The sequence below is a fragment of the Myotis lucifugus genome, unplaced genomic scaffold (assembly GCF_000147115.1).
Source record: "Myotis lucifugus unplaced genomic scaffold, Myoluc2.0 scaffold_0, whole genome shotgun sequence".
NCBI lineage: Eukaryota > Metazoa > Chordata > Mammalia > Chiroptera > Vespertilionidae > Myotis > Myotis lucifugus.
The window spans coordinates 36,095,860-36,240,038 of record NW_005871048.1 but is presented as its reverse complement, the minus strand read 5'-3'; the positions used below and the strand labels follow the sequence as shown (position 1 = coordinate 36,240,038).

Below are 144,179 nucleotides of genomic sequence, written 5' to 3'. Positions count from 1 at the left end.
TCTTTTAAAAACAATACATCTTTTTAAAACAGTTTCTTAGTGTTTCATTGTGTAGAAGCACTTCATAGTTCATAAATGCATCAATATTTTTATTTACAGTATTTCATTGGATGACTGTAACAATACACTATCATAGAAAATCCTGTTTTCAGGGACCTGTTGGTTGATTTTGTGTGTCAGTTTGTCCATCTGTATGAATGCAAGGTTTTCCAGGAGCCTATATACCAAAATATTAATAATAGTAGTAGGATTAGGTGTAATTTAAATTGTCTTTTTTTATAACCAGTTGTATTTCCCAAATGTTATATAAAATGTTAATTACTTTTATATTAAAAGAAAAACTTTAATGAGTTCTCTCTACCTGGTTGATTTAAAAGTTCCAGGCATTAGTAGCATCAAGATCATTAAGGAAGGTGCTCTGTTGGGGTAGCTCCAGCTGGCAGTCAGGCTCAACTCTTTCTTGTGCTTTACCAAGCCTGGCATCCTCTCAGACTGTTCTTCCTCTCGGATGTCCCTTCCCACACCAGTTCTGCTTCTCCAAACCTCCTCCCTCCTTCAAAGCCCAAATCAACTCCTACCTCCTCCAGGGAGCCTCTTAGGATTATTCTAACCTGAATAGCACTTACGTTAATCATTAAATACTAATTATTTTCTGGTTTCTTGTCTCTTCATTCCAACCAGACCATAAGCACCCTGAGGATAAACTCTTGATCCTACCTATTTGGACTCTTCACAGTGCCTCGTAATATAGTGGACACCTAATAAATACCTATTTGTTCCTAAATAAGATAATAAAGATGAAAACATCCAGCACAATGCTCACCACATAGTAGATAATCAATAAATATCTGTTTTATATGGAAGGATAATTTCTCAACTCCAAATTAACAAGACAGGGAAGGAATATTCAACCACTCCATGGCAGAGAGGGCAAGAGCAAGAACACTAAGGAAGAGCCACAGCTCTCCTACCTGAGGTCACATCATGAAGGAAGTGAACACACAGGCCAGGGTACATACCCAGTACGGGGATCGATGTTTCCCTTCCTCTCTAAAATCAATTTTAAAATTTCTTTTTAAAAATTAAAAAGAAAAGATGTTTGAGGTTAATTCAATCTTCACACAAAACATATCTTCAAACTACTTTACATTAAAAAGGACATCTTTGATCATTTTAATCAGGTGGTTTTATTTTGCCAACACAGTATTTGATTTACTGTGTACACCTCTGCATTTTACCTGTTCTTTCCATATGCACTATCTGCCTTCCAAGCAGATAGTTAAAACTTGATTTTTAAAAAAGATTTAAAAAATATTGTTCATGTTTTTTGGGGTTGACTTTTCAACAATTCCAGCAGATTCCACCTATTTGGCATAATGTTAAGGACATTTCTGCCCAATTCATATGTGTTTCCAACTGCTAAAAAACCTTGAGCAGGAATCAAATCTATTTATTCTGTACCTGGACAAGGCTTAAAAGGCACATCCCAGAGGAAAGCAAGGCATTTATTCAAATTCACTCTAAAATATTCTCTCCCCAGGTGCTCTCATCTCTATTCAATTTCTTCATTACTACTCATACAGAAATGACTCACAAATTTCTATCTCCAGTCCAAGTCTCTGTCTTCTCAGACTTCAAACTTAACTATACAACTGGCAACTTGCCTTATCCTCTTGAGATTCTCAAAAGTGCCCAACCTTAATGAACTCATGCTTTTACCACTACCCATACTCACAAATACTCCTAACCTGGTTTCCTTCCATAGTGGCTCACCTCAGTGAACTAGTATCCCATTGAACAAGCCTGAAAACCATAAGTCATCCATGACACCCCCTCTCCCTCACCTTCATGGCCAAACCATTCCCCAGCACTGTCAAAATTGTTTGTTTCCCTCTATCTTCTCCACCATTTTTGCCAAGCTTTGTCTATTTTAGTAACTCCTACTCAGTCTACTTGTATCCTTTAAAACCCAGTGAAACCTATTCACCATATTACAGAAAAAGCAAAAAATTTAATACATATTATATTCCTTGACCCTCCACTATTACAGGGCTTTTGCATGTACTGTTTTCTTGACTTGCATCACTCAACCCTCCTCGATAACTTCAATTCCTTCACATTTCAGCTCAAGCATCACTTTACAGGGAAGCTTTCTTTGGCTTTTATGAGCAGGTCAAACCCCCCCTGTCTCCTAGCACTTTGTATATCTCCTTCACAGAGTTCCTTAAGTTGTTATCTCACTAATCAAGCCATAAAGGCATGAATTTTTCTAATTGCTTTCTCCCTACAGTATCCACGCACCTAGCATACTGTCTGACACATAATCGTTGCTCAAGAGATATTTATGAGGTAAATACGTAAACTAAAATATAAATAATCAACATAAAATCCTTTCCCAAGAGTAAGTTTTTAAGACAACTATAAACCAGAAGGAGAATAAAGCATTTCCTTGAATAAAAGAACATATGAAAAAAAAAGTCTAGCACACAATCCTATCTAATAATAGAGAAACATGGTAATTAGCCGTACCTCCGCTACCCTTTCCATTGGCTAATCAGGGCGATATGCAAATTAACTGCCAACCAAGATGGCGGCCGGCAGCCAGGCAGCTTGAAGCGAACAGGAGGCTTGCTTGCTTCAGTGACGGAGGAAGCCAACGTTCCCCGTCTGCCGCTGCCAGCCTCTGAGCTTGCAGTTTAAGAAACATTGTTACAAATATAGAAGCTAAACAAAACCCCAGAAACCTGCTTTCAGCCAGCCGGGCCTCAGAGCTGGAGTTGAAACAGTGTTTCGATTATAGAACCCAAACAAACCAGATACCTGCTTTCAGCAGCCGAGATCTCAGAGCTGGAGCCGAGCCTCAGAGAGAAAGTCGGCTCTCAGTTCCAGTGACAGTCATAGAAGGTAAATAAATCCCAGAATTAAAAAAAAAGAAAAAAAGGAGAGGTTTGGAGCTTCAGTCGCCCGCCAGCCTGAAAACGGCTCTCAGCCCCTCACCCAGACTGGCCAGGCACCCCAGTGGGGACCCCCACCCTGAAGGGGGTGTGACCAGCTGCAAACAGCCATCATCCCCTCACCCAGGCTGGCCAGGCACCCCACTGGGGACCCCCACCCTGAAAGGGGTGTGATCAACTGGAAACAGCCATCATCCCCTCACCCAGGCTGGCCAGGCACCCCAGTGGGGACCCCCACCCTGATCCAGGACACCCTTCAGGGCAAACCAGCCGGCCCCCACCCGTGCACCAGGCCTCTATCCTATATAGTAAAAGGGTAATATGCCTCCCAGCACCGGAATCAGTGGAGCCGCGAGCCCTCCCCAGCACCGGGATCAGCGGGGCCATGAGGCCTCCCAAGCATTGGGATCAGCGGAAGCACGCGGCCTCCTGGCCCCTGGAACAGTGTGACAGGGGGCAGAGCCCAAACCCCCTGATCACCCTGCGGCTGTGTGTGTGACAGGGGGCGGGGCCACAACCTCCCTATCCGCCCTGCTCTGTTCATGACAGGGGAAGGCGCCCCAACCCCCTGATCGGCCCTGCTCTGTGTGTGACAGGGGGTGGAGCCGAAACCTCCCCATAGGCCCTGCCCTGAGTGTGACGGGGGGGAGTGCCCCAAACCCCCTGATCGGCCCTGCTCTGTGGGTGACAGGGGGCGGTGCCCCAACCCCCCAATCGGCCCTGCTCTGAGCCCGACCAGGGGCTGCACCTAGGGATTGGGCCTGCCCTCTGCCACCCGGGAGCGGGCCTAAGCCAGCACGTCGTTATCTCCCGAGGGGTCCCAGACTGTGAGAGGGCACAAGTGAGGCTGAGGGACACCCCCCCCCGCACCCACGCCGCCAGTGCACAAATTTTTGTGCACCGGGCCTCTAGTAGGTAAATAATGTTGTAAAAAGTTACCTGTTTTAAAACTTTCAAAGGACCAATATCTGCATTCTGTTTCTCTGTGTATTTATGGAGAGCAGGAACAAAGCAATGCATTCTGCTTCCAGGATGCTAATAATGAAATATTTTTGTCTGTCTGTTTCTGTTCCTTGAACATTCTTTGCTTTGTATAAATTTACACAAAATATAACAGGCCAAATGAAAAAAAGAGTTGCAAGGATTTCTACTTTGCAAGTTGGGCAGGGTGCCTAGATGGGACAAAATTTAGGTCTTCCTATTAAATGGATACACAGCTGTCTAGTCTTAAGCCTCAGATAAAAAGCATCTACTACAAAGAAAATCATCTCTAAATATGGAGCAGAGAATTCAGGATTTCAAGTTTAGCTTCCTCCGTGTGAAAGACATTCAAAGGGGTCAAAGGTGAAGTGTTTAATCTTGAGTTCAGTTAAGGACACATTCCAGTAAGGAAAAGCTGTGGGGCTTATAATTGTTTTATAAAACAGTGTGAAGAGAATTGTTTGGCTTTCATTTGCACATGACAGACTCACGATTCATTTCTTTAAATATGAAGCCCAAAATCACCCCATCTAAAATTATGTTTCCTGCCAACATCACTTAGTAACTACACATTGGAATGAGCACTGGCCTGGAGGCTACACCCACAGATCTGAGATGATGACATGCTCTTCCATTTACAAGAACTCTGCTCGGGACACTTGGGTTCTTGTCCCATTTCTCTGGCACTAATTAGCTCTGTGGCTCTCACACAGCCTCAGATCTTCACGTGTAAAATGAAAAGTTGGATTTGTTAAGTCTTTAAAGCCCCTTGCAGTTCTAAATCCTTTGATTCATGCCTAAATCACTGCCAGGAGACTGGATCAAGTCGCTGACTTGGTCTGTGGAGTCCCGAGTGCATTGGGTGCAGGGGTTCCTGCTCTTGGTAAAGGTTGGTTCCTAAGAGGAATTTATAGCACCATCGAAAAGTGAGCAGAGGAGAAACCTTTCTTTTCCTCAGCAGAGGGGTATAAGCAGCCGCCAGGCTGGGCTGACTGGAGGGGTGGGGTGGGAAAAAGGAGTAGGAAGGGCAAGGCCACCATGATGATGAGGCAGTTTTGCCCCCCAAATGGCACTGGTCAGACTTCCCTTCACTACTGCTGGGATCTCAGCAGGCAGGCCACTGACCTCACCTTCTGCGACAGTGATTCACAGGACTCAACCCAATAACATGAACTCTTCCATACCAACCTTGTCATGGAGCAGCCCTCCCTGCAGTTTTTAAATTGTTCGCTTATTTTATTTTATTTTTCAATTACGGTTTACAAGCAGTATTACTAGTATTTTGTATTAGTTTCAGGTGTACAACATACACCTGATTGGACAATCACATACTTTACAAAGTGTTCTTCCCTGGCACCATACATAGTTATTACAGTTGTCCTGCCTATATTCCCTATGCTGTACTTTACATCCCTAGGACGATTTTGTAACTACCACTTTGTACATCTTAATCCCTTCAGTATTTTCACCCATCCTCCCAACCTCCCTCCCCTCTGGTCTGTGACTATTTTGTTTATTTTGTTCTTTAGGATTTAAAGAACAAAATGGTATTTGTCTTTCTCTGACTGATTTATTTCACTTAGCATAATATGCTCAGGTCCGTCCATGCTGTTGCAAATGCTAAGATTTCATTCTTTTTTATGGCCCAGTGGTATTTCATCATATATATGTAGCACTACTTTTTTATCCACCTGTCTATTGATGAGCACTTGGGTTGCTTCCATGTCTTGGCTATTGCAAATAATGCTGTAATGAATACAAGGGTGGATATATTCTTTTGAATTAGTGCTTTGGGTTTCTTCAGATATATACCCAGAAGTGAAATCGCTGGGATTCTGATTTTAAGGAAAATGCTTTTAGTTGTTCCCCTGTTGAGTATTATGTTAGCTGTAGGTTTGTCATATATGGCCTTTATTATGTTGAGGTATGTTCCCTTTATTCCCACTTTGCTGAGAGCTTTTATCATAAATGGGTACTGGATTTTGTCAAATGCTTTTCTGCATCTATTGATATGATCATATTATTTGTATTCTTTACTTTATGTAATGTATCATGTTAATTGATTTGCAGATATTGTACCAACCTTGCATCCCAGGAATAAAACCCACTTGGTCAATGTATTGCTGAATTCAGTTTGCTAATAGTTTGTTGATGATTTTTGCATATATGTTCATCAGAGATACTGACCTATAATTTTTTTCTCTGTAGTGTCTTTATCTGGTTTTGGAAATAGTATAATCCTGGCCTCCTAAAACAGGTTTGGGAATCTTCCCTCCTCTTGAATTATTTGAAGTAGTTTGAGAAGGATGGGTTTTAGTTCTTCTTTGAATGTTAGATAAAATTCACCTGTGAAGTCATCTAGCCCAGGGTTTTTGTTTCTTGAAAGTTTTTTGATTACTGCTTCAATTTCATTAATTGTAATTAGTCTGTTCAGATTTTCTTTTTGATTCAGATTTGGAAGACTGTATGTTTCTAGGAATTTAACTATTTCTTCCAGATTGTCTAATTTGTTGGCACATCATTGTTTATAAGCTATCCCTTCATTTTTTAAAAAAATGTATTTTGTCAAGTAACCATCTGGCTGGGTTATTCCACAACAGAAGGTGTTAAAAGCAAAGAGAAATACCTGCGCAAGAAGGACTTTTCAAATAGGAGGCATAACCTCAAGCTGCCTCAATCACTTTGTGCTTCCTTCCCCAGCAGAGAAGAGAAACACTCCTTTTTTTTTAATATCTCAAAATCGGGTGACTTGTCCCTACTCAGGGCTTTACCATGGGCAAAAGGCCAGTGTCAACTTCTCAGTCTATAGGAAACATTGTTTGTTCAACTATACCAGGAAAAGATTCTAAATTAAATTTTCTTGCCTTGTTTTATAAATGATATACTGCTATGCTCAGCATGCTTTTTTTCTTCCTTCTGTTTTATTTTTTTTTTATTCTGCACTTGGCTACCAAAGTACCATTATAAATAGAAGTCAACCTATAACAAGTTTTGTTTTAGGAGAGTTATTGTTTAAATTCAATGTTGGAAGTAGTCAAATCCCACTAAATAAGGAGATTATTTTCTTTATAAGGCAAATTGTGTGTTTCAGGGAATATTCAAAAAGGAACACTTCAAATTCCTTATCTTCAGATTTTGGAAAATCTTAAGATAAAGAATAAAGTCCTATCTGCTCTCTGGTTTTCTCATTCCCCTCTACATTATAGATTAAATCTCATAATATTGTTTTGAAAGTTGTTATCTTCCTTCCTTCTGACTCCACATTCTATTTTAACATAGTAAATTTGTTAACAATTTGACACCCAAAACTCTATGCCTATTTTCATCTATCTCCATAGTAACTGCATTCAGCACAATGTAAAACATTAAAGACAACAACATATAACTAAGAAGAAATTGTTTTCTAAGTACTCTGAGCCAGTCCAGTATATCTGCTATAAATTCCATCAACAACTTTGTAATGGAATTGACTATGCCCTTTAAATAATCACCCTTTTGGGAGAAATGACATCAAGTTGACATATAAAATTGTGCGTTATTCTATAGGATTGCTTAAGATATACTAGTAAAGACAAAACAATTGCCCAGGCTGAAATCCAAAGGCAAGGCAAATCATAAAGGCAGATGTGGCTTCCCCAAGACTTGAGCAAAACTATTACAGTACTTCCCCCAAGGAGGAAACTCATTGGAACACCCCTGAGTCACTTGCAAATTGTTATGTAACATCAACTCACTTCTATCATAAGCAATTTCAATGAAAACATTTAAAGCCACATATGATGATTTCATAGGCCTGAATGTTCTCTTGATAGCTAAAGATGACAGATTCCAAAGGCGATTTAGCCAAGTGACAGTAACCCTGTAGATGCCTGCTAGGAGGGCTGACCAGCACAACATAGTAACTTATAGGTTTATATGTTGGTTTCTCCAGCACCCATCATTATAATGTTCAAGTGCTGTAACATATCAAACATCACAACACAATAGACTGCCAAAGGCTTACACAACAAAGCCACACTCTCCTTGGTGAATGATTCAGATAATTACAATGAAAATATCATCAACAAGGATCATAAACTGAAACTAATATTAAAGAAAACAAACGAAGCTTTACTGTGTAGAAAAAAACAACCACCATAAGATTCTGACCTAGAATAATAAAATCCTATAGTTGGAAAGAGTCTTAGAGGTCATCTGATTCAGCAACCCACCTGATGCAGAAGTTTATTCTACAATGTTCTTGACAAGTGGCCATTCAGCCTCTCTTTATTCCTGTCCAGTGCCCAAGAGTACACTATTGTTACTGACTCAAAATTTGCCTTGCTGAAACTTCCACTCATGACTCTGTTTTCTAGAGCTTTTAAACTAATTAAGTCTCTGTACTAAGTCAGTTGGTTTTTTAAAAATACATAATAATAAAATAGCAAGCACTTATTGAGTACTTACTTTGTGCCAGGCATTTGACTAGGTATTTATATGAATCATCTTATTTATCTAGTGATTATAAGTGTAAACTCTGGAGCCAGAATGTCTGAGTTAGAATTCTGGCTCTGCATTTACTAGCTATATGACATTAGAAAAGTCATTTAGCCTCTCTGTACTTCAGTTCCTCAACTATAATATAGGAATAATAATAATGTCTACATGATACGGTTGGTAGGAAAATCCAATGCTAGTATATGGAAAGTGTTTAGAATAGTGCTCAGCACATGATAACGACTGTAAAAATGTTGTTGTGCTACTCATTGTTATTATTATTTCTCATAATCCCATTCTACAGGTGAGAAGGCTGAGGTTTAGTAAAGAGTTTAGGCAACATAAGTCTGGGATTTTCAATTATCATTTTTCATTCACATCTGGAAAAGATTTATTATGTAATTTATTTGCTATTTCTCATGTATTTGCTATTCCATTTAGCTTTGTATATTAGTCTATTTAAATTGATTCCATGTTGGGAACTTTCTTCAGTGTTTGATTTGTTCTAAGAGTTTGGAACCAAGAGTATGTCTTCTCCAAAAGAAGCATTCCTAATATTATATTCTCTAGTGAAACAAAATCATCTAGTGTTAAACCAGAGATGGTAAATGTATGTTTAAAAAACTGTATTATAAAATGTATCAAGAATCATAAAATAATTTAAAGGCTTTGATTCAATGATCCTACTCATGGAAAGTTATTCTAGGGAAATAATTGAACAAGTGAACTACATACCTCCAAATCTTCCTTACAGCATTATCAGCTCCATTCTCAAAAATATATTAGGGGTATAGTTAGGTAAATCATGGTAAATAAACATGAAGGGAAATTATGTAGTAATTAAATAATCATTATGAAACATGGAAAGAAGTTTATAATAAATTTTAAAAAGCACCCAAAGTTGAGTTATAATGGAATTATCACTATATTTTAAAATTTATATTTATTGTTGAAAGTATTACAGGTGTCCCCCTTTTTCCCCCCTCATTGACTTCTGCCCCTTCCTCAGGCCTTCACTGCACTATTGCCTGTCCATGAATTATGGATATATACATGTAAGTTCTTTGGTTAATCTCTTCCCGTCTGCCCCCACTCTGAAATTCATCAGTCTGCTGCATGCTTCCATGTCTCTGGGTCTATTTTGTTTGTCAGTTTAATTTGTTCAATAGATTCCACATATAAGTGAGATCATGTGATATTTATCTTTCTCTGACTGGCTTATTTCACTTAGCATAATACTCTCCAGGTCCACCCATGCTGCCTCAAAGGGTAAGAGAGCCTTCCTTTTTTACAGCTGCATAATATCCCAACTGTGTAAATGTACCACAGTTTTTTTAACCATTCATCTACTGATGGGCACTTGGGCTGTTTCCAAATCTTAGCTATTGTGAATAATGCTGCTATGAACATAATGGTGCATATATTCTTTTTGTTTTTAATATATTTTATTGATTTCTTTACAGAGAGAAGGGGAGAGGGATAGAGAGTTAGAAACATCAATGAGAGAGAAACATCAATCAGCTCCTCCTGCACACCCCTTACTGGGGATGTGCCCACAACCAAGGTATATGCCCTTGACTGGAATCAAACCCGGGACCCTTCAGTCCACAGGCCGACGCTCTATCCCAGTGATGGCCAACCTATGACACGCGTGTCAGAGGTGACATGCGAACTCATTTTTTTGGTTGATTTTTCTTTGTTAAATGGCATTTAAATATATAAAATAAATATCAAAAATACAAATCTTTGTTTTACTATGGTTGCAAATATCAAAAAATTTCTATATGTGACACGGTACCAGAGTTAAGTTAGGGTTTTTCAAAATGCTGACACGCTGAGCTCAAAAGGTTCGCCATCACTGCTCTATCCACTGAGCCTAACTGGTTAGGGCGGTTGCATATCTTCTTTCTGATTGGTGTTTTAGGATTCTTAGGATATATGTCTAGAAGTGGGATCACTGAGTCAAATGGCAGTTCCATTTTTAATTTTTTGAGGAAAAAATTGTTTTTTTTCATAGTGGTTGTACCAGTCTGCATTCCCACCAGCTATGTACTAGGTAGGGTTCCTTTTTCTCCACATCCTTGCCAGTACTTGTTGTTTGTTCACTATTAATATATGTATACTTAAAGACAAAACTGGGAGAAAATATCCCAAAATGGAAATAGTTCTGTTAAAATGGTACAAGCACTGGCTCACTTCAAAAAAATGTTTTTTATATAATAGGATACTATATTTAGTGACAATGAGTTAAAACTACATATATTAATATGAATAAGTCTTTTTTAAGCTTTCTTCCATTTCTTTTCTCTTTTTCTTTCTTTTCTTTCTCTTTCTCTTGCTTTCCTTCCTTCCTTCCTTCCTTCCTTCCTTCCTTCCTTTCTTCCTTCCTTCCTTCCTTTCTTCCTTTCCACCTTGTCACACCACCATTGAAGCAAAACAACACAATATGCTGCTGCTGCTTCACCCAAAAGTGTTGTTGTTGTTGCTGTTGTTTTTTAAATATATTTTATTGATTTTTTACAGAGAGGCAGGGAGAGGGATAGAGTGTTAGAAACATCAATGAGAGAGAAACATCAATCAGCTGCCTCCTGCACACCTCCTACTGGGGATGTGCCCTCAACCAAGGTACATGCCCTTGACCGGAATCGAACCCGGGACCTCTCGGTCAGCAGGTCGATGCTCTATCCACTGAGCCAAACCGGTTAGGGCCAAAAGTGGTGTTTTTACTTTGACCTTTCTTGACAGCTCAGTGGGTCATTAGCAAAAGGCCCACGGAGTGCTTTTAAAAGGGGTATGAATAAATCTTGAGCACAAAAATCTTCAGTAAGGTAGATATGACTTCATTTCATTTATACAAAGTTGTTAAAACTTATAAATGCCATACCATATATTGTTACAAACACACATACACATGTGGTAAAAGTTTAAATATCTGGATAAAAATGATAAATACCAAAATTTAGGCTAATGATTACCTCTAGGGCTAGGGAGGGAAATTTGTCCAGGGAAAGATTCACCAGGAAAATGTATTTCTTAACCTGGTTAGAGAGTAACCTGGTTATTTAACAGTATTATCTTCTTCCAGTGGTTCTCCACCCATCTGAGCAGTTTATTAAAAATACAAATGTCTGGATGCCACCACTCTAGATTAGATTCAATTGGTTTAAAGTAAAATCTGGGCATCAATAATTTGAAAAGTTCCCAGTTAATTCTAATGAGCACCCAGAGTCAAGAACAATGTATTTTTGGTATAGCTAAACTATATATTAATAATGATTACAACTGACCTTTAATATTGCTATGTTGTTTTAGCCATAAAAATATGAGGCTATATTTATACATACATACATACACACATACATACATACATATCTTCGATTCTGCTTAACTCAGAAAACTAGAGAACACTGCAGCTCTCTGAGGCCAGGTATCCGTGGACTCTTTGCTGTCCAAATACAAAGAACCCAGCATGTGCATTATGCAAGAGTGGAAACCAAGCCCAAACAGATCAGGGAAACAGAACTGTTTAAATTGTCATGCCAGCAACAGCACAACTGAAAATGACACCCCCATAGTATTGTTTTCCCTGTAGAGTGAATTTCACAAGAGCTCCCTTGTAGAGGACGACTTCTACGCCTGCAGCTTCCTCCTCTGGGCCTCTCTCTGACTGTAATAAAGGAGAGAAGAGAAAGAAGCCGATCTGTTAGGTCTCTGCAAGGCAGGCTTGTCAGATTTCCATGATGCCAGGCCAGCAGCTACAGTGGCAGAATCACCCTGTGGGCCAACAAGGAAGATAAACAATTGCCTTCTGAGGCAATTGAGGATGGTCTCGAAGTCATGAGAAGAAGCCAAAGGAAGCTGCAGTGGCCAATGACAAACTCATCTAGCTTCCTCAGGTTAGGTAGATGAGGAAGCGGAGCTCACAAGTGTTGATGACAGGACTACTCCACCTGCTCACCAGCTGTTCACCCTCCTAAGCCTCTCCCTCTTCTCCATTCCTTTCCGTCAGACTCCCCATGAATTTCTGTCCTGATCTTCTACAGAGTGGGGAATGTGAAGAAGAGGAGAGTAGACGGAGATGAAGTCATAACTTTTGTGTTAAAAAAAAACACACAACAACAAATAAATAAATAAAATATAGAAAGAGTAGGGGGAAAGCCAAATTAATAGAATAACTTTTATGAATTGAAATTTTGGGCTTTAGCAACTTAAAATTAGATGCCCTTAAAGAGAAAAGAAATGCCACCTTTTGGTGAAAACAATAACAAAACAGTAACTCATTTCTGCACTATTTATTACACAATCTGTCATCAATGGAACCTAAGTTCTAACAGGACAATTGACACTTACAGTCCTGTTAGTCCAAGGCCCCATCATACGAAACTGTGGGAATATTTTTACTAAGGTACTTGAAAATTCCAATGGGTCACAAAAGGTTAAGTAAAAGGAAAGAAGAGACATATAGAATGAAAGCAGCACTGCTAAAATTAATTTTTATTAACTATCCTAATATTTTTAAATGGGGATATTTGAATAAAATATCCTGGCTAAGACAAGCTAAGGAGTACCATGTTAAAAACAGTGACTTCCTTTTCTTAGAAAAGGGAATTTATGCCAGCAAGTGGCTCTTATGGTCCATTTGTAGGAAGAAGTTCATTAGAAAAGAGGCCTCTCAATTTTCTCCAGACTGAAGGAACAGTGATTAATTTTGAGATGTTATGGATGAGTGAGCATGAAAACAAACGTGGGCAGAAGCAGGAAGCTAAGGAATGCTAACAACCACTGCTAATGTGCCTGGCACACAATTTTTAAAAAAAATTATTTCTCCAAAGCTAATCATCCTAACATCAGAAACGAAAGCTGAGGGATTAAGCTCTATTCCAAGAACAGTTTTGACAATATTAATTACATTGGTAAACAAACTCAGAAACAATAAAAATAAATCAAACCATGTTTCAGCTCCAGTGAAAAGGCAGTGTTTGCCAAAAAGGCCCCAACTAAAAACTAAAACCTCTAGAAAGAAAAGAGAATAAAACAATTTTCTACTTTAACAAATATTGTAGTCCTTTTTATTTATTTATTATTTATTTATTTATTTTATTGATTTTTTTACAGAGAGGAAGGGAGAGGAAATAGAGAGTTAGAAACATCAATGAGAGAGAAACATCCATCAGCTGCCTCCTGCACACCCCCTACTGGGGATGTGCCGGCAACCAAGGTATATGCCCTTCACCAGAATCGAACCTGGGACCCTTCAGCCCGCAGGCCAACACTGAGCCAAACCAGTTAGGGCACTGTAGTCCTTTTTAAAGAAAATGCTGATTACAAAATTACAAAATGCTGTAATGTCCTAGTGATTCTCTGGAATACGTGAAGTTACCTAACAAGAATATAATATGCCTCACATGTAATTAGTCATTTATGCAGTCATCAAGCAAGGAATGCCAAGATTTTCATATGACCTGATGTCTTCAGAAGCAAAGACCAGTCAGACAAGTTCCAGATAGAAAAATAAAAACAGAAAGGTAGAGACTGGGCTTGCATGGAGAAGATAAAGCTTGTCAACAAAGAGAAGACATGTAATTCTTGGTCCCATGTGAATTAAAAATTCACAATCTAATTAATTTAAAATTCAACAAATCAACCTAATAAATTAAAAACTCAGCACAAACTCTCCATTTAGGTATCTAAATACACTACTTCATCCAGATCATTCTGGATTATAAACATGACAATAATAGTTTATACTTGAATTTCTTTCACATCAAGATATAAAATGGTTACCTTATTAATCTCATGCCACGGTGAAGAAAAATTAAAAAGTGTTGAGAATATTGACAGTAAATATACACACTCTAGCACACTGTTTTCAAATCTTAGGGCACAAGTCTTAGGTGAAAGGCCATGTGTAAGTTGTCTTTCTGCAATGGTATTGAATACATCTTTTGTATAATTCTTAAAATGCAGACTTCTCCAGTCTAGGGTTGTCGACAGGTAAAGATGATACATTAATACCCAATTTATATCAAATTAGTCCATCTCAGTTCCCATTTTGAGACCCACCCTCCCACCGCTGGTATTGCTTGGAGGTTGTATCTCAGTGGTGGTGTCTACTGAAACAGCTCTAGCTCTACTATATTCATTCATTCATTCCTTTACTCATTCATTCACATATTCATTTACTGGTGATTTAAAGGGCTGTCATGAGGGGATATTATCCACACCCCTTTAATTACCATCATTTTCTACAGCAAATACAATTTTAATTTCAATTCAAGTTTCCTAATCTCCAGTCCCAACCAGATGATCACCACTAAACCATTCCTATATCAAAATTCTGGTGATACCACTGCAATCATCTTTCACAATTATTTCTTTTTTCTAAATTATTTTTCTTTTTAAAAAATAAATTTATTGGGGTGATACTGGTTAATAAAAGTATATAGGTTTCAAATGTACAAATCTGTATATATCATCTGCATATTGCATTGTGTGTTTACCACCCAAAGTCAAGCCTTCCTCCTCACCATGTATTTGACCCTCTTTACCCTTTGTTACTCCCCCACCCCCTTCTATCTGGTAACTACCATACTGTTGTATGTGTCTGTGAGTTTTTGTTTCTCTGTCTTGTTTGTTCATTTGTGTGGGAAGCTGCCTATTGTCTTCACTAGCAGAGAGGTGTGGACAAGGAGCCCGGAATGCTGGTGATCCTTGAGCCCTGGCAAAGGTCAGAGCTATGCACTCACTGTTTAGTCGAGACAATGGTAGCTGAAGCAACTTCTCGACCAGATAGTCATGTAAATCCTTACTGATAAGGTAGTTTGTCTGTTACTGGACATTGCCTGCCTAAGGGCTATAGGTGTATCCCAAACTGAATAAAAGGATGGCAAGGCCTGAGCACAAGCGGAGTCCTTCCTCTTGTGTTGGGCTCCCGCCTGGCCCCCCCAATTTCCAAATTATTATTTCTTGTCTCGTCTCTGTCATTTGCGAGCGGCCCTTCTCCAGAACCCGAACTCTGAACCACGCGGAACGTGGGTCATCACACATTTGTTGTTTTCAATTTTTTATTGAACTAATTGGGGTGACATTGGTAATAAAACCATACAGGTTTCAAGTGTGCAATTCTGTAACACATCATCTGCATACTGCATCATGCACTCACCATCCAGAGTCAAGTCTCTTTCCGCCACCTTTTATCCCCCACCCCCCCTTTGCCCTCTTCCACCTCTTTCTCTCTGGTAATAATCTTACTGTTGTCTGTGTCTGCTGTTTGTTTGTTTGTTTGTTTGTTTGTTTGTTTGTTTTGGGGTTATTGTTTTTTGTGTGTGTGGTGTTTTTTTTTTTTTTTTGCTTAATCCCTTTACCTTTTTCACCCAGCCCTCCAACCCCCCTCAAACATTTATTTTTCAGGCACTGGTCTGAACACTGGGTATATGGCTAAGATCAAGCTCTGCCCAGGTTTTTATCCTCTGTCTGGATTACAGAGTTGGGGGAGTATCTGCTTGAACTGAGGTGGGGACAGAATGGAATTAGGAAGAGAATTCTAATTTCTCAAGATTCTTAAATAGGGAAAGACCTATAAAAAGGAACCAGGATGTAGACATTCCTAAGTATTCTTAATTTAGCAAAAGTAGAACTGTAATTGAAGTAGATACTTCTTCATGTGTCTTTCAGAAATTATAACAATTATTGAGCATGTAAATACATAAATAGTTCCTGACTTACATGCATCTAATACTTATTCTGTCTCTAATATAGAGAAGAACACTCTACAGATTAAAACATTTTCAATCAGGTTAATTGTGGCTTTACAGAGAGGTGGAATAACTTGCTGAAGATAACACTGCTGGTAACAGCGGACTACAGGATTCCCATCCTGCCAGTTTGGCCATAGACCCTATACCTTTACCCACCATTCCACATGAGCTGTTGATGCCACTAATTTCACTTGTCCTCACATTCTGGAACCCTTTAAAGTGTAATAACAATAATTACCTTGAAGGGGGAGCCCTCTGTGATATAAGGAAAAAAATTTTTTACTGAAAATTCTGTTCTTGTCCTGACACTGCTAATTAGCTATGTGAAGGACAAGTATCTTCACCTCACCACCTCTCAGTTCCTCCTCTAAAAAAAAATGCTGACATGGAACTTAATGGTCTCAAAAGTTTCATTCCTAAAATTTAAAGCTTTAAGAAAAATATATTCTAAGTTAAGGAGGATATATTTTAAATTAAGGAGTATATCATAATTTAAATTATAAGTCTTGGTCTATAATGACATGTTTCAACTTGAGTATACCTTAAGGAAAACCTCATAGGGCTTTTGTTTGTTTCATAGAGGGCTTTAAAACTTTGAATTCTGATATAATCTCAACTAAAAATATTCTCATTTCATTCCCCCTTTTCAGGAAGATGAATCCAGCTCTAGCAATGCCTTGCACTCATGAAGCTCCTCTCGAGACTTAGCAGAGATAAACACTTTCTGAGTGGCATCTGGATATCTCCCTTGATACTATGACAGCAGGTAGTGGTGACGGCCAATGTTGACAGGAAAAGGAGAGTAGCGGAATGTGGGAAGGTGGGAGGGAGACAGGTGGTGGCAGAGGAGAGGGTGGGACCCGCCTGAAAGGTGACACCTCCAGCTGCCCAAGCTCATTATCAGTTGTTGACTTTGCATAGGGAAACAAGTTTCACACACAGTGTGCAAATGTTGCCGATTTCTACACAATGTGTATTAACTTATTTAGCTCTTCTTCTAGCCTTAACGCCCTTCGTTCTTTTTCTCTTGATCCAACTCGTGAATACACCTGCTTGAATCCTGCCTAGACAGTAGCTCAGAGTTAGGGGATCCCTGCTTGGAGACAGAATGCTGTTACAAAGAGAATTCTGAAACTGTACTAGATACCCATAGTGCAGGGGTGGGCAACCCCTGGCACGCGTGCCAAACATGGCACGCCAGTAACTTTTGGTGGCACGCGAAACCCTCTCCTATAATCTTCCATTTACAGTTTTTTTCTTAATATCGACTTTTTTATTTTTCAGATAAATTCAGTGTAGGTGCATCTTAGATAAATAAATAATTTTACATAACAAGTTATCTTAAAGACCATAGACATGGATTGACGAGAGAGGGGAAGAGCAATTTCTATGCCTCTGCCTTAACTCTCCCTGCCTTCCTAGAGCCGACCAGTGTTTTGGTTTCATCCACATACGCTTGTGAATCTTTGTTCTCAGTGATGAATTTTGTTAAGTCTCGTAATAGGAGTAGCATGATGGATGAAAGCAGTAGCTCGTGCATATCTCTGAAGGTCACGAAATATAAACCTGATGTAAAATCTCTGTCATCAGTGATGCAGCAGCAAAAGTCCCATTGATAATATCAAACAGAGTCATAAAGTTTTCTGTCGGACTATCAGTGTGCATGTATACATTAAAAAATAAATGTATTTCTCATCATCATATACTGTGTTTTTGTCGCTCAAATGAATTTTATTATTTCTTCAAGGTTCTTCACATACGTACACCTTAAGAGATATCAAGTAGGCGTAACATGTTCTCAAAAAATTAGGGTTGGCACGCAGAAGAATTTTGAGTCAGAGATTTTGCTGGTTTTGGCACGCACTCACAAAAAGGTTGCCCACCCCTACCATAGTGTTAATAGCTAGCATTTATTGAGAGCTTATTATGTGCCAAGCACTGTTCTAAAGCATGTATGTGCCCTGACCGGGTAGCTCAGTTGGTTAGAGCGTTGTCCCGAGATGCCAAGGTTGCAGGTTCAATCCCTGGTCAGGGCACATACAAGATCAACCAATAAATGCATAAATAAGTGGATCAACTAATTGATGGTTCTGTCTCTCCCTCCCTCCCTCCCTCTTTTCTTCTCTTTCTAAAGTCAATACAAATAAATAAACATTTAAAAAGAAAACTAAAAATATTAATCAATCCATCAATGCATCAGTCCACCAAATACCCACCAAGTTGTAGAACTTCCTTTGGTGGTTTGGGGGAAAAAGAAAAGAAAAGAAGAACATATATGTACTAACCCTTTGTTTCCCCCAACAACCCCATGAAATAGGAACAATTATCCTATATTACAGAGGAAGAATGTAGGCACTGAGAAGTTAAATAGGAACTGGGTTACAAACTCAGGTGGTTTGGCTCCGGAGTCAGTGCTCCTAACTGCCACCCTATGCTGCGTTGGTGTATAAATTGTTCCCTGAAAACCCAGAATCCATCTTGTAGAATAAGGAAACCAAGCCCAGCAATGTTCAGAGGTTTGCTCACGTCCACATAGCTGGTTAAAGAAATATTAGTAGCCAAGAAAATCCTAACTCCCAACTTCTAGAACAGTGATTTTCTTATCTTTTGCTGGCTCTAATGGGGTTGGGAGTTGGGGCCATCAGAGGGAAATGTCTTGAGTATCTATTCTTGTTTCCTGTAGAACCTGCTCCATGTCATCAGTTCTATTGTTCTTCTCTAGGAAGTTTTACTTGGCTTTCCTGAGATGTGACACCCAGAACACATTCTGGCTGAACATCTCCATCAGCAGGGCCCAAGCAGGAGCCCATTACCCTTCCTAAGAGTTTGCCCACTTTTTTAAAGAATAACAAACAACAAAAAAAAACAACAACTGCCACCCTGAGCAGAACTTGCCCCAACTCTGATGAGCTTTTCTATTTTCAAAGCCTCCCTCTCCTTTTCCTTCTCCCTCTCCATCTCTCTCATACATGCACCACAGAGTGCAGGCTCTTGAACCAGACTGGGAAGGGCCTAGTCCCAGCTCTACCACTTACCACTGAGGGGGATAAATAAAGTTACACAGCATTTCTGTGCCTCAGCTTTTTTTTTTCAAATTTAAAGAGTCACATTTATTGCAATCCGGGACTATGAGGGGCCATTCCCCAAATCTCATAGTGATAAGATGGTGGCAAAACCAGACTTATATAGGCAGAGATCACAAAGGTATTGATTACATCTCAAGGTTTGGAATGAGGAACCTGGTTTGCAAAAAAGCAGTTTACAGAAGCAGAATGTGCCTCAACTTCTTCCTCTGAATAATTAAGATAATAAGCCTCACAGGGTCATTGTGAAGGCCTCTTGTTAGTTAATACCTATTAAGCTCTTAATGTTAGCTATTATTGTAGGTAACATTAGTTCTGCAATGTTAACCCACTCTGAGAGATGATTTATAAATATCTTGCTGATAAAACAAAAATCTCTCTCAAGTCCATGTCTGAGATAGTCCAGGACAGCCCAGCATGAGCTTCAGTATTCCAAGATCTGGGGCGCTCCAGTCTTGGCGCTCCAGTCTTTCTCTCTGTGTAACCAGAAGATGTGTCCTTCATTCTTCTGGAGCATTCTGGAGGTGAGTACACACACACACACACACACACACACACACACACACACTCGATACCTTCTAAGGAAAAACAATAATTTTCAAAGGCAGTATATTTATGGTAAGGTATATTAAAGAACAAAATATCTTTCTCTATATAAAAGGATCAGCACAGAGACCCAGATCCACAATGGAGAGGGCAGGGCACATTACTGTTTAGTTGTACTTCTAGCATCCGCCTGTTGAGCTATTTCCAAGGTTAACACACCTAGCTCATTGCTCTGTATACATACCAGGCCCAAAATCTCATCCCCTATGTTAATTTCTGCAAAGTAACAATGGCAAACAGGAGTTTGCATAACTCCTTGTGCTGTACCCAGTCCCCAAGGAGTCAGGGGATGAGGGTGTAAGATTTATTCTCTAAATTATGTTAATTTCAACATTTTGTGCATCTTTAGAAAAATTTCAGCATATTTGTTTTAATCAAATATAACATTTATGTATATGTACATTTTTGTGTGTGTGCTTTGGTTGATATATTAACATATCATATAATATGCCAACCAAAATCTTGATAAACTTATTGACTTAGAGATGTATTGCCCTCTCAATAAATTCACACCTATTTGTTTCAAATGCTTAATCTTCCTGATTAGACAACAAAAATAATTTGAGAAATTATCAAAATCAATTATCACTCAAAATGTATAGCATTGTCCTAAAAATGAAACTATATCTATTTGCAAGTTGAGAACCATATTGTGATTAAGTCAAGTAAGAGCTAGGAAGCTACAGTCAAACTTCTTACATTCCGTCTTCCTGAGTAGTAATTTAAATGTAAATAAATTTTATCCAAATCGATTCTATCCTAAATCATATGCATAAGTGCAATCATTATGAATAGCAGATGGAACAGATTCAGACAAATAACACTCAAAGATTAGATGGATGGATAAAAAAGAAACTGTCATTTTGTTCTGGTTACTCAAAGAAAACATCAGGAATGAGCAACTGTTTGGGGAAGTCTGTGATATGAAAAGTGACTTTGTGACCTCATAAAAGGGACATAATAGGAAGAAAGCCTTCAAACTAATTTTTGGCAAATAAATCCAACCTGACTTTCTAGACTGTATATCAATTCATTTTACCTGGTGCTAATCAACTTAAGTTTAAATGAGGGTATATAAAAAGAAATTCAAATATATAAAATATTAAGAAGTTAAATGAATTATTAATCAGCATTATGAAATTTCAGCTTGTTTCTACCTCATCAGTCTATATTACAAATTCATATTTATCTTATAATATGCTTCAGATTTGTATTCTCATAATTACCATCAAAATCAATAATGAATCCATAGGAAATAGTCATGTGAAGTTCTGACTCATAGAAAACATTCAGAGAGAAAATATTTTGGCATAAAGAAGCCACTCTTTCGAGGCAAGAAAAAGTCAGATTTCCACTCTGCTACAGTTAGACTGCGTATGGATATTTAGAAAGTTAAATTTAATATAATAGCATTTTTCTTTATCATCAGCACCAGAATCTTACTTTATTGAATTTACTACCATTCTCTTGTCTGCCTATGACCTTATGTGACCTCATGGCAGAGACAGACCATGCTTTATTTGTTCTGGGTGTGGTCTCATCCATGTTTGGGAGAACAGCAGAGCAAAGCAGGATGCACGTGTGTGACCAACACAGGGGAATGCTAGCAGTTTTATGGGTGTTATACTCAGTGGTGCTTCACATTAATTTCCTGTGAGTTATGTCTTAATCTTTAATTGCTTCATTTTGCAGTCAGCCACCAGCTGCAGATAATGCAGGTCACACCGTCACCAGATTAGTCAGTCTCCCACTCCCGAGGATGCTCTGCACATTTGCAAACAGCATTTAGAACAGCAGGCACCAAAGATCACAATAGGCAGACAACTGGGTAAAGGCAGCTGGATTAGAGCCCTGGTCCTCAAAGTGTGATCCTGCACTAGCAGCATCAGAATCACTTGGGAATTTGTTAGAAATGCAAATTCTCAAGCCCTACCTCAGACTTCGTGAATTAGAAAGTAGGCCCAGCAACCTGAATTTCAGCCAGGTCTCCAGGTGATCTGATACACACTGAAGTTTGAGAACCAGTGAACTAGAGTGATCCCCCAATGTTATGATTATGATGTGTAATGTGTTGATTTTTATATATATATATATTTTATTGATTTTTTACAGAGAGGAAGGGAGAGGGACAGAGAGTTAGAAACATTGATAAGAGAGAAACATCGATCAGCTGCCTCCTGCACACCCCCTACTGGGGATGTGCCCACAACCAAGGTACATGCCCTTACCGGAATCGAACCCAGGACCCTTCAGTCTACAGGCCGGTGCTCCATCCACTGAGCCAAACTGGCTAGGTCAGTGATACGTTGATTTTATCACAAACTTTCAAAGTACCCAAGAACATTTTCATATTACATTGTCTCATATACAGCTATGAAAAATTAAGGGAAAGGAATGTTGAAGACTTATGGGTATTCTAAAGAGCATAATATTTTAAAACACAGCTAACTTTATATTTACAGACATGGAGTTTGGGTGGAGAAAGGGTGTAAATTTCTTTTCCAAGACCTATACCCACACAAGCTAAAGGCTCTCGGGGAAACAGCTTCCTAGGTCACAAGAGATGGGGCTATCATCTGCTGGCAAGGGAAGCATGGGGACAAGGGCCGGAGCTCAGGCCCTGGGACACTTGGATCACCACCAGCAAATATTTAATAGAAAATCTTAGCTCACTCATGCCTGGTAAAATTCCTTACCCTCAAAGTGTCTACATCATTGCTGAACCAGGCCAGGAAGAGTCAGACCTGACCCACCAAGGCAGATTAAACTGGTATGCATACATTTTAATGGATGTAGAGCACCCACTGCCCTCCCCATTCCTGTCCTTTTCCCAATTCCTATCCTTTCCTGGAATCTCCCAGAAGAGTATAGATGCCAACCTCCAACATGGAGCATACTAATGCATTTAGAAAATCAATGAGTTTATCTAATATTTTACTGTTATGAATGAATTCTAGAATGAATGAATGAATGAATGAATGAATGAATGAAACAAAATGAATCTTGAGTACTTTTTCTTTATCAGGCATTTGTTATTTTAAAAATCTTCTTCCTTGCATGGATACAATCTGCTGTTATTGTTCGTTTTTTGTTATTGTTTTTATAGTTGTTATCTTTTAAAATAAACATAATATTGTTTTATGAAATTATTTTATGGTAATATAAATTCATAGCCCTACTTTTTCTAAAACTAAATGTAGACCATACAGTAGCTTCCAATAAGAGACACATATGAACACATTTATTGGGACAGAAATATAATAACAAAGTTATAAAAAGGAGGAGGAAGCATATACTCTAGCCCCAAAGGCTAACATGGTAACTATGCAAGATTACTAATTCTGTTTCTGCCACCAGAAAAAGAAGACTAATACAATATTGCTCTTAGAATGGGAAATAAAGAAACCAGTTTTTCAGAAGGGCTTTTCCCCCTACTACTAAACCCAAAATAAAGTAAACACATTATGTAATGCCTTATGTAGGTGACAATAGTTTTACAGCAAATTTGGTCCTTGCACTCTCTAAAAGATAAACTCAGTAATGGGGAATCTGGAGAGGACTAAGTTAATGTCGCATAAATATATAGCTTTACAATAATCTAAGGAGATACAAGTACAGCTCTTAAAAGTCACCAAAAAGTAGATGGATAACATGTTACTTAAACAATCTTGACTAAATGTCATTTTTCTCTGCTTATCTTTTTAAGAAAGTAAAATAATGACAATCCAGGGTTATTCTCCAATTAGAATGTAGTGTTAGGATTTTATGTTGCTGACTGATAGAAGATACTACATCTTGTACATCAGGCAAGCAGGGGGCAAGGCTAACTGCTGGGGTCCAATCCCAGCGGGTCCAGGGGTCCCCAAAGGTGTGGACGGAGTCGGCGAAGAAGGAATGACACGGAGACAGCGATCAGTTGATCAGCAGCCTAGTCAGGACCTCTAGCCAGGATCTCCAGCCAAAGTTCTGGTCGGAGTTCTGGTTAGGAACTGATCAGGATCTGATGTTTATTGTCTTGTTACATCCGTATTTATACCAGCCGATTTTAATCCTGTCAATTTCTATTACAAAGGTTAGGGCGTTTCTTATCTCCATTCCAGGGAGTAAAGATTATGTAGCTTAACTACCCGCCTGGCACTTAATTAAGGGGTTGTATCCCCTCCCTAACCTCAGGGAAAAATCCCCACCTGGGGAAACAACCTTTCTCGGAGAGGTGACCTTGCTTAAAACACATGGCGCTAAAGAGAGCAAACATATTAAGAACAATATGCTATATATGCCAGGTCCCTTGAAACATATGCTGTGCAGATGTTTCTTTCCTACAGCGACTGTGTCAAGCAGCAAGGATGGACCGGCTCCCGGCAGCTAACACCTATTAAGCAAGTTGAAAACCTTGCCCCAAACTCTGCTCTTAGGGAAGGTGAACTGCAGAATACCTGAGCCAAAGCCAGAATTTTCCCTCAAGAATCACCTTTGCCTCCATTCTAGTATCTGGCTGAGGTACTAGAAACATACAAATATGAATTGCATGGGACTCATCGTCTTATCAGTGGTGCTTGGGCGGGCAGAGCCTGGTATACATAAATAAGCTTGATGTGGAAAACTTTTAGAGCAGGTGTCATTAATTTTGCCTCTCAGCCATAGAAAAAGTCTAGTAATGTTCCTGTGGAACATTCGATGCTGAACAGCATAATTTCCTGACGTGCCTGACAGAGTGAATTAGCTGCAAACTGTACAACCAGTAACCTACACAACTTGACCTATGACACGGAGCTAATTTGAATTCTGGTGAATGACCACAGAAGGCAGAAGCTGAAATCTGAGCTACTCTTTCTACAGAAGTTAAGACAGTGGGAACAGACGCTTATAGAGACCACCCATAATACATGTTATTAAAACTACATCACGAGCATACAGAGGCATATCTGTATGATTTGCTATGGCAAAGGGGCTTGCATTCCAGTAATGAAAAAGTGGCGTCCATGAGATTCTTGTTTCTATTAGAATAATTATTGAAAGGGCAGTGAAATAAGGGTAAAGTCTTTAGTAGTTAGGGATCTATATGAAACCCTATGAAGGCCAACGGTAAGAATTTTCCAATGAGTAAACAGGTTTGAACTGGCTTAATCCCCACCCCCTTTTTTTTATTCGGATGTGTTACCCTTAAACTCAATTTCCTAGGAGAGTGGTGACCACCCACCCTATCAAGGTCTCCAGGTTCTAGGCAGCTTTCATCTATGCTCAGACTGCTTTGTGCCAAGGCACATTTATCCCTGAGCCACACAAGACACCCTCATGCTTGCTACATTAACCAAGAGCACAAGGGATGTCATTGTCCTTTCTGCTGGCGTATAGTCCCCAAGTGGCTTCAGCCACACCTCAGCCCAAATAAGTCTCTCTGCAGACACTGAGGGCTTGGGAGCCTGGTATGCCTGCTAGCCTGCTCAGGAGTGGTGTGGTACACCCTGGTGTTTACCCCAAGCCCGTGAGGAGACAAGCCCTTGCAAGCCATAAAATAAAAAATTGATTAGAACTCAGAGAATGTTGTAACAATTGTTTTCTTGGACAAAACACCAAAGGAATCTCCCCTTTCCCCAACAGCTACAGGCTGAAGGGGGTTAAATTTCTATAATTCATCTCTGACACACTTTCCTACAGATTATTAATCCATAGTTTTCCTTATTTCGCCTTTTTTGGGAAAAGGAGATGACTTTTTCCTACAGTCGCTATTGATAAAAGTTTGTTGTCAGTTGTGTTGTTTTAAATACTTGCTTGATTTGGGTCCATCTCTTTTGTCCATTTATTTATTTACATTAATTTTTGAATAGGCATAAAATTCAAAAGGGACAAAACAATGTAATCTTAAAAGTTTCCTTTTTATCTTATTCTCCCAAATACCCAGTTCAAATTTCTGGAAGCATCTATTGTTATCAGTTTCCTTATAGATTTTATATGCATATATGTTGTTGTTTTTTAAAAACACCAAAAAAATAGCAGAGCATACATCTTGATTCTTTTCATTCAACAATATATTTTAACAATCCTATATAATAAAAGGGTAATATGCAAATCAACTGAATGGCAGAATAACCGGTCGCTATGGCTGACAAGTGGCGAGCGCAGCAGTGGTGGCCATCAGTCGGACATCCCCCGAGGGTTCCCAGACTGCTAAAGGGCGCAGGCCGGGCTGAGGGCCCCCACTGCCCCCAGTGCATGAATGTCATGCACTGGGCCTCTAGTCACTTCATATTAGTACAAACAAATCTGCTTCATTCATTTTAAAAGTTACACAGCACTTATCTCATGGTTGGACTATAACTTAAGCTGTGCCTCTTGGTGGACATTTAGGTTGTTTCCTTTGCAGTAATATACCAAGCTGAATTTAATATACTCATATATTTGTATTATTTATTTATTTATTTATTTATTTGAGAGAGAGAGAGAGAGAGAGAGAGAGAGAGAGAGAGAGAGAGGTTTGTTGTTCCACTTATTTATGCCTTCATTGGTTGATTCTTGTATGTGCCCTGACTTGAATGAGGATCAAACTGTATGGGGATGATGCTCTAACCAAATGAACTACCTGGGCAGGGCCAAATTGTGTTTAATTTTTAAATACATGTGTTTAATTTTAATAACTATTGCCAGACTGTCTCCCAGAGAAGGCTGTAGTCATTTACTGTCCCACTATCAATGTATCGGAGAGCCTGTTTCTCCACATTATGACCAACCAGGTGCATATCAAATGATTTTATCTTTGCTAATTTGATAGGTACAATTTATCTTTATGCTTCTAATGAAAATTTTACTCTTCATTTCCCATTTTTATATCTTTTATTTCTTTACTTGTGTTGCATTAGCTACTACCTCCAGAACCATGTTAATAATCATGGTGAATATGAATATCCCTGTCTTGTCCCTGACTTTCATGGGAAGGGGCTTGATGCTTCCCACTAAACATAATTTTAACTCTTTGGTTGAAATATGGATATTTTGCCATGTTAAGAAGGCATCCATCTACTTCTGTTATTAAGAGGTTTATTTTCATTTATATATTTTACTAAGAATGGAGCTTGAATTTTTTCAAATGCTTTTCACCATCTAATTTCACATTGTTCATCCCTTCTCACCAACTCAGCAGTGTATCCTATCATTTCTGGATTCAGCACTTTACTTGTCCTTAGTCATCCAACCATCAATGCCACATGTGGTGCATACTGCAATGCTCCACCTGGATCCCTTTACCCACCTTGCAGGTGCTAAAGGCTCACACAGCCATCCCTCCCTGGGAATTTCTCTAGGTCATAGGTACTGCACAGCCCTAACCCAGGCTCCAGGCCCTACCCAGCATCAGACTAGCCAAGCAGAATGCCCAGGTCAAGCACTACACTTTTTGCTGATGGCCAGTATCTTGTCTCCTGTTGACCTGAGCCCCTTTTTGTTTCTCATGTTCCTGTCCTTGCTGATCTGGTCTTGCTGATCTGAACTTACTGCCTGGTCCTGCAGAATCTCCATCACTTCTTGCTCCTGCTCTTGCTCCACATTCCCAGAGCTGACCTCTCCAGACTTGACCTCTGTCCTACCTGCCTTAGACACTGCTGTGGATACTTCCCCCTGGTCTCGCTGAAATGACCCCACCTCACACACTCTGGTCTGGCCCAACACCATCTGTCTTGATGTAGAATATCCATTGCTTCCCTCAGTCTCTCTTTCGGTACAAAATTGAATGTTGTCAGTTTCTACTGTTATACATTCCCTTTAAAAGGAAAGATTTAAACATTTTATTGTCTATGTACTGTCTTGTATATTTAAAAATATTTTCTGTCCTATGTTTTTTATTAATCTATTCATTTGTTCATTCATTTGTTCCTTCACTCAATGATTCCAACTGCTATTATTTGTCTACCACGTGACCAGCATATTTTCCCTGCTTGAAACCTCCCATCCCTGTTCACACGTATCATTCCTTTTTCATCCATAGTGGAGTCTATTTCCTCTCTCCTTGAATCTGGCTGGCTCTGTCCAACTGAATGCAGCAATAGTGGCATCCTACCAGGCGCAGGCCTGGGCAGCTTTGGCTTTTGCTTTCTTAAGGTTCGTGAGTACAACCTCCCTGTTGGAGCAAAAGGGGCAACTGAGATGTAAGTCAAGTATCTTGGATCCTCCAGCCCCAGCCAAGCTGTCCCAGCAAAAATTACATGGAGCAGAGACCAGCAGTCCCCACCCAGCCTTGCCCACATTGCAGAATTGAAACAAAGAAATGGCTTTTAATAATCATTATATTCCTAATTGAGAATTGAGAAAATATATTAAATGTATAAACCCAATATTGCTGAGTCTAAGATAAATTGATATAGTATTGGAATATGAATTTAAAGTCATAAAACTATTCATACCCTTTGGCTTAATTCCACTTTAGGATTATACCTCAAGGAAATGACCAGAAAGAAAATAGTTTGTACAAAGATGGTCATAGAAATGCTATTCATAATACTGGAAAGTTGGAAAAATCTCAAAAGTTCAACAATGCAGCAAGGCTAAGCAAACTGCAGTGTATTATCAAGATGGGAAACTATGGAACACTGACTAGTGTGGGGACTAGGTGGATACATGGAAATGTTAACTAAGTTCAATAAAAAGACAAAAACAAAATCCATGAGGATGGCAGCTATACAAAACAGAGATATATGAAATAACTCGGATCAGAGAATAAGAAGGAAGGGTGTAGTGCTCGCTTCAGCAGCACATATACTGTACTAAAATTGGAACGATACAGAGTAAATTAGCATGGCTCCTGTGCAAGGATGACATGCAAATTCGTGAAGTGTTCCATATTTAAGAAGAAGAAGAAGAGGGAGGAGGAGGAGGAGGAGGAGGAGGAGGAGGAGGAGGAGGGAGGGAGGGAGTAAGCAATTATAACTTAATATCCTTTCTCCATTAAACTGGTTAAAGTCTGGATTTTTTAAAATTGGGGGAGGGGTAGAATATGACTTACCTTAGCAGACTTAACTACCTACTGTGCTTCTTTTAATTTCCTGTTCCTGAGAACACCAGTGTTCTCCCTCTGTAGCAATGTGGTTTAACTCCCACAAAAATAACTGGGCACATAAACCTTGGGGAAGTAGACTTTAATCAGTGCCACAAGTCAGTGTTTTATAAAAAGTGGTGCAGCAAGGGATATACCAGAAAATATGGCAATTGCAGATTAATAGAAGACATTCTTTTCCTTTCCTATTCATGCCAAGAGATGGCATATACTTAGGTGATTACTTTATAAACAAAGGGGATGGAATGTTTAAATGCTTTAAAAATACGAACTATCTCAAACATACCAAGAAGCAGAGAAAGTAATATAATAAACACCCATAAACTAAACACCTAGATTTAGCCAATGTGAATACCTGGAAGTCCTTTTAGTATACCTCCCAATCCTACTCATTTCCCTCTCTCCTCAAAGGTAACACTATTTGGATCTTGGTGTGGGTCCTGCCCTTTTATTTTAAAATATCTTTACCACATAAGTGTAACTCTATAAATAATAGAGAATGTCATTTTGCTTACTTAAAAATTAAAATGGCATCATAATGTATACACCGTACTCCAACTTCTTGTTTCTATTTAACATTCCTTTTGAAATATAGCCATGTTAATGTTAGCTACAATTAATTTTGTTTTAATGACATGGTATTTTTTTTCTGTTTGTTTAATCCTGACCCGAGGATATTTTCCCCATTGATTTTTAGAGAGAATGGAAGGGATGGGGGAGGGGGAAGAGAGAGAAAGAAAAACATCAATGTAAGAGAGACACATTGATTGGTTGTTTCCTGCATGTGCCTGACTGGGGCTGGGTATTTTTTTTTTTTCTGTATAGATGATTTTTATTATAAACAATAAAATGTTACGTCTCCATTACAAACCTTCCATATTGAAAGGATCTCTAACATGAATTGCTTTAATATTCATTATGAAGCAAAAAAAGTTTAAGAACCTCACGGTGGGGAAAATCCAACACCGACAAACTCTAGTGATCATTCTCTTTTAATGTAGAACAAATGCAATCCATAATTACAGAGAGAATGTCCCAGCTGTGGGTGTTAGGAGACAAGCTAACTTTCCAGACCAAGAGGCACTCACTGCTAGGGATGAAACAAGCTCTGAACCAAACCAGCCACGTTGGGTTGGTTCCTTGAAAACAATGGTCACCTACCGTTCAGCTTGAGCAGCCCAAGGACAAATGGAGCAAGCAAAATCATCCCCTCCTCTTTAAACCCACCACTCACACAGACTGGCCACCCTCATCACTTCGCAGGTGAAGTGTTTCGGAGACCTTGGCTATAAGGCCTGTGGTAGGTGGAATAATGCTTCTCCTCCCCTGCCCCACCCAAAGGTGTTCATGTGCTAATCTGTGAAGCCTGGAAATATGTAAGATTAAATGGCAAAGGGGAATTAAGATTGCAGATGGCATAAAGCTTGCTAATTAGTCAACTTGAAAAATAATAAATTGTCCTGGATTATCCTAGTGGGCTCAATAGAGTCACAAGGGTCCTTAAAAGTGGGAGAAGAAGGCAGAGGTCAAAAGTCAGAGAAAGATATGGCAACAGAAGCTGGATCTATCTCAGAAGAAAGGTGGCATGCTATGAGAAGAATTCTTCCCACCATTACTGACTCAAGATAAAAAGAGCTACATGCCTATGGGCAACTTCTAGAAGTTGGAAAGGAAATGGATTTTACCCTAGCACTCCAGAAGGAATGCAGCCCTGCAGACACCTTGACTTTAGCCCAGACTCATTTCAGACTTCTCATCTCCAGAATTTTAAGATAATAAATTTGTGTTGTTTTAAGTCACGAAATTTGTGGTAATTTGTTACACCAGCCACAGGAAATCAATATACGATCATAAATTTAAAATAAAGGATACATGATAGGAAAATAAGGAAAATTGTGTGTTTGGGTTTGTGTACATTGTTCTTACTCTCAAAAACATTTTTTAGAAATGCAGTTATTGTTCCACATTCTAGATTTTAATTTATTATGTTAAACTCACCCAGATGATCTGCATTAGGTAAGATAAATACAGGAATGCATGCTACGGAAAGAGGAAGAAGCCAAATTCCATTCTTAGAATTTACCCTGGAATCTGAAAAATCATTTCAAACAAAATAATAAAGCCATACTCTGAAGATCTGCCTCAGGGGATTTTGGAAATCTGTCTATTTCTGTTTCTAATTTCTGAAACACTATTCATGATAATTCACTAAAACTGAAGCCAATTACTAGAATGTGAGCACCACATCGTATTCATATTTTGCCCTCGATGTGTCATGAGTCAATGAATGAATAGTATCAAGTGTGTGTTTTTAAGCACAGATGGTGTTTGTGGCAGCCATGAGAATGCCTCTCAGATCTCTGAGCAAAATACTGATGCCCCGGCTGCTGCATTATGAATCCACCACATTTCCCACAGGCTGCTCCTAACCAGTAACTGAACTGTGGCAGGGAGACTCGAGCAGGCCTATCGCTGTGAGACACCAAACTCCTCTGATGGGTGGGTAGCTCTGGCTAGAGGATTCTAGCCTTATCAAAAACTAGAAACACCAATCAGAAAGGATATATGCATCCCTATGTTCATAGCAGCACAATTTACCATAGCAAAGATTTGGAAATAGCCTAAGTGCCCATTTGTAGATGAGTCGATTAAAAAACTGTGGTACATCTACACAATGGAATACTACACTGCAATAAAAAAGAAGGAATTCTTACCATTTGCAACTGCATGGATGGAACTGGAGAGCATTATGCTAAAGGAAATAAGCCAGTCAGAGAAAGATAAATATCACATGATCTCACTCATTTGTGGAATATATGAACAACATAAACTAATGAACAAAAACTGATCCAGAGACAGAGAAGCATCGATCGGACCGTCAAACCTCAGAGGGAAGGTAGGGGAGGATGGGGGTTAGAGGGAGAGATGAACCAAAGGACTTGTATGCATGCATATAAGCCTAACCAATGGACACAGACACCAGGGGGGTGAGGGCATGAATAGGGGAGGTGGGGGGGGGCCATGGGGGGATAAGGACACATATGTAATACCTTAATCAATAAAGAAAAGAAAAGAAAAAAAACTTTCTTACACTGCATTACATCCTCCTCCTTTCTTTCACAATGTACCAGCGCTCCCACACTTTCCTCTGCTTCCTCACTATTTTCCCTCACAGGTGTTTTTACAAAAAAGCTCTTGCACATCTAATCCCATCATGGTATCTACTTCTTGGAAAATCTTAAGTAACACAGTGATTAAGGGTATGAGTTTCAAAGGATTCCCTAGATAGGACATTAAGAATGAAAAGAGAAATAAAATTTAGGATATAAAGATTATTTTTGCAATTGATTTTTTAGATAGAGAAAGGAAGGGGGGAGAGAAAGAGAGAGAGAGAGAAACATTGAGTTGTTGTTCTACTTATTATGCATTCATTGGTGGATTTTTTTTTAATCCCCACCTGAGGATATGTTTTTTATTGATTTTAGAGAGAGGAAAAAAAACAAACACATCAATGTGAAAGAGAAACATTGATCAGTTGCTATCAGTACATGCCCCAACCAGGATTGAACTCCCAACTCAGGTATGTTCCCTGACTGGGAATCGAACCTGCAACCTTTCGGTGCACGGGACGTTCCAACCAACTGAGCCACTCCGGCCAGGCCAAAGATTGTTTTTAAATATTAAAGATACATGTTTATTAACATCTCCAAGACACATTATTAAGTGAAAGAGATAGTTTACAAAACAGTACTTATAGTAGGATCTCCTTTTTGTAAATAAGCCTAGAAAATGTATGAAAAGAGATACAAGGTTTTAAAAGTGGTATCTCAGTAGTATTTAAAGTTTCTTGTTTCAGATTACTTGCAGTTTCAAATATACCTGTGTTGACATATGAACACATGTTGCATTAATAATAATACTTACGGAATGCTTATTTTAAGCTTTAAAGAAATATTGAAGTCCTAAATTAAGCATGCTATTCCTCTTTGGTACAGCCCAACATGAAAATTCGATTTTTTTTTTAATCAGATGTAAACTTAGTTCACCTTCTCAGCTCTATTCAACTACCTTTCTTTCAGAAAGCACTGCCTGTATCTCAGACCACCCACCACTGCTACCTTTGGGAGTTGTGTGGCTGGCTCCTATCTGTGGGTGGCTGTTGAACCTACTGGTGCTGAGCCACCCTCTACTTCTAGGCTGGGTTGAAACACCACAGTGCAGAGCCCAAACTTTGGTTTCCCTGAAGGGATGGAAGATGCAACCTCAAGTGTGAACTCCATACCAGGTGAAACTCGTTTTTTGGAAATGATAGATGAGAAGGAGCCAGGAAGACACATTCCCTCTGTTTTCTCCATTCCTGAAAACATGGTGCTTTATTTTTAAATATATTTTTATGGATTTCAGAAAGGAAAGGTAAGGAATAAATAGAAACATCAATGATAAGAGAGAATCATCAATAGGCTGCGTCTTGCACGCCCCCTACTGGGGATTGCGCCTGTAACCTAGGCATGTGCTCTGACTGGGAATGGAACCCTGACCTCCTGGTTCATAGGTCGATGCTCAACCACAACATGGTGTTTTCTTGCATCCCCTCTGGGGAAGCCCCTCTTGCTGAGGGAGAATGGGTGCAGAGTGACCTACTGTGTCTTACAAACTGGTGGCAGAGCAGTCAGGTATCACTGTACAGAGCTTCACACTTTTCATGCCTCATTTTTTCCCTTTTTCTCACTCTCACTGCTTGGGAGCTGTAAAATAGGAATACTTGGCCATAATAGATGTAACTTAAAATACTAAAATGAGTAGCCATGAACATGCACTACTCAGATTCCCTTTCAAGAAAGTCTTTCTATTCAGCTGCAAAAAGTGGGCTTAGCTGACAGCTCCCAGCTGATTAGCACCTTTTGTATTCACCTTAGACTTAGAGCCCAGCTCAGGTACTTCTCAAGGTGGCCCCCAGGCTATGATGAGCTGTGACAATGGTAGCCAAGATAACATTCTTCTTGGGGGACTTACCTGGTGACTGGGTGACTGCACAAGGCTGTCTAGCCATTCCTGTGCAGCTTACACCTCATCGAACAAGCACTGCTCAAGTTCCTCCATTGGTCTGGCAGAGATTCCAGGCTGATGCCCCTCTACCCATGCAGCCTCCTCCCCTTTTCTTTCATAGGTGTTCCTCTCCATAAACTTTTTACACTGCTCACTCCCTCCGTGTCTGCTTCCCAGAGAGCCCAGCCAGCACAGATGGTATAGAAGTAGTCCAAGAAAACAAGATGGGGTTTGGAGACTAGATCACTCCCCACCTGACTAGCAATAAGCATCCCATTCTGAGTGATGGGTATAGCACAGAGAGCCCCTAGCAAAAGGTGAGTCCTGTTTCTAAAGTTTTCTCTGAGGGTGAGTTAGGACAATGTGCCAGTGGAAAGGAATGCACTGGCTGGTGCAATGATTTAGCCATTTGAAATGTAAGGGGAATAATAAATATAAGAATAATGGAATTTGAGGGTTGTTATGGGAATTTTCTTTTGTAAAAATTTTATTTGTTGATTTGAGAGTCAGAGAGAGAGAGAGAGAGAGAGAGAGAGAGAGAGAGAGACATTCATTTGTTTTTCTCCTTATTTATGCATTCATTGATTGATTATTCTGTGTGCCCTGACCAGGGATGAACCTGCAACCTTGGCTATCGGGATGATGCTTGAACCAACTGACCTGCCCAGCCAGGGCTGTTATGAAGTTTCACCCTATAGACATAATGAAAAGCTGTAACTAACTTTGTTTATTGACACTCTCAGGACAAGATAATTTAATATTTAAGCTATGACCCTAGAGGATGTTGTAACTTGCAGCTAGAGTAACTCCTGGAAACCTGGGAAACAGAATAGCCTTCACAGATCCTGAATTGAAATGCTTGAATTCACATGGTATACAGAAGAGGGAGGGAGTAAAGACTCAGGGAAGTGGGAATGCTGGAATGGATGTCATATGAAGCCAGAAGGACTGTGTTTCCCAGGGAGGCCTAAAGAATACACCATTCACCAAGGGCATTAGCAATGTGAGGGGGGTCTCCTCTGCAGGCCAGGGTTAATGACAGGAAAAGCAGCAACAGAATTTGGCTCAATGAAAGCAATGGGGAGCGAAGCCCTGGAGCAAGAAAGGCCAATGGTAGCATTTCACCATCAGAAGCCAGAGGGTCACTAGTTAGGGGATGATTAATAGAACACAGCATCCCCAAAGGCAAAATAACTGAGCAGCCAAAAGGCACTGCTTAATACTTTAGATCAGTGGTCGGCAAAATGCGGCTCGCGAGCCACATGCGGCTCTTTGTCCCCTTGAGTGTGGCTCTTCCACAAAATACCACGTGCAGGCGCGCACATACAGTGCGATTGAAACTTCGTGGCCCATCAAGGGGCCAAAGAGCCGCACGCAGTTTGCCGAGCAGCAGTTTGCCGACCACTGCTTTAGATAATCAAAATAGAGTAAAGTGGATGAGCAGGAAATTGAGGGGAAGTTGCCCTGCACTACTCTCCCCCCTACCCCCCCAAATCTCTTGCCCAGATTCTGGACCTGAACCAGTTTTCAGACCTGGTGCCCACTGACTAAAGAAATGACTGGGTCCCAGTATGAAGAACCCTACAATACATAATGATTTCCCCAGTGCTTCCCCAAAGGAATCTGGGTCATGTACTTGTGACTATTCACTGGGGGAAGGGGAATACTCACACATTTCAAAGACTGTTGAAGATAGGGTCCAAGTTGACACTGATACCTAACAACCAGAAATTTCATCATGGGTTCTGTGCTAGAGTGAGGGCATACAGGAGCCAGGTAATAAATGGAGTCTTGGCCAAAGTAAGAGTCCACTGGGTCTGTGAACTCACTTAGATACTCGTTTCCCTGATCCCTAAATATATAATTGAGATGGACATACATGGCAGTAACCTACACCTTGAGCCTGTTGGTGAGAGCTATCATAGAGGGAAGGTCAAGTGGAAGCCTGTGCACCCCTCCCACCTATATAGTGAGTCAAAAACAGTAAAATCCTAGTGAGAAATAGCAGAGATTAATGCCACTCTTAAAGATGCAGGCATGGAAGTCCCTGGAATATCTGTTTAATTTGCTGGTCTGACTCTTAAAGGACCAGATGGATCCTGGACACTATTGCTAGCTCAACAAAGAAGTATTCTTAATCACAGCTGCCCAGCCAGTAGTTTTTTTGTTAGGACAGATAATATGGTCTCTGGTACATAGTATATAGCATTGATTTGGTAAATGTGTACTTTTCTATCCCAATCAGGAAAGATCAGAAACAGTTTGCTCCAGGGCCATGTTAACTTGCTACCATCTGTCATAATTTAGCCTGAAGACATCTGGACCATCTGGACACACTGCAAAACATCATATTGATTCATTACATTGGTGACATCATGCTGATCTGGCAGCATGAGTAAGAGGGTGTTAGCATGCTGGAGACTTTGGTAAGATACATGTACTCCAGAGGGAGGGAGATAAACTATAAAAATTGAAGTACTTGCCAATTCAGTAAAGTTTCTGCACAGACCATGGTCAGGTGCAAGCCAGGACATTCCCTTCAAAGTAAAGGACAGATTGCTGCATCATACATCCACTACGACAATGAAGGAAGCACAATGACTGTTAAGCCTCTTTGGCTTTGGAGGCAACATTCCACACCTAGGAAAACTGCCCAACCCATATATAGAAGGTGCCAGCTTTGAGCAGGGCTCAGAGTAGAGAATGGCTCTGCATCAGGTCCTGGCCATATGGGCCTGCCCTGGCTGGTGTGGCTCAGTTGGTGGGGCACCATCCCATGCACCAGGAAGTTGCTGTTTCAATTCCTGATCAAGGGCACATGCCTGGATTGTGGACTCATCCCCCAACAGGGGGAAGGAGGCAGCTAATTGATGTTGCACTCTCACATGGATGTTTCTCTCTCTCTCTCTCCCCCCCCTCTTGCTTCCTCTCTCTTTCTAAATAAAATAAAATACTAATATTCTTTAAAACAAAACAAAAAACACACCACAAATGACCATATGGCCCTCCCATTTAACCAGCTGAAAGAGGATGAAAAACTCCTGGCTTGGTTTATGGCTAGGCTGATTCAGTATACAAAACTAAAAGTGGATGCTGTCTGCATTATAGGTGGCTGTGAAAGACAGTAATGAGACACTGTGTGAAAGACAAATCTTCCCAGTGGGCAGAGCTTCAGAAGGTGCACCTGGTCACCCACTTTATACAAAAGGAGAATGGCCCAACGTAAAAATGTACATGGATTCGTAGTTAATGATCAGGGACCTGGAAAGAGAAAAATTAAAATATCAGAGACAAGACGGTCTGGGAAAGAGATATGTAGATGGACATAAGACAGTGGACACAAGGTGTGACAATTTATTTTATTGTATTTTAATGCCCAATGAAAGCACCTACATGGTCTGGACACCAAATAACCAAGTGGACAAAATATCTTGCACAGTTGACATTCACTAGCATGACAAGGCAAACATATGACATGGCCACAGTGGCAGAGATGGAGGCTTTGCATGGGTCAAACAACATGGACTCCCACTTAATGAAGGTCAATCTAGTAATTGTCTGCTTTGAATGTTCAACCTGCCAGCAACAGAGCAGCAACACTGAACCCCCAGTGTGGCACTATTTCTTAAAAAGACCGATCAGGGAGAGATTAAAAATGGCGGCAGAGTGAGTGAATGCTGCACAGACATGCTCCCAGGAACAAACTGGAATTACAACTAAAATACAGAAAGGTCTGGCTCAGTGGATAGAGGCCAGCCTGCGGACTAAAGGGTCCCAGGTTTGATTCCGGCCGAAGGCACATGCCCAGGTTGTGGGCGCCATCCCCAGTGTGGGGCGTGCAGGTGGCAGCTAATCAATGATTCTTTCTCATCATGGATATTTCTCTCTCTATCCCTTTCCCTTCCTCTCTGAAATCAATAAAAAAATAAAATATAGAAAAACGTCCTGAATAATCAATGTAAAACTTGCAGGAGAGAACCCTGACACCGAAAGTGGAGACTGCATAGGGACTGGTAGGAGGGGCGGAGGCGCTAAAGGACTGGCCGGGCACCCACAGACAGCAACTGAAGTCCCGGAGAGATATCTCAGCTATGGGGATTGCCACTGAGAACTCTGGGATCTAATCCCCAAGCTGTGTCCCCCAGCAAAGAACACAACTGAGAAGGGTACCCACATAACATCTGGCTGTGAAAAGCAGCGGGATTGCTGTCTGCCAGAGAGTGATTGCTGAAAATTCAGGCACCCTCTTAAAGGACCAATGCACAAAATTCCCTGTGGAGCCACCCACCTTGTGCTCTGACAGAGGGAGAGCAGAGTAGACTAGAGCTGTGTGAGCAGAAGCCAGGATTGGGGACTCAGGGGTTAGAGCTCAGAAGGCAGATGACCCTAGTTTCCTGTGCTGAGTCATTCCCTCATGCAGCAGAGGACATCTTTCCCAAACAGACATTTGACTTGCCTGGGGAGAAGACAGTTGATGCACCCTATTGGAAAACACCTTGCTCTGAGACCACTTAACAGACTAAAAATAACAATTAGACTCCAGGCAGAAGCAACTGCCCCACCCTGGGGTAAGTCAAGTCAGAATCCTATCAATCTGTAGGCAGCAGCAGTCTCTGGAGGTTTTGAAGCTTTGCCTGATCTACTTAATCAGAAACAGCATTTGACACAGTCCTGCCCTAGAGATTCAGAGGTGAAGAGGATCTACCGAATACATAGTCACAAACCCAAACAGACAGCCAAAATGAGGAGACAAAGAAACAACCCCCAAATGAAAGAGCAAGAGAATTCTCCAGCCTATCAATGATTCTCTCTCATCACTGACGTTTCTATTTCTCTCTCCCTCTCCCTTCCTTTCTGAAATCAATAAAAAAAGAAAAAGAAAAAAGAAACAATCTTTGCATCAGAGAAATGCAAATTAAAACCACAATAAGGTATCACTTCACACCTGTAAGAATGACAATCATCAATAAATCATCAAAAAACAAGTGTTGGTGAGGATTTGGAGAAAAGGGAACCCTTGTGTACTATTGGTGAAAACGCAAATTGCTGCAGCAACTATAGAACACAGTATGGATTGGGGTGGTGAACAACACAATATAATATACAGATGATGTATTATAGAATTGTATACCTGAAACCTATATCATCTTATTAACCAATGTAACACCAATAAATTCAACAATAAAAAAGAAAACAGTATGGAGGTTCCTCAAAAAAAAAAATTAAAAATGGAACTGCTTTATCACTCAGCAATTCCACTTCTGGGTATATATCCAAAGCACTAATTTGAAAGAACAGACACAATCCTATGTTCATTTCAGCATTATTTACAATAGCCTAAATATGAAAGTAACCCTGGTGCCCATGAATAGAGGAGCAGATAAAAAAAAGTAGTGCTACATATGTACAATGGAATATTACTCAGCCATAAGAAAGAATGAAATCTTACTATTTGCGACAGCATGGATGGACCTAGAGGGTGTTAAGTGAAATGTCAGTCAGAGAAAGATAAATACCATATGATTTCATTATAAGTGGCATCTAAAGAACAACATAAATGAACAAACAAAATAGAAGCAGGCTCATAGATACAGAGAACAGACTGATGGTTGCCAGAGGGGAAGCAGGTTGGGGGACTGGGTGAAAATGGTGAAGGGATTAAAAAGTACAGAGGGGATGTTAAGTACAGTATAAGAAATATAGTCAATAATATTGTAATAACTATGCACAGTGCCAGGTGGGTTCTGTAAATATTGGGAGGAATATTTTGTAAAGTTTATGATTGTCTAACACTATGCAGCATACATGAAACTAATACAAAATAATATTGAATGTAAAGTGTAATTGAAAAATAAAATTTAAAAAACACACACCTAATCTTTGGTCTGGAGCTCCAATTCTACTTCAGTCCTTTTTCTTTCGCAGGTGTTACCATCCACTACCCTCCAATACATTTGGACATTCCTGACTTTTCAGTGTCTGCTTCTGAGAGAATCTAACTAGAACAGATGTCCATTAGGCCTCCAACTCAAGTTGTCCCCTGCTCCCAATCCTGGGATGTTTAACCTAACTAATCCAAACTATTTTATATATAAAATGTAAAGATTTATTCCTTTCATACCTATATTATATGATTATTATAAAGATAAAATAAATATGTGCAGGAAAATGCTATGAAATTTGAAAATCACTATGTAAACTAGTATGGTTTTTATTAAAAGACCTAAAGAGTTAAAGCATTTCCCAGATTACCTAACAATTCACAGCAGTTTAAAAAAATTGCAAGAGATAAACATTTTCAACCCCTTTTCTGTAGCTTTACGTATTCCCAGGGAGTAATTTATACACTCAGAGATCTCGCTTGACAATCAGATACAGACCTAAACAAAGAATTGTAGAGTACTACAGTAGCCTTCCATGGGAATTTTTGTTTGTTTCTTTTCATTTCTAGTGTAACAATTACTTAGATAGAGGAAACAAGAACCACTGAAACAACCCTTTTGACAAAACACAGTGGCCAGAGGACTAGGGGAAAATATTTAATACCCGTGTGACCACCAGTCAAGTTTCTTTAGCACTACAGTGATAAGGCATAATTTTATATCTGTGGATAAACACTGCAATACATATAAATAAAAATGTTTCCTATAAACATATTCTTTGTTTGCTTATTCTTATTCAGACTTACCCATAATGTATTACATGAAGAGACCTAGTGATTATGCCCACTTTTTATCAGGAAAAACTTTCAGGAGTAACTTTTCAGTAGAAAAGATGAAAATTTTTTTCTATAATGTGCTATTGTTTGCTTAGATGGTGATAACTATTTGTGATGGGTTTTCTTTCTTCCTACCTTCTCTGATTTGCATCTGAGAGTTGACACAAGTTCATTTACAAGCTTTGAAAATGTGTGGTTCCACATAAAGAACTACAAAAAGGTTTAAAAGCCAGTTCTGTTCCCTCTTGGCTCATCCTGCCCAAAGTGCCCCCCTCCCTTTCATTGTCAAAGCAGATCCATAGGTCTAAAATGTCCTGCTGAGTGACGGGGCTAAAACTTTTGCTGTTTAGTCAGATGTCAGGACAACACTGAAGTCAAGTAAGTGTAGCTGACAATGCACGGTTAATTCAAGCGACTTTGCATATGTTTTTGAAATATGTATAAAAGTTAAAGGACGAATTCTCCTTGTACTTTACTGCGGATGCAGAATACCTGCAGCATGAATTGGACACGAATAAGAAAAAAATGCCAATAACGTACACTGGATCATAAGATCCACTAGGATATTTCAAGAATGTTTTATCATAGTTCAGTATGGACAGCAGCATTCTCCAGATTTACATGATTTTTTTTTTTTGCATGTGCATTCTGGGAATTCCTAATTGAACACAACTTCAAAAGTGCTCAAACCAATGATCTCAAAATGAGGCTCAAAGAACTGCACAAAGAACTGCACAATGATGAAACCTGAAGCAATAAAACACCGATGAAATTGTGTCTCGAGAGTGTGAGGGTACATCCAACAGTTTGGGGGAACCCCAAAAGTTCATCACAAGGTTCGCGTGATGTTACGGAGTACAGAACACAGGACTTCTCCATCCCGACTCCCCCCAGGGGGATGGAGGCAGACTTACATTTGAGGGCCCCCTTTGAACGGCTGGAGTTCGAAAAGTCTCCGTTCCTCAGCCTTTGCTCCTTTTCCCCCGGGGTTCGGAGGCCACCTGGCCCGCGGGCACACCTGTCACTCTAACCCCCTCAGACCCCGCAGCCTGCGGGAGGCGGCGGCGGAGCTCAGGGAGGAAAGAGTCGGAGCGCGGTGCTCGCGGGAGGGGCGGGGAGACGCCGAGGGGCGGCGCCGGCGCGCGCGGGCGGGGTGTGCGCGCCGCCGCCGCCGCCGCGTCACCAGCGTGCGGCACGTGCCGGTGTTTACGTCCCTCGTGGAGCCGCCGACGTCAGCAGCCGAATGCTAACATTGTGGCGATACCGAAGCTCAGAGTTGAGGAGACGCGTCCATCCGTCAGACAGCTCCGCGCGGTCGGGAAGAGGAGGAGGCGGGGAGATCGGCCCGGGCGAGCGGAGGAGACGCACACACCGCCGGCCCCGCGGGACCCGCGTCTTACCTCCTGGGCGCCGCAGACGCAGCACCGCGGCCTCGCGCGGTGGGCGGGCGGGCGGGCGCGGGGCGCTGCCACAGCGCGGGGCTTGTAAACAGATCCGGCTGCACGTGACCATGTGAACTACCTGCTCCAGGGACGCGCATTGTCTGTCTCTCCCGCGAGCCGGTCCACAAAGGAGCGCGGCGGGTCCGAGTGCGGAGAGGACGGGCGGCCGAGCGAGGAGAGCCGGCTGGGACGCTAAGATGGCTGAAGGCGCCCGGCGAGGGTGAGCGGGGGGCGCGGCGCAGCCAGCCGGTGAGTCCTCGGGCGGGCAGGACCAGCGTCGCCTCCCCCGCGGCCTGGCGCCGGAGCCACCATGTCGTTCGCGCTGGAGGAGACGCTCGAATCGGACTGGGTGGCTGTGCGGCCCCATGTGTTCGACGAGCGCGAGAAGCACAAGTTTCGTCTTTATTGTGGCCTGAAACGAGATCGAGGGCAAGTTTGCCATAACCTGCCACAACCGGACGGCCCAGAGGCAGAGGAGCGGCTCCCGGGAGCCGGCGGGGACGCGAGGGGGCGCCGAGTCCTGTGCTGCCGCGTCCGACGGGACTCGCGGGCCGGGCAGCCCCGCGGGCAAGGGGCGGCCGGAGGCCACTGCCTCTGCGACTCCGGGGAGGAGCCCGGGGCCCCGGAGGAGCCCGGCCTGGGCGGAGAGCGGCTCTCCGCGGAGTACGCGCAACCTTCGGGGGGATTCGCTGCTGCGGAGTTCAGCCGCCAAAGGGGCGGAGAGCCCTCTCCGGAGCCCCGTGCGGGCCAAGCCCACCCCGGCCCGGAAGGGATCGGAAGGCAGAGATGTGGCGGGGGCCGCCGCTGCGGCAGTCCCCCCGGCGCCCAAGGAGGTCCCCGTGTCCTCGGTGCGGGTAGTGAGCGCCTGCGGGGCGGTCTCCGAGGAGATCGAGGTGCTGGAAATGGTGAGGGAGGACGAAGCGGCCCCGGCGTCCCTGGCGATCTCCGACCCGGAGTCACCGGCCACCGAACTAGAGTCCGCGGCCGAGGAGTGCAGCTGGGCCGGGCTCTTCTCCTTCCAGGACCTGCGCGCGGTGCACCAGCAGCTGTGCTCTGTGAACTCGCAGCTGGAGCCGTGCCTGCCGGTCTTCCCCGAGGAGCCCTCGGGTATGTGGACCGTGCTGTTCGGGGGCGCCCCGGAGATGACGGAGCAGGAGATCGACACTCTGTGTTACCAGCTCCAGGTCTACCTGGGCCACGGCCTGGACACCTGCGGTTGGAAGATCCTCTCCCAGGTTCTGTTCACTGAGACCGACGACCCCGAGGAGTATTACGAAAGCCTCAGCGAGCTGCGGCAGAAGGGCTACGAGGAAGTGCTCCAGCGGGCCAGGAAGCGCATCCAGGAGGTAAGTTGGGGCTTCAGTCACAGCTTTTCGTTACTCGTTACCAAAGGCTGGAGCCTCGGTCTAGACTCTCTAGACTGTGCACATTTGGGACACTTGTTTTTCTAGACAAGGTTACAGGAAGACGACGGGTTATTGTGACTTGCCTCCCCCTCCATTCCTTTCAGTGGTAGGAAAACTGGCTTTCCTTAACTGGCCCTCTGCAGAACCTTTGGTAAGTCTTTAGGTGTCCTCCCCCATTTATCAGATAGGTTCTGTATTGTAAGTGCTCTGTTTATGTACTGCCACTAAGATTAGAGCCACTTTGGAAAAAAGGCGCCCCGTAAATGTAAGCTAAGTGAGAATTTATTTCTCTTTGCTCTCTAAATCTCTTTCTAGCAATAACTACCCAGGCATTAACCCTGGTGTCATTTCTTGGTGTCATGCTCATTTACTCAAAATTGTTTTATGGAGTAAAGTTGGTTTGCTTTTACCTCCATATGTAGTTTGGCAACTTAGAGCAAATTGTAAATTCATTGTCCTCCAAGTAAGTGGCCTGTGCAGAGGAAAAAGCACTAAGTGACATTTGGTTGCAAATGTTTTCGTAAAGGTTTTAGACACACTTCAGGAATATTTCAAGTCTTTACAGATCGTGTTTCACTCCTGTTTTAGGGAGAAAAAATGCCCTGGGCAGGAATGTTTAGTATACTTTAGTACTTAGGGATCAAAAAGTAGTGCAGTATAGTGCAATGTAGGGAAAAGATTGGAATGGATATACATAGGGAGTTCTACAATCCGTAAATATATATAATTTGAGTTTATGCTTACAGCTTCTGAAAGAACTTCACGGAAAAAGTATTTTCACATATACTCAGTTTCCTCTAATGGACACTAAAAGATACTTTCTCAGAGCAATTTATTATTTTTAGTATCAGTACCAATTGAGGTTGGACTTGGGTAGGTAAATAGTGTTTATATTCCTGACATTGTGTTGTCATCTGTTAACCTTTTCTATATTTATATAATACTTGAATACTGCTATTGAGGCCAGGAAGTTGGAGCCTTCTGGTTTTTAGAATATGGTCTTTCTTTGCTAGATTTGAGGATTTAGGAAATAACTCTTCCTCACCCCACAGTGTTCTCATACAACTTCCTGAATCCAGGTTTTCACTCCTTCCCATTAGTGTAGTTTATGCTAAACATCACCCACCTGTAATATGATCCTAGCGTTCCAGGGTTTTTATTTCCTTTGGTATCATCTCCTTTCTGGAGTCTGTTCTACCTAGGATTGTTTTTTGTAAGGGACAGAAATCTTAAATGGCCACATACATTCTCTTTAGAGTATTTCTAATATTGACCTGTATTTCATTGAAATTTTAAGAACAAAGTTAGTGCTTCTTTCTCTCACTTGATTTATACATATGTATTATACTTTGTATTTTTTAATCCCTAAGTCTTATAGGCATGTCTGATTTTATTTTATTAATACTCAGAAAAAGTTATTTTGTCCTTTTTTAATTCAAATTGGGTAAAAAATGAAGGCTGCCAAAAGTATAGTTAGTTGCAGTTTTCTAGAACCCTTTCATGGGGGAGGGTGTTTACATTTTTAAAAATGTATTTTTTACTAATAAAGTTATGTTGACCATAGTATTTTATTCTGTTTAATAAAGAAATTTTTAAACTTTTAAAGAAGATTTTGTGTGTTGGGAAACACCTCAAAATAAATAAAATTTAGTATAAATTCATTGAACGTTAAATACATAAACTTTTGGTGCTTCATTTAGTTGACTTGAATAGTATTTTTAAAACAGCTGTCAAGGAAATAAACAGGTTCAGTTTTAATGCCCTCCTGATTTCTACTGGAAGGTTCTGTTGAAATTATGAGACTCAATGGGGGGAAAGTGTGGTGTGATTAATTAGTGATGTCTGCCATGGGCATGATAATGGGGGTGTATAACATACCAGCCATGTTTTTTGTTCCCCAGCTGCTTAAATCTTTGCTGTCTTAATATTTTGCAGTAAATTTTTTTGGTAGGTAAAATCTTTATAGAATGTGTCATTTTTGAGTTATTAATTCTATTGAATTTAGTAATTACAGCTAATTCAATGTTTTTGTATTTCCAGTTTTCAAGTTGACTTGTGAAGTTGGCTAGTTTTTTAAGCTAGGTGTATTTGCTAAATCAGACACATTCTTAGGTATAAGTTACTTTAAAAATGTAGTTGTTTGGTCGTGTTATTTCTTTAATTTCTGTGACTCTATTTTCTGGTTTCTTTTTCTACAGAATTGCTTTTCCTATCCATGTAAAGGCTTCATCTTTTTTTTTTTTTTTTTAATCCTTACCTGAGGATATTTGTCCATTGATTTTTAGAGAGAGGGAAAGACAGAGAGAAGCATCAATGTGAGAGTAACACATCAATTGGTTGCCTTCTGCACAGCCCCGGGCCTGGTAGGAGTCTGCAACCGAGACTAGAACCGAACCCAGGACCCTCTGGTCCACAGGCCGATGCTCTATGAACTGTGCCAGATCTGCTAGGGCTAATGGTTTCATCTTAAAAACTACACCTGTTTTTGTTCAAAATGGTCAGTAAATTGTTGAAAGGAGTGTGTGTGTGTTTTTTTTAATAGAACAGACTGTGCAAATAGATTATAAACTTTTCAAGGTCACTGGCCTTGACAATATCTTGGAATTCTCTTCTTTGCCACCCCCTAGTTCAGGGCCACACATCTTGTGAGCATTCTTAATATTAGTGGACAAAGGATACCAGAGTTTGTTTTTAGTATTGCAAGAATTTAAAGGGTTTGGAAGAAGTGTCCTGTTAATGTCAAGTTGTGGGTAAATAAGTTTTTATAAAATGACAAATGTAAATTACTCAAGGGACCATGCTATTGAAAAGCTAGGAGAAAGATCTCTTAAAAATGTAAATGATTTCCTAACTAAGGGGTCTTTATCTGAGGTTGGTGAGTTCCCTATAAATTGAGGGGAACTATATTTGGACTTCGAGGGCATGTAACATTTTATATGCATAGGCATGTTTGCATTTTTGGAGAAAGGCTTTTATCAAACTCCTAAATGTGTTTTTCAAAAAGAGCTTTAAAACCACAAATGTAAATTATGTGCTTTGTAAATTAGCACCCATGGCTGGTATGCTTTGTAAACAATATTGGAGTTTAATTTTTGGAATACACTTAAGATTGAGTTATAAGAAGTATTCCTTTATCCTTGACTTTTGAAATATTGAAGAATTAAACCTTGTTTTCTGCTAAAAGTTTTTGTTAATGATTCTCAAATTTGGTCATCTGACTGGAAATAAGTTTGGGAAGAGCTATAATTTATACAGTACTTTTAACTTATTTTTAGATTACATATGAATTGTATACCACTTAGGACCTCAATCTTGAATATAAATAAAGTGTCAAATTTATTATAGGGTAGGTTTGTCTTGGACTTTTACAGGAGTTTACTGTAAATAATGCTATTTATACAACAGGCACTCAATCCCTAAGTGAATTAAGTGCCACTAAGGTATCTTGGAATGGTTTCAGCAATAGCCCAGGTCATTGGTCAGAGCTGAAGATTGTATTATAGTGTGTGTGCAATGGGTGGCCCATACTATGGCTTACCTTTGATGACTTAGGTTTTGTAATAATGGTTTCTGTATAAGGACAATTATTCTTGAAATTATTATTTGTGGTCTTTTAGATAACAAACCTTAATAACTATGATGGTTGGCTTGATTAAGATCTATAAATCAGTGTTCACTTAGGAATTTATTATGTTTGTAAAACTGTCCTCAATTCTAACTTCTTTCTAGTTGAAACCACTGTTTGAAAGCAGCATATGTTTTCATAAGTAGCCATCCACATAAAGCACACAGTAACCAGAGCCTACCCAGGGTTTTGAGTCAGAACGACCTGGATTCGAATATAGACTTACCACCTCTGTACCTGCTTAGTTATTTAAACTCTTAAAACAGGGAAATGGGGACAATACTTAACGGATATTTTAAGATTTAATTAAGACAGTATGAAAAAGTGCCCAACAAAGTGTCTGGTATTTATAAAGGAGACTTCCAAGAAGTGTTAATGGTCTCTTTCATGTAATAAGGATTCTCTAGAGTTTTCAACTCAGTATTTCTCTCAGGTAATGTAACTGATTTATTGGCTACTTAGGTATTGGGCACTTCACATTCTCCTTACATCCTCCCCACTATCTTTTGAGCTAAGCGGTGTTTTATTTTTACCTATTTTGCTGAAGCAGAAGTTGAAACTTAAAGATGTTACACAGATTTGGTCAAGGTTAAACAACTAAGGAGTGACCAAATTCAGATTCAAACATAGATTTATCTTAGTCCAACTGTGTGCCTTTCCTGCCATTCCTAGTTTTCCTAAAGACATTTGTATGTTAGAATGACCTAGCCTGTTTCGCTTAGTGGATAGAGCGTTTGTCCGAGGACTGAAGGGTTGAGGGTTTGATTGAGATCAAGGGCACATACCTGAATTGCAGGTCGCTCCCCCGACCCAACCAATAGATGTGTCTCTCTCACATGATGTTTTTCTTGTGTCTCTCTCCCTTCCTTTCTCTCTGCTTTAAGAAATCAATGGAAAAATTTCTCTGGGTGAGGATTAACAACAACAAAAAGTGACTCAGCCAAAAACAAATCCTAACTTCTGAGGTTATTTAACAGAAGGAGCAAGGAGCTCTAACAAGACTGTTTGCTTATTACCTCTCCTCCCAATTATGACTTTACTAAGTTTTCTGGAAAACTAAGGTTAGCTATAAAACTTTGGAGACTTGCTAAAACCCCAACTATATACATTATAGAAGTGACAGGAGCCCTAGGATGTTGGACTTTATTGGGTCAGTGAGCTATGATCCATGATTAGGTAGGTATAAATAGTAGAAGCACTCTGGGGAAAGACAGTGTATTGCAATGAAGAGAGCTGTTCTGTCTGTATATTCCCATGAAAATAGTGCAAACTGCTATGCTACTGTTAAACACAGTTAAAGAATAATAGAGCTAAGTAAATTTTGTGGGATTCTTGAGAGTTATGATGAAAGACCTGAAAGCTGGAAGCTGTTAAAATAATGACTTAGATACTAATCATTTTCTTCAATCCTGTGCTCAAATAAATTTTTGGTCATTTTTCATATCACTGAAAAAAGAGATAAGTATAGAAAAAAAAGATGAATATATGCCTCTAGTTTAGCACTTTTGTAAAGCAGAAACATGGAGACTGGTGACAGGATGGCTGTTTTCCTGATAACTAATTTATGTGGTGGTTTCTCTGCTTGCCATTTAACATCACATGATGCCCAGCCCACCAAATATTTCACAAACATGAAATCGGGCATGTTTCCTCCTTGCTAAAACAAGGTCAAGTTGGACAGACACTTTAGTAATTTGAGTATAAGGGGGGGCGGGGGGGGGTGTGTGTGTGCGTGTGTGTGTGCGCGCCTGTGTGTGTGTTGAAGGGAGAAGGTGAACAAGAGGTTTAGTTTGTCAAACATAAAGGCAGAATGTTTGAATTAGCAATCTTCACTCCCCAAATGTTCATGTAACTTTAATCAGTCTCTCACTGTTCTCCATTGCTGCTTTATTTGATCTTTCATTGACTGTAGAATATTATTGGAAGTGGGACTTCAAAGCACAAGGTGGCCTTCCCTATTTGGTTAAATGTATGTCTGCTTTGTTTTGTTTTTAATGGAAAGTTTCCTAGGCTTCTTTTACTCTTTTTTAAAAGGCCAGAATCTGCTCCCTCTGAATCTGACCTATTCCCTCAGTTGTTGATAGGCAAAAAACTAAGTTGCAAGGGTAAGAGGCATAGGCAGTAAAGACTGGATAATAATTCTTGGTGCTTTTTGGAGGAGTTTGTGTGGTAGAGGTGAAGTTCATTTGGCTTTTCAAGCTTCTTGTAGGGGACTGCAAATACCAAGTAGCCTTAACACAGTATGTAAGTTATTAAAACCAGAAAAGGATTCATTCAGCAAAAAGCTAGAAAATTTTGTGAGTTTTCTTAAATGTAGGGAATTTCCTTTTTATGCTTTTGTCTTTGAATTTAAGATTTTATATGGTCATTTAGCATATAATAGACTATTTTCAATTGTTCAGGGTTTTGTAGAATAGGCTATGAAATAAAAAGAAGCCTGATGGTCTAGACATTTTGTATAGAGGAGAATTGTCTTAAGAATAAATGTATGAAGTTCCTTTAATAACTTGCGATTTTATTTGTAACTTTAAGGTTTGAGGGTGATGACTTGGGGGAGCTTAGTTTATTCAACAAATAGTGCCTTCAAGTAAGTAGTCACTGGGAGAAGACAGCAATAAACAAGAATGGTCATTTTCTTTGTGAAAATAAAATTGGTTACCAGGTCATCCTGATGGTAGGATTAGTTGAGAAGCATTTTACTACACTGTCATTAATTTGTGCTTAGTGGAAAGAAAATTTATTAGACATGGCTCAGGAAAATCTGTGTTTTTGTCCTAATTCTGATACTTGTTGCTTGGCCTTAGGTTGTCACTTTCCATCCTCTAACTTTAGTTTCCTGTTTGTAAAGTGAAGTTACAGTGTCCTTTTAAAGGAATGTAGGGTAGTTTATAAGCACAGTGTTGCAAGGGTTGGGACTTAGGCCAACTTGTTTTATGTGCTAGTGTCCAGGTTTAGGTCTCCCTGCAATAATGTGATTATCCAATGTTGCTAGGGTTTTTAGGCTTTAAAAAGCCCTAATTAATTTTTGGATGCAGAGGGCATTAGAAGAGGCCAGGAGTAGTGTTTCTTCCTGTTTTTTGTGTTTGTTTTCTTGTCCTCACTTTGTTCCTTAGCTGAGCTTGAAGGTGTGTTGTTTTTTTGTACTTTTCCCTATACTAGTAGTTTCAGTATTCAAACTGCTTTTCCCATAAGTTTTTGATAGCTTGTTGAAGTTGTACTAACAAAATGAATGTTTAATTCCTAAAATTATTTCTCTAAGCCTTTCTTCCTCTTCACCTTCCTTATCTAGGTGAATCTTTGTCTTCTATGGACAATAACAAGGCCTAACTGGAGTGACCTATGTGTAGAGAAGTATATGAGGTTCTAGTTTTCAGTAATCACAATAACCTTTATTGAATGCTTCCTGTGGGTCAAGTATTATGGGGATGTCTTTAAATATATTATCTCTGTTAGTCTGTAGATAGAAGTTAATAGGTAGGTTTCAAGAGTTTGTTTCCTGGTCCTCTACTTAGTAGCTTTGTGAATTTGGGCCTACCTAATTCTCTTCAGTACCTTAGCTTCCTCATCTGTAAACTGAGGAGAATAATACTGCTGCCTCATAGAGTGATTTAAAATAGGTTTTATGTAAAACACTTAGACTAGTAAATACTTGGTAAATGTTAACTTTTTTTAAAAAATTAAATTACTTACTGTTTAATGTATTACATAAGTCTCCTTTTCCCCCCATTGACCTCTCCCCGGCTGCCCCCAACCCCCAGCACATGCCCTCACACTCCCCCCCTCCATTGTCTGTGTCCATTGGTTATGCTCATATGCATACATACAAGTCCTTTGGTTGATCTCTTACCCCCTCACCTCCTGCCTTCCCTCTTAGGTTGGACAGTCTATTAGATGCTTCTATGACTCTGGTTCTACTTTTGTTCATCAGTTTATGTTGTTCATTATATTCCACAAATGAGTGAGATCATGTGATACTTATCTTTCTCTGACTGGCTTAATTCGCTTAGCTTATGCTCTCTAGTTCCATCCATGCTATTGCAAATGGTAAGAATTCCTTTTTTACAGCAGCATAGTGTTCCATTGTGTAGATGTACCACAGTTTTCTAATCCACCCATCTGCTGATGGGCACTTAGGCTGTTTCCAAATCTTAGCTATTGTAAAATGTGCTGCTATGAACATAGGGGTGCATATATCCTTTCTGATTGGTATTTCTGTTTTCTTGGGATATATTTCTAGAAGTGGGATCACTGGGTCAAATGGGAGTTCCATTTTTAATTTTTTGAGGAATCTCCATACCGTCTTGCACAGTGGCTTCACCAGTCTGCATTCCCACCAGCAGTGCACGAGGATTCCTTTTTCTCCGCATCCTCTCCAGCACTTGTCATTTGTCGATTTGTTGATGATAGCCATTCTAACAGGTGTGAGAGGGTATCTCATTGTTTTGATTTGCATCTCTCGGATGATTAGTGACTTTGAGCATGTTTTCACATGTCTCTTGGCCTTCTGTATGTCCTCTTTCGAAAGGTGTCTATTTAGGTCCTTTGCCCATTTTTTGATTGAATTGTTTATCTTCCTTTTGTTAAGTTGTATGAGTTTCCTATAAATTTTGGAGATTAAACCCTTATCGGAGATAACATTGGTAAATATGTTCTCCCATGCAGTGGGCTTTCTTGTTGTTCTGTTGATGGTTTCTTTTGTTGTGCAGAAGCTTTTTATTTTGATGTAGTCCCATTTGTTTATTTTCTTCTTAGTTTCCATTGCCCTAGGAGCTTTACTGGTAAAGATATTGCTACGACAAATGTCTACTATTTTGCTGCCCATAGTGTCTTCTAAGATTTTTATGGTTTCCTGCCTTACATTTAAGTCCTTTATTCATTTTGAGTTTATTTTTGTGTATGGTGTAAGTTGGTCTAGTTTCATTTTTTTGCATGTATCCGTCCAATTTTCCCAACACCATTTATTGAAGAGACTCTCTTGACTCCATTGTATGTTCTTGCCTCCTTTGTCAAATATTAATTGAGCATAATGGCTTGGGTCAATTTCTGGGTTCTCTGTTCTGTTCCATCTTGTGCCAGTACCAGGCAGTTTTGAGAACAGTGGCTTTGTAATATAGCTTAATATCTGGTATTGTGATCCCTCCAACTTTGTTCCTTTTTCTCAAGATTGCTGCAGCTATTCAGGGTCTTTTTTTTTTTCCAGATTAATTTTTGGAGAGTTTGTTCTAGATCTTTGAAGTATGCCATTGGTATTTTAATGGGGGTTGCATTGAATCTATAGATTGCTTTGGGTAGTATGGACATGGTAAATGTTAACTCTTATTTATATTAATCTTCATATCAACCTAAGAGGTAGGGATTTTGCAGTAGAGGAAATAGGTTCAAAGAAATTGAAAAATTTGCCCAATATAACATATCTAATATACAGAACCTGATTCAAATCTAAGCATGACAGATTCCCACCTGCTTTCTTAACCACTGGGCTATTTTCATCCCTGTAGAAAGGGAGTGAGGCTGATAAACAACTTAACCATTGTCAAATTAACCCTTTGCACTCCGAACCATTCTGGACATTGGCTACCAGCTACTCGACGCTACTTTGCGGCGGAAACGTGCATTTACAGACCCTCGTATTATTTAGTATAATTTTGGAACCAAGTAACGTATTATAATGATATTGGACTTATATGAATTGGGTGACATCGAGGAATGTATATTTGCAAAAAAAACCAATATTTTATTGTTTATAATTTTGTACAGTATGATAAGTTTTGTAACACTCCCCAATATGCATTGCAGGCTGATTAGTGCATGTTTGACAGTAATAAGTGGTTTGACGCCTGCCACCAGGTGTTTTCCTGTTAGAACACACAATGCAGTCCCGTTTTCTTTGTCCCACATCGGGAATATGTAGTTTATTGTTTAATCCGACACAAAACCCGCTGACATTTCTTGTATATATCTTAGTAATTTTACGATATTTTGATTTAATTTCTTGTGCCATTTCAAGATAAAACTTCAGGGAAACATGCGTGTCTCAAAAAGTTGCGTTGAAATAACTCAATTCCCCGTAATCACTAATAAACTGCAATGTCCCCTGAGAGGGGACATCCGAGTGATATGCTAGAATTCCGATGTCCCCTGAGAGGGGACAGCGGAGTGCAAAGGGTTAAAGTACATGGTTAATGTCTCATCACTGGACAAAAACATTAATAGTGACTGGCTGATGATTGTTTTTTATAAACTTTGATTATGTACATATATTATAATCAACAATGTTGTTTGTGAGTAGAGAAACCTGAAATCCCAAAGATTACTCCCACACACGTACACACAGTAGAACCTAGGGCATTTGGTATATTCTAAGCTACAATCTAAAAAATACCTCCTCCCTCTCACAGTTTATTCCCATTTTAAGTAATTAGTTCATAACATCAAATAGTTAATATTATCCCCCCCTTCCCCTAATAACATCTATCTATATAAAAGCCTAATATGCAAATTGTCCCCTCGGGAGTTCAACCGGGAGACTGGGAGTTCTATCTATTGCTCACTATGACGTGTGCTGACCACCAGCGGGTGGTGCGGAATGAAGGAAGGCCCTGGCTGGCAGTCGGCAGCTGGGAAGGAAGGCCCCGACCGGCAGCTGGAAGTCCCCGATGGGCCCTGATCACTGGCCAGGTCCAGGGGCTATTCCCATGCATGAATTTCATGCACCGGGACTCTAGTTACTAAATAATTGGCTTAATTTTTTTGGCTAGGTGGGAGAGGAAGGCAGTTAAGGATGTTAACTTTTCTTGTTTTTATTTGAAAATCCTGCCTCTCTTTTATTTTATATTAGGTCATGTGAATTTTGGTGTTGGGTTTGCTAAATGAAAATGAAAAGGTTATCACAGGTAGAGTTAAAGAAATGAAGGATTAAGAGAGAAAGGGGGCTAGGATTATTATCGTAGTAATATTTAAACTTAAAAAATTTGTGGCAATGAGTAACATTCATTATTTTAGTAAAAGGAAATTATATGCAAACTCACAGTGAAGCCTGTTGATATGTTTGTAAATAGTGTGTTATAAAGTCTCTGGCTCCCTGGAGGGCCTTGGAGTTGGTTCTTGAACAGGTTTTACTCTATACATTGAGCCTATGAGACCTAAAACTTGAAATAAGACTATTTCATTTATTCTTTTTAATTGAACTTGCCTTTCTTTAAAGTGCTGACATTTCTGACCCGTATTTTATTTTATTTTTCTGACCAGTATTTTAATACTTGCTCTTGCAAAATGTTGTATTCTAATATTTTTCATTGTGCTTGGACAGATTTACTTCTATTTTGGGTAGTCATTTTTGTGGGTTGTGTGGTTAAGAAGTCCAGCCACCACTTAAAATATTGCCTTTATGGGGGGGGGGGACCACAAATGTGTCTTTATGGTACATGTTTAATAGTCAACTTTTTCCTCCATCTTTATTTAGTATGTTTTTCAAAGAATTCAGAATTTTATTTCTTATTTAGAAAATGTAGGTATTTTCATATGCTGATTTTTTTTATTTGAAAATTGCTGTTCATGTTTGGTTGGGAAGGAGTGGAAAATTAATCTGGTTTTGGACAATTGGGTATACTTTTGGTGTTTTCTTTATTATAAATAATGTAATTAATTTTATTCAATAGATAAAGTATTGGATTTTGTAAGTGTTCTTATTACAGCATTTTGGGGTACGAGGCCTAGATGGTTAATGTAGATTTTGCTTCACCTTTGAATTGTATATATAATATAGGTAATCGGGCTAACTGAACCAATCTCATAATGTTCACTTTCTGAAATGTGAAGCCATTGGTATGAAATATGTGCCAAGTTTACTCCAGTCTTTACAAGGACAGCACTGTAATTACAATTTTTTTTTCTGGAAATAATCCTAAACCTTTTTTCTAGCTTAATGACTTGAAAAGTATAGCAGGGCTGGATATATTCACCATAAAGGTGACCGTTCGATTCCCTCGATTCCTGGTCAGGGCACATGCCTAGGTCAAGTACCTTTAGGGTCAAGTAGCAATCTTGGAAAATACAATGAAATAATTGGTAGAAGGAGGATTATAGCACATTGTTGTGCCACAGGTCATGGTTTTTACTTTTGAAGATAAAGTTTTTGAATTTTTATAAGTTGTTGAAGTTTTATAAGTTGTTGATTTTTATTCCCTGACCAGGAATTGAGGGAATCAAACCGTCACCTCCTAGTTCATAGGTTGACACTCAACCACTTAGCCACAGTGGCTGGGCCAGAGCATATTCTCCATCTGCCATCCCTGACTTGGTCTGTGGCTCTATCTGGTGCAGCCGCTTTTAATCTAAGTCTTTGCTATTTCTCTGGAAATGCTTCGCTCCCATTAATTCTCAGAATTGTTCAGTTCTTCCAAATCCAGTGTTTGTTGGTTCTGATTGATTATGACACATGATCAATTTGGGACAGTTTTTTCAATGTAGGCAAAGCAACACTGTGTTTTATGTACACGTTGATTTGTAAATGCATACCAATTCAGAAATGTTAAATATAAATTTTAGAACTTAAGAACTGTGGAATCGCACTCAGCATTAATTACTGCTTTCCCATGTCACTCCTGAAGCCATTTTAGCTTAATCTCTCACTATTTCATCCCTAGACTAGTTTTAGCTTTCTTCCAGCATCTTTCTTGCAATATAAACTTTCTATACTTTGCTCCCAAATACACACACACACACACCAATGAACTCTTTCATTCCTGAAGACAGAGTCCAAATTCCTAATATTCAGGATCATTTGAGTAAGCCTGCCAGTATTACTCTTTCTCTTCTCTACATGAACCTTTCATTATTCTAACCAAGCTCTTTTCACCATTGTTCACTGATTTCATCATATACCATGCTCCATTGTACAGGACCCTCCTTCCCCCATGTCTTGCTTTTTTTGCTTGTCTATGTTCTACCTTTCTTACCTGGGCCAGGTCAGATTGTCATCCTGTAGAAAGCCGTTTCTGACCACTGTCAGAAACCAGAGGAATTTCTATCAGAAATTCAGAGATCAGAGAGGTGTTATGTTACATTCGGCTCATATCATCCGTAAGTGCTGCCCTGTGTTTTTCTGTTTATGGGAACCCCTTCTGCTCTTTCAAATACATTGTAAGTCCCTAAGAGACAAAGATGGATTTTATTTTATTTTCCTATGTCTCAAATCCTCCAGTGCTTCTTTTTTAAAAAAAAAAAAAATATTTTTTTAAATATATTTTTTATTGATTTCAGAGAGGAAGGGTCAGGGAGAGAGATAGAAACATCAATGATGAGAGAGAATCATTGATCGGCTGCCTCCTGCACGCCCCACATGGGATCGAGCCCGCAACCTGGGCATGTGCCCTTGACTGGAATCGAACCTGGGACCCTTCAGTCTGCAGGTCGATGCTCTATCCCAGTGATGGCGAACCTATGACACGCGTGTCAGAGGTGACACGCGAACTCATTTTTTTGGTTGATTTTTCTTTGTTAAATGGCATTTAAATATATAAAATAAATATCAAAAATATAAGTCTTTGTTTTACTATGGTTGCAAATATCAAAAAATTTCTATATGTGACACGGCACCAGAGTTAAGTTAGGGTTTTTCAAAATGCTGACACGCCGAGCTCAAAAGGTTCGCCATCACTGCTCTATCCACTGAGCCAAACCAGCTAGGGCCTCCAGGGCTTCTTTACACAGTAGGTGCTCAGTAGATGTTCTTTGATCTGCTTTTTAAAGTTGGTTTGCATGCAGCTAACATTTTAACTAAAAGCATGTATTTTCCCAGGAGTAAAATGAAGTCTAATTTACCACTTATATATGAAGTAAAGGATCTGAAAATCAATTTTTAAAGTATCAGAATGAGTCCTTATTGTCAGTGGCCCTTATACTTTCTAAAATTGGATTTTAGAATTAACAGTTATTAACAAATAATCAATGATTAACATGGAAATAAAATAAAAATGATTGAACAGTTTTACAAAACAATAACAGAGTTGAGCAGTGTACTTTGTGAATGTGAAAAATGTATGTGGCATTGGTCTTTACTAGTCAGTTGAGGAAACAGACCTGGTAGGTCTAAGGTAAACCTAATGTAGATCCCATGCCCACAGGTCCAGTTTCATTGCTTTTCCTTTGCTAGTCCTGAGTTACCCGTTTTCATAATGATTTTCATATCTTGATAATAATGTAATGGTTAAGATACTATTTTTGGATTATGTTCCTAATTAAGAAAAAAATGAGGCATTCAGTCTTGGGTTTGACACATTAGAGATGGGAAGAAATCTATGAAACTGCACAAAAGAGTTTAGCTTCTAAATTTTCTATCTAGGACTTCAAAAATTACTCCAAGAATTTCAAGGATAGTAGCAGTCCTATAATCATGATGTCAGAAGAATTACCCTTGAACTAACTCTGGTTGGCAAGGTACTGGATGGGGACTCCATGATTAAACACAGTAGGTGTCTTCCTGTCCTATATTTGTAATAGGTTACTCGGTTAGAAACCAAGTTGAATGGCACTGGGGAAAGTAGTAAGAGGCACAGGGTGGTTTTGCGATTTTTTTCTGTTGCAGTGATTATAATAGGTTCATGAAAAAAAAATGTTTTTAACTGTTGTCACTGACTCCTTTAAGAACCTGTTAAAAGTTGTGGGTCCTTGCCCTAGAGAAATTTTGCAACAGGCAGAGCTTTGTTTCTGTTTCAAGAATCAATAATTAAGACCTTGTAGATAGGTTAAGAGCCTAGACTTATCAGGATTAAATCAGGGCGGCGGGGAAAAACGGTACCCAGAGAATAAAATAACTTCCTAAAATTGCATGAGAGATGTGTCAGCTTTTGAGCAGGAATAATTCCACCTTTACATTCTTAGGCCCCTGTTCCTTCTTTCCTCTGTATTTCTACTGTTCATCTTTATATTATGTTGGTTGTACTTGAGCCCTTATGAAATCATCCTTTGCAGGCATGTTGTATTCTCATTCAAATCCATCTACATTCTGACTCAGTTAATGTCCATCAGTGTGTCTTCTCAAATTTAGCCAATCTGCATTTTCTATATTTAAATTCAGGCTTTTCCTATACACTCCAAACATCCTTAATCCCACATAATCCAACTCTCTTTCTACTCTTTGTTTGTTTGTTTGTTAACCCTCACCTGAGGATATTTTTCCCATTGATTTTTAGAGAGAGTGGAAAGGAGGGTAGAGACAAAGAAAAACAATGATGTGTTTTAAACATTAATAGTTCTGCTATTCCTAAAACTTCATAGAAAATCATCTTGAATGTTTTCCATTTTCTTTTTTTTTTTCTTTTTTTTAATATATTTTATTGATTTTTTACAGAGAGGAAGGGAGAGAGATAGAGAGTTAGAAACATCGATGAGAGAGAAACATCGATCAGCTGCCTCCTGCACACCTCCCACTGGGGATGTGTCCGCAACCCAGGTACATGCCCTTGACCGGAATCGAACCTGGGACCCTTCAGTCCGCAGGCCGACGCTCTATCCACCGAGCCAAACCGGTTTCGGCTGTTTTCCATTTTCAAGTGGAATAAAAGACAGACACATTGACTGGTTGCCTCCCACACGCGCCCCTACCAGGGCTGGGGATCGGGTCTGCAACCACAGTACCTGCCTTGACCAGAATTGAACCCTGGACACTTCAGTGCATGGGCTGCTCTAACCACTGAGAAAAACCGGCTAGGGCTTCTTTCTACTTTTTTCTTTAATGTGCATTATCTATAGGGTTAGCAAAATAGAAAATTAAATTGTTATTATAACAGATTAGTGCAGTGGTTCTCAACCTTCTGGCCCTTTAAATACAGTTCCTCATGTTGTGACCCCCAACCATAAAATTATTTTCGTTACTACTTCATAACTGTAATGTTGCTACTGTTACGAATCGTAATGTAAATATCTGATATGCAGGATGGTCTTAGGCGACCCCTGTGAAAGGGTCGTTCAACCGCCAAAGGGGTCGCCACCCACAAGTTGAGAACCGCTGGATTAGTGGTTATGTTCTTTTAGCAGTTGAATTCTTTTATCACGGATTATAGGAAATGGTTTAGAGCAGCCGTGGGCAAACTACTGCCCGCGAAATGAATAAAACTAAAAAAAAAAAAAGACCGTACCCTTTTATGTGTAATGATGTTTACTTTGAATTTATATTAGTTCACACAAATACTCCATCCATGCTTTTGTTCCGGCCCTCCGGTCCAGTTTAAGAACCCATTGTGGCCCTCGAGTCAAAAAGTTTGCCCACCCCTGGTTTAGAGTCTAAAAGTCTAAAAAGTCTGGTGCTTATTAGTAAACTCTATCTTTTGAAGTTTTAAAATTCATTTCCTTAAACATTATTTGCAGATATTTAGATTAAAATAGATTGCCAACGAAGCTATAATTGGTTTTAAGGTAAGCTAATGTTGGAAAAACATGAAACTTTATAGCAAAGAAGACAAATTAATAAATTAGCAGTGTTAGGTGAGATGCCTTGGGCTTCTCTGCAAGAGTATTAAGTTTAGTTACTGCATAATAGCTTTGTAAAGTACTGTACTGTTCTGTTAGAGAATAGAAGGCATGTGGGAAATAATATATATAAATGTGTTAATATTTAAATAGAATAATTGATTTTCTTTTTTCATTGCACATAGTTGTGTAGAGTGGAATTATGACTTAATAAACATACAATGACTTGATTTTGTTTTGGCAGAAAATAGTATCTAAACTGTTTGTTGTGTTAACATTTACTTTAGTGTCTCTGTAAGAAGAGCTCAGAGAAACCTTGTGTCTGAGGATTGTCTTACTGTTGAATCATGGCATTTGATCACTTGTAAATGACTCTGGGGAACTTTACAATTGAGAAATGTTGCTACTATTTTGGTTTTCCCCCCCCTCATTCTTTTAATTTCTGCTATTCCTAAAACTTCATAGAAAATAATCTTGAATGTTTTCCATTTTCAAGTGGAATAAAAGATAAAGGGCTTCTGTGAATGTACATTTTCTTGTAAGGAGAGAACTATTGCCTTTAAAACTATTAAAAGATAGTTTATAATTCGTTGTAAGGACTATAATTGTGGGTTTTTTTTAAATACAGTTTTCTTGTTCTATCCTTCCTTAATCTGGTTATTATGTTTCTGATAGCTGTAGTCTTGAGGTGGTAAAGCTGTGTTGGACGTGAGTAGCTGCGCCACCAGTTAGAATTAATTTCTGGGACTTGAGAAAAGTGCTGTAATTATAAATTGATCATTCATACAGCTGCTGTTCCTTTTATAATACTTCTTTTCAATTGTAGCTTAACAGCTGATTCAACACAAGATTTATCTACTTAAAAATAATAGATAGGTGGGCACAGAAAGAGAAGTATGTAGTATTTTCTTATTTCTTATGCCTTATCTTTTGGAAAAGTTGTATTTGTAAGCCAAAATACCTTTGTGTGTGGGTAAGTGGAGATGGGATAGAATATAAAACCTTTCTTAAGATGTACAGTTGGCCAACAGGCACATGAAAAGATGTCCTACATCACTAATTATTAGGGAAATGCAAATCAAAACCACTAGTTATTACCCCATACCTGTTAGAATGGCTATTATAAAAATTATTAGAAATAACAAGTGGAGAGGATGAGGAGAAAAGGGAACCCTCTAACTCCATTGGTGGGATTGTAAATTGGTGCAGCCACTGTGAAAAACAGTATGGAGGTTCCTCAAAATATTAAGCATACAACTACTGTATTATTTAGCAATTCCTCTTCTGGGTATTTAACTGAAGAATATGAAAGCACTAATTTGAAAAGATATATGTACCCCTTTGTTCATTGCAGCCTTATTTATAACTAGAGGCCCGGTGCACGAAAATCTGTGCACTGGAGTTGGGGGGGGGGGGTCCCTCAGCCTGGCCTGTACCCTCTCACAGTCCGGGAGTCCTCAGGGGATGTTCTACTAATGGCCGCAATCTGGCCTCCCTCTACGGGAAGCAACCGGGCGGGCCCCCAATCACCCCTCTGATGCCGCTGGTCACTGCCGCGCCCCCCCCCCCAATCGCCGTTCCCTCCCTCTGCCAGCTGGCACACACCTTGGCTGGCCGGGCGCTGCCTGCTTGCCAGCCCCACCCCCCTGCTGACTGGTCATTCTGTTGTTTGGTCGATTTGCATATTACACTTTTATTATATAGGAGAATAGCTAAGATATGGAAACAACCTAAGTGTCCATCAGTAGAATGGATAAAGAATAGACAAAATAGTTAAAGATGTGGTATATACAGTTATGTACAACTGGGTTTGAGCTGCACGGGTCCACTTATAGAAGGATTTTTTCCAATAAATAATACTGTTGGCCCTCCACATCCCTGGGTTTCAAATTTGTGGATTCACCCAGCCACAGATAGAAAACAGTATTTTCCATCTAAGTTTGGGAATCTGCATATACAGAGGGTCTACTTTAGTTATACACGTATTTTCAGCTGCATGAGGTCAGCTATATATACAATGGAATACTACTCGGCCATACAAAGATGAAATATTGCCGTTTTCGACAATATGGATGTATCTTAAGGGTATTAATGCCAAGTGAAATAAATCAGATGTAAAAGAACAAAAACGTATGATTTCATTTGTGGAACATAAAACATAAAGAAATGAAAGAACAAAAACAAACTCATAGATAACAGACAACAGATTGGTCGTTGCCAGAGGGTGGGGGGCAAAATAGGTAAAGGGAATACTGTACACCTGAAACTTACATAAGGTTATTCAATTAAAAAACAACAACCTTTCTCTAAAAAAAGTATGTATTCACTTGATAGATCATGATTGAAAAAGTATAATTGAAATGTAAATCTTCTCTCCTCCTACCCTCATTTCTTGTCTGTGGTTCCCCTTCTCAGAGGTAATCACCCATAAGAGTTTATTTTCAGATTCAGTCACATATACAAATATATATAGGACATTGATACTCCCTATGTTTTAAACAACCCATAAATACTATATACTCTAGTATACATATTGGGGGTTTTTTCTCTTAGGCTATATTTCTTTTTTCTTTTTCTCTTTTTAGTCCTCACCTGAGGATATTTTTCCATTGATTTTTAGAGAGAGTGGAAGAGAGGGAGACAGAGAGAAACACATCGATTGGTTGCCTCCTGCATGAGCGCTGACCAGGGCCCGGACCAGGGAGGAGCCTGCAACCCAGGTACATGCCCTTGACCGGAATTGAACCCAGGACTGTTCTGTCTGCAGGCAGATGCTCTATCCACTGACCTAAACCGGCTAGAGCTAGGTTATGTTTCTTTTAAGGGCTAAATAATACTCCATTGAATGGATTTGTTTTGATACACAGGATTTTTATTTTATTTTTTACTGATCTTTTGCTCTTGCTATTAAAATAGCATATCTTTTCTCAGATGTGAAAGTATATTTATAGGATAGATTTTATAAGAGGAATTGCTGGGTCAAAGAGAATTTGCATTTTGTTTAAATTGCTTTGTTTTTATCTCCTTTTCAACACAAAACTCTATTTTCAAAACCTTTCTTATCTTATCCATGGAAAGTTTTAGTTTGTAATTTATTTTGCAATTCTCATGAGTGAGTCTTCATTTGTTCGAGTCATTTCTGTGAACCCATTCCATTCTTTACTGGTTTTTAATGTGTTGTGTGACTACAGAAATTGTCTATGTTTTGCAAATATTTTTCCCTTTGTCATTTGTCTCGATTTTATTTTTTTATGCCTGTTTATACAGTTTAAAGATTTTATAGCAAGGTTTATTACTCTTTTAATAGTTTCTAGATTTGGGGTCATGCTTTAAAGTCCCCCATAATGAGATTATTTAAAGCAACAAAAACACCCCTTGTTTTTTCTCCTAGTTTTATGATTTTGTTATTTGCATTTAAATTGTGAGCCAGTGGAATTTATTTTGGTATAAGGAATAAGGTAGGGACCCAGCTTATTTTTCCTGATGAAATGACAGCTATCACAAAAATGGTTTTTTGAATGATTCAGACTTATCATGCAGTAAATTTTCATATATCTGAACTCTTTACTACTTTATTGTGCTTGATGCTTATAGCAGATATTTATATTACCTGGTAAGGCCATTGCCCTTCTTCACAAATACAGTTTATTAAAGAATTTTCCTTATTTTTATTTTGTCCTCTTATTTTTCCATGTGAATGTTGGACTTTTCTTATGACATAAAAATGTCAAGAGGCCATGTTATTACTGTGTGAAATTTATAAATTAATTTAATAAGAAAGAATTGGTATTTAGCCGAAACCGGTTTGGCTCAGTGGATAGAGCGTCGGCCTTCGGACTGAAAGGTCCCAGGTTCGATTCCGGTGAAGGGCATGTACCTGGGTTGCGGGCACATCCCCAGTGGGAGATGTGCAGGAGGTAGCTGATCGATGTTTCTCTCTCATCGATGTTTCTAACTCTCTATCTCTCTCCCTTCCTCTCTGTAAAAAATCAATAAAATAAAAAAAAAAAAAAAAAAAAAAAAAAAGAATTGGTATTTTTATTAGTCTTTCATTTATTTACATTGTCTTTTGGCCTCTTTTAACATTTTATTTACATGGCTCTTAATAGATCTAAGTTTAGTCCTAAGTATTTTTCTTTTTTGTTGTTGTAAATGGAATCCTTGCTGGTTGTTGCTTATATTTACTGTACAAGGGCTGTTGCTTTTTGCATAGAAATGATAACAGCTTATTGAAATCTATTTCTATTGTAATTTTTTAGTTTATTCTAAATTAGATTTTTTAAAGCAGATTTTTCTCAAAAGAACTGGAATATCTTCATGATCATTTTATTGTTTCTTTGTAGGAGTATAAGACCAAATTAAAATTTAAAGAAACCCCAACACAATAAGAAGTATGTCATCAGAATGAAGAGAATTAATTTGGTGATTGTAATGGCTGTTGGCTTTAAACATCCCAACTTCATTGAATGACCCATGTACTGGAGATAAGATACTGGACATTAGACAAGAAGAGAGGGAATAGCCTTGTACCTCTCGTCTAAAGATGAAGGTCATTCTGTGATTGGTTTTAGTAGCAAAGGTTTTTTTTCTTTTTCTTTTTTTCCTTAGAATAGGTAAAAGTGCTTCAATAGAGAACTAAGCCATGAGAAATGGGAATGTTGGCTTAATTTTAGTTAAACAGTGCTAATTGATCTAATGTAAAATAACAGTAAATATAGTGAGAGAAAGTAAGTGGAAAAATTATTTTAGGTTCAAGAAAAATTTACATACCATAACTGCACGTATTTGAATATGGAACACATAATTTATATAACTTTATAGAGACATCCTCACATTATAGTTAAATGGGTATATTAATATATTTACCCACAAAGCAGCACTGAAAGAATGCTCCTCAAACTTTGACCAGCCTACTTTATGAACGATCTTGTTAAAATTCAGATTCTGATTCTGTGGGTCTGGAGTTGGCCCTGAGGTTTGATATTTCTAACAAGTTCCCAGATGATGCTGGTGTTGATGGTAAAATGGGGTGGATTGACCACATGCATCATCTATTTTCTACTCCATAGATGGTTTCACTGCTTATTAGATTGTGCTGCATTTATAGACTCAGTGTGATCCCCTGACTACCTAGTGTGTACCCTCTACTTCTGCCACTCCCCTTCCTCCCACCAAGATTTCTCATGCTTTATTCATGTGCTTTTTTGAATTTGGGCTGCTCTTCTTCACATATTTAGTACTTCCTATTCTTTGTTTTTCTGTTTTAAGTGTTTTATTGCTCTCGATTATTTATTTATTTTTAAATAATTCTTTATTATTGAAAGTATTACACATGTCCCCCTTTTCCCCCCCATTGACCCCCTCCAGGCCACCCCTAGTCCCCCTACACCCCCACCCCCCACCAGGCCTTCAGCACCCTATTGTCTATGTCCATGGGTTATGCATATATGCATCCAAGGTCTTTGGTTGATTACCTCCTACCCACCCACCCACCCCACCTTCTCTCTGAGATTCCTCACTCTGTTCCATGCTTCCATGTCTCTGGATCCACTCCATTCATCAGTAACATTATTTTGTTACTTAGATTCCACATAGGAGTGCAATCATGTGATACTTGTCTTTGATTGGCTTATTTCACTTAGCATGATACTTTCTAGGTCCCTCCATGCTGTCTCAAAGGGTAATAGAGTCTTCTTTTTTTACTGCTGCATAGTATTCCATGGTATAAATGTACCACAGCTTTTTTATCCACTCATCTACCGATGGGCACTTGGGCTGTATCCAGATCTTAGCTATTGCAAATTGTGCTGCTATAAATATAGGGGTGCATACATTCTTTCTGATTTGTGCTTTGGGTTTCGTAGGATATATTCCTAGAAGTAGGATCACTGGGTCAAATGGCAGATCCATTTTTAATTTTTTGAGGAAACTTCCATCATGGTCGCACTAGTCTGCATTCCCACCAGCAGTGTACTAGGGTTCCCTAGTGTTTCCTATCCTTTAAGACCCAACTCAAATCCTAGCTTTAGAACACCTTTTTCAACTGCTTTAGCTTACTCTGATCCATTTTTTTCTCTAAACTTTTACTGTTATTTACAATCATTATTTTACTTTTATATCTGTTCTTTGTTTCTCTAGTTAGATTGTAGACCTCTTAAAGATAAAGTTGATCTTAGACATTTTGCATTCCCTACATGACCTCTCCTCTTGGATATCTAAAGAGCAATTTGGAGAGTGTCTCTGAATCTATAATCTTTACCTCTAAAAACTTATGTCTATTCTTGTGTTCTTTGTCTCAATGAATGCCAGAAACCTAATAGTAATCCTTAATTCCCTGTATCCTAAATCCACTCTTTTACCAAATTCTGTTCTCACTTACTTTTGGCCACTCTATAGTGCCTTTAGGTAGTTGTTTTATAATATTTTGCCCAAGTTTATAGTTATTGTCAGAGGGAGAGTTGGTTTAATAGGACTAATAGGAACTACTCAGGAGATAGTAGAAGTGGAAGTTCTCCATGTTAGCCATGAAAGTTGGAATTATAATAGCCTTGAAACAGTAGAATGACTAATATTTATAAGGTACTTTTGTTACAAAAGCACTATAATGTAGATTATCTGATCTGCCATGATTATTACTGATATAGTAGGCAGAATACTAAGTGCCCTAGTACTGCTGCACTGTGGTCAAGAACCTGGGAAGGAAGTGAATCCCGAAGTATAAATTTAGCATAATATTGTGTATAACAAAATGTGATAGCTAACGCAAGAGGTTGAAGAAGGAAGGTAGTAGTGGAAACTAGGCATCAGAAAGAATAGCAGAATTTTGTGCCTGTAGGCAGATGACACTGTCACCAAGTAAATGGACTCTAAGAATAAATAAGTAAAATATTTTTTTATTTTTGCCACATGGTTCTTTTAGAGGTCCTGTAAATTTCAGCTTATACTTCCTTGGACAGCCTTTTCTCTCTACTCTGTAAAGTAGGTCGCAGTTTATATAACACCAACTCCTGCCCTTTTTTTTTTTTTATGGGACCCATCATTTTATTGTGTTACTTTTATACTCTTAAAACATAATATTCTTCATAACATGTATTATTGTTTATAATGTTTTTATTTTATATATTTTTATTGATTTCAGGGAGGGAGAGAGAGATAGAAACATCAATGATGAGAGAGAATTATCAATCGGCTGCCTCCTGCATGCCCCACATGGGATCGAGCCCGCAACCCCGGGCATATGCCCTTACCGGGAATCAAACCATGACCTCCTGGGTCATAGGTCAACACTCAACCACTGAGCCATGCAGGCTGGGCTGTAATGTTTTTATTTTTTCTTTCTCTTTTTCTTTCTTTCTTGTGTAATGTTTTTAAATGGAGCAGTACTGTGAATTCCATGAGGAAAGGGACCATGCTTTTGTATGCCCAGCTCCTAGCCCACTGCCTAATATGTTAGATCTCAGCCCATATTTATTGAGGAATGAATGAATGAATGAATGAGTGATACATAGATACATACATGAGCAATGAAGAAAGTTAAATTGAGTTCCAAATTGGGAGGAAGAAAGGAGTGGCAAGAAGATTTGGGGAAATTAGTAAAATAACATTGGCAAGAGTTGATAGCTATCTTGTAGATTAGCAATAAAATTTTTAAAAAATAAATATGGAGAAAGGTACTAGACCATGGAAAACTTTTTTAAAGCGTTAACTAGACAAAGAAATAGTATGGAGTCCTAGAAAATACAGAGCACAGGAATAATATGGTGAAAACAGTTTGAAAAGGATAATTCAGGCAGCGTCTTGAATAATACACCTAAGGCATGGATATGAAGGATAAAAAGCAATTGGAGCTTTTTGTTCCCTCTTGCTTCTGTGTTTCAGGGTTCCCATGTCCTCATGATAGGGTGCAAAAAGCAAATATTTATAGGCTGTTATAATCAGATTTCTTTCTTTTATATATATATATTCGGATTTCTTTGTAGTAAAACTTTATTGTTCCACAGCTCTTGGATAAGCACAAGAATACAGAGAGCATGGTGGAGCTTCTGAACTTGTATCAGATGGAGGATGAAGCCTACAGCAGCCTTGCAGAAGCCACAACTGAACTCTATCAGTATTTACTACAGCCATTCCGAGACATGAGAGAACTTGCCATGCTACGAAGACAGCAGATCAAGGTATTTTTTTAAAACCTAAATAGTAGCCTGCCTGTTTCATAGTTCTCAACCTGGCTGGCCATGCATTTTAATTACTAGTGGAACTTCATAAAAATGTACATATCTGGTTCTTTGTTCACAAAGATTCTAGTTTGATAGGTTTGGGCTATGTAGAGCCTGAACACATCATTTTAAAGCATCTCAAAAGACAATTCTACTGAGTAGCCAGGAGAGCAGCCTAGAAAGTAAATACAGTGAGAGATTCCCCTGCCCGCTTTCCGGTACATCTCTTTCTACTCCTGTCTCCCTTTTAATGTTTTGGGTACCAGGTAGTCCCAGACTTCTTTACCAGAAGTTGGGAACATTTGTTTTGGGAAGACCTTGTTTTGAAAGTTACAAGGATTTAATGGTAGAGCTTTCAAATTCATGATACCTAATTTTCATGTGTAAAGTATAACATTTTTTGAGGCAAATGTTTAAGGATTGGGTTTTATAGCTGACCTCAAATAACTGTACTCTGTTTAATTCACATGGAAATGTTGCTGATCTAGGACATGAAAATTGTGTTTTTGCATAATGGTTTAAATTGGAACAAATTATATAAAAAATGTGTATTTGAGAAATTAGCAGTGGGCTCTCTCTGGAGCACATCCACGCCTTTCTTCCCTCTCAGGTGTGCATCTTTATTAGGCCCTGACCAGGTAGCTTAGTTGGTTAGAACCTTATCACCTCGTCCCAATAAACCAAGATTGCTGGTTCAATCCCTGGTCAGGGCACATGCAGGAAACAATCAATAAATGCATAAATAAGTGGAACAACAAATCATTGTGTCTCTGTCTCTCTTTCTCTCTAAAATCAATTTTTTAAAAAAAGAGAAATTAGCAGTTACTCTGGGAACTTTATGATTGGGAGCAAGGATGAGTAGTATATTTGAAAAATTATGAAAAGGTGAATGAGGTATGTCTGTGTATTTTTCCCCCTTTACTAATGAATCAGAATATAGAGCAGCACAGAAATGAATCTCATACTCCTTTATTAATACTTTTGAAAAATATCGGGGTTGTCAGTCAGTTTATCATAAACTTGGTATTTTGGTTAAAATAGTGACTTGTAAATAATGTAATAATTTGTAGGCACCAGAACATCCTCCAAATTTTTTAATGAAATAGAGATTTTTGTCATTTGAGAAATTGCCTGGAAGGCAGGAATGAACTGAATGACATGGAGGCCCCATATCAGAATCTATGTGCATTTTGCTTTCATATTAATTATATCAAGATTTGTATTGAGTATTGACATTAGCAAATTGATTGAACCTACTTGTCATGCTGTGTTATCCACTAGCATTACATTTTGTTTCATTTTTCCTGGAAAGCAGAATATAGATAAGGAGGAATAGACAAAAAAGTTTTTAAATTTCTAACTTTTTTAAAGGTAAATATGGTATTTTACTTTATTGCTGTTTTTGTGATATTGCTCCTAAATGCCCAATCAACTATGACTCTTCTGTTCTTTTTACCCTTGTGAAGGTTTAGATAGAAGTATTAGATTTAGTTTGTGAGCTCATGCAGTTTGTCAGACAAGTGTGTTTAATGGTGTTGTTATATTTTATAAGCCTAGCTAAATTGATTTTTTTAAAAAGAGAACCACATATCACTTTACTGAAAGTATAGCTATCACTAAAATTTCTACAGATTTTAAATGGCTAACAAGAGAATATGAACAAATTTCTGTCAATAAAGTCTACAACTTAAATGAAATGGAAACCTTCTTTGAAAAATACAAACTATCAAAATGGATTCAAAGAGAAATATATAAGTTTTGATAGCCCTATATTAACAAAGTTGAATTCATAACTTAAAACCTTCCCTCAAAGAAAACTTCCAATTCCAGATGACACCATTAGAGGATTTATCAAAAATTTAAGGAAGTAATACCAGTTTTACACAAACTCTTTCAGAAAACAAAGTAGGGAACACTTTCCAACTTATTTTTTTGGCCGCATTAATTATTCTGATACCAAAGCCAAATGACATTTACAGGAAAAAAAAAACCCTACAGATTAACATCCATCATGAACGTAGATGCAGTATTCATTAACATAATATTAAAAATAGGATCTAGTAATTTATAAAAAGGATGATATGACATGTTTCGGTTTATCTCAGAAATAGTATAAGGTTGGGTTAACATTCAAAAATAAATAAATGTAACTCACCATATAATCAGAATAAAGGAAAAAAACAATGTTATTTCTACAGCTGCAGAAAATCATTTTAAAAATTTCATCATAAAAAGTCAACAGACTAGGTCCACAGGGGTGGGCAAACTTTTTGACTCGAGGGCCACAATGGGTTCTTAAACTGGACTGGAGGGCCGGAACAAAAGCATGGATGGAGTGTTTGTGTGAACTAATATAAATTCAAAGTAAACATCATTACATAAAAGGGTACGGTCTTTTTTTTTTTTTAGTTTTATTCATTTCAAACAGGCCGGATCCGGCCCGCGGGCCGTAGTTTGCCCACGGCTGGACTAGGAGGAGAGGGGAACTTCTTCAGCCTGATTAATGGCATGTATGAAAAGTCTAACATCATACCTGACTTCTTTCCCTTAAGATTGGGAGCAAGGCAAGATTGTCTGTTCTCACCAGTTCAGTAAGGCAAGAGGAAAAAGGCATAAATTGGAAAAGCCAAAGTAAAGCTCTCCCTTCCTCTCCGTAAAAAATCAATAAAATATATTAAAAAAAAAAAAGGAAAGTTAGGTACGTTCCTTGACCGGGAATTGAACCTACAACCATCATACATGATGATGCTCCAACCAAATGAGCCACCTGGCCACGGCTATGCCACATTTTTTTTTTAATATTTATTGTTGAGAGTATTACAGATGTCCCCCTTTTTTTCCCCTATTGCCCCCCTCCACCTGGTTCATGCCCAACCCCAGGCCTTCACCATCCTATTGTCTGTGTCCATAGGTAATGCACATTTGCATTCTTACACTTCTTCCTCTCCTTAAAGAATACCCTTCAACATTTTATATAATACTGTTTTGGTGGTGATGAATTTCTTTCGTTTTTTCTTGTCTGTAAAGCTCTGTATCTGACCTTAAATTCTAAATGATAGCTTTGCTGGGTAGAGTAATCTTGGTTGTAAGTCCTTGCTATTCATCACTTTGAGTATTTCTTGCCACTCCCTTCTGGCCTGCAAAGTTTCTGTTGAGAAATCAGCTGATAGTCACATGGGTGATCCCTTGAGGTGATCCCTTGTTGCTTTTAAGATTCTCTGTCTCTAATTCTTGGCATTTTAATTATGATGTATCTTGATGTGGGCCTCTTTGGGTTCCTATTTTTTGGTACTCTCTGCACTTCCTGGACTTGTAAATCTATTTCTTTCACCAGGTAAGGGAAGTTTTCTGTCATTATTTCTTCAAATAGGTTTTTAGTATTTTGCTCTCTCTCTTCTCCTTCTGGCACCCCCATAATGTGATTGTTGGTATGCTTGAAGTTGTCCCAGAGGCTCCTTACACTATCTTCATATTTTTGGATTCTTTTTGCTTTTTGCTTTTCTGATTGGCTGTTTTTTGCTTCCTCATATTCCAAATCATTTATTTAATTCTCGGAATCCTCTACTGTTGAATCCCTTTATATAGCCACCAAATTTTGTGACCTTTCTCCTAGTGGATTTTGAATGTGTTCTTCTTCACCCCTTTCCTTCTCCAGGACCAAGTAAATCAATAAGTGCTTTGTGAAATAAAAAAGATACCTACTCACCCCCCACCCCAGCTGGCAGATTAGAATGGAGCCCCCCTTTAGGCAGATGCAGCAGTACACATGGCTTGGCTAAGCATAGGCTAGCACACTGTGAACTACATAGTGCCACTATACATTAAGGTCCTTATCTCTTACCTGAGCTTTTTTTGTTGTTGTTTTGTTTTGTTTCCTTGCCTTTAAATTTCACCTTTAAAAAAATGTATTATTTTACACTCTTTACTGAGAATATTATATCTAGTATTAGCTTTGAGTATAAACATTTATGAATAGATGCTGCCAAAGCTAATCATTTCATTCTGTTAACAGTCACTTCAGATGACTCCTGGGCCTGGAAAGTTTGCATCATCATGTATGATGGTTGTGGGTTCAATTCCTGGTACTGCTACATCAGTATATTCACAAATTTATCCTGAAATTTGTTTCACCTAAGAATTGGAGTTGTTTTTTTCTTTTCCACTCTCCTAACGATAGACAGGAATAACACTAATTTCTCATCTAAAACCCGGTATCTAAGCAAGTGATGTGTTTATCATAAGTAATTCTGTGCCAAGAAATTTGTATTTATAAACGAATCTCACTGTCCTAGCTACCTAAACTGACACATTCTTTTTTCCATGCTAAAAACAGGCACTGTTTTCTTTCTAGTTCTGAAATTGAAAACAGAGGTGTCACTGTTTTTAGCACATGATCCAGATGACCAATGCTGTGCATCTTCAAATTTGCCAAGTTAGGAAATGAACTTAGTATCCTATCTTCGCTTAATGTCTTAGGTGCAGTTGTAATCACATTTTTTAACAGTTGGCTGAAACATTAGCTACTAAATTTCAGAAGTCAGTAAAAAACAACATTGAAAAGCGTAATATATACATGAACAGTGAAGGTAAAGATAATCCAACAACAACGTGTAAATTATCTTCAAATAATTGTGACTGGATTTATTTTTTAACTTTTTCTCTTCAAAAAGCCATAATGCAGATTTTCTCAATTCCGTGTACAGTGTTTAATTGTGCAAGTGAAAATAATTTCTGCTAATAATCTGAGTTAAGATTTTTGAATTTGGAACACTGCTTGTTCTATTTATTAAATTTCTGTTTCATAGTTGTGTCTGTTGGAAAATCAAACCAGATACTTCAGCAGAGGGACTTAAATATAAAGAGTTGTTAATTAGGTATAAAGTTGTTAATCAGATCATTAAGAAGGCAAGAATGTAACTCTGTAAGATACAGAGTTAACAATTGCCAAAACAGCCACCACTCTTAGGTTTGGGGGGTATAAAGGAAAGATGTACTTTATTAATAATCAGCGAAGAGGATGGGCCGGGTCCTGGTGAAACTAGTCTCTGAGGAAGAGGACATCGCTCACCTAGTGCTGGTGTTTGAGCTGCACTAGTGGAGAGACCCTGCTCTCTAGGGATAGTGCACTGGTGGGCTGGTGCTGGTTTGTCTTTCGGAGGTGGGGCTGGGGGTTGGGGGCACACAATGAAGGTGGTTTTGCAAAGGTGGGAAAGCTGGGAACTGGATTCTGTTAACTGCTTCAGGAAAAAACTGCAGATGCTGGGTTGAAGAAGCGAGGCTGGGATGATGCTCACAGGAACAGCAAACAGTAAAGTCAAGTGATGCAGATGGGAAGAAGCAAATCTCTTTTACCTCCTCCAACCCTGAAATCTCCTCCCACCCTACCTATTGACAAAGCCTAAATGTGGTTTGCAGAGCTTGAACCCTAGCATCACAGGGCAGAAGGTGGAACTTGGAGCTAACAGACAAGCCATTTGCATACATTTCAGATTTTCAAAGTTAGGGAAAACATCTAGTAACCTAGCTTATGGTCTTAGGTAAAATAAACTTCCAAGTTCTTTAAAGGGTACAAAGTTTAATCAATCAGGTCTTTGGAAAGGATTTCTATTCAAAATGTGCCGAGTAAGAGTTTAAAATTTTGGCTGCAGTGTTCAATTTATTAAATTACTATTCCATACTTGCGAATTCTAATATTATATTTCTTAACTTGAGTGCTTTAAAATCAGAAGTAATCACAACAAAAAGCAGAAACCTTGATGGTTTTGTAATAGAAAACAAGTCTTCTAGAACCCTTAAATCTAAGCTGTAGTCTAAATATGCCACTTACTGCTAAGAATCCCACAGAGGTTTCCTGTTTCCTGTCAAATTAAGTACAAATTCCTCAGCCTGACATTTAAAGGCCTCATGGTGATCACAGCCTCCTTTTCTGGTCCTATCTCCCATTACCTTTATCTATTTTACCTAAACCCCTGCCAGGGTGGACTGCTATCTATCTCTTATCATACACTAATCTTTCCTGCCTCTAGGCTTTTGCTCAGGTTAATTCTTGCTTCTAGCATGCCTTTTGAAGGAGGTTCTCTTTCTCCATCTGTGCCTGTCAAAATCCTATCCCTCAACGTCCAAAACTTCTGCAGTTCTGAACCTCAGTAAGTTCTATTTTTTTGTAGTGATTTTTTTCTCTTTATTTTCCCCCCATTATCATTTATCCCCCCTATACCCTCCTTTATCTCACCCTGTTCCCTATAAATAGCTAAGTTCCTCTCACCAAACCTTTGATTTTTCTTAAAGATCTTAAAACACCTTTATTCCTTTTTACACAGAGACACTGTTTGCCATCTATAATATCTGGCCAAAATGCTACTTACTCATTATTCCCTTTAGAAAGTTTGCCCAGACTTTGCACCCCAAACTCCACAGCTGGTGCTCCCCATGGTATCTTAAGCATACTCTATCATGGCATTTTTCATACTCTACTAGAGGCCCGGTGCACGAAATTTGTGAACTCGGCGGGGTGGGGGAGGTCACTCAACCCGGCCTGCGCCCTCTTGCAGTCCAGGAGCCTTCAGGGGATATCCAACTGACAGCTTAGGCCTAAGCTGTCAGTTGAACATCCTTAGCGCTGCCGCGGAGTCAGGAGAGGCTCCCGCCACCGCAGCTGCCCTTGCCAGCTGTGAGCCTGGCTTCTGGCTGGGCGGCGCTCGCCTTGTGGGAGCTCACTGACCACCAGGGGGCAGCTCCTGCATTGAGTGTCAGCCCCCTGGTGGTCAGTGTGTGTTACAGCGACTAGTTGTTCTGCCGTTTGGTTGATATGCATATTAGCCTTTTATTATATAGGACTAGAGGCCCGGTGCACAAAAGTTTGTGCACTCAGGGGGTGCACTCGGGGGTCCCTCAGCCTGGCCTGTGCCCTCTCGCAGTCTGGGACCCCTTAGGGGATGACCACCTGCTGATTTAGGCCCGCTCCCTGGGGAATTGGGCCTAAGGTGGCAGTCAGACATCACTCTGGCAGCCCGGGAGCCCTCGGGGGATGTTCACTTGCCAGCGGGGAGCAGGCCTAAGCTGCATTCGGATATCCTTAGTGCTGCTGAGGAGGCAGGAGAGGCTCCCACCACCACCGCTGTACTGGCAGCCGTCAGCCTGGCTTGTGGCTGAGCAGAGCTCCCCCTGTGGGAGCACACTAACCACCAGGGGGCAGCTCCTGCATTGAGCGTCTGCCCCCTGGTGGTCAGTGTGTGTCATAGTGACCAGTCATTCCCAGTCTTTCTGCTGTTAGGGTCAGTTTGCATATTACCCTTTTATTATATAGGATAGAGACCTGGTGCACGGGTGGGGGCCGGCTGGTTTGCCCTGAAGGGTGTCCCGGATCAGGGTGGGGGTCCCCCTTAGGTGCCTGGCCCGTCTGGGTGAGTGGCTGATGGCTGTTTGCAGGCTGGTCAAGTCCTCCCCCCTCTCCCCCCCCAGTGGGGACCCTCACCCCATGGAGGTTTGGCCAGCCTGGGTGAGGGGCTGATGACTGTTTTCAGGCTGGCCACACCCTCTTTAGGGTGGGGGGTCCCCATTGGGGTGCCTGGCCAGTCTGGGTGAGGGGCTGAGGGCCATTTTCAGGCTGGCTAAGCCCCCTGGTGATGGAAGCTCCCAGTCTCTCCCTTTTTTCTTTTCTTTTTTTTTTATTCTGGGATTTATTTACCTTCTATAATTGAAACTTTGTTGCCTTCAGTGGAGCTCAGAGCCGGCCGGGAAGCTTGGCTTCCTCCATCACTGGAGCAACCAAGCCTCCTGCTCGCTTCAGCTCCGTGGCTGCCGGCTGCCATCTTGGTTGGGTTAATTTGCATATAGTCGCTCTGATTGGCCGGTGGGTGTGGCTTAAGGCATAGCGAAGGTATGGTCAATTTGCATGTTTGTCTTTTATTAGATTAGATTGTAATTCTTTATTTGGGTATTTATGTCCTCCACTAGGCTGAATAGCTTGTGATCTCTGGTACCTACAATACTAGCACTGAGCAAATATTTACATGATTGTTTTGAATGAATAATTGAATAATTGAGACCTTTGTCAAAGGTCTCACAGCAGAGCTAGTCTCCTCATTTCAAACCAGATTTCTTCATCACAGATATCTCTCTTCCCACCCTCAATTAGATTGTAAGTTTCTTGGGAGGAGAATATACATGTTACTCATATGTTTCCTCTAAAGCACCTACTAGTACAGTAGTCTCTGCATTCAAATTATGTAATTGAGATGATTTCCAAATATTAGTCATGGGAAAATCTAAAAGGAAAAAAAAAATCAACCATAGCCAATAGTAGCATCATTTAAGTTTGACTCCTGCAGTTTGAAACTGGAGATACAGTAATCATTTGAGAATTTAAAAAAAAATCTAGTCTAGATGAGTATGGAATTGGATATCAAGAATCCAAGCTGCTGCTACTGGCTTAATTGTCTTTGCATGGTACTGTTTTTATAGTCTCAGAAATGGAGTTTACATAATTCTGTTTCCAAATTAATAAGGAAGACATTTATGTTCTGATCCATATCTCCGCTTCCTCTCCCCCACACACTGGAAAAAAGAGGTAAGTCTCATAATTTTGGGGCCTTATATATGAAAACATGAGCTCATTGTTTGCTTGACTAGAAACAGGAAACCTCTGGGATAGTGTGTCTTCAGCCTGTCTAGTTGGTATGATTTGTGAACCCAAGAAAAGATAAAAGCATTTTTTCTTGTTCATGCTTAAAAATATATGTATAATAAAGAAGATTTGGAAAGTGCAGATTTTAAACAGGAAGAAAAATATTACCAATAATTTGCTACCAAAAGATGACAATAATAATATACTTTACATATTTTGTCTTTTTTTTTCTGGGTATTCTTTTATGTAATTGAAATTACATCTCTGCACAGTATTGCAGTGAACACTCTGGTTATTATTCTTGGAAGATATTGTCTTAAATACCTTCAAAAAGTATGGTATCATAAAATACTTTCCAAAAAATGTTTTAATCATTATATAGTTCCACTAGCAGTATATAAGTGTGTGTCTTTTTCACCATTACCACCTGTTTAGTCTCATCATTTTTAAAAAAATCTATTTTTATTGATTTCAGAGAGGAAGGGAGAGGGAGGGAGGGAGATAGATAGAAACATCAATGATGCGAATCATTGATTGGCCGCCTTCTAGGGATCAAGCCTGCAACCCAGGCATGTGCCCTTGACTGGAATCAAACCCAGGACCCTTCAGTCCACAGGCCGATGCTCTAGCCATTGAACCAAACCAGCTAGGGCCTGTTTAGTCTCATTTTTAATATTTATTTAATGAATCTTTCTAAGTGGTTATCATCCTGCCATCTAAAAGCAGCTATTTGTGTCTTATCTTCTCCCCTTCCTGCATCAACTTATTCTTATCTGGGCTCTTTCTTCACAGGGGAAAACAGAGATCATGGAACAGGAGTTCCCTTCATCCTTTCTTTACCAAACCCCAAACCTACCTTTCTTTGTGCCATGAAGGAATTCTTTCTCTTTTTGCCAAAAGCAAATCCCTACACCAGTACTCTGATCCTGTCCCTTCTTATCTTTCAAGGACCTTCCCACTCTTGTTAGCCCCATCTCTTTCCTGCATCTATAGGTTCTGCTTGATACTTCTTTTCATTGCTCAAACCGCTCCATGATCTTCATTAAAATAAAACAAAAAGCAAAGGGCCTCACCTTAAGCCTTATTGTTTTTTAGCCCCACCATATTTTCCTCAATTCACATATCTTTCAAACGAATATTTATTGTTACATGTGTCCACATTACTCTCCGTATTAAAAACATGTTTGGAAGTGAACCAATAATTCAGCTGAGATCTGATGATGTGATGTGAGTTAATGGGCAAAGGGAGTTTGCTTATTTCCCAGACCTGTTGTTGGCTAAGGTCAGTGATCTTGAAGCTGTTAAGTCTGGATACTAGTTATCATCCTACTTGATCCCTAAATAGTGTGTGACAGCATCGATTTCTCCTCCTTTGAACCTTGCTCCTTATGTAATTCCACACTTTTATGGGTGTACCCCCTGCCTCTGGCTTGGTTTCTGTATGCACTTTTTCACCCAACCTGAGTGCCGGAATGAACTTAGGGCTCAGCCATGAGCCTTTCCCTTGTGACTTCCTTAGGTAGCCTCATTTATTCTCATGGCTTTAAATGTCTTCTGTGTGTCAAGGTGACCCAGATTTATATCTCTGGCCATGACCTTTGCAAAGTCAAATGTAAAATACCCAAAACGAAATCCTCTGTCTTCTTCCTTTTGAAATAAGCTATCCCTCCCTTCACTGTTTACTTTTTAAGGAAATGCCAGTTGCACATACATATTTCCCCCCAGTAATCTTGGATTATTCTTGACCCTTCCCTCTTCTCTGGCATTGTCCTTCTTAACACTGCTAATAAATTGTTCACTGTGTGCTGGGCACACTATTCCTCTATCTGGAAGACTCCTCATTTGCTTAAGGAGCAAGTATATTATAGCTAACAGTAAATGTTACCTTCCATTGGGTGTTAAATTTCCAGGTGATTAAAATTTTATTTTGGTTTTAGACTTTTAATTTCTATTTATTGCACAATTTAGAGAATATGTCCTGTACAGTTTCTACTTTTGAAACTTATTATCAATTTTTATACCAAGGCTTGTAACACTTGATAACTTTTTAAAAAGTATCCCAGGAGTGTATCAACATTTTTCTGTATATTTTATTTTCACGTTCTTCATGGTTTTAACTTCTCATTTCATTTTTAACAGTTTTTTCTCAAGATATGATAAAGTAGGATGGAATGTGTATAAAGAGTTCATTGATATTCTTGCTGGATTGCACCCTTCTTCCATGTTAAACTTACCTATGTGGTGATTTTATATACCTTAATATTAATATTGTCATTTCAGTTAATTTTATTTTAGCATTCACCTGGTATATCCATATCCATCATTTGATTTTCAACTTTCCTTAGTGTTTTTGTTTCAGTCATGACTCTCGTAAATAATACAAAGCTAAATTTTTATTTTTTTCCAGAGCCCTTCAGTAGGTAGATGGGTTGGTTTTTATGTATTATCAGTCTTAAAATACTGAGTTTTTATTTTACTTACCATTTATTAAATAAGTATTTTATTGGCACAAATAACTCTTAACCTCACTGAAAATATAATTATCACAAAGGAGGAAATAAATTTCTCATGATCTCAGCACCCCAAAATAACCAGTTACAACAGTGTGCTAAATGCCTTTTGTTTATGGAGGAAGAAAGGATGAAAAAGAAGATAGAGAAGGATGAAGGGAGAACAAATTTTATGTCAGGATCTTCAACAGTGTTAATTTTCTTGTGTTATGAATTAATAGCTAGCACTCTAAAGCAGGGAAAAACAAGTATTCTTTGTTTTAGAATCAAGCACAGTGCCTGATGTAAGCATTCAGTAAATGCTTAAGAAATGAATAAAAGAAAGAAAAGAACTTTGTAAAAATGTTTTATTTTATTGATTTTAGAGAGAGGAAGGGAGAGTGTTAGAGAGATAGAAACTTCAGTGATGAGAGAGAATCATCTATTGGCTGCCTCCTGCATGCCTCTTACTGGGGATTGAGCCCACAACCTGGGCATGTATCCTGACCTAGAATCGAACCAGTGACCTCTTGGTTAATGGAGCGACATCTAACCACTGAGCAACACCGGATGGGCAGAACTTAATTTTTCTTGTTCTCTCTCTAAAGATTTCCATGGAGAATGATTATCTGGGTCCCCGAAGAATTGAAAGTTTACAAAAAGAAGATGCTGATTGGCAGCGGAAAGCTCACATGGCTGTGCTCTCTATTCAGGATCTTACTGTCAAATATTTTGAAATAACAGCTAAAGCTCAAAAAGGTGAGTTTCTCAGTGAAGTTATCCTTGTTTAATTTTGAAAACAAGTGGTTTAAATATTTTATGTTCACATTAACTATGTTGAAAAGTATATGAAAATCACTAATAGTCCTAACAATTAGGAAGGAAGATCACTATTAACAAAGTTATATCCAAAGTCTTTTCTAGATATATTAGTAATGGGATATTGATATAGTATAATTCAGTTCTGACACTAAGCATTCACAATTACAGACCCCACAATTTAAAGGCACAGCGGTGAGTCTCCAACAAGACTATCCTCATCTCGGGCACTATTCCCTCATTTGAGGGGGGCGGGGGTCCTCAGGCCATCTGCTCTTCTAACCAACTTGCTACCAATTTGGGGATTCCCATAGCTTTTTTAGGTTCAGTAATTCACTACAATGACTCAAAGAACTCAGGAAAGCACATTCTTAGAACTTATAAATGATACAAATCAGGACAAGCCAAATGAGACATAGGGCAAACTCTGTGAAGGTTCATGTCTTTCAACTTCCTTCCATAGGTGGCCATAGAAGTTCTTCAGTGGCTTCTTAATATGAATTCAAACTCAGGGCTGTTCATTATATTAATAATCTGTTATTCTCTTTACCTGCAGTTAATACAGGTTAACATTCAGGTGATTCTTTCATCAAATCCACATTTTCTTAAGTTTAATTTAAAGCAATTTATCCCTTCAGAATGCCAATGCAGAATGAGAATACTTTTCCTTGATTTCTCCACATCCTTCGGCATTGTCATAAAAACACACAAAACCAACAATTTGATAAGTGAAAATAGTATCATGTTTTTAAATTTTACATTTCTTTGGTTATTGAATGTTGATCTTTTTTGTTTTCATGTAATAGTTGGTATTTGCATATTCTTTTTTCATTTAACATTTTTGCTTATTTTTCTATGGTATTTTTTGTATTGATCTGTAAGAGCTCCTAATATATTCATTGATATTTTTATTATATTTCTATTATAGTTGTATAGTTTTGACATCTGTTGCAAATATCTATTCCTAAAAATTTCCTTTTAACATTTTTTGTTATACAAATTTTATTTGTAAAAATTATCAGCTTTTAAGAATGATTTCCTTTTTAATCTTTAAATTATGTTAACTTGTAGTTTCTAAAGTAAGTTTCTGTGTTCCTCCAAATAGTTAAAACCTACTAAAAATCCTTTTATATACTTAGATTTCTTTCTAGACTGTCTTTTCTGTTCTTATACTGTAATTGTAACTTCATAACAAAATTTATTACCTAGTTTATCAATTAACCCCTCTCATTATTTTTTAAAATATCTTGGCTATACTCAATTATTCTTCACTAAAATAGTATTATAACCCTTTTGAAAAATCACATATACTCTTTTTTTTTAAGTTAGAATTATTTCTTCCCAAACTAATATAATTCTGATCAAAACTACAATGTTTTAGGATTTGAAAGAGGATTTTAATATTCATGAGGAAGAGTAAATGCTTTATTAAATAAACATGTTATAGGATAATTTGTAGGGGGAAAGTGTGGTTGGCATATCATGCCATTTATTCAAGTTGATTAGGCTTTTTGTTTTGTTTTAGTTTTGGTTTTTTATCTGGGTCCTACACATTTCTTGTTCAGTTCACTTCTGGGCTTTTTATGTTTTACCTTTGTTATTATGAAAGGACATTCCTTTTAATAGGTTTTGAGCTTTATTTTTTAATCTTCAAATCTTTAATTCTGTTTTGGTGATTAATATGGTATAGAATGTGTTCAGGTTCTTATGCAGATGTTTCACTTCTATACAAAGTGAAATTTGATAGCTGTAATAAAACCTGTCAATAATTATATGTGATTTTTATTTGTTAAAGAATAAAGTAAATATGGTTTGTTTGTTAGATTTAACAAAATGCTTTAGATAGATGGAATTATAATTAACATGTAGTGTTTGACTACGAAGTGCTTTCCTTCATTCTTTTAAGGTATGTTTTAGTTAGTAATACTTTTTGTTTTAATGTTGATGTGAGTGATTTTGTGCATAGATGCTGGCAAAAGTGTCTGACGTTTATGCTATTGCTACTTTTTAAACTCATAGTTTTAATCACCAAGGTTATCGTGTCCCATCTCTCCTGGTCCTGAAATATAGATATTTGCCTAAGCAGGTGGCAAAAGTTTGAGTAAGCCATATTACTTGTCTCTCCCCATCTTCAGTCTTTTGGGAAAAAATAGTATAATATGATTAAGGAATTTTGAAAATCACATATACTTTATTATTCTGCCACCAGTCATCATCTCCTACTTCATGTCTATTTCAAGTACACATGAAAATACTTTACATTTAAAAATACATTATATTAAGATGAGATATTGCTATAGAACTTGCAGGCATCAAAAGGATAATAAAGAAAATGCTACAGACAACACTTCACATGCAAATTTAACAAAGGTGAAATGGAAGAATTCCCTGAAAAACACAAACTACCACAATTCATACAAGTTGATAATAAATAACGAATATTTTTATAACTATTAAAGATATTGGATTTGTAGTTTAAAATCTTTCAAAAAAGAATTTTTTAGGCCCAAATGGTTTCACTGGCAAATGTTACCAAATATCTGAATAGTAATGCAGCTCTTTCTACACAATCTATTCCAGAAAATAGAAAAGAAAAGGAACACTTCCAATTTATATTAAATGAGACCAGCAATGCCCTACATCCAAAACTACACAAAAACAGTACAAAAAAGAAGAAAACGATAGACCTACATTCTACATAGATGCAAAAATCCTCAACAAAATATTGGCAAATTTTAAAATATTTAAAAATTAACAATCATGACCAAATGGGGTTTATCCTTCCTCATTCAGTATGTGAACATCAATCAATGCATTCTACTGTCTTGAAGGTCTAAAGCAGTGGTTTTTAACTGGCTGTGATGTGTCACACAAAAGGACACGGAGCAGTGTCTGGAGACATATTTGGTTTTCACAACAGCATAGTGTATTGCTAGCATCTTGCCAGCAGAGGCTAGAGATGGTGTTCGACATTCTATGTTGCACAGGACAGCCCACCATAATGGCTAAGAATTTTCTGGCTTATAATGTCAAAAGTGCTGGTGTTGAGAAATTCTAGTCTTAATTTAAAAAAAGCATGATCAGTAGATGTTGAAAAAGCATTCGGCAAAATATAAGATCACATGTGCTAAAAAAAACTCAGCAAACTAGGAACAGAAAGGAATTTCCTTAAATTAATAAAGTGCATCTACAGAAACCCTAAAGACATCATCTCAGTTAATGGTAAAAGACTAAATACCCCATAAACTAGGTAAAAAGTCAAGAAATGTTCACGCTTGCCATTGCTATTGAATGTAATATAGTAAATCTTAGCTGGTTGTAATAAGGTGAGAAAAAGAAATAAAATGTATATAGTTTGGAAAGGAAGAAATATAATAGTCCTTCCTATTCACAGATGATAACATTGTTTATGTAGAGAATTATATGGAATCTATTTTCTAAACTCTTGGAACTAACAAGTTACTTTCTCAAGGTCACAGGAAATAAGGTCATCCACAGAAGTGAATTTTAGTGGGACTTAAATAATTTTAAATAATCTTGAATATTTCAACTAAGATTTCCAGGAAAAATGTATAAACCATCACAGAATAAAGTTTATATAGAAACTTTGAAAGTAATGACACTGGACATGTGAAAGAGCATTTTTAAAGTTAATCTGACAACTTAGTTTCATATTCATAAAGTTATTTCTGAGGAAGATTATTTAAAATTTTTATAGAAGACATTAGAATCTAAGATATTGTTGAATAATATTTTAGAGCCATTATAAGTAAATTATCATGGGGGTAGGATTTGGGTGTTTATCTTTGAGTATGTGGTTAGTGAAAGCTAAGTCTTTCAAATTCTTTAGTATCAAGTTGTTTTATATCTTAATGTCTTTAAAAATTGTTATTAATAGCTGTGTACGATCGAATGCGAGCAGATCAGAAGAAATTTGGTAAAGCATCTTGGGCAGCAGCCGCTGAACGTATGGAGAAACTCCAGTATGCAGTTTCTAAGGAGACGCTGCAGATGATGCGAGCTAAAGAGATCTGTTTGGAACAGAGGAAACATGCACTAAAAGAAGAGGTAACAAAAATGCAGAAAGATAAAAAAATTTTTAAAACTTAAGATTTAATTTTATCTTCGTACAAGACTGACATTTTTCTGATTCTACAATCAACTGTTTATTTTGCACTGACTCCATTAGACAATAATACTCATGATGGGGCCTATGATTTGAGGTGCCATTAATAGAAAAGTTAGATACATATGGTATTTTCACAGCATCACCGTGGGAATATAGGCATCAATGCACTATTAAGACAAAAAGGAGGTCTACGTTAGAATTCCTTTGCTTTCTTTTAAAATTTTTATACTGTAATGTTCAAAGCTTTCCGACAATTATTAAAGTTTCACTGCCTAGGGAAATTTAGCAAAAATCCTAGGGCAGTAACATTTTATTAGACTTCATTATATTATGCTCAGACCATTACCTTTGGAACTTTCATTTTATTTCTTCTGGAACAAAAAAAGGTTAATAGAGGTCCAATTTTCTTGACTGGGCTTTAATTTTCTCTTCATGTATACAAAAAAGAAAGAAAAAGCTATAGAAATCCTTGAAAAGGGTTTCTTAAAACCTACCTAAAATGAACTTCTAAAAATTAATTTTTTTTCATTCTCATTCTGTTTATCAGTGGTTTTAGTATACCTTGTAGGGTCCAAAACAGCACTTGATATACCATTGATGCCCAAATCTTGCTTGAAAATATTGCAACCATTAAATGTATACTAAATGTGTACCTTCTAAACCATTAGTTTTGAAATACTATTATATATTTTATGTTTTATTATTAAACTCAGCCAGAACAAATAGTTTTTTATAAAATAGTACTTAACTATCTACAATGGTGTATGCTGCTAGTTTTTCTAAGTATTAGAAGAAGCAAATGTTATGGTCTAGGAATACGTACAGTATTTTTGAAAATCAGGAAAGTATATAGTTTTAATAGTGAATGAAGATTAAAACTAGTATTAGGGATGGATCTAAGCAGGTGTTCTAGATAGTAGGTAGTAACATTTGATGGTTTAGGCACAACTATTCAGTTTGTGCGTTGTACCCAGAGTTAAAACTCAAAATACTAGCATATCAAAGATGAAAAGCAGTCAAATTATTAAATAAATTTTGGAAACCAAACTCCTTCATTTCCCCGTATAGCAGGTCTTCCTCAAATCTCTCCTTTCTGCTAAGGGCGCATGGTTCTTCAAGATACTCCAGGCCCAAAACCTTAGGGTCATCTTTAACTCTTCCCTTTCTTTTGCCTCCTTTTTCTGCTTGTTAGAATTCTACCCAACTAAAATGTCCCTGCTCAGTTTATTCATTTAATAACTATTTGTTAAATGTTTTTAATGTTTTTGCTAGGAATTATAATAGGTGATGGGGATGAAGACATGATTAGTACTCCCTCCCCCCTTTTCTTTAAGCATAAAAAGGTGCAGTCCTGGTGTTTTGAGTTCTTAGAGTATGGTGGGTAAGACATGGGCAGTGTGCGAATGAGCTGTGAGATAGACAGGTATCATTATATGTAAAGTGGACCCTTGGAGGAATATTCCACTTTGACCCAAAGGACATAGGTGAAGAGAACTACATGTTGCAGGAGTCCTAGTAGAGGCAGGAAAAGTCAGCCTAGTTATCTGGAGGAGAGTAAGAAAGGAAGTTGGAAAGTAAGCAAAGTTTAGGGTTGGCCTTCTATGCCCTGCCAAGGAATTTGAATTTTACCCTAAAAACAGTATAGAGCCATTGTAAGATTTTAATCAAGGAGTAACATGGTCAGATTTGTTTTTATGAAATATTATTCTGGGCAGTTTCTAGAGAATTGATTTGAAAGCCATTCTTAAATCCTTAACCCATTTTCTTTACAAAGGAAACTTTTCAAATTGCATTTCTCATAATTTGGATCTTTAATTCAGTAATGAAAGAGGTTTGAGTTAAAGGCAATAGGAAATTGAGAAAGATTAAACTTACATTTTGTTTTGATAACCTGAAATTGCTGCTTTTAAAGCTACTCAGGATTTCAGGGTATTTCTAGGCAGCTGAGAGCTTGAGGTCCAGATTGCACAGGTCTGGCCTCCTCCTGAATGGACATGAGCTTGTGCTTTTGTTCAGATAGCACTGCAGTCATCTTGAATAGACTTGTAGAAGAGGCAAGAAGTATGGATTTTTGTTGGACAGAGGAGAATGAGCTGGATTAGGCAACTGAATTTATACTAGCTATTTTAAGAGAGGAATTATACTTCAGAAGGATTAGATAAGAATAAAATTATTTGCTTCATCATTAGATTTGTAGTACTTTGTAGCTCAAAATGATTTTTAAATCGTATTTTGAGACATACTTCATATACCATATAGTTTTCCCATTTAAAGCGTAACTAAGCAATACAGTCAACTGCAGAATATTTTCATAACCCCCAAAATAAACCTGTGTCCATTAGTAGTCTTTCTTCATCTCCCCTCCAAACCTCCCCCAGACCTAGGCAATAACTAATCTACTTTCTGTCTCTCTAAATTTTCTATTCTGGACATTTTACTGTAAATGGAATTATAAAATATGTGGTTTTTTTACTTAGCACGTTTTCAAGGTTCATCCATGTTGTAGCATGCATCACTTGAAAGCAAAGCATTTTTATTATGCCTTTTGTTATGTTATAACAAATTTACATTATCACCACCAATGCTTCTTACAATTTGTCTTTGTATCATAGCCATCCTGGTGGGTGTGAAGTGGTATCTCATGGTTTTGACTTGCATTCCCTAATCGCATTGATGTTGAGTATCTTTTCGTGTGCTTACTGCCCACTTAACATATCTTCTTTAAATAAACATTCAGATCTTTTGGCCATTTTTAAATTTTTTTTATTACTAATTTGAAAGTTCTATACAAGTCTTTTATCAAATACATATATAATTTGTAAATTTTTGCTCCCATTCTGTGGATTGACTATATTGTTTTTTAAAACATTGAGTATATTTGTGAAAGTAGTACATTTTTGTCTGTAAAGAAAAGCAAAATGTCCCTGCTTACCTATACATATGAAAGCCTAAGCAACCATTACGACGGAACAACCAGTCACTATTACGCACACTGACCACCAGGGGGCAGGCGCTCAATGCAGGAGTTGCCCCCTGATGGTCAGTGCGCTCCCACAGAGGGAAGCTCTGCTCAGCCAGAAGCCATGCTCACAGCTGGCGAGGGCAGCTGCGGCGGCAGCCCGGCGCCCAGCCCCAGTTCGGGCTCCTCCCTGGCCACCTACCGCTTGGCGCACTGCTATGTCCCTCAGGGGATGTCCGACTGCGGTTTATGCCCAATCCCTGCAGGCCATTGCGAGAGGGATGTCCGACTGTGAGAGGGTGCAGGCCGGGCTAAGGGAACCACCACCACCACCACCACCACCACCCCCTAGTGCACCAATTTCATGCACCGGGCCTCTAGTATTAATATAGCTTTATGAAACATTTTGGGCTTAGGAGGCATACCAAGACAGTTCTCATTGACATTTTAAAAGTGCATATGCTTGCCTCTTGTTTAAAAAATAGTATATGAGCCCTGGCTGGTGTAACTCAGTGGTTAGGGTGTCATCCTGTGCACCAAAGGGTCATGGGTTCAATTCCTAGTCAGGGCACATACCCAGGTTGCATGGCATGTATGGGAGACAACTGATAAATGTTTCTCTCTTTCCCTCTTCCTCTCTCTAGAACCAATGAAAAAACATATCCTCGGGTGAGGATTTATTTTTTTTTTAAGTGTAGAGGTATCGTGGTCGTGATCTAGAAAGAAATTTTTTTGTTAATGAAGTTAAAATTGTAGTTTTATTTTTCCCTTACATTTTCATATTTGCTGCTATTGTTAAAGATAAAATTGGATCTTTTTGTTACTAGCTGTCTGGAATTTTCTTCTAAGTTCCAGAACTTTTGAAACTTAAAATCCTAGCACTTCATTGCCTGTGAAGTAGAGTATCACTCTTTGTCTTCATCACATTGACTAGCTTTATTCTAAGCAGACTGACATTGAGTTGTTCTGACAACATAGGGAATCATAAAATATGTGGTTTTATTTAGCATGTTTTCAAGGTTCATCCATGTTGTAGCATTCATCAGTACTTTTTTGTTATGTTTGTTTTAGGGTGCCTAAAAGAGCTGCTGAGTGTAAGGTTTCTGATTGCAGTACTTGCTATTGCAGGAACGTTATTCTTACTGGAATTGGTCTAGGGTGGTAGAGGAAGTTAAAATGGGCCCTGAGAATCTGGGATGATGATTATCTGTGGGTCATTTTCCTTGGAGCCATCCTGTTACCTTAACAGTCTGTTTTTTAACGTTCTGGATTGTGTTTGAATCTTCAAAGGTTTTGGTAAAACTGCCAGTTAGTCATTCTTGCCAAGTTTATGATTGTTGTGTGTATATAATATATGCATTGTGCTTTTTATATGCGTCTGTGATGATTTACTATACAGTTTTATTAGCGTTAATTTAAGGTGACCACATTACTCATGAGAAACAGAACAAATGTCAGTTATTAAGCCCATCCCAAACAAACGCTTGCCAGTGAAGACCTTGTGATACAGTACTACCCTGTGATTTAAGTGATGGGGAGACTTTTGTTCTTTTAAAAAATGTCACTATGTTGTGTTTCCTTAGGTTATTTTGAAGACAAAAGACTTCTTCCTGATGTGAGAAAACACTTTAAAAATAGCAATTAAATTGAAAATATTTAGTAATATTTGACATGAGTATAATGCTGAACTTGAAACAAAATTTCTAAATTAACACTGAAATATTAAATGTCACCTGGGCAAGCAAAATTCTATTTAAATTTTAAATTTTCTTAACACTATCTAGTATTCAGAATAAGTATGATGCCTTTTACTCTATCTCCTTTTTAACTGTTTCTGAGTCTTGATTATAGCCATTCTTACCCTTTTTAGGTCACAGACAATTTATCCCTTTAATGATTTGAAAGCGAGGAACCCTGTACTCAGAGAAATACACATATGCACAGCTTTGCACACAAATTTAGTAGGTTCCCAGATCATCTGTATCTGAGCCTCTATCTGCTGGTGTTCAAATTTTTCCATCAAAAACTCTTGAAAATATCATTGCCCTTTTGGCCCGATACTTTTGAAAGGGTGAGTTCAATTAGTTGTGACTATTTTATTCCACACTTTCAATAGTATATTCCCCATCAATCCAGATTTTAAAACAATAGCACAGTCTATCCAGATACATCTTTAATTTCAGATATTATTACTTACAGATCACATCAGATTTTAAACCACTGAACAAGGTTAAGCTACATATAATCACACAGGGTTAGGAGTAGGATATATTTTAGAAGTATCATTAAAATAATGTTTATTAATGAAATAAGGGATTCTTTTTATAGTTATTAATTGAAATAGATACTAAAATTAAAATGCCATCATGAAACAAATCATATATCTCAATTAATTTGTGGACTGTTACCTTCTGTTGACCATAGGGAATTAACCAGAAAACCCTTTGGATTCCAGTCCTTGTGGTTGAAAGTTCTAAAAATATACCAATGTGCTTTCTTGTCTTGGCAGAGGATTTTAACCATTCCCATTCATATTTTTAAAACTGATTCTTTGAGGTCATCTCTATGAATATACATAAACTTCTAGAATATTGAGCTGATTATATTTACCAATCCTGACGCTAGTTCCTTTTATTTCATTATTTTGTCTTGCTCCTAAAAGCATATGGCTAAATTATGATTAATTAAGGTTATAACCCTCTATGTCAGTTTATTTAAGTCACTAGTTATTGACTAGAGGCCCAGTGCACGAATTCATGCACAGGTGGGGTCCAGCTGGCCCGCCCTGATGGGAGCTGATCGGGGCCCGGGCCGGTGGCGGGGAGGGGCCACGGGTGGTTGGCCGGCCAGTCCCGCCCCCAATCGGACTGGTTGGCTGGCCGCAGTGGGCATCATAGCGACCAGTCGTTTCGGCGTTCCGGTTGCTGGCTTTTTATATAGAGAGATTATTGAGCACTTATAGTATACTATAGTGAGCATGAGCTTATGATATAGACAGAGATCTTCAACAGAACTTCCTTCAGTGATGAAAATGTTCTACATCTGCACTTTCCCATAAGCTAAGCTACTAGCCATATTTGTATTGAGCCCCTGAAATGTGGCATATATGACAGAGGAGCAGAATTTTTTATTTTAAATTATTTAAATAGCCACATATGGCTTGTGGCTGCTAAATTGGACAGAGTTACAGATCCCACCTTGGGTGAATTATTTAACTTCTCTATAAAATAGAAATAATATATACCTTCTAGGAGAGTTATGAGTTCATGTATATAAGTCATTTAGCAAAGTGCCTGGCATAGAGTCAGAACCCAAAAATAAACATTTGATATTATTGTGATCTGTGTTAGTTAACTGTGCATGTATCATGGAAGGGAATACAGAGGTGGGGAAAATGTAATTCCCATGTTTAAGATGTTTGTTTTTCGTATGGGCCTTTCCAAAAAGTTTCAACCTCAAGGACATAGGTGGGGAAGCCAGAGTGCTTGTTGAGGCAGAAATACTGGTTTTGTGTTTTTAATTTTTTTATCAGTAAGCAGATAGAGTCTGTTTCATCATATCTGTACAGTAGATATTTCAGTCTCTAAGTACAGAAAGCTAGGTTCCACTCCAAAAGCTCTAATGTTAATTATGGAATTCCATTTTTACTATCTAAGTTATATTTTGATAGTGGTTACAAAAAAAAGTTTTAAATGTTTCAGGCCCTGTCCTTAGTGCTTAATGTGTATTATCTCAATTCCCAAACATAACCCTTTGTGCTATAAACCCATAAGTCATTATCTGAAACCCCCAAGACCAGATATGTTTCAGAATTCTTAGTTTTTTCGATTTTAGAAAGCCAGTTGAGGGCATGTAACTACTGGACAAGTGTTAGCATTTCAGTAATGAAACATATAGATATTTATATTAAATGGAATAAATAGGGACTCACATCAAGTCAGATCATATTTTCCTACAAATGGATGGTGAGATTAGGTTTCGACATCAAAGAAATTACGGATATTTCCAATTTTAAAATATTTCTGAAATGTGGAATTTTAGATAATTCTGTCAGCTTGTATGTATTTCCCTATTCGTGCAGCTGTTATGGTGGAACACCAGGTTTGTCTGGTTATAAGTCTCATGTTCTTTTCATCTTTTCCACATAAAAGGGCTAGTCTTGATTGAATGCTTGCTGAGCTTGCCTTTAATGTTATTTCTTTTACACTGTGCACTATTTTTATGACTACTCTTTGAACCCGTGCTTCATTTCTTGTTTACTGCCATCTTCTCTGTAACTCACATAGTGGTGAGTGCTCAGTGAGTATTTGTTGGCTACTATATTGGCTCAACCCATAGATACTCTGTTTTTCACAGCCCCTCACATGTTGTGGGGTTTTCTAGCACAGTAGAGAAAAAGGCAGGACAGGGCCATCGGTCTTTATGTAAATGACTTTACATGTGTTTTTATGATATAGTACGGTCAGTAAAATAGGTACACATGAAAACTACTATATTATTATTGTGCAGGGGGGAATGATTATCTGTGGGGTCAACAGTGTATGATGTACTTATGTGGATATAAGGATGTCGACTAATACTTCCTGTACTTCCATTTCCTTGCTAGATTTACTGCAGAAACATTTTTCTTTGTTTCCTTTTCCATATTTATTGGAATAGTGCTCCCTACTTTTGTCTAAGTCAGTGGTTCTCAACCTGTGGGTCTCGACCCCTTTGGCGGTCGAATGACCCATTCACAGGGGCCGCCTAAGACCATCCTGCATATCAGATATTTACATTACAATTCGTAACAGTAGCAAAATTACAGTTATGAAGTAGCAACGAAAATAATTTTATGGTTGGGGGTCACAACATGAGGAACTGTTTTAAAGGGCCAGAAGGTTGAGAACCACTGGTCTAAGTGGAAAGACCATCCTCGTAGGAATTGGTAGAATTGAGCTCATTCTAACGTTGCTAGTACTACTTAGGTTACCTTAGGAAGTCACAGTTTGGTTTGGGATCTTGATTTCAAAAGTTTATTTAGAAGGGTGAAATGAACAGAGTTTTTTCATTGGCATTGATTGTCTTTTTTTCTTGAACACTTAACCTGCTCTTTAGACTTCCTCCTTGTCAGGGGAAGCACTGCCCCCCAGGTTCCATCTGTGGCACCTTCCTTCTCTGCATGGCTCCATTGCTCACAATTAGTGCTCCATCCACTCTGGATTCCCATTCCCTTAGTTCTGTGGCTGTCATCTGAGTTAGGCACCAGGAAAAAAGTCAGTCTGGAAATTTCAGATGTTACAGGGAAGAGATTTGGAGCAATGTGGCCTTCGCATACCTCTCCATGCCTTTCAGTGAGAATTTCCCCACCATGTTGAAGTTTAGATAAACCTCTCAGCACCATTTTGCCCTCTCAAGATTTCCCTGGCTTGTCTTTAACCCCCTTCTCCTTAGCTTATCCCATGAAAGTCCTCTCTACGTCTCTTTAACTTTTCCTGAGACCCATCACTGCCCTATTGTTTGTTCTCTCAGAGTTTGGTACTTAACAGATTTCTTGTCTGTGCTTCTGTCCCTCATGAGGTTTCGGCCTTCTTTTGAACCCAGCCATGCCAAATACACTTCTGGACTCCCTTGCTCTGAAGAGAACTCACTAAGCCAGAAAATTGGGGATGAGATCACTTATTGTAAAAGAATACCCCTTCCTTTCTTTGCTATTTGCTGTACTCTGGTATCATTATTCACCTCAAATGCTTTTAAGGTACTTGGGCCCTGGGCAGGAATTGGAGTATTGTTCTACTTGTAATTGAGACAACTGACAATGTACAGGTATGTCAGCAGGGGACTTTGAACTTCCTTCCTTAGCCAAAGTATGGGACAGGAGTCTGGTAGTTAGCACATGTCATAATAAGTGGCAGATAAATGGTCACTTCTGGCTGGCGAGAACTAGAGGTAGTAAAGATGGGACAGCCCGCGCTGGACAGCATCACTGGAGAACTGATCATAGATGAAGGTTTTTAGTGATACCTTTAGTGATTCACACTAAGGTTTTACTGATTATAATTCCCCACTTAAGAGAATTAAAGCCTTCTAATATTACACATTCTATCTATTTGTATCATGGGACTGTGGTCTCCAGGACTGGACAAGACCCCCAAGATAGTCTATAAAGGGTTTATAATTTATAGCAAGACTGGGAGTCTTAGCAAAGAAATCACTCCTAGATTCTTTTATGACTTAGGACAAAAGCAGCAGGATTTCATTTTGTCAACATTCTCCTTCATGGGAAACTATAATTAAACCCATTTTGAGTTTGTTCTATATTTATTGTTTGTTACTCATATTCCCTAGTGTAGCAGGATCACTGACTTACAACTTAGATAACTTATTAACTATCTATTTATAAAATGTTTATAAAATTAAATAGCACTGTATTTAATTCATCTGGTTATTTTTAAATGTATACTGTTGCACATTTAGACCCCAGCTTAACTGTTGTTTTGCAGTTCAAAATTTTTATTAGAAGAATTGAACTGTATGGATATCTAAAATGTAAAGGAAGGCTGGAATCTTGTTTAAAAATACTCTTTTTATGTGCTAACATGTTTTACCAACCTCACTAGCCAGAGGGGTTATTTTGTAGCAATGAGAATTCACTGTCTGCTGCCATGGCTGCCCAGGACTATCAGTTAAGTGTGTTCCTGGGATTCTGGAAGCCCCGGTGATGTCTCACTAGAGCTCATAAACATTTCTCTCATTTCCCTCTTTGTTCTCCCCCCACTTCCTATGTTAGTCACTCCTTAGCATGCCACTTGAGCCCAGGGCCTCCTCTCGGTGCTGCTAGTTCCCAGCAAATTGATACCTGTGCCAGGAGTCTCTTGGAACTTCTGAGCTTGAACTTTTAAACTGCCAAAGAGTGGTGCCATGTTCTTAGAAGAAATGTTTTTGGAAGAATACCTACTCTCTCATACCAGAAAACTATTGCCATATTACAGACTCATGAAAAGTTTCTTGCACCTGTCTTTTTCCAAAGAGCCAAATAGAAATATATGGAACCATTATCTAACTTATACTTTTCCTCATGGTGATTTTCTTCTGGTGCCCAGCAAAATATCTTCCCTCTCACTTCAGGACTAAAAACCAACCAACAAAAAATCTCATTCAAGATCACCCAACTACTTGATGAGACATACACAGAAATGTCTGAATCCCTTAGGTTCACTGTAGGACCCTGAGTGTGTTTATTTAGATACTACTAATGATCATTATCAGTAGGTTGCAAGGATTTCCATGGAAAGCAGTTGTCATGCCGCTCTAGCTCACATCCACTCACCTTCTTCTCCAGTCAACAGATCCTAGAAGCCAGCCAGTCTGTGACCTTGGAGCAAAATAAAGCTCTGATGTGTGGTGTTCAGCAGACTTTTCCCCCCTGTTGTGTCTATCCAAGTATGGCCTAATGGTATTCATGTATCTTATATGAAAAGGATAACTGCAAAACTATCAACCTCTTTTTGTCAGTGAAAACGGATGTCATTAATATTTATGTCAAGATAATTAGAATAATATATTATTAACCTAAATATAGATGAGCTGTAACATAAACTTTAAAAACCTTATTTTTATAGTGTTTGCCTAGTTATTTCTGAAACCATATGTTTTAATTATTACTGTTTTTATGTCTTTCAAAAATCTTCATTCTTGCCCACAAGTTTCTTAGAACAATTGCTTTATGGGTTTATCCTGTCTGATTAGTTTTCATTTCTAATTAGAAATTATAACATGACTTTTTTTCTTGTCCCCACCAACTAGAAATATTTTTATTTTCAATACAGATGCAGAGTTTGCAGGGTGGTACAGAAGCCATAGCCCGATTGGATCAGTTAGAAGCTGATTATTATGATCTGCAACTTCAGTTGTATGAAGTACAGTTTGAAATCTTGAAGTGTGAAGAGTTATTGTTGACAGCACAACTAGAAAGCATCAAAAGACTTATATCTGGTATGGTGTACATTTAACCACATAAGTCCACAAAAGATTGAATGCTTTAAAAGAGACTAGAGGCCCGGTGCACAAATTCATGCATGGGTAGGGTCCCTCGACCTGGCCAGCCAACAGGGGGGAGGGACTGTAGGAGGTTGGCCAGCTGCAGGAGGTTGGCTGTGGGAGCGCACTGACCACCAGGGGGCAGCTCCTGCATTGAGCGTCTGCTCCCTGGTGGTCAGTGTGCGTCATAGCTACCGTCGGGTCGTAACGGTTGCTTAGGCTTTTATATATATAGATAATGGCTTTGCCTGAGGTTACAGAGCCAGTAAGTGGATGAGAACCCTGTTCTGTCTCTGCAGTCCACGCTCTTAACCATTACCCTTTGTTGCTATTCTGTACCAGAAAAGAGAGATGAAGTGGTGTACTATGACACTTATGAAAGCATGGAGGCCATGCTGGAGAAGGAAGAGATGGCAGCATCAGTGCATTTACAGAGAGAAGAGCTGCATAAACTTCAGCAGAAAGCACGCCAGCTGGAAGCAAGACGTGGACGGGTTTCAGCCAAGAAAGCCTACCTCAGAAATAAAAAGGTATATAAAAAAAAGGTATAATAGGTTATGTATTTATGAAATTCAGCCTTAATTTTAAATTTTGCTTTTATTCATTACCTAATCCTTGATCCACAGCTAATAATTTTAATCTAGTTTGTCACTAATACTTGTTCATCTTTTAAAATGAAGTAAGTTATTATGGGGGTGCTGCTTCAGAATCCTGCTGGAGTTCCTTGGTAATATGATATATGTAACCTATCACCTTTTTAAAATCTGAAAAAAAATTCAATTTCAAAACACATCTGACCTTTGTTCTGGATAAGGGATTGTGGACCTGTATTCTCATTTTATAGCCAAGGGAACCAAGGTTAAATAAATGACCCAAGAAAAAGTGCTTAGTATGGGGTAAGGTAGGATTCTATCTGAGGTCTGTGTGACCCAGAAGCCTAAGTCAGTATACCACTGTATCATGTCACTATATAGGACTGCCTTTTTTCCCCCAGGGAGACTGCCGTGGACAAGTTCATTTCATGATCAATACTTGTTAGGCAAGAGATTTAACCCAGTGTGGGGGGAGAATATAATATCAACAGTTGCTTTAGAAAAATAGTTTACTGGCTTAAAATGTCATTCCTTAGATGCCTTTCTCTGATTAGAAGAGTAATCTTTGGTATAGCTCTGAGAGTGTTGGGAACTAATGGAAACCCTTTCATCTGGAGGGCTTTCCAAAAGGATGCAGGGAAAATGAAGATTTAGCGTGGTGCCACTAAAATTGCCAAATGGCAGTGCATTATTTTGTAAAGAAGCACATATATCCAATTTTATTATTACGTTTTTGTTTTCACGTGATTAGAAAGAACATAATTCTGACTTTCTAGTCTTTAAGGTCTCTTTTTGTTCTAAAGTCTGTGGCCAGAAGTTTAAGATTTCATAATATGCTTCAAAGCAGTTTGGACAAAATCATGTTCTTTAATTCATCAAAGAGAGTTTAAGAATACAGACTTTAAGCCAGGAGTTGTATATCCTTTTTGCCCAGACAGTTTAAGGAGTACAATAAGACAGAATATTCTGGCCACAGACTTCAGAGCTGAAAGAGACCTTTGAGATTATATAAGGACACCCTCTTCCACTCTGCCTTGCCCCATCCCTCCCCCTCCAAAAAAGGGAAATCAGGACTGGAAGAGAAGTTTTAATAATTTGATAGAAGACTCTTTTTAAGATCTTGATTATTTGGCTTGTGCTGCTTCAGTCTTACAAATGAGAAACCAGAGGTGGTTTATTTGATATTTCGCTATGCAGTTATATGTTAAGATGTGACTTATCACATAAACCCTGGTATGTTGTTTAAATCTTTAAGTTCCACGTATATTAAAACATATTTTATGTGTTTATAGGAAATTTGTATTGCAAAACACAACGAAAAATTCCATCAGCACCTTCAGAGTGAAGAGAACTACAGAACCCATCACACAGTACAACTAGTAAGTTTGTATTCTTGGAGACTTAGAACAAAACTTCGATTTTTACTGTAGTGTCTAGTAACATTACCAGTTGAGCATTGTGCATGAGGGTTTCCTGAAACTTCATGTACACTTTTAGTTTGACGATTCAAGTCATCCTTTAGATTTTGATATAATCATCTAAGGCAAATGTGAGCAGTAAGTCTCATTAGAAATTATATTGTCCAGGACAAAGCTGGTGGGAAAGAAGAGAGAAGCAATAGAATAAGAGAATAATGGATGATAGAATTTGTAAAGGACAGCAGACAAATGGAAGAAAGACAGATTAATGACACACTGGAACCACCATCATACTCCATGTGAAATTATCTGGTCTTGGGGGAAGTAGCCCCAATTTTTTAAAACAAAGCAGAAAAATAAAGTTTCATAACCCATTTGGTTATCTAGAAAGCCTTTTCATTTATTTAATATTTGTTCTGCCTAATGAGACTTAATTAGATGGCTTTTAGTTGATTCAACAATATGAGAAAAAGATTTAATTTTTGTACAGATAACTGCCAGCTATAAGTTATGATAGTAAAGCAAATGATTTATGTATGATGCTGGAACTACTTTTATTTTTTTCTAACTGTTGGTTATATTGGTTGACCTGTGTAATATCTAAATTACTGACCAAGTGTTTATGGATTTATTTTAAGGTCCACTGTTTGAGTTAGCAGAATTAACAGCTATAAGTATTTCATACTAAAATTGTTTAAGCCAGGGCCACAAAAATGAAACATTTTTTAGTTCAGAGATTTTATTCTATTTTACAGAATAAAATTCTTTAATTGGGAGTAAATGAAAAAAATAAAATAGTATTATTTTTACCATTGTGAATTTTAAAATGATAATTTGTTAAAAACGGATAGTGCTTCATGCCATAAAACATTTTGTTTAATGCATCATTCTTCGGGGTTACCCACCTGATATACTGGGAGAACTCTGTTCTTTTTTTTCCCTATTAATGATAAAAAGAAACGGGAAACATCATAATTGAATTACTACTTATTTTTTACCAGAAGAGAGAGAAATTACATGATGAAGAAGAAAGAAAAAGTGCTTGGGTTAGCCAAGAAAGACAGAGAACACTGGATAGACTTCGAACTTTTAAACAGGTAATAAAAGTACAGTAACTATATTGTTTTTCATTGCTACATACACACTACTGTTATAAGATTTCTTTGAGAAAAACTTGGTTTCCCTTTGTTGTTTAGAAAGTAAGTTAGTTTTGATTGCATGGCTACCTTTCCTCTGGTTGTTTCCAGAATTAATATCCTGTGACCCTTGGCTACCACTTCAGTCTAGTATAAGAGGAATGGTCAAAGCCCCTGGGAAGCATGGGTTCCCCTTGAATTATAAATGAATTATAAAGTAATTAGTTTACAGCCAACTCTCCATTTCAAGCATCAACTTGTTATTGATTCCACATACATCAACCTATGGTAGTAATCTATGGAAATGATCAGGACAGAATTAGAGGATCAGCATACATGAGAAATGCTTCAGCAGTTTTCTTACCAGGTGAAACCATGACTCTGGACACTGACATCACAGCAGCTAAATATTTCCTTCGAACTGTGCTTAAGCTGAATGGTTTTAGTTGATAAAACTTCCACTGTCGGAAGCGTTTGATAAAGTCCTATTAGTATTATAGTGAAAAGGGTATTAAGCCTGAGTTAAGCAAATGCATTAATGCTAGGTTTCACTACAATAAAAATATAGAATGAGAGTTGTTATGTCACTCAGTACTCCCAAAAATTTTATCTGTAAGCATTTGAAAATACATGTAAGAAACTAATAGTCCCTTAGCTTTCTGCACATATATGTTTACATCATTTATGTTGTGTAATTTACATTCCTATTATTTTTTTCGTTTAAATTCATAATTTTATTCAGTAAAGACCTTTTTTTAATAGTGGTAATTTTGAATAGTTGCTTAAGTTGATAAGAGGATTACAAGATCTTGATAAAGGATTTGATGATGAGCAAACGTTAAAGAGTTTGGTGATAACTGTTTGAAAGTTACTACACTTTGGTATTCTGGTTTTCTGTATAACTGTATTACAATTTTGTATTACAAAAGTTTCCCTGAAAATTACAAAAGCTCCAAAAGAACATCTTTCACTTGAGAGAGAAAATAGATAGCCAATTGTTCATAAATCATTTTAACATAATTTAACCAGTTATGACAACTTCTGTTTTTTTAGAGGTACCCTGGCCAAGTTATATTTAAGTCAAGCAGATTGCGACTGGCTCATGCAAGAAAAAGTGCCGCTAGTCCTGTGCCCTGCGAGGACCAATGCAACTCTATGCCAGGAGCACTGCAGATAGAAGAGAAAAGTGAAGAGGTGCAGAAAGGAAGAGGCAAGCTTGGGTCATCACAGACAGCAGAAGCCCAAAGCCTCATACAACTTGAAGATACTTCATTAGTACAACTTGAAGCCACTTCATTACCTCTCAGTGGTGTTACCTCGGAACTGTGCCCCACTGTTTCTCTTTCACTTTTGAATAATATTGACCTTGAACCAGGTTCTATTACCACAGATCCACTCCCACCACCTCTTCCTCCAACACCACCTCCCCCACCACCCCCTCCTCCCCCACCACCACCGCCACCACCTCTGCCTGTTGCTAAGGACATCCCAGAGACACTGGAGAAAGGTCTGCCTAGAGTGGAGGGGAACGAGAAGAGAATCCCTAAATCTGCGAGTGCCCCTTCAGCACATCTCTTTGATAGCAGCCAGCTGGTCAGTGCCAGGAAGAAGCTCAAAAAGACTGCTGAAGGTTTGCAGAGAAGGAGAGGTAAGTTAAAGAGATCTTTTCATGTTCATCTGTTGAAAAAGTGAGGCATAATCAAAGCACTTTTTATTTCACAGGATCTTACGAAGCTTAATACTAGTACATTATTTTATTTCTGGACATTATTTGATAGCGAATAGGTTTTCAAGGTCATAGCAGGGCAGAATTCTCACCAACCCATATCGACAAATTTCTACAGACATAGCAGTGTGTACCTTTAGCTGTTGGGCATATTTTTAAAAATAAATCTTCTGAAGTGATACTTGATCTATTTGGTAATACATAGTAGGAAGCTCCTTTTGTGTAAAAAAAAGTTATTTTAAACCTGGGAAATACAAGAAAGGTATTCACATCGGAAAGCTTAAGTCATTTGGTCAGAACTATCACATTAGGATGGCGTTGGCAGGACAATGTAACATTTGGTCACGTGTTTATTGAGGACCTTAGTATACTCTTCATACAAAGAATCAAAGAAGAATAAGAAGTAATATGTATAATTTCTTGCATGTCACATTATGTGTTAAAGCTGTTTTTTGAAAAGAACAGGAAATCTTGGCCCTCAAGGAGCTTTAGCTTGCATAGAATATTATATAGAACATTTTGCATGTTATATTTTAATCTGAAAGACTATCCTGTAAAATATTTTTACCTTAATCCAAGTAGAATTTCATGTATAAAACAACTAAGTGCAAAATATCACTATAATGAACCAAAATTATTTTTAAAAAATTAAATGTATAACCCAGTCACTTTGGAATTCAGGTTGGGCTGGTGCATTATGGAAATCCTTCAGAAGCCTCACCTATGATACTACTAAAGACCACCTCCTTGCTCCCAATCTGTTCCCTTTTCTCACAGGGGAAATGATAGGAATACCAATAATACCTGACATGGAATTGAGTCTTGGGATTTCTTTTTAGTAAGTGTAATTAGGATGCCCTGTGCTTTGGAACCTTCTGTTCACACTGCATGGGCCATTTTGTAGATGGTGTTTCCAGTGTCATGGGCTATCGAGTCCTACAGTCTAGAGGTTGTAGTAGTTTGACTTTTTATGTGTTATTCTAACTCCAATTGTTTTCTTTCATTTTCTAAAGTGAGCTCACCCATGGATGAGGTGTTAGCTTCCTTGAAACGTGGTAGTTTTCATCTGAAAAAGGTTGAACAACGAACTCTGCCTCCTTTTCCTGATGAAGATGATAGTAATAATATCTTGGCACAAATAAGGAAGGGGGTAAAATTGAAGAAAGTACAGAAGGAAGTTTTGAGAGAATCCTTCACGCTTCTGCCTGACACAGACCCTCTCACACGGAGCATCCATGAAGCTCTTAGGAGAATCAAAGAAGCATCCCCTGAGTCGGAGGATGAAGAGGAGGCCTTGCCTTGCACAGAATGGGAAAACTAACAAGTAAATGTCTTACTTTCTTCAGTAGCGTTGGTAACACAGCTTTTATATTGGATATGATGAGGTCTCTTATATTGAGCCTGAGGTTTATTATTTATTATACAGGCCAATTATAGTTGGGTCATAAATTTGTAAACTTAAGATTTTACTTCTGTAGTTTCTAGAAACTTAATAGGAAAGCACTTTTCAAAGATTCTGCTATGTAAATGCTGTTTTTTATATGGCAGTACAGTCATATCCCAAGTATAGAGGATATTCTTATCTAATACCAGGAAAGTCTTTCAAAACAGAAAAGGCCTTTTCTAACTGAAGCATTTTTATTACAAACATATGCATATTAAATTTTGATGTTTTATTAGCTGCCTGTGAAGGAATTTTCGAAGATCAGTCTAGAAAAGTAATTGTGTTATCTGATTATTTAGCTTTCTAAGCCTTTAAAACTGAGGTTAATCTTTTTTAGGCTTATTATAGTAACTGCATTGTTTAAAATTTTAGTTAACATAATAAATATAAAAATTATACATATACATATCTTATTGAGTACCCCTATGAGTATTGGTTACACATTTGGCATTCTACCAGGGTAATAGAGAGTTATACTCCAGTACATTTTAACGTATTATTTTAATACGTTATTTAATGTATATTTTAATAAGGTAATTTTAAAGTAATGTGGTAATTATAAATTATGTTAAATATATAGAATCAGTAATAATAACATATAAGTTAAATAGTATACAGCTTCACAACATTCATCAAAAGGGGGAGGCTCATAGTCCTGGAGGGAGTAAAGAATAAACATATTCATCAGCACAATTATTCTTTTTGTTGTTGTTACTCCTCACCTTAGGATATTTTTCCATTGATTTTTAAGGAGAGTGGAAGAGAGAGGGAAAGACAGAGAGAAATATCGATGTGAGAGAAACACATTGATTGGTTGCCTCCGCCCTTGACTGGAATCAAACCCGGGACCCTTTAGTCTGCAGGCAACGCTCTATCCACTGAGCCAAACCGACTAGGGCACATCAGCACAACTATTCTTAAACATGCTTGATTATAAGAATTACCTGGAAAGCTTATTAAAAGTGCAGATTCCTGGCCTTCACTCCCCAGGATACTGATGCATATGCAGGAATACATCTGGATTTTGAAGATTTAATACAAAAAAACAAACTGTCATTAATTTTTAGATTGATTACATGTTCAAAGATACTATTTTGGATATCAAATATTACTAAAAGCAATTTTACCTGTTCCACATCTCTCCAGCAGCATCTGCACAGATCAGTAACTTAACAAAATGGGTGGGGGAAAAATCACATATCTCTTAAGTGGTTGCATGTTACCTTTAATGTGCTTGAGCCAACATTCCAGAATACTATGGTCCTGCTGTGGTTTTGGGCTTTTGGTATCCTTTTTTCCAAGAGCGTTATTTATAGAGGTCCTAATTAATAGTCACTCTGTGTGGCATGTTTATGGATCCCAAAATAATTTCAAACCATTTGTGCTTGTACATATATGTATACTATGCTTTGCAGAGGGGTATAAATATATCAGTATATCTACTTGGTGTATGAATGTGTCTCTAGAGACTCAGATCTGTCTTGACAGGGAATCTTTTTGACTGGATATTTATTGTCTTTCACATTACAGTGCTTGCTACCTATTTTTATTGCCTGTCTCCTGCTTATAGCTTCTTGGTGAGCTGCTAAACCTATGCCTGAAACTACCATCTTAGTGCTGATTGGTTAATCCCTCAGGTGGGCCTTCACAGAATGAGTATGTTTAGTCCTTTTATTACAGTTGCCTGCAGTGGCCCAGGCAGGGTGCATGGCCTCCCAGCAGCTGCTCAGGCCAGCCCATCACTGTTTGTCATCTTCCATCCTACCAGATCCTGCCCAGCACAGATACTGCAGCAGTATTTCCTACATTCAAGTGTCCATTATTTATAGCTTTGGGCTGCTAATTTGGCCTTATTTCTGATGTCCAGGATAAATACCACTTTGAAAATTCCCTAAAACTTTTCTTAGAATGATTTTTTTAATGACTGGTATATGTAGTATAATATTGAGAGAAACAATGAAATAGTTCCACAAAATGTATGAGCTCAGATAGCTGTAAAGCTAGTTTTAAAAGACAGTATATCCTACACCAGAAGCAATCTGTAGATTAGCTGTATGCTCCACCGATTGAGCTGGCATTGATGAACAAGCTCCGTTTCACCTGCGTGTGGGCTTGGGAAATCATTTTTAAATGTTTTAGATACTTCTCCACAGATAGCTAAAAAAAAGCTGTAATTTGTATTTCCTGTTATTAATTGGCTTCATTCTTAGAGCTTTTAAATCATTGATGTGATTACATACTTCTTTGAAGAGCTAACTTCTCAAAACTTCATGAAGTAAAGAGTGAAGGTCCCTGTTCTGCCTCACCCTCCTCTAAAAACTCTTCCCAGAGATCGTTATAGTTAACAGTGTCCTTGAAGGGTATTTCTAACATAAGGAAGTACATGTAGTTATATAGACTTTATTCAGTTTCTGATTTGTTTCCTGTGGGGTCCTTTTTTAAAAAAATATTTTTTTATTGATTTCAGAGAGGAAGGGAGTAGGAGAGATAGGAACATCAATGTTGAGAGAGAATCACTGATTGGCTGCCTTCTGCATGCCCCCCACTGGGGATCGAGCCCACAACCTAGGCATGTGCCCTTGACTGGAATCGAACCCTGGACCTTTCAGTCCACAGGCCCATGCTCTATCCAACTGAGCCAAACCAGCTAGGGCCCTGAGAGGTCCTTCTTAAACTGAGGATGTAACTATAATGACTCTGTCCAATAGAAATACAATGTGAGCCTCACATAGGATTTTAAAAGTTCTAGTTATACTTAAAGAAGGTAGAAAAGAATGGGTGAAACTGATTTTACTAATACTTTATTTTACATGTTATATCCAAAATAGTATCTTTCAACATGTTTTCAATATAAAAAAAAATATACAACATAATTCACATTTTTTTGTACTGAATCTTCAAAATCCACTGTATATTTTATACTTACTAGTATAAATTACAGCATAGTACATCTCAGTCTGGATGCTAAATATTCAATGGTTAAAGTGAAATGTCCTATCAAAACAATAAAATTGTATTTAGTAGAAAAAATATTTTCTACCACTTTATATTTTAATTTAAATTAAAAATTCATTTTCTCAGTCATACTCGCCTCATTTTAAGTGCTCAATAGCCACATGTAGCTACAGGGTTAGATAACACAGAACTATAATAAAAGAAGTTAGTATTCTGTTCATGTCAGCTTTTATCTGATAAGTACCAGAACTTTTATATAAATTTTCCTGTTCCATAGGTAAGCTCATAGATATCAAACACAACTATTTTGAATTTTAAAAAGTCTTGGTAAAGCACGCATTTAAAGACCAGTATTAATCCCGTGCTCTAAATGTCAATCTAACAAAAATTGCTCCCTAGTGAATTTTAAAAATGTCATGTAATAGTTCTTATACTGGCAGTTTATTAGGCAAAAATTTTTAGATTATATTTTTCCTTTTTGTATTGACATAAAATGTTATTTTAAAAGAAGTAAAAATAAAAGTGAAAGAATCTTTACAACCTTTTAACAGTGATCAAAACCCATATGTAAATTTTTTCATTTTTATTGCTTTTGAATACAAGCATATCTTTTTTTTTTTTTTTAACTGTCTATATAAATGGCCATTTATAAGGAAAAATCATCAGTGTTCATTCTGGATATTGTTAAAGTTATGAGGGAGCATATGTACATACTACCTTTAATAGGTCATTCTTTTTTTAATACATTGTTATTTCATTTGTAAACAGGTGACTCACGAAAAAGAAAAAAAAACCTGCGGTTGAAGACCGATTCATATTCTTTTGAAAAACAAATTTTAAACACTTGGTTCCAGAATTGGATTCCATTAGATCCAAAGTGTGTTGGCTCAGTGGTGTGAAAAAAGGAAGCACAGTTGGCAAGTTTTTACTTTTTCAGTCATTCCAATAGATGGTGGTTAACATGAGTTTTAGATGTGCAATGTTTCTGACTACAGTGAAGAAGAAGCCTTCAAAGAGATTCCCTTTTTTTTTACCATCTTCCCCTCCTGCCCACCCACTTACATACTTATAGTGGCCAGTAAAGCTAGGGGTTGCTATGAGTTGGAAGAGCACTGGGTGGACAGAGGTCGCCTGTGAGCTGTATTGGGACTGCTTTGAAATCTATTGTTCAGTGCACTGAATAGTCATCTGCTTGAAAATTACAGAGCTTCTTCCATATCAGCTTATATAAATAGTGTGACACTCTGAAAAAGAAGTTTATCATGATAGCCATTGGGACAGGAATTGAAAGAAAATCAGATGATGAAAATTTCCACATTATCTCCAAAGGAATTTTCATAAAGATGTTGAACAATATCTGGAAAGATACAAAACTATGGAGATACATCTATTAATGTGTTTACCACAATATGATACATTTAACATGGCATATTTTTAGAAGACCACACACTCTTACACTTTGTAAGTTTTTGAAGTAAAATTTCCATGCTTTTAAATAGCTCTTCATAATTGTGAATTTATAATAGTTTGAATATTATGTGCAGCTTTGTTTATGAGAAGCAATACTTTGTAATTTGATAATATTTCAAATTATTTTTGGTCTTTTTGTTTGAACTATTGCTTGATTACTGTAATTCAACATGACTTTCCTATTGAGAATCAAAATCAGGATTCTATAATAGGAATGCAGATCTTAAGTCTTTTTATCATGTACCATTTAAGTTTTTATTTTTATGTTCCACAGTAAGAAAAAGTGCTCTACAGATATGCAGAAAAAATTAGACAAACAGAAAAGCCTCTTTAGCTGGCATTTCACATGCTTTGAGTGGAGTTTTTGGATAGAGCCTTTGTTATTGTCACTAAATTAAACATGTATGTAGCTCTAGGTGCCTGTTTTGCTGTAATGGAGTCCTGAAGGATGCGTTTATATGAATGGAGCCATTATGTGTTCTCAGCTGGACTGCTGTGGGCTTAAATGAAGATAGATATGTTGGACTTAGTACAGTACTCTGTAGAGTATTCTGCATAAGATAGATCTTGGCCTTTATATGCAGGGAGGACCGAAGTACCAAAAAAGACTTTTATTTCTTATGAGGCAATTATCTGACCTAGACTCAGAAAGCAGTCCCAGTGTAAAAGCCCTCCAATGAATCGATATTCCAGAGGAAAAAGAAATGCTTGCACCTTTGTCACATTAAAGTGGCATTCCTTGAGAGTAATTATGGAGAAAATATTCTGACATCAGGTCATGTAAAACAAAATCTTTCTGCTTAAATGTTGGTAATATGTTTCACAATACATTGGTTTATTCTAGCACTATTTTCACATCGTGTCTGGGAAGATTGGAGATGTAGATCTAATATAGAAACTAATCTTCATCCCATGATGGTGAGTGGGGGAGATTTTTTCCTATCTACATCCGTAAGGCATTGAAGCATGCTTCCTAACCCAAAGAATGATTGGTTTGATAATGTATTTTTTAAGAAGTTTTAGTAAATTTACAAATCATAAAAAAAATCACATTTCAGTGTTATGCCTTTGGATGCTTGTTTTGTTTTTCATTCATTGACATTTAGAAAAATACAGGAGAATGCAATGTTAAATTAACAGCAAAAGCACTAGAACTCTCATATGTCTAGAGGGAATTGCTACCCATTTGGTGTTACAGCTGCGATTCCAAGGGTCCTGTGATCTCCATGAAGGTTATCTCACACTTGAAGATGAGTAGGTTAGAGCAGCCAGCTATGCTCATTCTCTGGTAAATAACTTTCTTTAACACACTCACTTCCCTTAGAGATTCAGATTCCTACTTCCACAGAATTGCATGTTACTGTAGGTCATCAACCTTTAAGAGTTCTCACAAATAATATTAAAATTTAAAATAACTACCATCGACTTGTCTATTAAGATGAGTTGACCAGTTGAATCCTCATTTTAATTTTAAAGCAGTTTTAGACCCCAACAGGAATTATGTTGACATGGTTAAATTCTTTTTTTTTCTTGCCCCAGTAAGATGAGCACCTTGGGCCTTAGTATTTCATTTGTATATATTTTAGTTATGGTGGTACTTATAGATCACGTTTCCACTTCCAAACTTGGCTATACTGTTTATATGGTTTAAAATATTTGACAGCTCTATTTCTGTTAATGTATCATTGCCATATATAAGAATCTGCGAACAACTGCTTGCTTGTGCTGAATCAGTTTAGAAGTTAATTTACTAATCTGGCCTCAACTACTATATATTTATAATAGGGAAACAAGTAGGTGGTGATCTGGGGGATGTTTTGAGGACAGTATTACTTACTGCTCACTTAAATGTCAATGTTAACTATTTCTTCTAATGCAACTAAAATTATGTATATATAACCAATGTGGAATGTATAGAAAAGGTATTCCTAATGATTTAAAATCCCAATGGTACTATATTGTAGCAATATGAAGAAATGCCTGGCTAAAAAAGATTTTTAAAAGATGAGCAACTGTCTTGCTTACTTGATGTATATTTTATAGGCTTATTGAGTTTGTGAGCAGCACAAAAGCAATCATTCCTTAATTCTTCATTGTGAAACTTAAACATTTCTATAAAATGCATTTTCAAATAGACTTTTAGACATGACTATGACACTTGATCAGGTGTAGTATTTCCATAGTGGGACTGTGGGGCTTTTCTATGAAACCGTAGAAAAATTTCAGCACTTTTATGTAACTAGAGGCCCGGTGCATGAGATTCATGCATTTGGGGGCATCCTTCAGCCTGGCCTGCTCCCTCTCACAGTCCAGGAGCCCTCAGGGGATGACCAACTGACAGCTTAGGTCCACTTCGTGCGGAGCGGGCCTAAGCAGGCAGTCGGACATCCTTAGTGCTGCCGCGGAGGCAGGAGAGGCTCCTGCCACCGCCACTGCGCTTGCCAACCATGAGCCCAGCTTCTGGGCTTCTGGCTGAGCGGTGCTCCCCCTGTGGGAATGCACTGACCACCAGGGAGCAGCTCCTGCATTGAGCGTCTGCCCCCTGGTGGTCAGTGTGCATCATAGCGACCGGACGTTCTGCCATTCCGTCAATTTGCATATAACCCTTTTATTATATAGGATGGGGGGGGGCCTTGGTTTCTACAAAGCTGAACTATGTAGCAATATTTGGTAACATGGCGTGACCACTTTTGTAAAGAATACTTTGGCCATAGCAGACACTAAGAATGGAAATTCTTTTATTAGTGGAACAAAAATAAATGGGGGGAGCATTCTCTCTGTTTGGGATGGGACCAGTATACAATTAACACAATTTAACTTTATACATTCCCTGAGACTCCATTTTTAATTACATTCACTGAGAATGTAATGCTTTTAGCCTAAGAAAAGTTTTTTCTTTCACTAAATACAAGGGTTTTTTTTAATCTTTATAATTTATTATGCACTTAACATCAGATGCCAACCTGTAAAGTACTAATGGGTCCTTAAAGGCCTTATCAGGGAGTTCAAATTTCATATACTTTACCAGGTTATTTGTAAAAAAAATTTTGAACAGATGTAAAACATTTAAAAACTGTGGCAGACTCATTGTTAACGTGCAACCATTATATAGTGAAAGCAGAAACCTTAAGTTTTGCCTAATTCTTGCACTGAATTTAAATAATATAAAGTTAAATGTGCATTTTAAACAGATTTTATTCCCCGTTTACTGCTTAGCATAGAAGAACTATGCTTCAGGTAGAGGATTGACCAGCAGGACTTACTTCCAATGGCGGAGAGGGCAGGAAGTAGAGCACCTTACTGTGGGAGCGCGCTGCATTTATTAAGCTACTGACAGTTCAGTGGTGTGTCTGATCGTCACTGCAGAGTGCTCTGTAGTTAAAGCACATTTAAAAAATCTCTGCTCAGTTGCTTTGTAAAATGAAGCAATGGTATTTTTTATCCTATAAATATAGGCTAATTTAAATGTTTTCCTACAAAAAAATGAGTTTATATTGCTGCCTAAACTATCATGTATGTAAACAGAGGCTTTTTAAAGGTAAGAGGGAGTCTGGATTGTGTGTGTTAAATGTTTGTCCACTGAATTATTTCGAAGACGTATTCATTTGGAAATGTTCTCTTTTGCCCATGGTAAATGTATAGCTTGGCATTTGAGGAATTTAATTGAATTCCAAATTTATAAACGTTTCTCCCCTTCTCCATGCATTTATTATCACACTGTAAGGTGCATGTACAGAAAATACCTCTGAGATTGACACATTAAATATTTTATCAATATTATTTCACACTGAATCTCAAACATTTGTTTTGAGGGTTAGGGGAAAGTTTTTGTGTGTTTTTTAAAGTCAGGTTATAATTAAGATTGGTTCATTTTGGGGAGTTAAGGAAGGACCATGGAAAATGATATTTAGACATGTACAAAAGGTATAGGTATTGGTTATAGAGTTCAGTTTTAACACGCGAAGTTTTGGTGTTTTTGTGTTTTTTTTAAACTTGCATGTTCTATGGTTAACTATCAAAGAGTATATAACAAGTTATTCTAGCTTTTCCCAATACTAATTAAATTGGTTTTAAGAAGTCTCCATAATCACAAGATGGCATTTTCCCTTCAACTGTTAACCAAAAGGAATAGCCAATATAACCAATGTAGTGACTTCTGACTTCTTTAACGTGGACAGAATCCCCACTGTGTCACTGAATTTCTCATTGTACTGTATGTATTGCCAAGGTTGAAACCATAATATGTAGTTTATGAAAAATTGAAGGCCACAGGTCATTTTGCATGAGTAAAGCCCATTAGGGCTAATGAAACTGACATGTTTTTTAGCCTTTCCAGTCAAATGAAAATTTTAATTCACCATTTACTAGCTTTGTGCAATATTATAATGGTAGAAGCAAAACACTAGCACATTGTGCTTGGCTTTTAAGGATGGCTTTAACACCATCACATCACATGGGCAGTGTGCACAGTGTATTGTAAATGCCAACTCTTGCAAATTTACAATACTTAAGTATGCTAAATTAACATCCTAAAGTATTAAAAGTACAAAGAAAAAACTAAGCAAGCATTTATAGCAATACTCTGAAATCTCCAATAATTGTTTTGACTGTTGCCTTTGGCTCTTTAGTGCAACTTTTCTGCATTGTAATTATTGTATTGCTTTGTATTTCATGTTTTTTACACTCATGACTTCAGAGTTAAGTACTTGTACACCAAGTATTGCAATCACCTTTCTCTTCTTGTACATGCAATGTAACAACATACAGTTTGGTGCTTAACAATATTCCATTTTTTCTTTAATAAAATATATTTATTGCATTAACCTCACTTTGTTTAACATTGGTGGGAGATACTGTCACTTCTTTTCAAATAGAAGGAGCACAGCAAGTCATACACCTGTTATGTTGATCAGGATTCAGAGACTGTTTACCCCTATACTTCTGGCTCTTCCCAACTACTGTTTATTATGAAATATTTTCATGGCAGCTTTATTTGTACTAGTAACAGCCTTATTCATATCATCTCGGTAACTATCCACATAGTTTGGAAACAACAACTTCCAAAATTGGAAGGCTTTTAAATGCCTTTCATGTTAGGAGTCAATTTGTGTTCATCTAATATGGGGAGATTATTGGCTTTATGCTTAAACATAGGACGAGCTTAACTGGGTCCCAGCACATACTCTTACCCAACACTGGCTTGATGAAGCACACACACAGGTCTAAGGGAGGCGTCCTTCAATAGACTGAGGTCACAGATGCTGCTAAGCCCTACTTTTTCCCCAAGTCATTTATAAAATGATGGGCTGAACAGGATAAACTTTGGGGCTTTCCAGCTTCAGGGTTCTGTATTAAGAAGTGAGAAATTTCTCCCAGGAAGGGCCTTACTTCCATGTATTCTCTCTACAGATATATCAGCAGCTAACCAAAGGGTTTTGATTACTAGATAGTTTTTCCATAAAATGGACATGAGAGGAACGTTAGCCAGATAGAATATCACCTTCTGCCTCTTGAATTAAACTTAGATACATTAATACACTCTCAACAGTACTTCAGAAGACTCCTAGTATCTAGTTCACTCTTGTGAAAATCATGGTGCTATTGGCTTGGGACTGGTTTACTGGGTGGACTTCTCTATGGGGTTAGTCATCTTTCCTATGACATGTGAAAACCTGAAAATCTAGGCCTAACTGGAATTCCTTACTCCTGTGTGGCCTTGTTGCTAATCCTGACCTTGCTGAATTTTTATAAGCTGGTTGAAACGTGATGAATTTGCTACAGGAAGCCCTTTGGGAGAGGCTTAAAAAATCTTTGGTGCAGCCCTAGCTGGTTTGGCTCAATGGATACAGTGTCAGCCTGCAGACTGAATGGTCCCAGGTTCCATTCCAGTCAAGGGCACATGCCCGGGTTGTGGACTCAATCTCCAGTAGGGGGCGTGTAGGAGGCAGCCGGTCAATGATTCTCTCTCATTGATATTTCTCCCTTCTCCCTTCAGTATCAATGAAATCAATAACAATATTTTTTTTAAAAAATCTTTGGTGCAAAAATCCCTACATTCCATCACATTCGGACAGCTACTGATGGATAATGACGTTTAACCATATTTCCCCAGCACTCTGTCCCTCTGCCCAGGGATACCCTTTCCACAAAGACCCCACAACTTTATTGCACACCAGAAACTTTGTTCTCCTTCACTGTTATTAGCATTTTCTCCAGATCTCTCCACTAATAATCGTAGTCATTCACAAGTGTTCTTGCTCATCTTTCTCCAAACTATTTGTCAACTGCTTAACTTCTAATAGGCTGATGACCTATTATTCTCCTACTGAGTTCCTACAGATCCATCCTCCAATCACAGCAGCCTCCTCCTCTCACCTGCCTCCTCCATTTGCTCCTGGTGATTGCTGTGACTGACTCCATACACTCAGGCCATCAAGCTGCTTTCTGATCTCAGGTTCTTCCCTGTCACTAATTCCATAGGCCAGGCCCTGCTGTACATTCAGTAGAGTCCAGGACTTCCTGCCTCCATGCTGCCCAAGGAAAACGTGCTACGAGGCTTTCTGTGGGAGACAGGTCTCTTCCAAGCCTTGTCCCCAGGACCTCAATTCCACATGCTCATCTCATATGTCTTTCCCCTGGCACACGTGTGTGTCTAAAATGCTTCTCCTTATCTCAACACCATCAAAAGTCTATCCATTGAGTGTTAATTTGGAAAGCAGGTGGGCAATGTACTTGAAAGCAGGTGAACAATGTATCAGTAGTTCATGTGCAATTTTGTGTGTCAAAATTGTTAATCAGAACATTGAAAGAAAGGGAATAAGAGAGTTAAGATGTGAAAGGAAAAATTATAGAATCTGATTTAATCTTCACAATTATACAAAGATTAACCATTTGAGGTACAAGTAAAGGGGTTAGGCCCGGCCGACATGGCTCAGTGGTTGCACCTCAACCTGTGAACCAGGTCACTGGTTTGATTCCTGGTCAGGGCACATGCCCAGGTTGTTTGCTCAATCCCCCATGTGGGATGTGCAGGAGGCAGCCAATCAGTGATTCTCATCATTGATGTTTCTATCTCTCCCCCTCTCCTTTCCTCTCTGAAATCAATAAAAATATATTTTTTAAAAAAAGAAAAGGGGAGGGGGTTAGATATTAAATTGTCCACGTTGACAACTCTAAGTGGCAGAGAGCTTTGCTTTAAAATCCTTCCATTACTCCCCATAGCCTCTTCACCTTCACTAATAGCTCTATGAGGTCCAACTGGTGCAGTGGTTCTCAACCTTCTGGCCCTTTAAATACAGTTCCTCATGTTGTGACCCAACCATAAAATTATTTTCGTTGCTACTTCATAACTGTAATTTTGCTACTGTTATGAATCCTAATATAAATACCTGATATGCAGGATGGTCTTAGGCGACCCCTGTGAAAGGGTCGTTCGACCGCCAAAGGGGTCGCGACCCACAGGTTGAGAACCGCTGAACTAGTGCTCAGTGAGTGCTTCCTAATCAGTCTCACTCTCTCCCATGTCTTTAAATGACCTCTGTGTCATAACAATGCCCAATTTGATTTTTAATTTTTTTTTTCCAGCTTATACCTCTTCTCAGAACACTAGATCTCTTTTGTGTTCCGCTGCCAGGTGATCTCATCATTCGGATGCCTCATACCTATCTCAGATAGAACATATACAAAATGGTTCCCTTGATCCAATCCTTCCCAGCTTTACGCATCTTTACAGTTAATCCAATTCCGCAGCTTAGAACCTGGAAGTTATCCTTGCTGCCTTGCTCACCCTCACCCTCCACATCCAATCTTCATCTAGTCCTATCAAGCTGAATTCCAGTTTACCTCTGACATATCCACTGCTTTCTCTGTCTCTTACTGCCCTCTGACCCAGAGCACCTTCATCACAGCTTGACTATCACACTGGTCGCTTAACTGACCTTTTTACTGCCACTCTTGTCTCCTTCCAACTTACTCTGCACCCACAGTTAAAGTAGTGGGATCATGTCTCTCTCCCTTGCATAAAGCCCTCCATTTGCTTTCCATTGACTTAGGATAAAAATCCCAAATCTGAATAGGCAGTTCATACAAGAAATTCAAATGACCAATGTGCATACCGAAAAACAACAGTCTACCTCATTTGTAACAAGGAGAACAATTTAACCAAAATAAGATACCATTACACTTTGAAGAATGGTTACAATTGAAACGATGGACAGTTTTGAGAATTATCAAGGATTTTGAAGAAAACAGGAACTTTCATACACTACTAGTGGTAGTATAAATGGTATAACTATTTTGGAAAACTGCTAGGCATTAGCTACAAAAGTTGGATGTATGCTTACCCTGCGACCTAGTTCAAATATGTATATACTTGAACCAGGAGACATCTGCAAGAATGCTTATAGCAGCATTCTTCATAATAGCCAACAACCAAAATACATAAGTGTCCATGCACTAATAGACAGACAACTGTGGTATATTCCTAAAATGTGGTGTGTCATACAATGGAGTGCTGTAGAACACTAGAAATTAATATAGCTGCACAGTTCAGATGAGTCTCATAAAGTCGAGCAAAAGAAGCCGAGCAAAAGAAGCCAAAAAGAATACTATATGTTTCCAGTCATATAAAGTAAAAAAAAAAAACAGACAAAACCAAACTGTAGTGTAGGCTATTATTTAAGCAGTAAAACTTCTTTAAAAGCAAAGGTGTGGTTACCATAAAAATCATATGGGCTCATTTGAGGGAAAGGAGAACTTTGTGACTAAGATTCTGTGGGGCTGTCAAGGTATTGGTTGACCAGGGCGGTGATTAGATGGGGGTCCACTTTACAATAACTCGGTAAGCTTTACATTTGTTCCTGTATTTTTCTGAATAAGCAGTACATTTCATAATAAAAAAGGTTTTAAACCCCTAATATAGTGTTCTATTATAATTCTGTAAATTGCTTCTAGAATTCAAGTTGCCAAATATGTTTTATACACAAAATACTTTGCACGCTTGCTCTACAAAACAATGAGGACGAGAAAACCAGATCATCTCAGACTTCTCCACAGAGTTCTACGCTCCTTTTCATCGGCTGTGTGTGTGCATGTGTGTGCATGTGCATTAAACTCCTCTAGGTGTTTGTTCTACTATTTAGGTTTCTTGTGAGGAAGTAGGTAGGAAAATCTTTCAAAATTTCATCAAATAAAAATATGCTACAGACAATAGGGTGCTGAAGGCCTGGGGCGGAGGCGGGCTGGAGGGGGTCAATGGGGGAAGAAGGGGGACATATGTAATACTTTCAACAATAAAGATTTTTAAAAAAAGATATTACAACATAACAGTCCTAGTGGTTAAGAGCAGGGACTCTTGCTATGCCTACTAGCTGTGAATGTGGACAAATTCTGTGTGCTTCCGTTTGTTCATCTGCAATATGTATGGTTTCTACTTCATAAGGTACATAAATGTTAGCTATTATTCTGAGGATAGAATACCAAAGTTCTTGACACACACACACACACACACACACACACACACACACAAACCCACAAAGATTTCAGTAATTTGGAAGCAGGAACATCTGAATCTAGAGTAGCCGCTCCTGGACAGTCTGAAAAGGCAGCAATAATCATATACATTTCCTGTTGTAATAGAACAATTTCATTCACATGTCACAAAATGAATATTCTGCAATAAGCAACATTTTAAATTAACAGAAAACCTTTGTTGGCTCTTTGTAGGAAGAATTGGGTGCAACAGAAAAATGCAGGATTTCTATTTTCTGACTCACTTTATGTGGAGATGGGATCTTAAAGAATCTAAAAAGTAATCCAAAAATATAAATGTCAATGAACTTGCAGTTAAATATGGTGGCTTCAAACATCGATACTTCTTTCTAAAGTCCTAACATGGCAGTAAAGGAATTAAAACAGAAGAGGAGAAAACTATGGACAAGAAATGTCAGTATTTGGAAGATGCCTGGGCCTTCAGCGGAGGGAGCTGACCTGAGTCTGCAGCAAGAAGCAAGCCAAGCCCCAAGGGGCCTCGCATTTGGAGGCACACTGTTCTTTGAAGGGTGGGGATGAGGTGTGAGTGTGAAAGGAGAGGTGGAAAGTCTCAAACAGAAGCAACTGACCTCACCCCATCTCCAGGCCCTCCTTTCCACTGCAAGATGCTAGAGGTTCATTCTCTGGGTAAAACGAGCCAGAGATCTGGACTCGCATAGCAGGGTACAGAGGAGGGCAGATACTGCTGAACACCTGAGGATTAAGTTAAAATCCTTCAGAATCACGGAACCTCAGCTAGGCATCTCCAGCCCCCAGATGAGTCTGGAAGATGCTTCTGTAGAAATTAAAACCCCCAGAGAGAAGGCCATCATGAATGTGTGAGGAGAAATGGAGATTTACCAAATGGTAAAGTTAGTCTCCCACCCAATCATCCTATCCCCAAAGATACTAGTCAACCAGCCCCCCATTCCTGCCCTCAGGGCTCTCAGGGTCTCACGGTAGAATATGAACAGACTACTTAGAATCACAGTTTCAGAAAGTCTCCGCCTGATGGACAGACTAAAACAAACTAAAGAAAGTAACTCAGAAAAGACAATTCAGAGACTAGGAGAAAAACATTAAAATTACTTTTGTCAGAAAAATAAGGTGAAATACTGCACTCATGATACAAGAATGTGTTGCAACAAAAAGGAATAGTCTGAAAACAAGGAGTGACACTTAGAAATGAGAACTGTGGCAGCTGAAGAAGACATAGAAGGAATAAATGGTGATGGAAAAAATAAAATACATTTTGAAAAATTCAACTCTTAGAGCTGAATAAACCACTAAGGAGATGAACAGTAGAAAAGAGGATTGATTTGGCTCATCCAACATCTGATGGATGCCAGGAAGAAGAGAGAAGTGGAGGGGAGAACATTATTAAACAATACAAGAAACTTACTGTTCTCTTCGCCACAAATTGAGTTGCATTTCCTTTCATATGCAATAGGAGTCTGAGAGGGACCTCTGAGGAGCGTCCCAGTCAGATAGGAACTCAAAAACGCTCCCTGGAACGGGCGACCTGAGGTACTGGGCACCTTGGAGACAGAATTTTTGGCGGAGCGGTGGGGGCAGAGTCAGAGTGGAGAGGCCTGCAGAGCAAATGGAAAATTGGGAAGAGATAATTCGTGAGTACACAATACTTTCAAAAAATTTTCCAGTGAAAAAGAAATCAACCAATAGCTCTAAGGATTAAGGGTGGGAATTTTTTATAGGTAAGAAACACTAAGGCATGCTTGTGTGCTGAGGTACAGATACAAAATAGATAAAAAGTAAAAGTGATTTGAAATAACAATTGTATTATTGTTTCTTAGGTAAATAAGACCACATTTATAATTAATAAAGAGAAAATGGGGAAGAAGATTATCCAATTCAGGCATCCCAAACATCTTTGACCTCAATGATGGGAATGATTTAAATTCAAAGGATTAGAGGAGGTATATGGTTTTTCCCAAGTACCCACCTCAATTCTCCATGGTTATATAATGTACATGAAAATAGCCGTTAGAGCTATTCTGGTCATTAATGGATTTTCTAGAAAAAGTTTCTCCCACAGTATTTTCACTCCTTGTGTCACTAATACACTGATTTGATTAGTCCACATTTAAGGTGGTACTTTTATTATCCACTTGCTCAACAAGTAATTTAACATTCCACAGGATCTACTACATACAGACAACGTGCCCTTGTGGATACACCGGTATCTGTAATTCTAGGGCATGGAAATAGGTTGCAAAGAAAAGCAAGTCTCTGCACTCACAGTGCTCAGTAGCGGACACAAGTGTTAGACCCACCTACCAGCCCCCCAATGTCTGAAACCCACCATGGCCATCAGGACAAGACCAAGTGGCACAGAAACAATCCCGTTGGGAAGGGTAGGGCCTCGCCCCTGTCCACCCTCCAGGACGTGCCATGGTTTGGTAGTCCAGGGGACCCCTCATGGAAGCAGAAAAGCAGCTTCAGCTTCGGGTGGTTCTAACAACCTGAAGTCACCTTCCTTAAGTTATTGTCCTAGTTACTCTGCCAGGCAATCCAAAGGGCCAGGACCACCGCTAAATTACACAGCTGTCATCTTTGTCTCCCCAAAACCACTGGTGCCAACTTCACAGCGCTGTCCAGCCACCCGTGGGAGAGAACATCACAAGCCAGGGAACCGTTCCTGCTCAGGTGGATGTGAGATGACAAAGTGTGGTGTGAAAGTGCAAGAGCAGTGTTGGCTGAGAGTGGGCGGAGCTCCCGGCAAGACCTAATTTACTCCCTGGCAATGGCTGCTTTGCTGGAAGAGTCTGATTCTACTTCAGTCAAGAATTTGCTGTTATGAATGTTCTCTCTGTATAAAATATCTGTTATTTCAATAGCCATCAAGGGAATGTAGACGAAGAGTGAAAGGAACAGTAATGACCAGGAAGCATTTCTGAGTCACAGAGAACGTTCCTATGCAAGAAGAAATAATTTTATTCTATTTTTGCAAATGCAAATAAGAATGGAAATTTAACATGGTCATTTTCACCATGGAATAGATTTTGTCAGTGCTGCCAAGTTCTACAATAATCCTAAATGCCTCTCATTCATTCCCGTGTTGAGGGTTGGTCCTTACATCTCCTCACAGCAGGTCAGTACTGAGAACTGCTGCCTTTCTCTCAGCTAGATTCCAACCATTTTACAGCTTCAATTTTTGTTTAAGTGCAGCAGGCGAAGAGCTTGGATGTAGGATCTGGCTTTAGGCATCTAGCGGTCTTAGGCTGCATTTTTTCTAGAGAATTATGAGTGAGTGCCATGAAACGGAGAGACACCTGGAGGGTGGTGAGTTTTCTGCTCTGGCTGTGTGAGCTTAGGCTACTCACTCACCTTCTCTGGGCCTCAGTTTCCTCCTTTGAGAAGTTGGACAGGAGAATCTCTGAGGTCCCTTCCAATTCTCACATCCTGTGGTTCTATAAATGATGTCAACCAAAACAGGTCACTCTAGGTGGCCTATGAAAGAAGAAAGTGCCCTACAGCTTTCTAGTTTCTGAATAGAACATTCAAAAGGTAGAATGGAATCTACCCCCTGAGCAGACACATGCCACCTCAGGCAGAGGGAAGGAAGAAATCTCTTTCAAGGAGCCCGACAGGCCAAAAAGAGCTGCCTGCCACCACGCACTTGCCTTTGTTGCTGAACCAGCTGGCTCTCAGGAATCCACACAGGACTGGGGGGACAGCCAGGAAAGCCCAGCCAGCCTGGTTCCCTACTTAGGCCCCAAAGCAGTTCTTTGTTCTGAGGTTTACCAAAAACCAGAAGATAAATTATTTTCCTACAAATTCACACAAACCCAGAAACTAAAGCGCTTTCTAGAATACTTGGGCCCTGGCTGGGTAGTTAAGTTCATTAGAGCATCATCCCAATACACCAATGTTGTGGGTTTGATCCCAGTCAGGGCACATACAAGCATCAACCAATGAATGCATAAATAAGTGGAACAACAAATTATGTTTCTCCTCTCTCTCTCTCTCTCTCTCTCTCTCTCTCTCTCTCTCTCTCTCTCTCTCTCCCTCTACCCCTCCTTCCTCCATCCCTCCCTCCCTTCCTCTCAAAAAATAGTTCTCTGGTTCACCAACCTTGTTTTGGTATCATAGCCTCACAAAACTTGTCTGCTGCCCATTGTGTATTTTCTTCAAGCTTCAAATTTTGTTTATTTTATTTATTTATTTTTTATTGCTAAAAGTATTACAAAGGGTATTACATATGTGTCCTTTCCACACCCCCCACCCCCGCCCTTGACAATCCCCTGGCCTCTCTTACCCCCCAGTGTCTTATGCCCATTAGTTATCAAGCTTCAAATTTTACAGTCAAGAGCTTACAAACATTTTCCTTAGTAGCTTTGAGAAATTATTTACATATACTTTGTGTACAATTTGATAAATGTTGACAGTTTTGCACATGTGTGAAACTGCCATCACTCAAGTCACGGAACATTTCACCACCAAGAACTAACTCCCTTGTACCTTTTTGTGGTCCATAGACAACCACTGACCTGCTTTTTGTCACTACAATAGATTACTTTACCTTCTCTAGAATTTTACATAAGTGGCATCATACAGCATGTACTCTTGTGTCTGGCTTCTTCCATTCAATATCATGAAATTCATTCCTATTGCATGTATCAGTAGTTTGTTCCTTCTGGTTGCTAAGTAGTAGTCCATTGTATGGATGGTGTTACATTTTATTCATTCATCTGTTAATGGGCATTTGAGTTATTTCCAGTTTGGGGCTATTGTGAGGACATGTTATTATTTCTTTTGAGTAAAGGAGTAGAATGTCTGGATCATATGGTAGGTGTGTGTTTAAAGAAAGTTCACAAAATGTCCAAACAGTAAATGACCACCAGGCACACCTTTGCCCCCAGATGAGAGAAGCCTTTGTTTCTTTAGAGGCACTGAATAAGTTATAGACCATTTCTCCCATTTGCAGAGGAGGAAATTGTGGCCTGGGGAGATGAAAATACCTCCACAAAAGAGCTGCAGGCATGTTAAAGGTGTTGGCAGGTCCCGTGTGTGAAGAGCGCTGCACGGCAAACGAGTATGTCGAGTGCTTCATGGAAGGACAAGAGGAGCTGCCCAGCTCAGGGGCCCAGCTCACCTATGGACTGTCCTGGTCAGGAATAATCTAATCCTCACTTACATCTGGTGGCGTACCTTCTCTGCCTAGAATCCAGTGGGGAAAAATAGTTTTAGCATGACTTCTGACAAAGCCCTAGAAGCCCCTGGAACTTACCAGGCATGGGTGAAGACAGCCACTTCTCCGAGGCCAGCGTTGCCCACTCAGAGCTGGGCCACACCGCTGTGGGCACACTTTACACCTTTGATAAATGCACAGCCACTAGTAATGAGCTTGGCTTGAATTCATTTAGGAGGAATCCAGTGTGGAAATATTTGTTCATGTTTTCATTCTTGTTTGCAATAAAAATGGAATAAAATCATTAAATGACCACATTGCTTCCTTAATCCAAAACATAAGCCTAACAAAATTCTGATTAAAAACAATAAATTCCGTTGGCTCTCTATTGTCAATAGTATGCAGGATTCTTGGAGGGATATTTGTAAAACCATCTTAGCAATAACAGCAAATCTTATTTCAGATGGGATGGGATTTTAAGTGTTGCAATCAAGCAGGCGTGGGGGTAAGGGGGAGAGATCAACCAAAGGACTTGTATGCATGCATATAAGCATAACCAATGGACAGAGACACCAGGGGGGTGAGGGCATGAGCAGGAAGGGGGGGGGGGATAAGGACACATAGGTAATACCTTAATCAATAAAGAAAAAAAAAGACCAATAAAAAAAGAAAATGCATATTTAAAGGGAAAAAATATGTTACTTGAAGGCACATAACCATAACCCAACAGCAAATAAAATTAGTTTCATTTCTCTCAGAAAAAAACAACTTTGAGAGTTTGTGATATGAAAAGAATATATTATTAAGCCCTTCTCTATATGACTTTTTCTTGACACACCCAGAGAAAAAAAATTGGAATGAAATTCAAAAATTCTTTGAACCAAATAACAAAGAGGAAGAACTGGCAGCTTACTGAAAAGCATTACATTTATCGCATTTACAAATGTGACAATTGTTTTCAAAGGCAGCCCAGGTTCTGCAGAGAAAACAAAAGCCCCCGTCATCAATGAAGTTGGTTTTATAGCCTGAAGATTAAGTTGCATCTCAAAAGCGTTTCTGTGGTTTTCATGCTTCAAACATGCTGCAGGTTTTTAAGGAACCCGTAAGTACTCTGGCTCTAGAGACACTGCCCGCTCCAGTGGGCAGCAACAACTGTCTTGGTACTCAGACAAGGTGGGACCAAAATCTTCATTTTGTTTTTTATTTTTATATTTAGAACAGGAAGTGGAAGGGAGTTCTTAACTGGAGAGTGTGTATGGCGAAGGCTAAGAAGATTCTTTACTGACACCCCTTTATTTGGTCCTGACTCCAAGAACCCCAGAATCTTCCCCGAGTAGGCCCACTAACTGCTATCAGCGTTATTGTTTAGCTTCCAAAAGGCGTCGCTGAGGTTCCTGGGTCCACATGAGCTAGCCTAACCTGGCACAAGGAGGACTGTATTAAGAGCACAGTTCAGAACTCCTCGCATCATACCCCCATTAAGTATGATGTAGGCCTCTCAGGAATCAGGGCATTAGGTGGAGGTGGGAGTACTGCATACAATCCTGTTTTTTCACCCCAAAAGTTATAGCACAGTCTTGGGATCAGATAATAATCCAGGCAACAGGAAGGACTGAATGAATGATCGTCAGCAATTCAGGAACCTTCCCCAGGTCCCTGCCCTAGAGGCTCCACCCAGCTCCAATCTTGCTACAGCCTCTTGAATAAGCAGTCAACTCCACTTTTTTCGAAATCTTTCTATGTCATTGCTGAGGGTGGGAAAGAAAACTATGCCTCTTAGAGAAAAATAGGAGCTTTCTGAGTTCAAACTGGATTCCATCCTTTGCTGGTTACATGGCATTGGGTGACCACTGGTGTCCAGTCTCTGGGTTCATCTGTGCAGTGGAGCCACCCATCACCTCTCTGGGCTGTGGTCAGGACCAAATGATGTAACATGGAGAGTGCCCAGCACATGATACCAAGTGAATAATATTTGCTTTCTCCCTCTTACAGCTACTGCTCTTTCAAATAGAATGAAATGATTAAAACTAGAATTAGAGTTTCAAGACGTCTTGGTTTGAGGAACAAATCATCAGCCAAAAGGAGGGTTTGGACCTTTTCTCTTTGTTGAGACCCAAGCTAATATTTAGCGGGCAGTGGCTGAGGACCTAGGCTACATTCAGCCATCATAAACATTATTCACAGGAGAGTGTCATCCAACTTTCAGTTCAGGTTGCTCAGGGCCAACTTGGGAATTAAAGCAATGGGAATCGCTAACTTCACTCTAACCTGGCACATGGGGCTTAATGACTAATATATCAGCCAACGGAGGAGAAGGAAGATCCCCTGGGGTGTTTTGCACTCTCTGAAGGAGGCTGCGTCCGGCCTGGGCAGCAATCTTTGGCAGGGCTTGCTCTTGACAGAGTGTCTATCAATAGCTCAGTCTTTACTCTGGAGGGAAGCCTTGTATCTTCCTGGCTGGTGATGGTAAAAGTACATCATGGCACCTAACAAAATCTGCTAGTCCAAAAGATGTGACGAATGAAAGGATACTCAAAGTTCTGAACCAAGCCCAACGCGGGGAATGTGTGCTAGTTCTGTCGAGTTCTTGCTCATGATAATTCAACAGTCCAAGCAAGAAGCTTGTTATCAGTTCTGACATGGGACTTGGAAAAGAAAAAATTTATGCTAACACTTATAAGATTAGTAACCATACATCTGACCAACATGGCCATAATTGATAAAGCTAACAGGCTAAAAAGGAACGCTTTCCTTAAATGGCCTTATACCATTAACACTCAGGTGTTTAATTTTTGTTATGGTTGTTGATATGTAGATTAGCTATTAGGAAAAAACTTCTCTGAAATAGTCATGAGAATGAACTTTGTAGCTACTCAGGGATATGGTTTTAAAACACTGAAAAATTATGAGGACATGTCCTTTAGTTTTTAATTAGCTATTCCACTTTTTTGCCAAACACAAAATATATTTGAGATAGTTTATTATAAAAATGTAAGAACCATCAGACCAATATAATAAGACCAAACTACTGATAAGGAAAAAATAGGAGCAAGGAACAAATAAGGACCAAGAGGAAGAAAAAAAGAAACTATAAGAACTCTCTGAGGAACACTATAGGCTTTAAGCCCCAAGCCTGGTCTTAGCTTCCTAGCAGCCAGGGTGATGAGGGAATGATGGATTTATGTAGTTCGTATTGCCCAGAGATAAGAAGCATTGGCCCAAAAGAAAAAATTTGTTTAGTCTTAGTCTTCGAAAACAATTTTTGAGAGACCTTTTCTTAAAAGGGGAATTGGGTAGTACAAGAAAAAGAAAATTCCTATAGTACATTACCGTAACATGCAGAAGAGAACGCCCAGTGTATGTGATTGTATTAAGAGCACAGTTCAGAACTTCTTGCATCGTTCCCCCGTTAGGTATAAAGTAGGCCTTGCAGGAACATTATGGAGATAAGTAAGGCTACCCCATGTTAACATCAATTAGGTCCTGGGAGTCCGAATCCCAGCAGCCTAGCAGCCCCAGGCAATCAGAATGTGGCCTCACATTTGGATGTGAAGCAGATCATTTCCTGGTTAATAGAAGATATAACAAAGAATTTTAGTTTGTAAGCCTGAACTATCCTTGGTATGGATCCTACTGATTTAGTATTAAATTAAATGAGTTATCAATTTGATTATCTGGTGTCACCTGCAAGCTCTTCTCTAGTTCATTTTGGACCTTTCGACCTCCATTTCTCCCTGCAAACCCCTTTCAATGTCAGGGCTCCCTAGGGCTCTAGTCCTGTTGTTTTCACCCTCTCTGATTTCATCTCATGGCTTCACCAACAGCCTATTTTCTGGTAACTTCCAAATCCATTTCTCTAGCCAACACTTCCTTCCCAATCTTCAGACTCATAAGACTTCTGGAGAAGAACCTCCAACTCAACAAACAAAACTTACCTTTCTTCAGACCAAATCTGGAAACCTAGAAGTCCTCCAGCTACCAAGGCCTACGAAGTCTATTGGTGGTGGGTACATTTTTGCAGGCCACAGTTTGGGTGTGCAAAGGTTATAATTTCATTCTTCTCAATTTTGTTCTAAAACATACTCTGCATCAGAAACATTGATTTTGTCAGTTCAAGATAAACTCAGCCATTTAGGGCTTCCCACCTCCTCTCTGGGGTTACAACTAGGTTTCATATAGCATCAGGGTACTTGGAGAGCTGGGAGAGTGGTGGGTTCCAGTTCCTTGTCCACCTCTATCAGTGCTGGCATTTGCTTCCACAACTAGGTTACCTCTGGCCCTGGCCACTGGCACCTTTCTGCACCAACATCCACTGAGCTGCCCATCTAATTTGGTCTTTGGTCCCAAGTGACTCTGTCCTAATTTACTAGCTCCTTTGTCAATTACTTCTGCACCTGCTAGAGAGGGTCAGGCAGGGAAACATTGCAGATGCCTCCCTGTGCCACTCTGGGGTCCCAAGAAACTTCTGGGGACTCTCTTAGCTTAGACACACCATGTCACCATTTCTCCTCAGCATCTGCTGCATCACCCTGGCCCAGGGGATACCTGGAAACTGAGGCATGGGTGTCTTCTGCTATTCATCTCAATCCTGTGGGGTTCACCTATTTGTCCCTGACTTAAGGCTGGTGTGTCAGAGGGAGGGGGCAGTGCTCAGGGTCCCTTCTTAGTAATACTACCCTCTCATTATCTTGTTTCCTTCATTTCCTCTTGCTTATCACACAAGAGTTGTTGTTTTAATCTGATTTGAGAGGAGAAATTCAAAAGTAGAGAATTGACTTTCTCATTACTGCACTAACAACCCAGTCCTGAGGGCCAGGGAATAGAATGCTTTGGCTGTTGTCTGAATTGGGGGTAAGGGGAAGGGAAAGGATTAATAAATGCCAGGAAAGAAACAGATTAAAAATTTTAAAATATCATCCCATCACATACCTCCTGAATATCTCTCATAATTAGTTCAGCTGTTTTCGCATCATTTTCCGTTTTTGTTTTGTTTTGTCTCTTACTTGGACTGCTACAATGAAAAAATAAGTTATCTAGAATCCTGAATCTTTTCTTGCAGAACCTCCCTTAGTTCAATCTCCACCCCCGCCCCAAAATTTTCTAAATTATAATTGGTATATAATATGTAGAAGTTTAAGGTATACAATGTGCCATATATATAATTATTACCACAATAAAGTTAGTTAACACCTCCATTGACTCGAGTCAAATTCATTCTTTATGCTGTGGCCAGTGATTTGCTTTTTCTAAAATGTAAATCCAATCATGTTACTTCCCTCCTCCAAGGTTCTGGAGACTTTCCACTGCCTTTAGGACGTCAGAACTGCCAAGGACATGAAAAAAGGTCTCAGTCTGGAATCTGTCCACTTCATCTGCTCTGGTGCCCCAAGCTAAGCCACTGACGGGTCCATCAGGAGTTAGACTGAATTTGAGTGTATGGCTCTGTGCTCTTGTGATACACCCTTTCCCCTCGGCTGGCTCTCTGGCCATCAGCAGAATCTTCTAAGTAGACATCTACTTAGCTTTACATCTCAGCTCAGATGTCACCTCCTCAACGGCCACTGATGGAACCCCTTCCTCTGTATAGTCACTGGAAGCTATGACTCCTTTTAGCATAACACTGTCTTACTGCACATATTGAACACATGCTTTCTTCACTAGACTGTGTTCCTTGCGAGAAGGGACTATGTCTTAGATCTTTGCATTCCCAGTGCCTAGTGATATTGTGGGTGCTCACAAAATGTTTCAACTGGCAGGGGAAGACTACACTTCGGGTTTGTCTCACATTCCCCTGTTGGTTCCCTGGTCATCCCGATGGCACTATCCAACAGCTGGTGGACCAAGTCACTAAGCAAGGTTAAAATTTACTTAGGGCAGCCCCTCTTTTCTAGACAGTAAGCATATTCTGTTGTTCAACATACTTATTCAACATTTTTTGTCCAAAGCATGTGCTAGGTGTTGCTTGTAGTTTCATTTATAAATATTTCCCTCAGGATCAGTTAAAACATTTTTTGAAATTTTCAGGAAAACTTAAACATCCAGAGTTTATTTTGATTTGGATTATAAGAGGCAGTGTGGGGCATTTGGTAACTGGGTATTAATCAATCCTAAACACCCCTAATATTTAATAAGTAGCTTCAAGTTCAGGAAGAAGGTGGTGGTATAAAAGAAAAAAAAATATGCAAATGCTTAAACTGTGACATATCCATAAAGCGTAACTATGAAGGAGTTAAAAAGGACGAGGTAGGTCTATTCGTACCAACTTGGCCATACCTTCCTAAGAAATTAAGTAAAAAGTAGCAATTGTAGAACAAGACACGCCATATAAAATTTATACACTCCCTGCCCCCTCAAACAACTAAAAATATCTATCAACAAATACATTTTGTATATAAACGCATATAAAATGCTGAAAGGACACATATTAACTAGGTTATAGTAGCAATTTCTAGGAATGAAACTGGGATGTTAAGAGTGACTTTTGCTTTATCTGTACTGTTAAAAAACATTTGCAAAAAAGAAATCATGTAAGAACCACTGGCATAATTAAGTTTTTTCCCTAAAAAAGCAGAGAAGTATGAGTTAAATATTCAAAGACAATACTATTGTAAAATGGAGAACGCTTTTTCTCATTAAGTGATAGATTGTTAAATATTGTGAGTTTAAACTTTTGTACCTGTACCTGCCTTTTTATAAAAGGCCTGCCGTTCCTAGTTGGGACACGATGGAGTGGATTAGCAGGCAGAGGACCTGTGTTCTATTCCTTGTTCTGCCTCTTACTGGGCCAATCACTTAATCTTGCTGAGTCTATGAAATCTATAAAATGGGATGACAAATACGGTTAAGTCACGACATTGCTGTGAACTTGTGAGATGGCCATGCACCATGGACTGTGACGGTCTATGTTTACACTATTATATATAACGGGATTGTAATGCACAGAATGTACTCTAGATAAAGGCTCTGCTAAAGGAGACCAAGATTAATCACTAAGTAGAAAAATATGTACAAAGGTGGATTAAAAGTCAGTTTATTTGACAATTCACAAGTGATTTGTACGTTTTATGGATTATTTGGAGCCAAATTTGAAAACCAGTAGCTCCATTTCTTCCTGGAATGTCTGACATGCTCTAATTACCTAAGGAGTGCAAGTCATGTCTACTCGAGGAATTCAAGCTCATTTTAATTTTAACTTAAACTAGACATAAAAATCAAATAACAAATACAAGGAATATTTTGTTGCTGTTGTTTGAGCTTATTTCTACCAGAGATAATTTGTATACAGTTACCTGTTTATGAATCAATATAAAAAGACGAGTAAGACAACAGAAATGTTAACCCTAAACTTTCTACGGCAATGAGAACACAAAATCACCTGGTCCTCGGGGTGAATTCAGTATCAAAGTAACACATTGGAAAAGGCACATGCAATACACTTAAGCCTCTAGAACTTGACTTTGAGGAGAGGCAGGTGAGCCACAGAAAGATAATAAGTTCTACTAGGAAAGTGTTAATTCTTCTTGTCTGTTGTCCCCCCTCCCCCACAAGCTTTTAGAAATGACAGCAACATGGAAGCTATTAACAGGAAAAAAAGGTAACATTTAATCAACAAGTCAATAAGAAAAATAAAGTCATTTTCATAAACATTTGAAACTGGGCTTATAGAAGACAGCAGTTACCACATGTAGACCCCACCTATGTATTTTGTTTCAGTTGCAAAGTATTCAGAAAGCCCGGATTCACACAAGAAATAGTAGCACTTCTTTAATAGCTCACCTCGAAATGCCAGGATGCTCTTCAATTTATCAGAGATGGCCTTATTCTGCATCTGCACAAAAATAGTTAACCTGGTACTGATGTTTGCTGGATTTCAATGTTTTAAAATGTTATAAATGGTGTACTGGAGTTTGTTGGTTTTGATTTTTTAAGTTAATATATATTTTAAAATCAAACTTTATTGAAGGATCTCAATAGAAAACAGTTTGAGTATCATTGCCTCAGACATGTGTTTATTTACTAGTATTATTATCGTGTGAAATCTGCCTGGTTTTCTGACACTCCACTCTAGGCTTCCATGAATCCCCACACTTTGGTTGTCCACTTTTCCCTCTTGGCCGTTCCTTCTGTTTCCCTGACAAGCTCTTGTCCTGTCCTGCACCTGACCCACAGTGACATGGTCATCTTATTCTCCCCATTTCTTATGCCCTCAACTACCATTACCTATGCCGGCAACTCCCAAATACATATCTCCCAAATAGATAGCTCATATTTCTCTTCTAAGCTCCATTTAGACTTAGATCTCAGTTGGATGTTCTATAGACATCTTAAACTCAAAACAGAACTCATCATTCATCATCCTTTGTCTCACCTCCTCTCTTGAATTTGCTCTCTCAATAAATGGGATTGTTCATCTGGTTGTCCAACTCAAGAGATCTAGGAATCATCCCGCATCCTTCTTTTTCCTTGTCATCTACATTAGCCAATCAGCCCTACTAATTCCACCTTCTAAATACTCTCTGAATCCATTCCACCTTCTCCATTCCCACTGCCACTGCCATGATGGGGGATTTATTGTACTTCACACAATACCTAGACTTATAAAACATGTTTTTGTTACATCACTTTTTTACAGGAAATCCTTAAATACCTTTGCATTTCCTTCAGAATAAAACCCACAATTTCATACAACTTAAAGTCCTTCCTGTTCTTCCCTTTGCCTACTTCTCCATTATACTCTGCAATTCTCTTTCACTTATTTTTCTGCTAGTTAGCTCCTACTCCTACATCAAGGCTCAGACAGGTACCATCTCTTCTGGAAAAGACTTCTCCACTCCTCTTGCCTCTGGGCTCCCTCATGTGAGTGCTCTCCTTTTCCCAGCACTTTACACTGTAAAGTACATGTGTCCTGCACTAAATTGTGAGCGTCTCTCTTGTTTTGATTCCAAAATAGAATAACAGGTGGGGCATAACAGGTGCTCAATAAATATTTTAGTTGCAAAAGTAAGAAGCATGACTTAGAGGCCGATGATCACTTTTAGGTCTATTAACAAAGCACTAACCCCACAACTGGGACTTCCCAGTGAGACGACACCTTGCTCTATGAATCTTTTCAATTAACCCAATTCAAACCCAATCCTTTTGGTTCCTCAAAAAGTTAAAGATAGAATTAACACATTATCCTGCAATCCCACTCCTAGGTGGAAATGAAAACAGGGACTCAAACAAACACTTGTACATGAATGTTCATTGCAGAATTACTCACAATAGCCAAAAGGTAAAAATGACCCACATGTCAATTGACAGATGAATGGATAAAGCAAATGTGGTATATCTATACAATGGAATATTATTCAGCATTCAAAAGAATAAAATTCTGATATATGCCACAATATGGATGAGCCTTGAAAGCATTTTACTAAATGAAAAAACCAGATACAAAAAGACAAATATTGTATGATTCTACTTATGTGAGGCTTATTACCATCCACTGAGTTACTTCTGTGGCTGAGCCAATGGCTTGATCAACCTGGAGAGGCCTCAACTGCTGTGGAACCAGAACCGACCACAAACTAACTCAGTACTGACTGCTGACCTGCTATTCAGTGGAGGGGGGTGAGTTGTGCAGGTTTACAACTTGTTTCACGAGGGAACTTGAGAGATGAACTGCCTTTCCAAGGCCTTTAGAAATAGTTTGATACCTAAGTTTTATAGACTGAATTCTGCATATAAAACTACTTTCCTTATATTATCTGAAGTGCTTAAATTTTAAAAATTGGGACTAAAACGTGACAGCTGCAAACAAAATATGACTTAGAACTGAATGACAATAAGCACTGTCAAAAACAAGGGAAGCTAAAGGAAGAAGTTCAAGGAGTATGAACATAAAATATATAATTAAGTGCCCTAACAGAGATATTATAGAGAGGCAAGGAAGGCAAGCTAGAGGGAAAGATTATACCAGAAATAATGAGCCTAGATTTCCACCTTCTTTAACTGGTGTACTGGATGGCCAGCCCGATGATGGAGGGAACACTGGATGGCCAGCCCGATGACTTCAGGTGCAATCATTTGAGCCTCTTCCCTACCTTCCTCCACCCCCTTCCAAAGGAACACCCCTGGATGGGCCCCCTCTATGTAGAAATGAAATGTCAAACAGTTAGTACAGTGCCTGTCGTACAGCAGATCGTCAACAAATACTCCTTTATGTTCCTTTTCATACTGAAGTTGTCAGGAAAGCATTCACTTCAAGTACATGTGCTTTCTAGCCATGTTTTCTGAAACAGTCATTCTGCTTAAGGTATAACAATTAAATAGGTCATAGACAGAGGTCATAGATATATGACTGACTACATATATGCACATATAACACAGATAAAATCATGAATGTTGCTAGAAAAACTACCAACAAAAGACATTTTTCTATGCTACAAAAATGGGCTTAATTTTGCATTTATTAGGCACCCATTATCACCTTAATTTGGTGTTATTAAAAGAAAGCAGAGTAATATGTCTGTCCCTGGGTAGATCGGATGTGAAAATAACTGACAAAAGTAGGTCAGAATCCCACAGAATGGTGAGTTTGAATATTGTCATATTAGGTTATAAATCCTGACAAGACAAATTTCAAGGTCTCTGAAAGCCTTTGAAATTCATGAGGGCAATCCCAACTCATTTATTTAAAAGCAGCAGAAGGTAGGAAATAGCACTTTTATGTGTCTCTGGCTATCCTGCCGTTCCTTAGAGAAAAACTGGTCATCATGTTCCTACTCTTCTTGCTGGCTCTGACCTCCCCCTCAAAAAAACCCCTCTTCCCACCCTGATGTACTCCTGGTATCCTCTGGAATGGGTCCTTGAAAGGAAAGAAGTGTCCTCAAAGAGACCAGCAATTCCATTAGAAGTCTATTGGGAGGTGTGGCCTTTCCCCTATTCTATCTAGTCCAGATGTAATTTCTCTCCCTGTGTCACCTGTTTTTGGTAAAAATGACTTACATTTCTTTTTCATCTAGTGTACAAAGCAGAAATCACTAGGCAGTGAGTGCTGACTGAGTTTTTGAGGTGTTTTTTTTTTTCTTGGATGAAATTGGTAGCTATTTTATGAGGCAATATATAAAAAAAAAAGAAAAACATTTGCCTTGGCTGATTAGCTCAGTAGTTAGAGCATCGGCCTGCAGACCAAACAGCCCCCTGGTTTGATTCCCGGTCAAGGGCAAATACTTTGGTTGCAGGTTCCCAGCCTTGGTAGGGGCGAGTGTAGGAGGCAGCCAATCGGTGTGTCTCTCATGTCAATATTTCTCTCTTCCTCCTCTTTCCTCCCTTACACTCTCTTTAGAAACCAATGAAAGATATGTCCTCAGGTGAGGGTTAAATAAATAAATACATCATGTCTTTAATTCAATTAACTATGTTTCTATTTGTGTGACATCTACATATCAGATTCCCATAGAGAAAAACTGTCATAAAAATGTAAGGTCCAATTTAATGTGAATATGAGGAACATCTGCACAATTAGAGGAAGGTAAATGATGCATCTGTTGCCATTCTAAAAAGATACTTTTCTAATAATTTTCAAAATATTCTTACATAAAAATCATCTTAACAAATTATGGTATAATAGGCTACTTGAGAAAATTTTAAAAATATGTCATTTTCAACTACTACTTATCTGGAAGTTTTCTTATTCAAGTTTTATAATTTACTTCATGAATGATAAAAGAACAATGCTAAATATCCAGAAGACAAAAATTCATTGAAGACTATTTTATAACTTCAAGCACAGAATTTCAGGATGTTAAAATCATTTGATGTCAAATAAACAAAAGAATTTATTGAAAAACAAACAAACAAACAAACGCTTCCACCTAACAAATGTTCCCCCTGCCTGCCTCCCACTCCAGAACGGACAGAAATCAGGTGCGCAGGAGAGAGCAGGCGAGCTGCGTACTCCAGAGTTAAATGAAAACATGGAAGACTGTAGCACACTTGTTAAAGAATGAATTTAATTTGAACAAGGAATTTAATTCTTTAACAAACAAATGACTTTAAAAAGGTGGTACTGGTTTAATTTTGAGTGTCCCTTTTTCAAGTTCCACTTGGAGAAAAAAAAAGTGTAAGTCTTTTCTCTACTGTAATTGCTTCCCAACAGTTCAATGACAGCAAAACATTAAATCTATGATGGTGCTGGAGTTCTTCTGTAAGGGCAGGGATGCACCTTCATGAACTTTGTAAAATCTGCGGTAAGGGAGAGAAAAAAGAGAGAAGGGAAGGGCGGGGGGAGAGGGGGGAGAGGGAGGGGAGAGAGAGAGAGAGAGAGAGAGAGAGAGAGAGAGAGAGAGAGAGACCAAAACTAATTTCCCAGGCAGGAAAATACTTACAAAACCTTTTATGTCAAAGTTAGGGTTTCACAACAGATCACACTAATGTAAAATCCAATAGCACCTGTAAGATTTAAGTAAATGCTGCCATCACTTGAACGCTTTTTAAAAAGTATCTGTAAAAGACTGAGGGGGGAAAAAGATAAAGTACATTCTCCAGAGAACAACAAATGTATTTCAAAATAAAAACTGTATTTTTGTCTTTCTTTTTCTTCAGTGGTTTTTTTGTACAAGAATTCAGTTTTCATATAATAACTTATACACAACGGGATCAACCTCTGCTCTCCTTTCTGTGTCACTTCGAGTCCACATGTTCAGGCTACAGTCCCCAACATTACTTTCTGACAAATATATTACCACAGTTTGATCTAAATATAGATACATTATATAATATTTGTCTCTGGGAAAATCAAATTTTAATATGCAAACTTTTATTTCTATAATACAGAAATGGAGAAAACTACAGTAGGCACACAACCTAATTATGACTTGAAAATGATGACTCTAGATACTCTCCTACCATAAATCAATGTTTAAAATAGTCTTAAGATTTTTATTTATATGTGCACTTGTGTCCACCTTATCCCATATACTGTACACGTCTAATGACAATCTGGGAATTTAAAGGTGCAGCCCTCAAGAAATTGTTAGATCACTTTAAAAAAAATGAGGCTCTATTGGACAAGGAAAAAACTCAGAAAATTTCCAATTTTAAATTTCATATAGTAGGAAAATATTAAAAATAATTTTCTGTATATACATATGGGTATATGTATATATTGAGTTACACACATCTCACATATCAATACAACTCAAGTGGAGACATTTTGATGAGTTATTTTCCCACTATATAATAACTATGTCAAAATTTAAAAATATCTTATTACATCATTAAAATAATTCACTTACCATTTCAACAGCTTACACTGTTTATTTATTTTTAACTCTTCATATCTACATTCCCTGATCCCTAGAGTTAAATCCCCTATTTAAATCAAAATCTGGTGCTCTTTGTTACTCAGAAACTGATAGATAAAATCACATCTACTTCAAAATTCTATCAATTAAATAAAATTTTATTACCTGATTTGTCAGAGAAATATCTCAGCTCTGAGCTTGTGTACCTACATTACCTTCCCTGTAATACATAGGTGAGGAAAATACCCTAAAATAGATGGAGGTAACTCACATGATGTCATAGCACATGTAATACATGATGATTAAGTGTCTGATAAAAACTTTTCAGAGACATCTGAAAACTCACTTTAGAAACTAACTTTAGAAACAAACCATTTATTTTTCACTCTAATATAAATTAATATGTATGTATTTGCATACATACACATACATATATAAAACAAAATTGCCTATGCTGAGTAGCTGTTTGTGAGTGAAAAAATGGTTACAAATTGATTAATTAGCTCAATTTTGTTCTTAACAATTCAATCCTTTGGGGGTACAAACCAAAAGTCAGTGCACTTTGTAGACTCCTCAGAGTCAGATTCCCAAGCAAACACTTTAAAAAAGAACCCTCCTCAACATCGCAGGCATTGTACAGCGAGAATACATGGACTCTGATGCAACTCCTACTCCATATGCAGACTAAACAGCACGTGCCTTACTTTTAAAATAGCTTCTTAAAAGAAATATATAAAGAAATGCATCTTCGCTAAAAGTCTTTTAAAATTACATCAAAACAACATTAAAACCTGTTCACTGAGAAGAGCCTATTGAATTGAATTCCTGTGTTGAAATGCCCAGTTAACAGTTCAGAATGTTGCCTTGTGAGGTTTGACTAGAGAGATGGTTGGCGTGAAGATCCAGACAGAGTACACGGCTCAATCCCAATCGTCCTCTGGTCAGCTGTTTGATGGAAATGGATCCCTTTAAAATAGCTATACACCTGAAAATGATCTATAATAAACAGTTCCCCAATAACCATAATTATTTGTAAATTGAAATGCGTTGATCATTCAGAAAAGATTTCTTGCAAAATATATAAATAAAGGTAACTGCATATTCTGTAAATATACTTAACATTGCTAGACCAGACCGTCAGTGACGGGCTGCTGCATTTCAGTACTGTGTCAAATTTATTAGAAATTTAAAAAGAAAAATTTCTGAGGGACTCAGCTGCCTTCATTAGTTGGCTTTAAAATGTGTAATAAAATGGGAGACAGTATCTTCTCATAAATACATGGAATCAATATGGAAAAGTAAACTATACAGTGACAAGGTTAGAGAACACCAGAGTGTAGCAGAGTGGTCACCAGAGTGAAATATCTTCCCGCGTAAAAAAGGGGAAGAGCTCTATACACCCCGTCACAGCAAGCATGTTTCAATTAAAGATGCAGCTCTCTCTCACTCCTGGCAAGAATTAACTGGTAATGACACTGCTTCTCAACAGTGCAAAAATATCCTGAGAAATTATTCAGATTATAACAAAAGACAGGGCTTTCGTCACTAAGTTTTTTTGCACAAAACACAGCTTTAGATATCATAAATAAATTAAGTTAAAAAGCAGATAGCCTTCACTGTGTTGAACACAAAAGGGGGATGTGACCCAGACATTGTTAATTCTCCCATTGGCTAATATCAGGAAAAAGAAGAAAAGGATTGCATTAAGTGTCTATTTATAATTTTCTAGTTAACTATGGCCAATAATATACATGGAGGTAATTTGTAGTTCAAGTGTTTCATCTCTTTTTTCCCCAACTAGCTAAAAGCTGGATTCTAAAATTTACACTGAAATATACAATTCCAATTTTCAAAAAAATCCTCCTCCCGGAGGAGTGATATTTAAATTTTTTGTGCAATCTTGATGCAGAGCCCAAACAGTCCTATGAAGGGAGACAGTGTATTTTTTAATCAATTGGCACTGAAATTTCACTTTCCTTAGCTGCATTCTAGAAGCTTGGCCAAGTTATCTCGTAACTCTGTTAGTTCAAATATTTTCCCATCGAGAATGTCTAAGAGCGTCTTCAGGTTATTACGAAAAGCTTCTTGTTCGCTCTGACTTTTCTCCAGACGTTGCTCTAAGTCAGACAGTTGTCCCTCCAGGTCTTTGTTCCGAATTTCTACTTCCTTTAGAAACAAAAGTGTGACATATATACACGTCAGTTCATGATTTAGAAAACGATACGACTTTTGTTATTACCAATATTGTGGTCGCTATGAATCTCAGGTTAACACAATTTTAGGAGAGATTTCAGACTTCACCATCTGAGATATCCATGCGGTTTCACCGACGGGTTTGTGCATGAATCCACCTACCCATCTAACAAAAATGTCCTGACTGCTTACTTTGTGCCAGGCAAGCCCCTGGGCACTTCAAATACCGAGACAGTACTGAAGACCCCCTTAGAGGATTACCTGTATCTCATTTCTATTTCTGCTACCATGCTGTTCCTAATGCACAATTGTTAGCAATCTCTGGTGAAAGCAGGCAGAGAAAAAGAGGGAAGTTAATGTTTTCTCCTTACTGGCAATTCTGGAGAAAGACTGAGAGAAGAAAATGATTCCCTAAAATTAAGTTTTAGGATCCTCTGAATATGTTAATTATTCTCTGTTTTGCCACAAGAGCGAATGAATGCATGTGGTAGAAAATATAGTTCAATTGCTAAAAATGATAGTGAAGATATATAACAACTACATATAAGAATTATAAAGCTAATAATTCCAACATACTGGAAAACAAGGAAAGAAAAATAATCACAAAAAAGGAAGTTCATGGCAACAAAAATAATTTTTTAACACATTAAATTCTGGCATACTTAGAAGTTTTTACTGCTCTAAAAATGTTTCTAAATGTGACAAATATAGTAAGCAATTCTATAAAATAAAATAACATAACATGAGGTTTGATTTAATTTCAGTAAAAGATAAAATTGAGAAAAAAAGCAGAAAATCAACTATTATACTTTAAATAAGCATATGAGTTGCAGATAAGCAATGAATTGAAAGTTACAGCAGTCTCCTTATCTGAGAGGGGACACATTCTAAGATCCCCAGTGGATGCCTGAAACTGCAGAGAGTACCAAACCCTATATATACTGTATTTTTCCCTACACATACATACCTATGATAACATTGAACTTATAAATTAGGTACAGTAAAATATTAACAATAAAATGGAATAATTATAACAACACACTGTAGTAAAAGTTATGGGAATGTGGTCTCTCTCTCAAAATATCTGATAACTGAGACAGTTACTAAGTGACCCATAGGTGGGTAGCCTTTTCAATGCGGATACGCTGGACAAAGATGTTATGTCCTGGGGTGGGACAGAGCAGGACGGCTGAAGATTTTATCATGATGCTCAAAATGGTGTGCAATTTAAAACTTATAAATTGTTTATTTCTGGAATTTCCCATTTAATATTTTCAGACTGCAGTTGACCACAAGTAACTGTTTTTGTGCAATCTTGATAAAAAACAAAAAACCCTAGGTAAAGAGGGGACTACTGTATATAGCCTTTCTAGAAAGCTCACTTTTACATCTGAGAGGACTGAGGTGACTGACACAATTTACATTCACGTATGCAAATTCTATGGAGTAATAAAAACACTTTGGTGTTAGTAACACAATATGAATCAGCCTCAGAAACTATATTTCAAAAACATTAGTACATCATTTAAGTATAAATCTCTAAAAAATTCTGTAAAGTCTAAAGGATAGGGGGAAATTTTTTTAAATTACTGCAAGACAATTCGGTAAATAAAAAGAACAGTATGTGAAGCAGATCTGTATGCATGAGGACAAACACTGGGAATTAATGTACTAATAGGAAATAGGAACTACTTCAGGGCTTTGGGATTATGGGTACTTTTCCGAAATTTGTCTTATGATACCTGTTAAACTTTTGAGAAAAATAACTGGGAAATGGCTTGAATACATAAGAGAGTAACAGTTGATTTAGGATTCCGAACATGTAGAAATGTTCATGGGCTTTGACAGAAATAACTAAGATCAAGGCTTAAGCCAGAATGCCACAGATGCGTTGCAACAGCCTGGGAAAATATAAAAAAGGAATTATGCAGCTATAATCACTTATAAATGACGAATTTAAGGAATCCCAACCTAATCTTAAGGTATTTACTGTGAGATGTTTACCAGGTGCGTTTCTAATCTCTTTCCTTTGAATAATCCACAAGATGAAGATAAGTAAACTGAGCGCAGAATCTAAAATCAATAAAATGTTTATAAATTCAGAAGCCCTGGAGGCTCTAAACTATGAGGGAGAAAATAGACTCTGGGATCAAATCTAAAAATGCCACTCATGACTGCACAGCGTGCTCTCTTGCCTGCTTAAACAATAAGCTTAAGAGTAGGATGTTTCCAACTATAAAAATAGACGAAATGTCATTCACTAGAAAACACCCACTTCACCAGGCACCGCCCAGTTTGCCCTCTAAAGCCTTCCTTTAAAATGAAAGGCTTCCTTGTTCTCTTTGCCAATCAAGGAAACATCCAAACATTTTCAATGGAAGCAAGCAAAACACAAAATTCTCTCAACTATTAAAACGGTATTGTTCTCTCTCAAAGGAGTCTCACACTCTAAGCCATTTTTCTGATTGGAGGAATTTTACTAGGCAGATAACAAAAGGGATCCAATACAATGCTGACGGTGCTGGTCTATTCTGAGGCAGAGAATGTGATCCTAGGGCAAGAACAGACAACCGGTGCATGGGGCCAACAGGAGCCCATCAGAGCCCTGGATGGTGGCACTTCTCAATCTTCCACCTTCTGTACATATTTTCCAATCCTCTTTTTTCTTCCTGTATTGTCCCTCCTAACTCATTCTTCTGTTTATTATCATTCTTGTCCTACTATTTTCCCCTTCTCCTTTACTGATATGTAAGCATGTTACCGGACACCCAGAGGCCTGGTTCAGCCCTTATAAAGAAAGCACTGCAGCCGTAACTGGTTTGGCTCAGTGGATAGAGTGTCGGCCTGAGGACTGAAAGGTCCCAGGTTTGATTCCGGTCAAGGGCATGTACCTTGGTTGCGGGCACATCCCCAGTAGGGGGTGTGCAGGAGGCAGCTGATCGATATTTCTCTCTCATCGATGTTTCTAACTCTCTATCCCTCTCCTTTCCTCTGTGTAAAAAATCAATAAAATATATTTTTTTAAAAAGAGAAAGCACTACAGGCTAGAAATTTTGCTAACTCCCTTTCCAGTGCTTTACAGTCAATAACTGAAAGTATCAATCCTAGTTGGCAGAAGGTCAAGCTCTGTATTTGTTAGTTTGGTAAGTACTTTTGATATTCAGGGAAATAATAGGTAAAAATTGATATTCACAATTCCAGGTGCCAACTGTAATTATTCAATTACTGATCAATCAATGATGAAATACATTTAGCAATTTAATATGAATAAATTACCTCTTAGTTTCTCGGGATAATGTAAATGTACATATAACTAAAAAATTTTTTAAAGAATTGTTAGGAATGATTGGACACTTGCTGCCTGAAGCAGTGTGGTCATAAAGAAAGAAGAGAAATTTTGAAATCAAAACAAATCTAGGCCTCACTCCTTTCTAGCTAGATGCCTGACTGAACTTGCTAACACCTCTGAGCTGCTGCCTCCTCTTTGGAAGTGGGATACAACAGCTGTTACTGTGAGAATCAGAGCTAATGTATGTAAGTGTTTAGCATATGCCTGAATTATAGCCAATATTGAAAAAAATGGTAGCCAACGTGGAAACAGGCAACAAAACTAGGCTGCATTTCCCCCATATTTTCCCAGCCCCGATTGCAGGCTTCATATTTTAGTTCTACACCAGGATGTCTCAACCTTGGCATACTGACATTTTGGACTGGATGACTCCATGTTCTGCAGCATCCTTGGCTTTGACCTATGAGCTAGCAGTAGCACCGCCCTACTTGTGAACATAAAAAATGTCTCCACGCATTGTTAAATGTCCCCTGGGGAACAAAACTGTACCCAGTTGAAAACCACTGATTTACACAGATGATTAAAATGTAGAAACATTTTGTAGAGCAAATCAAAACAAGTGACCTCATTTTTTCCCAGGCCACTGAAAATCAGTGATAGGAGGGGGAAAGGGAAATATTTCATTTCATGTAAAGAACCTGTTTTCTTTATGAAGGCTCTCTACTGTCAGAGAATGTGACTGTCTCCATTTACATACAGGTTGAACAAGTTAGCCTATGCAAGCCTCTGTTTCTTCATTGACTCACAGAGAATACATGCATAACATAAGTGAAGTGCTTAGTGCAGTGTGTCCAGTACATAGTAAATATTCAATAACTGCTGGTCATTCTGATGATAATCTAGGTACTCTTTCCAATCCTGGGCTTTCAGGTCCCACTTACCACCTCTTATCCAAAATTCCTCACTCTATACATGCATTTATTTCTACTGCAAACCATAAAGTGGTCCTAACTCCTCTTGAGGTAGCCATGGGGGTTTAATCAAAGTTTACAGGAGGAGACTTTGGTAATGAATTTTTTTTAAAATATATTTTATTGATCTTCTACAGAGAGGAAGGGAGAAGGATAGAGAGTTAGAAACATCAATGAGCGAGAAACATCGATCAGCCGCCTCCTGCACACCCCTGACTGGGGATGTGCCCGCAACCAAGGCACATGCCCTTGACCGGAACCGAATCCGGGACCCTTCGGTCCACAGGCCAATGCTCTATCCACTGAGCCAAACCGGTCAGGGCGGTAATGAATTTTTAAAAATCTTCCTAACGATGGCTCGTTACCACTGACACCTAATAGGTGTATATAAATTGGAAGCATAGTATACATGTAGAAAAAAGTGAGTAAAATTAATTAGACTGAAAACATAAGAAGAGCACTGACTGGATTTCCATTAGGGCACAACTCCTGCTTTAATTCATATATTAATTCAATGTAAAAAATGAGCAGAATTTCTAAACTGAATGAAAACCATTTGAGAAGTTTTCTTTAAACTCAAAGTATTTTTAGGTTAAAAGTCGAAATTTCTAAAATAATTTACTAAAGATAATTTATAAATGACTGCCTATGATGACTGTAAGCTACCTAAACGAAATTTTCAACTACTTTTTGAAAAAATATAAGCTTACGCATGAATCAGAAGTCCTGGAAAAGAAAAATGACCAAGAATCTACAAAATGGAGTTTCAGAAAAAAAGTCATTACTATGTGACAGAATGACTGATGCCTCCTATGCAGACATGAATAAACATTTTATTAGAGCTTACCTGCAGTTTCTGAGTCAGAGAGTCCCTCTGTTCTTGGAGTTCTCTGGCATTATCAATTTCTTGTTTTAATCTTTCTATTTCCTAGAAAAAGTAGAGCAATGTCTTTAACAACAACATTTAAGTGATATCAAGGAAAAGAGAAGGCACCATTTCCCCCTGAAATTACTGTCCTAGTTCTTTAAGACAATGATTTAAAGAACATTGACTTTAAATTCCTTAAAAAAGGTGAAAGGATTGAAAAAAAAAAAAGAAATTAACTCATAGACAGACAACAGTATGGTGATTACCAGAGGGAAACAGAGATGGGGGGAGGTAGGAGAGAGTAAAGGAGGGACAAAGGTATGGAAAGAGACTTGATTTGGGATGGTGAACCATATACAGATGATATGTAATAGAATTGTGTCCCTGAAACCTATATAATTGTATTAACTAATGGCACCCCAGTAAATTCAATAAAAAAATAAAGAGCATTCCTTTATACTGACTTTTAGAGAGGTGAATTCAACTTTAAATATATATTTTTATTTATTTCAGAGAGGAAGGGAAAGGGACAGAGAGATAGAATTATTGATCGGCTGCCTCCTGCATGCCTTACACTGGGGATTGAGCCTGCAACCTGGGCACATGCCCCGACTGGGAATCGAACTGTAACCTCCTGGTTCATAGGTCGATGCTCAACCTCTGAGTCACTCCGGCCAGGCTGAATTCATCTTTATAGGCATGTTGTCTTGTGCAGAATAATCTTAAGAAGCAAGCAACAAGTCTAATGATGGCTTTGGTGTATACCACTGCTCAGAAACAGTCTGAACATTTTAAGGTTGTTTCAAGTTTTGAATTCTTCCCTGGGATATTAAATCGAACTGAAAACCAGAGAAAGCAACAGCTTGTAAAATATAACTTCTAATAGTTTCCTGTTGGTCATATGGATACAACTCTCAGACAGAGAGTTGCATAATTGGTATGCAACAAGCAGTATCTCAGTCTGATTGCCTCACCATAGTTCATAACAACAGAAACAAGGATGGAGAAAATATGAACAAGGTTAATATCACTCAAGAAAATTTCACGCTAAAAAAACCCACACAGCCTTACCTTATTCCATCAAGTACATAGACTCTAATATTTTAGCTAGATTACAGATGAGCAAAAAGTAGAAAGTACCTCTTCCTTTTCTTTCAGTGTTTCTTCCAGTTCTTGTATTGTCTGATTTAATTCTGTCTTATGGGTATGCACTGCATTTGCTTGACTACTAACACATTCAAGCTCAGTCACCTAAAATTAAATGAGAACTCAGGTTAAATTATGTGAAAATTTCAAAGAATTTATTACTGAAGAGATAATAGACCCTTAACAGGTGAATAATGAATTTTGAATCAATATATGAAAATTAATTTTGAGCAATATTAAGATCGAAGAATAAATAGAAAAGATTCTTTAAAGATGTGGATTTAGGACAAAAAAGAGCAAAGGAAATAACTATTTACATGGGTTGGTCAGGAAAAGGACAGGAAAACTTAAGTGATTAATGATAGAAAATTCCTTTAAAAACTTCTCATAATGTTCAAAATCAGATATAGTCATCTGCCCTCCCTGTAGCTTTCAAATTTAATTGAAAATTGGCCTTGCAGAGGTGAGAAATTTCTCTAATACGTTCCCAAAATGTAAGAGAATCTAGAAGAAAAAATATGCTTAAAATACAACTTAAATATTTGATACTAGAATGTCTACATATTAATAGTTTCTCTTATGGCAAAAGATAGTTCTTCAGTCAATAGGTTGACTGAGAGCCCAAACACAACATAACTTTTAATGAACACTTGCTATTTTTTGAGAGAACAGATACAATACAACCCACATATGCTCTGAGCACCAATGAAAATCTCCAAACGATGTCCCTGCGCTGAATCAACATGTAAATTTCCTCTGATCAAGGAAATCTGCTGGCCATAAATTCCATGGACAGCAGCCTGTACTTGCCCGCTTGTGCAGACGTTCTGCTTCCTCTTGATATGCAGCAAGTTGCTGTTTCCATTGTTTCACATTGGCAGTAGACTCCAACAGGGCTGCAGTGAGTTTGGCATTATTTCCTTTGAGGGTAGCCAGTTCAGCCTCCCAATGTTTGCTGATTGCTGAACTGAAATAAAAACACACAAAACAACTCTATCCATTATACTGAATATTATTACATTGAAAGGACAGAAGTACTCAGGTCAATCATTTAGTTCATAGTTCATGAATGTTTCAAAGACAATCCAAGAAGAATAAAAACAGAAGTATTTCACTGAAATGCTCCTAGTAAAGAAAACCTAGCAAATGAGGAAATATAAAAAGTGCCAAAGTAGTAGGCTTAATGTGGAAAAGTTCTACTCACTATGACAGATACAGATATCTATAGAAGAGTCTCCACCCATTCTTTCTTTCTTTAAAAAAATTTATTTTTATTGATTTCAGAGAGGAAAGAAGAGGGAGAGAAAGAGAAATATCAATGATGAGAGAGAATCATTGATTGGCTGCCTCCTGCATGCCCCCTACTGGGGACCAGCCCAAAACCTGGGCATGTGCCCTGACTACTAACACACCAGCTGGGCTCTACCCATTCTCTTTTGAAGAATAAACATTATATCCTGAAAAATATCTATAAAGAAAACCTAATGTACTATATTTTTAAGAGCATCATAGCCTGAAGTACAATTTTATTCCTTCATATAAAACATATGAGGATGCCCTAGCCAATTTGGCTCAGTGGATAGAGCGTCAGCCTGTGGACTGAAGGGTGCCAGGTTCGACTCTGGTCAAGGGCACATGCCCCAGTTGCGGGCTCAATCCCCAGTGGGAGGCATGAAGGAGGCAGCCGATTGATGATTCTCTCTCATCATTGATATATCTCTCTCTCTCCCTTCCTCTCTAAAGTCAATAAAAATATATTAAAAAAACAACAACAACCTCCCCCCCAAAAAAAAAAACATATGAGGATGCTTCAATGTTTTAATAAGGTTTGGGACATGTAATAGAGTATTTAAAATTATTGGTGATTTATTTCATCTTGTTCAGAATTTTTAAATGTTCTAAATATTTTTAAAAAATGCTGAAATAAAAAGATTTCAGGTCATATGACAGACTAGACCTAGAAACTAATGATTTAATTTCTGATAGAATTCCCCTGTCATTGATAGAACAGAACTTAAAGCAATCACCTTTCCCCCCATTTAATGTTCTACTTGATAAGTTACCCATAGTATTTTAATCAAGACAATTTTCTATTACAAAGACAATTCTACTGGTTAGGAAGATCCCTTTTTTAATAAT

At 38.5% G+C, this 144,179-nt stretch overlaps 2 protein-coding genes, 1 non-coding gene and 1 pseudogene across 6 annotated transcripts in view; 2 read left to right on the top strand and 2 right to left on the bottom strand.

The window, feature by feature from the left end:
- Positions 1 to 11,091: 11,091 nt before the first annotated feature.
- On the bottom strand, positions 11,092 to 11,203 carry LOC111825581 (annotated as a pseudogene).
- Positions 11,204 to 28,581: 17,378 nt separating this feature from the next.
- Positions 28,582 to 28,693, top strand: LOC111825678. Its single transcript, XR_002828878.1, has one exon. It is a non-coding gene; the product is annotated as a U6 spliceosomal RNA (small nuclear RNA).
- Positions 28,694 to 42,372: 13,679 nt separating this feature from the next.
- JMY (junction mediating and regulatory protein, p53 cofactor) lies at positions 42,373 to 107,612 on the top strand. Of its 4 annotated transcripts, XM_023750456.1 has the most exons (13): positions 43,314 to 43,452; positions 45,711 to 46,009; positions 48,022 to 48,198; positions 67,606 to 67,779; positions 79,545 to 79,695; positions 83,654 to 83,823; positions 94,652 to 94,817; positions 95,205 to 95,392; positions 96,748 to 96,834; positions 97,875 to 97,970; positions 99,063 to 99,657; positions 100,749 to 101,059; positions 104,903 to 107,612. In XM_023750456.1, the coding sequence occupies exons 4-12, from the start codon at positions 67,636 to 67,638 to the stop codon at positions 101,054 to 101,056; spliced, it is 1,905 nt and encodes a 634-aa protein (XP_023606224.1). In that variant the 5' UTR covers positions 43,314 to 43,452; positions 45,711 to 46,009; positions 48,022 to 48,198; positions 67,606 to 67,635; the 3' UTR covers positions 101,057 to 101,059; positions 104,903 to 107,612. The 4 variants fall into 4 exon arrangements, with proteins under 4 accessions (XP_014306870.1, XP_023606218.1, XP_023606224.1 ...); XM_023750454.1 differs by lacking the exon at positions 48,022 to 48,198; XM_014451384.2 differs by lacking the exons at positions 45,711 to 46,009; positions 48,022 to 48,198 and having other exon boundaries at positions 42,373 to 43,452.
- A 25,905-nt stretch (positions 107,613 to 133,517) lies between these two features.
- HOMER1 (homer scaffolding protein 1) overlaps positions 133,518 to 144,179 on the bottom strand; it is an 84,929-nt gene continuing 74,267 nt past the window's right edge. The window contains exons 6-9 of the mRNA XM_006081279.3: positions 142,851 to 143,007; positions 142,035 to 142,145; positions 140,874 to 140,954; positions 133,518 to 135,739 (exon numbers count right to left, since the gene is read on the bottom strand). Coding sequence (XP_006081341.1) covers positions 135,551 to 135,739; positions 140,874 to 140,954; positions 142,035 to 142,145; positions 142,851 to 143,007 — 538 coding nt within the window. The 3' untranslated portion in view covers positions 133,518 to 135,550. The remainder of the gene's footprint in view (positions 135,740 to 140,873; positions 140,955 to 142,034; positions 142,146 to 142,850; positions 143,008 to 144,179) is intronic.

What these genes read in the sequence shown, in the direction of transcription:
- JMY (XM_014451384.2), top strand. Translation starts at nt 43,009, where the DNA reads ATGGTGAGGGAGGACGAAGCGGCCCCGGCGTCCCTGGCGATCTCCGAC. An exon ending in CATCAAAAGACTTATATCTG is followed by an intron (nt 94,818 to 95,204) that starts GTATGGTGTACA and finishes ATTCTGTACCAG; the next exon opens with AAAAGAGAGATGAAGTGGTG. An exon ending in CCTACCTCAGAAATAAAAAG is followed by an intron (nt 95,393 to 96,747) that starts GTATATAAAAAA and finishes ATGTGTTTATAG; the next exon opens with GAAATTTGTATTGCAAAACA.